The sequence below is a fragment of the Medicago sativa genome, chromosome 6 (genome assembly GCF_051527215.1).
Source record: "Medicago sativa cultivar Bolivia chromosome 6, Bolivia_mono, whole genome shotgun sequence".
Classification (NCBI taxonomy): Eukaryota; Viridiplantae; Streptophyta; class Magnoliopsida; order Fabales; family Fabaceae; genus Medicago; species Medicago sativa.
In genome coordinates this window covers 60,167,795-60,311,973 of record NC_140754.1, presented here as the reverse complement: position 1 = coordinate 60,311,973, position 144,179 = coordinate 60,167,795, and the positions used below count along the sequence as shown (strand labels likewise).

General features: G+C 36.1%; 1 protein-coding gene, 1 long non-coding RNA gene, 1 other non-coding gene and 3 pseudogenes across 4 annotated transcripts; 3 read left to right on the top strand and 3 right to left on the bottom strand.

Annotated features, from left to right (window-relative positions):
- Nucleotides 1-39,902: 39,902 nt before the first annotated feature.
- On the bottom strand, nt 39,903-44,264 carry LOC146916024 (uncharacterized; annotated as a pseudogene).
- LOC146916025 (small nucleolar RNA R71) lies at nt 40,927-41,033 on the top strand. The gene has a single exon (XR_015017051.1). It is a non-coding gene; the product is annotated as a small nucleolar RNA R71 (small nucleolar RNA).
- Nucleotides 44,265-50,754: 6,490 nt separating the features above from the next.
- LOC146916021 (uncharacterized) lies at nt 50,755-136,892 on the bottom strand (annotated as a pseudogene).
- LOC146916023 (heat stress transcription factor A-5 pseudogene) lies at nt 57,403-60,472 on the top strand (annotated as a pseudogene).
- LOC146916022 (uncharacterized) lies at nt 117,755-119,779 on the bottom strand. 2 transcript variants are annotated; one of them, XR_015013662.1, is made up of 5 exons: nt 119,674-119,779; nt 119,334-119,562; nt 118,729-118,768; nt 118,569-118,610; nt 117,755-118,113 (listed from the first exon to the last, which is right to left on the bottom strand). It is a non-coding gene; the product is annotated as an uncharacterized LOC146916022 (long non-coding RNA). The 2 variants fall into 2 exon arrangements; XR_015013661.1 differs by having other exon boundaries at nt 119,334-119,773.
- Nucleotides 136,893-143,261: 6,369 nt separating the features above from the next.
- LOC146916020 (uncharacterized) lies at nt 143,262-143,699 on the top strand. Its single transcript, XM_085721515.1, has one exon. The coding sequence runs from the start codon at nt 143,262-143,264 to the stop codon at nt 143,697-143,699; it is 438 nt and encodes a 145-aa protein (XP_085577641.1).
- Nucleotides 143,700-144,179: the final 480 nt, after the last annotated feature.

The window sequence follows — 144,179 nt, the reverse complement described above, 5'->3', positions numbered from 1 at the left end:
GTCGGAGAGGTTGCAACTTGGGAACCTTTTTAGAACCCGGTTACTATCTCCTAAAGCCCTAGATTCACCGGACACCGTGTCCACCCATGACTCCTCGACTTTGAACTCCAACCCACCATGTTTTCTCCGAACTTGAACATAATCATGCATACATGCATACATGCATAAACTTTTTTCCATGCATTTATCGAAGGGCTTAGACAAATTGAATTTGTACACATTGTAGGAATGGGGAAGACTAAGTCCTACAAGTTCAAGGAAGTGGATTTGGCTAGTTTGAGAGATTTGGCACTCAAGATCGAGGATCCGACTGGTTTCCGACATCGTTACGGGGCCTTACTTACTATTCTCCAGATTATTATGGATGAGAAGCTTGTGCACACTCTAGTGCAATTCTATGATCGGGACTATCGGTGCTTCACTTTTTCCGACTTTCAGCTGATGCCTACCCTAGAGGCTTATTCTTCCTTGACCGGCTTACCCATAGCCAAAGGGACACCTTTTGCGGGACTTGAGAATCCTCCTACTCCAATGGTTATTGCTAAGGATCTCTATCTCAAGACCACCGATGTCTCCAAGAATCTTGTCACTGAGGCTCACATCCGAGGGTTCACTTCGAAGTATCTACTTGAGAAAGCCAACCTCAAGACCACTTGTCAGGACACTCTTGAGGCTATTCTTACACTTCTCATCTATGGGCTTATTCTCTTTCCAAATCTTGACGACTTCGTGGATATGAATGCTATTATGATCTTCCACTCCAAGAATCCGGTTCCCACTTTGCTAGCTGACACATACCATGCTATTCACGATCGATCCGGCAAGGGTCGTGGGTACATTCTTTGTTGTGTGCCTCTCCTCTATAGGTGGTTTATTTCGCACCTTCCGAAGTCTTTCCATGATAATCCAGAGAATTGGTCTATTTCACAAAGGATCATGGCTCTCACTCCTAATGAAGTGGTTTGGCTCACTCCAGCTTCTAGAGTCAAGGAAATCATCTTTGGTGGTGGGAAGTTTCTTAATGTACCTCTTCTTGGTGCCCGGGGTGGAATCAACTATAACCCGGAGCTCGCTTTGCGACAATTTGGTTTCCCGATGAAAGAAAAGCCCATCAATCTTGCTACATCTCCTTACTTCTTCCACTACTCCAATGCACCCACAGGAATAAGAGAAGATTTCATAGAAGCTTGGTCTAAATTTCGGAAGAAAGAGGTGAAGCATATGGGTGTAAGGTCCGGTGTTGCTCACGAGGCCTATACACAGTGGGTGATAAATCGAGCGGAGGAGATTGGCATGCCTTACCCCTCCATGAGATATGTGTCTGCATCTATTCCTACCATGCCTTTGCCTCTATTAGCACCTACTCAGGAGAAGTATCAGGAGCATCTAGCTATGGAGAGCCGAGAGAAGCATCAGTGGAGGACTAGATACTATGAGGCTGAGAACTTGATTATGACTTTGGATGGAAAGGATGAGCAGAAGACTCATGAGGTCTTGACATTGAAGAAAGAGTTGGCTAAAGCTAGGAAAGAAATTGAAGAGAAAGATAGGATGCTTATGAGGGACTCCAAGAGGGCTAGGGGTACCCGTAACTTCTATGCCTGATACTGCAGCTATGAGTCTGAGTCTGAGTCTGAGGATGATGCTTCCACTTCCTATGCTTGAGGATTTCTGTTTCCTGTTGTTATTTTCAGTTGTTTATGTTGTTTTACATTCCAAAGTCTATCCCTTGGCTTAGTATTTCAAAGGGAATTATCTTGTAACACTCTATGATGGTTGATTGTTTTGTCTGGTTTGATGTTTCATTTGTTTAGTGATGTTTACAAATTTCTAATTTGTCTAAAAACCCTTCGATAACACAAAAAGAGTCTTTTTGCATATGCATTAACACATCTCATGGATCACATGCATTCATTGGTCACAAAAAGACTTCTCTCGTGCTCATTGCCTCCTGGTTCTTCTGCCGCAGTCTGAAAAGTGGCTCGTGCTCGCAAGGTCTACCAACCAGATAGAGTTCATCAAACAAGATTTTACAAGAGAAGAATCATGGCTAACTTTGAAGAAGAAAATGCTCAGCTCCGTGCCGAATTGGCTTCTATGAAAGAAGACTTGGCTAAGGCTCATGACGCTATGTCCACTATGATGGTTGCACAAGAACAACCAGCCACATCTGTTCCAGCTTCTACTGAAGTGATTCCATCTATCCCACTATCTACTGTGATGTCTGATGCTCGGTTTGTTATGCCCAATGGATGCCCTTACGGACTCTCAGCTTTCTATGCTCCTAATACTGCGGCTGGTATTTCTGGTATTGGCAATCAAGGACAGATTCCTGTGACAACTTTTACTCCTACATCTGCCTCTATGCCTCAAGTGACTACTGTTGTTACCGATCCTATTGTACACACTGTGCAACAGGTAATTGATGATGACACTCCGCGTGGACAAGACCCTATAATGGAGGCTATGAGAAAACAGTTAAGGGAGTTAGCTGGAGAACTCCGTGAGGTCAAAGCTAGCCGTGGGAACATTGCTTCTGCTAAGGCTCGTGATCAATGTCTGGTATCCTGATTTGAGGTTCCTAAGAAATTCAAAGTGCTAGATTTTGACAAATACAATGGAACTTCTTGTCCACATAGCCATGTCATTCGGTACGTCCGAAAGATGGCCAACTACGCAGATAATGATGCGCTGATGATCCACTGCTTCCAGGACAGCTTGATGGAAGATGCGGCAGACTGGTATACGGGTTTGAGCAAAGACAATATTCATACTTTTGAAGAACTTGCCTCTGCTTTTGAAAGTCATTATGAGTTCAATACCCGCTTGAAGCCAAATAGGGACTCTCTTAAGTCCTTGTCTCAAAAGTCAGATGAAACCTTCCGTGAATATGCTCAGAGGTGGAGAGGGGCAGCTGCCCGTGTGTCTCCGCGGCTTGATGAGGAAGAATTAACACAGACATTCTTGAAAACTCTGAAGAAGGAATATAAGGAAAGAATGATAATCTCTGCTCCAAACAATTTCTCCGATATGGTTACTATGGGAACTCGTCTAGAGGAGGCTGTTAGAGAGGGTATCATTGTTCTTGAAAAGGGTGAATCCTCAGCTAGCGCACCTAAGAAGTACGGTAATGGCCACCATAAAAGGAAGGAATCTGAAGTAGGGATGGTATCTGGTAATCAGTCTACACCTGCTAATGCTACTCACTTACCTTTGCCCTACCAATACATGCAGTACTCTCAACATCCTTTCTTCCCGCCATTCTATCAGCAATATCCTCTGCCACCGGGTCAACCACCAGTGCCCGTTAATGCCATTGCTCAACAAGTACAACAGCAGCCTCCTACTCAACAGCAGCAGCAGCAACAACAGGGTCCTCGGCCCAAGACTTATTTCCCACCAATACCAATGCGGTATGCTGATCTGCTCCCAACCCTACTTGCTAAAGGCCACTGTGTCACCAGACCAGGCAAGCCTCCGCCTACACCATTGCCTCCCAGGTTCCGATAGGATCTCACATGTGAATTCCATCAGGGCGCTCAAGGCCACGATGTTGAGGGTTGCTATGCTCTGAAGTATATTGTAAAAGACCTGATGGACAGAGGACGGTTGACTTTTGAAAATAGTGTTCCTCATGTTCTTGACAATCCACTTCCAAATCATGCTGCTGTTAACATCATCGAGGCTTTCGAAAGAGTTCCTGTTCCTAGAGAGGCTCCCGTTTTAGATGTCTGTAATGTTGCTTCCTTATTCAACCATAGTCATGTTGCTTGTTCAGAATGTCTTCAGAATTCTATGGGTTGTTTTGTGGTGCAAGATGATATACAACGCTTGATGGATACCAGGCACTTGATTGTCAGTGATGTTTGCGTGATTGTGCCGGTATTTCATGATTCTCCGGCTGAAAGTACATCTCAGACAAGGAATGTTGAATCTTTGGTGATCAGGTTACCTGGTCCGGTATCTTATGCCTCTTCAAAGGCAATCCCTTACAAGTATGATGCAACCATGATTGAGAATGGGGTGGAAGTGCCTCTGGTATCTCCAGCTACGGTTGATAATGTTGCGGGAGAAATTACAGCTCTGAGAAGCGGAAAGGTCCGTCCACCCTTGTTCCAGAAGAAGGTGGTCACACCTGTTGCTACAATAACTCCGCCAGTTGCTCCTCCTATTGACAAGAACGCCAGTCCATCAGGTCAATCTATTGAAGAGTCTAATCTGGACGAAATTCTAAGGCTTATTAAGAAGAGCGATTATAAGATTGTAGACCAACTGCTGCAAACTCCGTCAAAGATATCCATCTTGTCTCTGCTCTTGAGCTCAGAAGCCCACAAGAAAGTGTTAATGAAGGTACTTGAACAGGCCTATGTTGATCATGAAGTCTCTGTGGATCAGTTTGATGGAATAGTTGGTAACATTACTGCTTGCAATAACTTGGGGTTTGGTGACGATGAGCTCCCCGAAGCAGGGAAATACCACAACTTAGCTTTGCATATCTCAGTACACTGTAAGTCTGACATGATATCCAATGTGTTGGTGGACACTGGATCATCCTTAAACGTAATGCCCGAATCTACACTGAGACAGTTGAGTCACCATGGACTCTCTCTAAGGGGAAGTAGCTATTTGGTTAAGGCTTTCGACGGATCTCGCAAGGATGTTCTTGGGGAGGTAGATCTACCAATTACCATTGGTCCTGAGACATTCCAGATCACTTTCCAGGTCATGGACATCAATGCTTCTTACAGTTGTCTCCTCGGAAGACCATGGATTCACGATGCTGGGGCAGTAACCTCTACTCTGCACTAGAAGCTCAAGTTTATGAGGAATGGTAAGCTTGTCACTGTATATGGTGAAGAAGCATATCTGGTTAGCCAAGTGTCATCTTTCTCTTGTGTTGAAGCAGGGTCCGCTGAGGGGACGTCATTTCAAGGCTTGACTGTTGAAGGTGCAGAATCCCGGAGAGCTAGTACTAGCATGGCTTCATTGAAAGACGCCCAGAAAGCTGTTCAAGAAGGGCAAGCTGCCGGCTGGGGCAAAGTGATACAGATTTTGGAAAACAAGTGTAAAGAGGGCCTTGGGTTCTCCCCGACCTCAGGCGTTTCAACAGGAACTTTCTACAGTGCTGGGTTTATCAATGCTATTGCTGAAGATGCTGCTGAAAGTAGTTACGTGCCTACATTTGTTGTACCAGGAGGCACTGTGAGAAATTGGGAGGCCATTGATGTTCCTTTAGTCATGCATGCTTCCATGTAATGTGTCTTGTTGCTCATGTTTTTCTTTGTTTTCAAAATAACAATCCTTTCGCTCTGCCCAAGGCGAAAGTGATATCATTGTAAGGGCATGTTTGTTTCGGCATTGCCGTTATCAATAAAAGTTGTCGTCTTTTCCGCGACTCTTTGTTTTTTTTTACTTTTAGTGCTATTTTCTTGGAAATAATGGTAATGCCAGAAAAAACCAAAACATCTGTATTTTCTTATTAATTTCAAAAATCTGCATGAAAAACATTTTTCTGAAATCATCCCAATCATATTATGCAGATTGAACCATAATAAAACCGTTGAACACAGTGACCCTATGGTTCCTCCAAATTTTGAATTCCCTGTGTATGAAGCTGAAGATGAGGAAGATGATGAAGAGATACCGTATGAGATCACTTGACTGCTTGAGCAAGAAAGAAGAGCCATTCAGCCTCACCAGGAAGAGATTGAGCTTATCAACCTGGGTACTGAAGAGAACAAGCGAGAGATCAAGATTGGTGCTGCACTTGAGCCAAAAGTGAAAAAGAAGATTACTCAGCTTCTCCATGATTATCCAGATGTCTTTGCATGGTCTTATGAAGATATGCCAGGTCTAGACCCCAAGATTGTGGAACATCGGATACCGACAAGACCTGAATGCCCTCCTGTCAAACAGAAATTGAGAAGGTCTCGTCCAGACATGGCTCTTAAGATCAAGGCTGAGGTGCAGAAGCAAATTGATGCGGGTTTCCTCATGACAGCTGAATATCCTGAATGGATTGCCAACATTGTACCAGTACCGAAGAAAGATGGGAAAGTTCGAATGTGTGTTGATTACAGAGATCTGAACAAAGCCAGCCCAAAAGATAATTTCCCATTGCCTCATATTGATGTGCTTGTTGACAGTACTGCTCAGTCTAAAGTGTTCTCTTTTATGGATGGTTTCTCTGGCTATAACCAGATACGAATGTCTCCTGAAGATAGAGAAAAGACATCCTTCATTACTCCATGGGGAACATTCTGTTATAAAGTGATGCCGTTCGGTTTGATAAATGCTGGTGCAACCTATCAAAGAGGTATGACAACTCTGTTTCATGATATGATTCACAAAGAGATTGAAGTATATGTTGATGACATGATTGTGAAGTCAAGTGATGAAGAGCAGCATGTTGTGTATTTGAAAAAGATGTTTGAGAGATTAAGAAAGTACAAGCTGCGGTTGAATCCTAACAAGTGCACATTTGGTGTAAGATCTGGAAAATTTCTAGGCTTCATTGTCAGCCAAAGAGGCATTGAAGTTGATCCTGACAAAGTCCGAGCCATCAGAGAGATGGCGGTCCCTCAAACTGAAAAACAAGTCAGAGGTTTCCTCGGACGTCTGAATTACATTGCAAGGTTCATATCTCACATGACTACTACCTGTAGACCAATTTTCAAATTGCTCAGAAAGAATCAGCCTGTTGTATGGAATGATGAATGCCAAGAAGCTTTTGATAGCATTAAAGAATACTTGTTGGAACCACCTATCCTTGTCCCGCCAGTGGAAGGAAGGCCTTTGATTATGTATCTGTCAGTGTTAGATGATTCAGTGGGTTGTGTTCTCGGTCAGCAAGACGAGACTGGTAAGAAAGAACATGTTATCTACTATCTGAGCAAGAAATTCACCGACTGTGAGACTCGGTATACAATGCTTGAAAAGACTTGTTGTGCTTTAGCCTGGGCTGCCAAACGCCTGCGTCATTATATGGTGAATCATACAACTTGGTTGATATCCCGAATGGATCCAATCAAGTACATCTTTGAGAAGCCTGCTGTTACTGGAAGGATTGCGCGTTGGCAAATGTTGTTGTCTGAATATGATATCGTGTATAAAGCTCAGAAAGCAATCAAAAGAAGTATCCTCGCTGAGCATCTTGCTTGTCAACCTCTTGATGATTATCAACCGATTAAGTTTGATTTCCCTAATGAAGAGATTATGTATCTGAAAGCAAAAGACTGTGAAGAACCACTGATTAATGAAGGGCCGGATCCCAATAGCAAATGGGGATTAGTCTTTGATGGTGCTGTCAATGCTTACGGTAAAGGGATTGGGGCCATTATTGTAACTCCGCAGGGGCACCACATTCCTTTCACTGCTCGAATAACCTTTGAATGCACAAACAACATAGCTAAATATGAAGCATGCATCTTGGGCATAGAGGAAGCCATCGACCTGAGAATTAAGCACCTTGACATCTACGAAGATTCCGCACTTGTTATTAATCAGATAAAGGGTGAATGGGAGACTCATCATGAGAAGCTGATCCCTTACCGTGACTATGCCAGACGTCTATTGACGTACTTTACCAAGGTTGAGCTGCACCACATCCCTCGGGATGAAAACCAGATGGCTGACACTCTTGCTACTTTGTCTTCTATGTTTCGTGTCAATCACTGGAATGATGTGACCGTGATCAAAGTGCAGCGTCTTGATAGACCCGCTCATGTGTTTACTATTGAAAATATGCCAGATCAAGCTGATGAAGGTGTGAATGATAGAAAACCTTGGTATTATAATATCAAACAGTTCTTGCAGAATCATGAATATCCACCTGGTGCTTCCAACCGGGATAAAAAGACCTTGAAAAGATGGGCTAGCAGATTCCTTCTGGACGGAGAAATCCTATACAAGAGGAACTATGACATGGTCTTGTTGAGATGTGTTGATAAACAAGAAGCTGAGAAGTTGATGCATGACGTACATGACCGTACTTTTGGGACCCATGCTTCGGGTCACACCATGTCAAGAAAACTGTTAAGAGCCGGCTATTACTGGATAACTATGGAGCGCGACTGCCACAAACATGCTAAGAGGTGCCACAAATGTCAAATTTATGCTGACAAGATTCATGTGCCTCCACATGCCCTCAATGTTATCTCTTCCCCATGGCCTTTCTCTATGTGGGGCATTGACATGATCGGAAGAATTAAACCAAAAGCTTCCAATGGACATCGTTTCATTCTAGTGGCAATTGACTATTTCACCAAGTGGGTTGAAGCTGCTTCCTATGCAAATGTGACCAAGCAAGTGGTAGTAAAGTTTATCAAGAATAACATCATCTGCCGATACGGTGTCCCCAACAAGATCATCACTGACAATGGTTCCAATCTGAACAATAGCATGATGCAAGCTTTATGTGAAGAATTCAAAATTGAACATCACAACTCTTCTCCTTATAGACCTCAGATGAATGGTGCAGTTGAGGCCGCTAACAAAAACATCAAGAAGATTGTTCAGAAGATGGTCACTACTTACAAAGACTGGCATGAGATGCTACCGTTTGCCTTGCATGGTTACCGTACTACAGTGCGCAGTTCAACCAGGGAAACTCCTTTTTCTCTGGTATATGGTATGGAAGCAGTTCTCCCTCTGGAAGTGGAGATTCCGTCTATTCGAGTGATCATGGAAGCAAAAGTAACCGAGGCTGAATGGTGTCAAAGTCGGTATGATCAGTTGAATTTGATTGAAGAGAAACGCATGGATGCTATGGCTCACGGACAGTTGTATCAAGTGCGGATGAAGAATGCTTTTGACAAGAAAGTCCGACCTCGAGAATTCAAGGAAGGCAAACTTGTATTGAAAAAAAGAATAAGCCAGCAACCCGACCCAAGGGGCAAGTGGACACCTAACTATGAAGGTCCTTATGTTGTCAAGAAGGCTTTCTCTGGTGGTGCTTTGATTCTTACACACATGGATGGTGTTGAACTCCCAAATCCTGTTAATGCCGATATAGTCAAGAAATACTTTGTCTAAAAAGAAAAGAACAGCATGGTAGGTCGAAAACCCGAAAGGGCGGCCTAGGCAAAAATGCGCTTCCTGGTGGATCGAAAACCCGAAAGAGCGATCCAGGCAAAAATTAGGGACAAAAAAAAGAGAATATGAAAAAGCTCGCTGAGATTGTACGCAATTCAGGCAAGAATGAGCACCTCGATGAGCCGAAAACCCGAAAGGGCGGTTCATGCAAAAATGAGGTTGACAATAAAAGACAAGTAACTATATCTGGCAAACCACCATCACTCCTTGGGGCATCTGCAACGGTCAAAGATCGTCTTCATCAGAAGCTTCTGTACTTGTGAATTCAAAATTTCTATGAAATGTAGCGGTCATCGTGTTCAATATACCACCAACCAATAAAATTACCATTTTCCAAGCTTTGTAAATCCGTGGAGTCATGCCTTTGGCTGACTCTCACTCTTCTACATCAATTTGAGCCTGTGCTTTTGTTTGAAATTCTATTTCCTTTCTACTTTCAATGTTATATACAAAATATTTTCTTTCTATTTGATAATGTCAATGTCTGAAACAAATATCTTTTAAAATTGAAAAAAATCTTTTCCTGTCTATTTTGAAAGCAAACCTGCGCAATAAGGTACACTCCAGTGAAACATGCATGAATAAATGTATATCAATGTCCATATCAATACATGTTACGAGCAGGTTACTCCCCAGGATGATCTGTGGTCAATGGCAAGAATGAAAAAACAGAATGAAAAATTGAAAAAAAAATGCAAAATGAAAGGCTCGCTAAGTCGAAAACCCGAAAGGGCGACTTAGGCAAAAATGAGCACCCCGCTGATTGACAACTTATGAAGGCAATTCAGGCAAAAATGGGGCAATGAAGAGAACTTATTCCCGGTGAATCGAAAACCCGAAAGGGCGGTTCAGGCAAAAATGGGATTGAAAAATGAAAAAGAAACAATGGAAGATTGAAAAGCATTGACCACAGATGCGAACATCCAACATTTACCCAGCACTAACACGCCTAACAACGGCGACCTGTATCCAAGAATCTTCCAAGGGTCCCTCCTCTACAAGTTTTATTGCCCTCAGCCATGGTTTTGATACGTCTCACAACGACGGTCTCTCCAAAGAGGATTTCCATGTGAATATGTTGTAGCACGAGCCACTACGTGCCCAATCTTCCGATGTTTTGTCTATCTCTGTGAAACTTCTCTGTCAAACCATGAATCGATCATGCATTTCAAGCATTCATACATGCATAATCATGCATTTTATGTGCTCATACATTCAATAATCTTGTTATACCATACATACATGTTGCATTTCCAATCACAACTTTCAATCCAATCTCAATTTCAATTCAATTCAATTTCAACTGTCAAACTCAATCCAATCACAACTTTCAATCCAATCTCAATTTCAATTCAATTCAATTTCAACTGTCAAATTCAATTCAACCTCAACTTGCAATCCAATCTCAATGTCAATTTAACTCAATTCAATCTCAATCTCCAATTCAATTCCATTTCAGACTCTCAATTCAATGTCTATGTCTATGTCTCTGATTAATTTCAATTTTCAATCCCTCTTTCAATCTCAAACTTCCAATTCAATGTCTTTGTCAATGTTAATCCACTCTCAATTTCCTTTTGGGCCAACAAAAATGGTCATGTATATTCCCAAGTCAAGTCAATATCAACTTACTCTCAATTTGTATCTTTCCAAATCAAACTTCCAATTTGTATCTTGTTATCGGTCAAGTGGCTAGTTCGATCCAAAGAACAGCTTGTACCTTCTTATATGCCTATGTTTCCGGTCAAACGGCAAGTTCAATCCAAGGAACAGTTTGTACCTTGCTCATGTTTTGTTATCGGTCAAACGACAAGTTCGATCCAAAGAACAGTTTGCACCAACTTGCATGTTGTAATATTGATCAAGCTGCAAGTTCGATCCAAAGAACAGGCTGTATCATTCTTTTCATCTATACCTCCGGGTCAAATAGCAAGTTCGATCCAAAGAACAGTTTGTACCTGCCTATCTGTTTACATTCTCAATCAAGCGACCAGTTCGATCCAAAGAACAGCTTGCATCTTTCTATATGTCTATGTTTTCGGTCAAGTGACAAGTTCGATCCTAAGAACAGCTTGCACCTATATTGTGTTTCTATTCTCCAGTCAAGCAGCAAGTTCGAACCAAAGAACAGCTTGTACCTATCTCTTGTTTGTATTTCATGGTCAAGTGGCGAGTTCAATCCAAAGAGCAGCTTGTACCTATCTTTTGTCCCCTGGTTTGTCTACCCTGTCAATGTCTACCTAAGTCCCCAGTGATATGACATGCTCTGTAGACTCCAGTTTGTTTGTCTTGCATTCATAATCAAAATATTGCATGGCATTCATATTTTGAAAATATGAGAAGCGTATTTTTATGTCCAAAAACAGTGCAAATGTTAATATTTAAGTATCTTCGTCCCGTCAAATCCAAGACTTCGTCTTATGACTCTCCGGACAAAGAAACTTAAATAGGGGCAGCTATTATACCCTAATTTTGGACCTAAAAATACTTGTTCAAAATTTCCTTTCATCTTTGATATTTGGCTATTATTCTTGAATAATTGCCAATTTGCTATTGTTTACACTAACCTTTTACTCTGCTTTATCTCTCAACTTAGCTTTACAAGTCTTTTCAACTGTGTATTTGTCCATGTTCTCTTGCATTTCAAGTCATCCAAAAACATCTTTCTTGCATTTTAAGTCATTTGATATGTCTCTGATCAATTGTGTCATACCCCAAATTTTGACCAAATATCATGCATTCATACACCGACACGTGTCTTTTAACCCCGACCAGTCTCAGCCTTTTCAGCGAAAATTCGGCAGAGAGGCATAAGATGAAGTTAAGAATGGTCTACTAGAACATTCTCCAGAATGTTTTGGTCATACTACAATTGAAACAAAGTGACCTCATTATGTCCCATCAAGTATGCAACTAGATTACAGCTGCACAACACCACATTGTTTGCTTCAAAAGTGCATGGAACTAAAAGAATGTTCTTGAGAACGTTCTGGTGGAACTTCAAAAGGATAAGGATGACATCATCATGTTCCCTCATGTTGCCACAAGATCACAGCTGTTTTCATCACGTGTGTTTGTCTCAAAAAAGGGAAAGGAACAACAAGAACGTTCTTAAGAACATTCTTCATGTGGAAATTTTACAACTTGGACATTCTTGCTCTCCAAGCAACAAAGGACAGCACTTGTAGCTTTCAAAGAAGTGCCAAACAGCTGTAAACAAGTGGCCTCCAAACTTCTACAGCTTGCATTCACGTGTTAACCTTTTCTCTTTGCAAATTGGAAATTCCAGAACGTTCTGGAGAACGTTCTGCATGAACAAAAGCCACATCTTTCTCATTCTTGCACACCAAGTAACAAAAACATAAGCACATGGGCTGTTTTTTAGCAAGGACAACACAGCTGTTTTTGTCTGTGAAGCTTCAAGACATAAGGTTCTATAAATACAAGCACATAACAAGGCAAAAAAAGGAGTTTACACACAAGAATTTTATTCTTTCTCTCACGTGAATACTCAAAGAAATATTCGTCAAGCTCTTCAACAATCTCAACAAGCTTTTTTCTTTCTCATCACCATCAACAAACAAACAAAAATCAAACAAAAAAAACAACACACCATCATTACCAAAACAAACTAAAAAAATCAAATAAAACAACCTTTTTCTTTTTCCTTTTTTCCTTCCTTCTACTCTCCCCACAAAGGTATATCATCCTCCTTCTTCTTTTCCTTTTCTCTTCTTCCTCTCGTGCTTCTCTCTCTCTCTCTCACTCTCTCTCTCTCTCTCTCTCTCTCTCTCTCTCTCTCTCTCTCTCTCTCTCTCTATATATATATATATATATATATATATATATATATATATATATATATATCTTTTCATTTATTTTTACACTAAAATACACACCTCAATCCAGAGTGCTCTGGTCCTAATTAACTGTTAATATTATATTTTTATTTTATTTAATTATTCTCCAGAACAATCTGGTCCTTGTTAATTAAATTAATCCAGAGTGCTCTGGTCCTAATTAACTGTTAATATTATATTTTTTGTTCATATTATATTATTCTCCAGAACAATCTGGTCCTTGTTAATTAAATTAATCCAGAGTGCTCTGGTCCTAAATAAACTGTTAATATTATATTTCGGCTTATATAATCATTCTCCAGAGTATTCTGGTCCGTGTTAAAATAACCTTATATTTCAGCTTAACATTATTTTTCTCATTCTGCTTATATAATTTTCATATCGTTATTCAAAATAACAAAAACATGCAAACATACAAAAACCACAAAAAAATATTTTCATAGCAAACCTTGATTTTTCAATCAAGTGATCGTTCATTTTTATTTTCTTTCTTAATCAAATTTCAAATCAATTTTAATTATACTTTGAGTCATTTTTCTTTCAACATAAAAAATACAAATCAATTCTTATTTGCCACTTGGCTTTTATTTTAAAACCTTTTCAAAACTAATAAAAAATACAAAACCAATCAAACGTCAATTTCTACCCCGAACTACGAGGTTTTGATCCCTCACGGGTACGTAGGCAAAGGACATGTGTCCTTCCAAATCAATAAAAATGTAGATAAATTAGGTCTCTCTTTTCTTTCATCATTTCAAATTCCATTTTTTAAAGCAAGCAAGTTTATAGCACAAAAGTTAAATAAAATCAAGAGGTTCTCGTAGAGTACTACGAATATTTAGGGTGCTTAACACCTTCCCTAAATATAACCAACCCCCGAACCCTTAATCCCTAAAAAATGTGGTATTTGAACCTTTTTCCACTTTCTTTTGAAAAGAATTAAATGTTCAGTCGTGAAATCAAAAACGGGTCTTTGACCGTCCGAAAAACGGCGCGACAGAAATGGCGACTTCACTGGGGATGATTGTCTTAAGTGGGTTAAGCCTAACTTGGCTTTGTTTAAAATTTTGTGCTTTAAACTTGCTTAAAAAAAAAACAAAAAATAAAAGATGGAAATCCATGTATATTTGTTATTCTTTCTTCTTTTCTTCTTAATGTGAGTGGTGAGATAAGCTCTATACCCGAGCTTGAGGGAAAATTAAGATAGGACGGTGGTATAATCATAGTGCTTTGCCAAGAGTGAATTTTGGTTATAGCACATGTGATAACCCCACTCAACTCAGGTATCTTGGAAACATACTATGTTGGCATGAGTATTCGTGTTTGACATGTAATTTTCAAAGTGACCGCTAAAAGTTGAGAACCTTTAGTTACCTTTAACCCATCTTGGCTTTTTAGGGCGTAGTGCGGTGGCTAATCATGAGTCAATCTTGGTTTAGTCGATACGCGATACTACACTCGGACGAGACTTTCTTACGAACGTTGTTGGACCGGAAGTATTTCCGCAACCCGATGACATTCGGAAGTGGTTGATAACTCTGGGAACTTGGTAGAACCCGTGATACAGATACAATTGAAAACCGTAGTCCTTACAAATGGCGTTGTTACCCTTGACTCCATCATTATGGACTTAACCTCACCATATTTTCACCATTTTTGTTGCATAATCATGCATACATGCATACATTCATAAAAACTTTTCTCATCAAAACATCGAAGGATTTAGATAAGTTTTGTAAACATCAGAGATATTCCAACTTGTAAAGAGGAACACCAAGAAATGCAAACTAAAAAAAATCTTAACTAAGCTTTTGCTTTTGTTATGAACTTCTTCTTTGGTTTCGTTCTTACCTTTTGAAAATAGAACCGATTGCAATATCTTTACAAATTTTCAAATAAAATCATGTTCATCTGCGAGGTTTACAATTCATCTTGACAAATCCTTCGATGAAAAAAAAAAGAAAGGGTACATTTTTTTCATAAGCATTTCATACATCATGTGCATTCATAGTTTCTGGTATGTGTCTCACGTCTTGTCTCTGTCTACCAAAGGTCAATCCGTCAGTAAAGTGGTCTGATGTCTTCATCCAAGTTCGGCTCGCATATGCAAACACTCGTGCAAGCACATCAACTTGATCAGCTGAAGCAGGAAGTCCATGAACTTCGCGGAGAGGTAACAACACTTCGGGTTGAAATAGGGAAGTTAACTAGTCTAGTATCTTCATTGATGGCTACAATGGAACCACCGTTTGTCAAGCAAAGGCTTCAGCCACCATATCAACCAATGCGTATGCAACAGCCTCGACAACAGGCTCTGCATCAGCGCACTCCTCCGAGTCCGGCCCCTCAGTCGGTTACTTCTCAGAATCAGGCTCAGGGAGTATCGCAATTCAACCCAATTCCTATCAAGTATGCGACTTTGCTTCCTATCTTGCTTAAGAAGAGACTTGTTCAAACCAGGTTACCGCCTCGTGTGCCAAACCCCTTACCATCATGGTATCGCGTTGACCACACATGTATTTTCCATCAGGGGGCGCCGGGTCATGACACGGAACAGTGCTATGCTTTGAGGGATGAAGTGCAGAAGTTAATCAAAGATGAATCATGGTCCTTTGAGGACCCAGATATAAAAGTACTACTTCAACCACATCATCTGGCTCCTCACTCTATTGCCGCTGTTAGGCCCACCATGGATGCTGTTCAAAATCCGGGTCATCAGCCCCAGTTTCAACGACATCAACAACAGCCTCGGCAACAGGTTCAGAAAGCTCCGCAATATGACCCGATCCCTATGAAGTACGCCAAGTTGCTTCCGTATTTGCTTGAGAGGAACCTTGTTCGGACAAGGCCACTTCCTCTAAAACCAAAGAAATTGCCAGCTCGATGGAGACCTGACCTCTGTTGTGCCTTTCATCAAGGGGGACTAGGTCACGACACTGAGCAGTGATATCCTTTGAAGGAAGAAGTCCGAAAGTTGATTGAAGACGATCTCATACCTTTTGAAGAGTTTGAATTGGAATGTGCAAGTTAATCCGCTATCGGATCTTGGAACCTGATGTTGATGCATTAGCTGCAATTGGGTTTTTGATGTTTATTTCTACTACTCATTTGTTCAAATAATATGTTTGTTTGTTGCTTTATGTTTTTTCAAAACAAAAAAAAAATCCTCCCGTCCCACCCGAAACGGAAGTGAACTTGTTTAGGGCTTTCTGCTTTATGTATTTTCATCATTAATAAAAAGTCGCTTCGATCTCGACTTTGTTTTATTTTTGTGCTTTTCTGGAAAAAATGGTAATACAAAAAACCAAAAAATATTTTCCTTTAATCATCTCCACATATCTGCATAATCATAATGTTTATATCAATAATCAAATCATGCATTATTAAACCCGTTGAACACTTAAACCCTGTACTCTCTCTCGACTTTGAGTTCCTTATATCCAAGACTGAAGAGGAGGATGATGAAGAAATTTCCAATGAGATTTCTCGCATACTGGGGCATTTTGGTCGTCGAAACCGCAATTATCAAGAAAGATTTGTCTAGGAGAGGACATTCATGTACAAAGACTGACACAATTTGCCTCACATGGGTATTGTACTTCAGTACACACTTCAACAGGGGCAATCCCCCTCTATCCCTCAATATACAACGTAAAGGCAGTGCTTCTCGTGGAAGTCAAAGTCCCGTCAACAGAAGTTCCAGTGATATAAAAGTGTTGCCACTGTATGTCTTGGACAGTTATGTCAAAAGGATAAAGCAAGTATGCGACAAATAAAGTTCGTCCCCGCGAATGTCAAAAAGTGACTTTGTGCTCAAAAGTGTTTTACCCAATTCCGGGGGCAAATGGATGCCAAATTACAACCCATGGTAGCAAACTTGTATGTCCAGATGCAGTCAAGAAATACTTTGTCAAAAAATGAAAGCTCGATGAGTCACAAACATGATAAAGCGACTCAGGCAAAAATGAGCGTCTCGGTGGACTGAAAACCTGAAAGGGCGGTCCAGGCAAAAATTAGAGACATAAACAAAAATGATTATCCTGATAGATTGAAAACCCAAAAAGGCGATCTATGCAAAAATTAAGGATCAAATGACAAAGTAACTACATCTAATCAATAACAATCCGCTTGGGGAATGCCTGCTATCAAAAAACATCCAATTCGAAGCTTAGGGCATTTCAGTCGTAAAAAGTCCTCCAATTTATGGCAAGGTAACTGCATCAAATCAGACATGGCTCATCTGGGGCATTTTCAACTGTCAAAAGGATCTCCGCTATGAAGCATCTGCAAATCAATGACTCGGAACAGTGGAATTCAGTCGTCAGGGAGTATAACGGTTATTGTGTTCAACGTACCTTTCCCTTTATAATTACCATTTTCCAAATTTTTTTTTAAAATCTGTGGAGCCACGCCTTTGGCATGCTACCACTCCATTACATTAATTTGAGCCTATGCCTATTTATTTGAAATTCTCGTTTAGTTGGTGTGTGAAAGTTTTCTTCTATTTTTTGATATGAATACTTAAAGCAAAAAAATTTTAAACTTTTTCATGTCTTTTGGAATGCATAAGCAACTTGTACGGTTTCTTTATGAGTAGAGGAAACATACATCAAACATCCATCTCAAGGACATTTAAACTCTGCAAGTCTGACCAAATGTTGGATGATGCCTCTGTCAAAAAAAAAAAAGAAAAGAAAAAAAAGAAGAATCAAAAAAAAGAGAGAGCTCGCTGAGTCGAAAACCTGAAAAGGCGACTTAGGCAAAAATGAGCATCCCGGTGGATTGAAAACCTGAAAGGGCGATCCAGGCAAAAATTAGGGATTTTCAAAGCAAAAAGCATGACTGCTGAAGCATGCCAATGAAGGAACACTATGCGCTGGTCTACAAATGACAACTTCTTCCAGACTTCTCGTCAGCAATGGGCTTTATCCCCAAAAGGCATCAGTTGCTACTTTGTGCCAGATTTTACACCGTCAACGGCTCTATTTGCTCACAATAGTATCATCTTCAAGGAAGTTTGCCGAGTGTTTGTACTGCGTCGTCAGTCCACCTCCCATCTTACTTGTCTTGTCTCGTTTCACCGAGCCACCTGTCATATACAGTTCATACATGCATACATTCCTACATTCATAACAATCATATATTCATACATTAATATTTTCACATTTCATTTATTCATGCATACATAACACGTATACAACATCATTCATACATAACTACATCAGTCACCTAGAATCTCATTTCGGTCGTGTCTCCTCAGTCCGGTCTTTACTTATCATGTTGTCAAGCCGCAAGTTTCTATAAATGAACATCTTGCATTTACCTTCTTGTCATCAAAAGTGTCATCCCCAGTGTGTCTGGTCCAGAGATGTCACTCGTTATGAGCCCGTTGGATTCCGGCGAACTCTTACCAAGCCGGGTGGATTCTCGCAAATTCCAGCAGCCACACCAAAAAAAAAAAAAGAGAGAAAAAAAAAAGAAAAAATACATTTCATAGCAGAGATTATTATTCTAACCGCGATTTCTACGAGAACAAATCTCCATAGTCCAAGCCAGGATCAGTAACGGTAAGCCAAGCAATACCGCTATTGCGACTTCAATCTCTCTTAGAAACACCATTTCTTCATCTATTTCTTCATAATGGAAGATGTCGATGAGTAGAAGAACGAATGCAAGGAGAGTGATGACAATGAGAAGGAATATAGTCATTTTAAGAAAGAATGAGGATGGAGGTTGTGAAAAAATAAGAGATGAATGTGAAGTATTTATAGAAGGAGGGAGGAATGTAGCCGTTAGGGGGAAAGAAAAAGGGGTTACTTTTCACTATTCATGACCGTTAAAAGGGGGAATATAACCGTTTATTTAGACGCTGGAAGGCTCGAACGGTACACACAGATAAATCACCTCATGGTAATGAACAAAGATTAACACTTCACATATCAATCACGTCAAGCTGTCAGTTCACCAACGAACGCTTGGGTTTACCTTTTTATCTTGTTTCAAGTCACCAAGTCCACCAACGGACCGATCAGGTTTACTTTCATCATGTTTCAAACGGCCAGTTCCAACTAATGAACAGTTTGGAATCACAATTCAATTTCAATAGTGTCATCCCCAATAGGACTGATTCAAAGAGCATCACCAATCAAATTTGTTTCAAGTGGCAGGTCCCACCAAATATTCATCTTTACCAATGACTATCCAAATCTCCCCAGTAATTGTTCAAACCTTATCTCAAGTGTCTTTTGTTAAACACACACGTCTTTACTAATTCAAAAGTAATAGACGGTTTCATTTCTCATTATGTTCGTCTTTGCCATTTCAAAGGTAATAGACATGTCTTTACTAATTCAAAAGTAACAGACATTACTAATTCAAAAGTAATTGACAAATCTACTTCTTGCACGTCTTTACTAATTCAAAAGTAACAGACATTACTAATTCAAAAGTAATTGACAAATCTACTTCTTGCACGTCTTTACTAATTCAAAAGTAACAGACATTGTCCTTTACTAATTCAAAAGTAATTGACAAATCTACTTCTTGCACGTCTTTACTAATTCAAAAGTAACAGACATTGTCCTTTACTAATTCAAAAGTAATTGACAAATCTACTTCTTGCACGTCTTTACTAATTCAAAAGTAACAGACATTGTCCTTTACTAATTCAAAAGTAATTGACAAATCTACTTCTTGCACGTCTTTACTAATTCAAAAGTAACAGACATTGTCCTTTACTAATTCAAAAGTAATTGACAAATCTACTTCTTGCACGTCTTTACTAATTCAAAAGTAACAGACATTGTCCTTTACTAATTCAAAAGTAATTGACAAATCTACTTCTTGCACGTCTTTACTAATTCAAAAGTAACAGACATTGTTCTTTACTAATTCAAAAGTAATTGACAAATCTACTTCTTGCACGTCTTTACTAATTCAAAAGTAACAGACATTGTCCTTTACTAATTCAAAAGTAATTGACAAATCTACTTCTTGCACGTCTTTACTAATTCAAAAGTAACAGACATTGTCCTTTACTAATTCAAAAGTAATTGACAAATCTACTTCTTGCACGTCTTTACTAATTCAAAAGTAACAGACATTGTCCTTTACTAATTCAAAAGTAATTGACAAATCTACTTCTTGCACGTCTTTACTAATTCAAAAGTAACAGACATTGTCCTTTACTAATTCAAAAGTAATTGACAAATCTACTTCTTGCACGTCTTTACTAATTCAAAAGTAACAGACATTGTCCTTTACTAATTCAAAAGTAATTGACAAATCTACTTCTTGCACGTCTTTACTAATTCAAAAGTAACAGACATCGTCCTTTACTAATTCAAAAGTAATTGACAAGTTTACTTCTTGCACGTCTTTACTAATTCAAAAGTAATTGACAAATTCTACCATGTCCATTTTTACCAGTTCAAAGGTAACATACTTCGTCTTTACTACATCAAAAGTAATAGACGGTTTCTTTCCTCGTAATGTTCATTATTACCACTTCAAAGGTAATTGACATTCTCTCCTCCCCAACAATCATTATCCGTTTGTCCCTCAGTCGGCATATGTTCATCTTTGTTGCATTCATAATTGCATCGCATACATACATACCATGATATTCATAAGCATTGCATTCATAACATCTTAGGTCAAAATTGGTGCACTTTCGGTATTTAAGTCTCTTCGGCCCGTCAAATCAAATATTTCATCTTCAAATCGCCGGACGAAGAAAACTTAAATAGGGGCATCTGTCATACCTCAAATTTTGACCAAATATCATGCATTCATACACCGACACGTGTCTTTTAACCCCGACCAGTCTCAGCCTTTTCAGCGAAAATTCGGCAGAGAGGCATAAGATGAAGTTAAGAATGGTCTACTAGAACATTCTCCAGAATGTTGTGGTCATACTACAATTGAAACAAAGTGACCTCATTATGTCCCATCAAGTATGCAACTAGATTACAGCTGCACAACACCACATTGTTTGCTTCAAAAGTGCATGGAACTAAAAGAATGTTCTTGAGAACGTTCTGGTGGAACTTCAAAAGGATAAGGATGACATCATCATGTTCCCTCATGTTGCCACAAGATCACAGCTGTTTTCATCACGTGTGTTTGTCTCAAAAAAGGGAAAGGAACAACAAGAACGTTCTTAAGAACATTCTTCATGTGGAAATTTTACAACTTGGACATTCTTGCTCTCCAAGCAACAAAGGACAGCACTTGTAGCTTTCAAAGAAGTGCCAAACAGCTGTAAACAAGTGGCCTCCAAACTTCTACAGCTTGCATTCACGTGTTAACCTTTTCTCTTTGCAAATTGGAAATTCCAGAACGTTCTGGAGAACGTTCTGCATGAACAAAAGCCACATCTTTCTCATTCTTGCACACCAAGTAACAAAAACATAAGCACATGGGCTGTTTTTTAGCAAGGACAACACAGCTGTTTTTGTCTGTGAAGCTTCAAGACATAAGGTTCTATAAATACAAGCACATAACAAGGCAAAAAAAGGAGTTTACACACAAGAATTTTATTCTTTCTCTCACGTGAATACTCAAAGAAATATTCGTCAAGCTCTTCAACAATCTCAACAAGCTTTTTTCTTTCTCATCACCATCAACAAACAAACAAAAATCAAACAAAAAAAACAACACACCATCATTACCAAAACAAACTAAAAAAATCAAATAAAACAACCTTTTTCTTTTTCCTTTTTTCCTTCCTTCTACTCTCCCCACAAAGGTATATCATCCTCCTTCTTCTTTTCCTTTTCTCTTCTTCCTCTCGTGCTTCTCTCTCTCTCTCTCACTCTCTCTCTCTCTCTCTCTCTCTCTCTCTCTCTCTCTCTCTCTCTCTCTCTCTCTCTCTCTATATATATATATATATATATATATATATATATATATATATATATATATATATCTTTTCATTTATTTTTACACTAAAATACACACCTCAATCCAGAGTGCTCTGGTCCTAATTAACTGTTAATATTATATTTTTATTTTATTTAATTATTCTCCAGAACAATCTGGTCCTTGTTAATTAAATTAATCCAGAGTGCTCTGGTCCTAATTAACTGTTAATATTATATTTTTTGTTCATATTATATTATTCTCCAGAACAATCTGGTCCTTGTTAATTAAATTAATCCAGAGTGCTCTGGTCCTAAATAAACTGTTAATATTATATTTCGGCTTATATAATCATTCTCCAGAGTATTCTGGTCCGTGTTAAAATAACCTTATATTTCAGCTTAACATTATTTTTCTCATTCTGCTTATATAATTTTCATATCGTTATTCAAAATAACAAAAACATGCAAACATACAAAAACCACAAAAAAATATTTTCATAGCAAACCTTGATTTTTCAATCAAGTGATCGTTCATTTTTATTTTCTTTCTTAATCAAATTTCAAATCAATTTTAATTATACTTTGAGTCATTTTTCTTTCAACATAAAAAATACAAATCAATTCTTATTTGCCACTTGGCTTTTATTTTAAAACCTTTTCAAAACTAATAAAAAATACAAAACCAATCAAACGTCAATTTCTACCCCGAACTACGAGGTTTTGATCCCTCACGGGTACGTAGGCAAAGGACATGTGTCCTTCCAAATCAATAAAAATGTAGATAAATTAGGTCTCTCTTTTCTTTCATCATTTCAAATTCCATTTTTTAAAGCAAGCAAGTTTATAGCACAAAAGTTAAATAAAATCAAGAGGTTCTCGTAGAGTACTACGAATATTTAGGGTGCTTAACACCTTCCCTAAATATAACCAACCCCCGAACCCTTAATCCCTAAAAAATGTGGTATTTGAACCTTTTTCCACTTTCTTTTGAAAAGAATTAAATGTTCAGTCGTGAAATCAAAAACGGGTCTTTGACCGTCCGAAAAACGGCGCGACAAATTGCATCTTTCTCTGCATCTTATTTCAATATTATTTGCAAAATTCATGAAAAAGGGTATTTTAGTCATTTCCTGTATCCAAACTCATTTTAGTCCTTTAAAAATTGTTTGAGTCTTTTCAGTTGGTTTGAATAAGTCTTTATTTCAATTCCATGTCAAAATCCATTCCAAAAATTGTAGTTGAAGTCATTTTGAGTCAGTTTAGCCCCTAGGGGCATTTTAGTCTTTTCATATGTTAAAACCCTGTTTAATTTCTAAAATTTGTCTCTGAGTCTTTTAATTTGCTTGTATAAAGCTCTTGCTTCAATTCCCTGTTAAAAATCCATTTTAAAATTGCATCTGAGTCATTTTGAGTCGTTTTTGTCCCCAGGGGCATTTTGGTCATTTCACACGAAATTTTGGCAGTGAGAGGTTACTTTAAAGTACCTCATTTAGGTAATTGGTTCGTTTTAGTCCGTTTTGTTGTTTTTAATCGTTCCACTTTACGTTATTTTCCATTTATCAATTTTAATTCAATTTTATTTTTAAATTTTTATTTTAGTCCTAAAAACTTCTAAAAATTGCACTTTAGTCCTTCAATTTCTAACATTTGCATTTTAGTCCTTTTTGTTATTTTTCTTTTTAGTCTTTTAATTTTTAATAATTGCAGAATGGTCCCTATTTCGTACCAAGTTTGTTTTTGTCCTTTCTTATCAATTTTTGCAGGTCAGTCCCTTAATTTCCAGAAATTGCAAAGAGGCCCTTAAGTCCAAATTGGTCCAAGGTCGAATCAAAACAAGTCCAGGGACACATGTCAGCAAGCTATTGGCCAGAGTATAACACATGTCACCTATATAAAGGCCCAATCATCACAGTCCCAAACAGAATGCAACAACTCAGCAAAATTCAGTGACACATCACCACAAACAATTTCCACATTCTCTCTCTCCTCTAACAGAATCAAGAAACAAAATCCTTCAAGAACGAAGATGAATCTTCATCTTCTTCATTGAATCCTAATTTCCAGAATCAACAAATTCACGAACAATTGCAACAACATTCAACAAACTCAGTGAGTTCGAAGTGATTCTCAGAGATTTCTTGAGAAATCATCATCATCGAATCCAAATCTCTGCAATTCAAGCTTGAATTCATCACAAAGGTGACAAAATCAAACGATCACAGAGACGGAGAAGTGAGAAGAAGAGAGATCGAAGCAGAATCAGACCAGTGAAGAAGAAGAAAAGAAGAACTGATTTATTTTCAGTCCAAAACTTACCAGAAGCTTTGCAAGGATCTATTCGTTCGAATCTCCAATCAAATTCAGGTAAACACATAAAAAAACCTTCTCGTTTTCGCTTACAATCATCATCGAAGGTTTGAAATTGAAAATAAACGGCGAATCGAAGTGAAAACTTCGAAAAGTTTCGAAAAAGATTGAAAACCGAACCCTAAAATGTAAATTCTCCAAGATTCACCGTTTATTTCATGAATCCAAGTTTATAATCATCATCAGCGTAGAAAATAGGTCAGGTTAGGGTTTAGTTTCAGAGAGATTAGAAAAAGATTTGAAACCCTAGAACGTAAGATTCAAGTTCAGATCTGCTCTTATCAAAGCCTCGTTTCAAAAATTAGTCACAGAACCTTAAAGAGGAGGCAAAGACGAACGTAACGGTGTTAAAATTTTCAGAAAAAAGCTTCAGGTACGGCGGCGCCACCGGCGGGCCACCGTACCTGCACCGTTGTGCTCGTCGGAGAAGACGACGGAATCTTAGAGAGAAGTGAGAGCTTCTGTCACTAGGTTTGAGAGAAGAGAGAGAACGAGTGGTTTCTTTGTGTTTTTGCTATTTTTGTCACTGCTTCTTGCTATTTGCACACCTACATGCTCAAATACTTTGGTAAAAATTACTAAAAATTTCTATATGTTTTGTGATATTTTCCTTAACCTTTTTGTGATATTATTATGTGTTAAATCTTGATAAGAATATGTGTGGTATTATTTTTGTTAATTGTCTACTATTTTTGTTAAAATTTGTGAAGTGTTATGTGTTTTCATGCTTAAAAATCCCTTAAAAATTCTAAAAAATTCATACATGCTTCTTGTTATTTTTGTGATGTTTCTATGCTTTTTGTTTACTGAAAATCTTGTAAAAAAAATATTAACACATTTTCTTGCATTATTTCTTGATTTTATTAGAAAAAACCTCTAAAAATTTGCTCAATTCCATTCTATGTTCTTGTTGGCTATTTGATATACATGATATATGACTCTATGAATTTTTTAGCTACTGTTTGTACATAATTTTGATGCTTGTGTGTGAATCTTGATTAGTTGCTTGGTTTACAAGTTACATTTGTGAATAAATAATGCAAATATGCCAAAGTTTACTTCAAAAATGTCAAGTTCATCATATTGCCTTAATTCTCATTTTAAGACCTGATTCTAAGCCTTTGAAAAATGTGTTAGAATGTGAGAATTTTTAGCAATAGGATTCTTGCATTTTGTGAGTAAATGTTAGCCATATTTTTGCATTTTTTTGGCTTTATTTTGTGAAGTGTTCTATGCTTTTTTATCTTGATGTTTTACTTGCTTTATCTTCTTTGATATTACCCTATGCTACTAACATTTTCTTGTCCCATGTTTCATACATCATAAGCATATGCTCCATCACACTTTCTCATCCCATTTCTTTACATTTCTTTTACTTTTAATTCATTTGTGTGGGATTAAGTTCTCACAAGGAAGTAGTGTGTATGTAGGGAAATGATGTAATGTGGACTATGGACTCTAATGATGTACACCAACACAAGCACCGACACATGCACACACCTCACTTTAGATGTATGGCTAGGATATGCATGTTTAGATGTATGGTTAGGTAATTGCATGTTTAGATGTATGCTTAGGTTTTACACTTAGAGAAAATTCCAATTTTCCAAACAAAAAAACTTGAACCATCCCACTCAAATTTTTCTTTCAAATAAACTCTTGGAACACATTCCAAGTGAATTTTTCTCTTTATTTTTTTAATAAAAGCATCAATGAAACTAATTCCAACTTTGACTTGTTTTTGCAAATAACTAATTCCAACCTCACAATTTCACAATCTCATGCTCATGAAGCCTCTCAATCTCCATTCTACAAAATTCCAATTTTCAAACTTAAAATCAACCAACAAAAACAAAAACATTTTTGAAGAGAACTACGGTGGATTTGATCCCTTAAAAGGGTACGTAGGCAAGGAAACAATATTCCTTCATTTCAAATAAAATAAAAACTCAAACACTTTCTTCTCCCTCCAATTCTTCGCTTAGAAAACTCTTAGGTTTAAATATCATTTTTCCAAATAGCATTTAAATATAAAGCGCGCGCGTAGAAAGTAAAGACGGTTCCTATAGGATACTATAGTCGTTATGGGTGCCTAACACCTTCCCGTAGCGAAAACAACTCCCGGACCTCGATTCTCAAGGGTTTTGCTTATTTTTCCCTTCCCAAGAAAAAATGAGATATCAAAGGTTAAAAAGGTTCAAACGTAATCAATGTTTGACACCCGAAAACCAAGATAAAACACCGCCGGAGAGGGAAGTTGAGTTTGCAATTGATTTGGTACCGGGAACGAGTCCTATTTCGATTGCGCCGTATCGGATGTCCGCATCAGAGTTGGGTGAATTCAAGCAGCAGTTGGAAGAGTTGCTTGAGAAGCAGTTTATCAGGCCGAGTGTTTCTCCGTGGGGTACTCCAGTGTTGTTGGTTAAGAAGAAGGATGGAAGCATGAGGTTGTGTGTGGATTATCGGCAGTTGAACAAAGTGACAATCAAGAATCGGTATCCGCTTCCGAGGATTGATGATTTGATGGATCAGTTTGTTGGTGCAGAAGTGTTCAACAAGATTGATTTGAGGATTGTGTTGGGAGTCATGAAGGAGAAGAAGTTGTTTGCTAAGTTTTCGAAGTGTGAGCTTTGGTTGCCGTGGATCCATCGAAGGTTGATGCGGTGTTGCAGTGGGAATCACCTCAGTCTGTTTTTGAAGTTAGAAGCTTTCTTGGTTTAGCAGGTTACTATCGGAGGTTCATTTAGGGATTCTCTAAGTTGGCGTTGCCATTGACGCAGTTGACTCGAAAAGGACAAGCTTATGTTTAGGATGCTAAGTGTGAGAAGAGTTTCCAAGAGTTGAAGAAGAGGTTGACTTCAGCTCCAGTGTTGATTTTGCCGAATCCGAAGGAATCGTTTGTGAAGGTGAGAAAAACACAAGAAAAGGGGGTTGAATTGTGTTAGATGTTTCTTCGTTTTCCCTAAAACTTAGAGCACTTAATTTCAGAAGCCTGAAGAGCTGCTTCTGAAGGGACTGGTTAGGAGTGTATGCAGCGGGATAAAATAGAGAGAAAGGAAAGAAGAAAGACACAAAGAAATTATACTGGTTCCTTCCACAATCCGGAAGTAGTCCAGTCCCCCTTGCACTTCCAAGGAGATTTCACTAGAATATAATATCTGATTACAAATGCTCAAGCACACAGCAAGAGACTTCCTTTGCTCAAGCACACTTCGCAAGAGTCTTACTATGCTCAAGAACACAATCAAAAGACTTCTATGCTCAAGCACAACTGCAAGAGACTTCTAAACAAACAAGATTACAAAGAATAATGTTTGAGGATGAACACTTGATATACAATCAGATACAGTCTCTAAGACTTAAGAATTTCTAAGATAAGAAGTTGAAAACAGAAATTCTAAGTGACTTTGAAAGCAGAACAATTTCAGCAGAGTTTTGGCGCTTGTAAATTGTAGTAGAGTCGTATGCCAAACTCTAAGTCTTCACTCCTATATATAGAGGTGTGAAAGAGACGTTGTGAAATTGCCAGCACATCAAAAGAGTCGTTGTTGAAGCTTGATCTTTCACCAATGATATTTTGCCTGATTTGGTTGTTGTCCTATGAAGAACCAATTTGAAATCCATTCCCATTGTGAAGGAACATCTTTGCAGGCGTAGCCGTATTCTGGAGCTGTTTTCTTGTCTTGTAGCGTGGACAACTGCAGAGTAGTGGTGAAGGTGGTTGTACAGTTCGTACAAAGTACAATGTCAACGCTTTCGTTCATTTTGCAAGCAAATGCCTTCAAACACCTTTGAAATGACCGTTGCAAAGTTCCATAGTCTTCTGCTGTCGTTAGGTGAATTTCGATCCATGAAACAACTCTTGAATCCTTGAATTTTGCAAATCCAGTTGATCTTGAGCTTATGGTGAAAACAGCTTCTGATGAGGCAGCTTCTGATGATGTAGCTTCTGATGACGTGGCGCTTCAGGACCTCTAGTCTACAGGAGCACTAGTCTTCAGGAGCACTTTGACTTCAGGAGCGCTTTAGTCTTCAGGAGCACTTCTCCTTCAGGAGCGCTTTAGTCTTCAGGAGCACTTTGCCTTCAGGAGTATCTAAGCTTCAATTTCGTTGATTTCTTTTGCTCTTTATTTGCTCATTCAGAACCTTTGTATGATGTAAAACTTTAACTATGGTCCTGTACACTTGAACAAATATTAGCTAGTCCAATTTACAATTTTTAATACCTTGTTATCATCAAAACTCTTTAAGGTTCATTGTTAAACACATTTTGTTCCAACAATCTCCACCTTTTTGATGATGACAAACAATAATATTTAAAACTGATCTATTGTTGTTAATCTAATTAACAAGTTGACTTTGGGGTTCTGAGGTTTGTAAGCTCAGAGTCTGAGGTTTGTAAGCTCTAACTCCCCCTGAGTCTGATAGTCTTTAAGGTGAGGTTTATAAGCTCCCCCTAAGTTCTATCCAGGTTAATTAAATTCATTTTAGCGCACAATAAAATCAGAGCTTTTAAAAAAAATGGAAAGAAGTAGATTTTAGATAAGAAGAATGGTTCAATTAATTATTTGAAATTTGATACTCCTTCTTTCGTTCATAGCTTATACCTTTCAGGTAAAAATGATAGAAGTTTTTCAAATTATTCAAATAATATTAATGGGGCTCAGAGCCTTTAAATACTATCACATATACTTCCCCTTTTGTCATTAACAAAAAGAATTAAACAAAAAGAAGAGATGAGAAAAACATAAAATAAAGGTTCAGAGAAAAATATAAGCATATAAACCATTTTCTCAAGGTAAAAATAAATTAATCAGGGCATAAAAACCAAAATGATTATTAGAGCAGGAACTAAATAATATGAACAATATACACAGAGTACGGAAGCAAAAGGTAATCAGAAGAAAAAATTATAACAGAAGCAAAAACTGAGTCAGAAGCAAAAGATAACACAATGTATATCAGAAGCATAAAGCACAAAATCAAGCTATAGGTGTGCAACTAAGGGTTTGGCTTGTTTTGGTTCTCTAAGATCTTCTTCAGCATCTCTTGTGTTTCTGCAAGTTTCCGATCCCTCTCTGACTTGTACTTCTCTTCTCTGATTCTTGCTTTTTCCCTTTCAGCTTCAAACTTTATCAGCTTTAATTTCTGCTCTTGTAGCTCTCTTTCCAGTTCCTTGTTTCTTTCCTCTAACACCTTGTTCTTCTGAACTAGAGCCAGATCAGGTGCAGCATTGCTCAGGTTTACCTTGGAAAGGAATGTCAGATCTAGATCCTTGAGATGAATAAAGTTGGAAAGAAAATCTGTAGGATCTCTTCCTCTTATGCTCAAAGGATTCTTCACCCAGGTTCCAAGGACCTCTATGTCTTCCAGATTTTCCTCAATTCCATTCAGCCAGTTTTCCAGCTTCTGCTTTGCTTGCTCTTGAGCTTCAATGCAGGAATCATGCAGAGCTGAGATGACATTGATCACTCTTTCCTTCAGTCTCCTCCACTGCTTCTGATAACTTACTTTATGACCCAAGTCATTTCTTCCTTCTATCATCTTGATTAATTCAGAAGCAATGTCATCACACACATCTTGTAAAACATGAGGGTCAAGGAATATTGTGGGTTGTGAAGGTTGTCTAGAGGGTTTTGGTGAGGCTGTGGGGACAATGGCTAGGTTTGATGATGATTGGCCATTTGTAGGTAAGGGGTTGCTGGTTGATGGTTGGACAGAATCAGTGTCTATAACCATATCAGAGACATGATCATCTTGATCATCCTCAGAGTCTAAATCCATATCATTGGTTATAGAAACACCATCATAGCGGGTTAACTTGACAGTTTGAGCAGGTAAAGGAATGGTAGAAGATTTGGTTGGCTCAATAACAGGTTGTTCAAGAGCAACTGGTTCAGGTCCAGGTGTGATATGTTCAAGAACAGTAGGTTCAGAAACAGTTTGAAGGGTTTGAGTTGAGCTTGTTGAATGGGCCATTTGTGGTTCAATTGCTTTGTTGAGTGGTTGTTGTTGTGGTGAAGAGGTCTTTTGTGGTTCAGGTGCATGGTGTTGGGGGCTTTCTGAAACAACTTTTTCAGAAGCAACTGCTTCAGAAGCCATTTCAGAGGCTGTTTGTGATTCAGACTCCACCTTTTCAGGTACAATCATGTTGAGGGGTTTGATGTTAAGGGGTTGAAGAGGGTGATTGAGGAGAATTCTATCAATGTATTGGTTTCTTCTCTCAAGCATGTCATTTATCTTTTGATCAATCACATGACCAACAGGTTCATAGGAGCTTGTCTGAGAGGGCTTTTTGTAAGTTTTGGTTGATGTTGGATGGCTTTTTACTAGATTAGGGTAGCGATGACCTATGGGTTTTTCATCATCAGAATCAGATGATGATGATGATGATGATGTTGATAAAGAGGTTGAAGAAGAGTTGTTGGATATCTCATGTATTACAGGTTCTGTGTGAGAAGAGACATTACCTGTCGTAGATGCTTCTGAACAATCAACTGTTCTCTTCTGACCATCTTCAGTAGAACTAGGAGTCATCAGAAGTTGTGAAGCTTCTGACATAACAATCTCTTGTAGTTCAGTAGCGATCTCCAAAGCTTTTCCAGCTGCTTCAACAACTTCAGATGCAGCAGCAGCAGCTTCTACTTCCTTAAAAACATGAGGAGATACCTTGATCTTCCTTATTGCTGGCTTCCTCTTCTTCTTTGGTATTGCAGGTTGATCAAGAGCAATAGAAGAAGCAGCAACATGTTCACTTCTCGTTTTCCTGTTCAGATACAAATTTGCGTCCAGGTCCTCAACATCTTCTTCAATTGATGGCATTGCAGAACCACCAATCTTAAGCTTATCAGAAGCAGCTTTTGCCTTCTTTGCAGGTTTTTCAGCTTCCAAGTATTCTTCTGCAGTCAACTTCCTCTTAGATTTTCTGCCTCTAGCAAGTGGCAGAGCACCACCATACATTTCCTCAGGTACATCTTCGAACCTGATGACCTTATTAGTTGCTTCAAAATGATCCTTGATGAAATACATCTGCACATCAAGAGGATCCTTTTTGCAGATGGGTGGAAAATCCTTCATGAGATCAGACTTAGCTCTAGATTCACGCAAGTCAGTTTCAAGTTTGGTGACAGAGGTGATCAACTTCATATGCTTGAGTGTATGAGCATTAATGAACTTCCCAGTCTTAGTGTCAAGCATCTCATCTGTGTATGCTCCAACATTACTAAGTCGGTCCAAAATCCCTCCTTGATAGAAGATTTCTGATAAGAGCCTTCCATAAGGTACCTAGGGTCTCTTCTGCAACTGACTCTTTCTCAGATTATCAATCAAATACTTGAACATGTATTTGGGCACATTCACCTTTTCTTTCTTGATGAAATGCTGAAGAACTTTCTGTGCCAATGTAGGTTCATCACCTCCACCTTTTGGAAGAAGATTCTCATTCTGAATCTTCAGAAGCAGCTTCTTGTCAATGCTTAAGTCAGCATACTTTCCTGCCCGTGTGGAGTTGTACACAGCCAGGTTTACTTTTTCTTTCCAGAAGCCTTCTTCAGAACTTGAAATATCAATCCCTGAATATTTCCCAGAAGCTTCTACTCTGAGTACAGAAGCTATCTGCCATTCAGCAATAACTACTGGAATACCACAGATGCTTGACCTGATTTCTGTGCAAGTAAATGGTTCAAGTCCCATTTCTTTTCTAGTCTTCCCTTTCAGACTAGGGTAAAGTAACACCTTCTCCCTCTCTTCAGCTATTGATGCAGCTTTGTCATAAACCGATGCTCTCACCCAGAAGTGCCTAACCAAGGTTTCGTATGTTGGTCCATTCAACATACTGAAGTATGGCATAAGACCTTGTTCTTCATATTAACTTCTGATCCAACACTTATGGAAAGCTAGAGATGCAAAATCCACATGATTTTCTATTTAAACCATTAAATCCCATTCTTCTAGTTCCATGGTTATTCCATTGATATCATAGGCAGGGGCCTCTTGTGCAGTGGATTCTGGAATGTTCTGATGCTAGCTTGATGATGCCATTGATGATGATGAAGAAGATTTAGGGTTCTAGGTTTTTGAGAAATGCGCTTACTTCGCAAGAGGTTTGAAAGATGAAGTGTTTGTTGTGAAGTGAGTAGTGTGTGAATTGACAAAGTGTTAAAAGTAAAACGATTGCAATTCAAAAAGAGACAAACAAACATAACATTAATGACATTGGGGGCGCGTTAAAGTACTTTCAAAGCTATTAAATCATCATTGCCCTTTTAAGTTACACACCAATACATATAAGCCACGTCAGAAGTTCTCAGAGTAACTGCCAAGTTAGTGGGCCAGTGTTACTACAAAAAGTAACTTCCAGCGTTTCCACTAACTCAACTATTCAGGAGCATAAAATCCAGCTTCTGAACTTCAGATGCTGACGTCATCATCAGAAGCGTATTTTCCTCAGACTCTCAATAAAGAGCTTCTGATGAACCATAGCTTCTGAACTGACTTCAGAACCTAAAATCCTATTCAGGAGCAAGCAAGCTTTTAATCAGACACAAAGTGCATGTTCATATTTTTCTTTATAAAATCAAATCTTTCAACAGTTAAAGGCTTAATAAATATATCAGCTCATTGATTCTCAGTATCAATGAATTGAATATCTAAAATTCCTTTTTGAACATAGTCTCTGATAAAATGGTGTTTGATTTCAATATGCTTAGCTCTTGAATGCAAGATTGGATTTTTAGACAAACAAATAGCAGCAGTATTATCACAATAAATGGGAATACTGTTAGCAATTATCTGATAGTCTTCCAACTGATGTTTCATCCAAAGTAGTTGTGTACAACAACTTGCAGCTGAAATGTACTCTGCTTCTGCTGTAGATATAGCAATAGTTGTTTATCTTTTGCTAGCCCAGGATATAAGATTATCACCCAGAAATTGACAATTGCCACTGGTAGACTTTCTTTCAATCCTATCACCAGCATAATCAGCATCACAGAATCCAATTAGCTTATAATCTAAGGATTTCCTATAAAGGAGTCCAAGATTAGTTGTTCTTTTCAAATACCTGAAGATTCTCTTGATAGCAGTCATATGAGATTCTCTAGGATCTGATTCAAATCTTGCACACAAGCATACACTGAATAAAATATCTGGCCTAGATGCAGTGAGATATAACAAAGAACCAATCATACCTCTGTACAGCTTCTGATCTACTTTAGCTCCTTCATCTTATTTGCTTAAGGTGCGCGTAGGATGCATTGGAGTGTTCATCACTTTACAATCTTCAAGCTTTAACTTCTTCAAAAGCTCCTTTTTATACTTTGATTGATGAACATAAACTCCACCTTTGCATTGATTGATTTGAATGCCAAGGAAGAACTTCAGCTCTCCCATCATGCTTATTTCAAATTCATCCTGCATTAACTTAGAGAATTCCTTGCAAAGAGATGCATTAGTAGAACCAAATATTATATCATCAACATATATTTGCACAACAAGAATATCTTTCTCAAGAGTCCTTCTGAAGAGTGTTGTGTCAACCTGTCCTCTTTTAAAATCATTTTTGATTAAGAAATTACTTAGTCTATCATACCAAGCTCTGGGAGCTTGTTTCAAGCCATATAGTGATTTCTTCAGTTTAAAAACATGATCAGGATACTTAATATCCTCAAAACCAGGAGGTTGTTTGACATACAATTCTTCTTCTATGACACCATTAAGAAATGCACTCTTGACATCCATTTGATATAATATTATACCATGATTAACTGCATAGGAAAGAAGTAACCTGATTGCTTCCAATCTTGCAACTGGAGCAAATGTTTCAGTATATTCAATGCCTTTTTGTTGACTGTAACCTTGTGCAACAAGTCTTGCTTTGTTTCTTGTTACTTCTCCCTGCTCATTCAACTTGTTTCTGAATACCCATTTTGTTCCAATAATGTTCTTGTGCTGAGGTTTGGGTACCAGATCCCACACATCATTTCTTTGAAATTGATTCAACTCTTCTTGCATAGCTAAGATCCATCCATCATCTGAAAGTGCTTCATCAACTGTTGTAGGTTCAATCATTGATATCAGTCCAATCATAGACTCTCCTTGTCTGAAGTATGATCTTGTTCTTCTTGGACTTTCTTTGTTTCCAATGATTAACTCCTCTGGATGTGAAGACTTGTGCTTGAATGTGTTTCTGGGAGGATCTGCTTGATGTGAGCCATCTTGTGCTTCTGATGTGGGTTCAGCTTCTGGACTATCTTCAGATTCAGCTATCTGATCAAGTTCTGGAGTAACTTCAGGAACTGTATCTCTGCAAAACTTTCATCTTGCTTTGAAGTTTTATCTTCAAGCTCTTTGTCATCAAATTTAACGTGCATAGATTCTTCAACACAAAGTATTTCTGAATTATACACTCTGTATGCCTTTGACCTTTCAGAGTAACCTAAGAAGATTCCTCTTTGGGTCTTGGCATCAAATTTCTTTAGGTAGAGCTTGTTATTCATAATGTAACATGTACATCCAAATTGATGAAAGTAAGAGATATTGGGTTTTCTTCCTTTAAAGAGTTCATATGTTGTTTTCTCCAAGATAGGTCTGATATAGATCCTGTTTTGGACATAACATGTTGTATTCACAGCTTCTGCCCAAAAATGTTTTGCTAAATTGTTTTCATGGATCATGGTTCTGGCCATTTCTTGTAAAGTTCTATTCTTTCTTTCTACAACCCCATTTTGTTGTGGAGTTTGATAGGGCCAAACCGCAAGTGCATGACCTATCGAAGTAATAGTAGTAAGTAGAGTTATCGTTCCGCTAGGGAGTTGTTCAACTTAATTAACTTTTAGTGAATGATTAGAGGAGAGGAAGTTAATAAAAGAGAGTTTGATTGCTGAAGGTAAAAACAATAATAATAAAGGGCCTTAGGATCATTGGTTCATCATAATGACTAATCCTTCACTAGACAAAACCTAAACATCTAATTTCATGATTTACACACTAATTTCTAAAGACCGGTTTCCCTTAGCCCCTCACCTTTCCGATGAAAGTCCGGTGAGAGTTTACTTCTAGCAACCAAGCCTATTTCACTGACATGATTACTAGAAGATGCATAGAGGATTGAAACTACTCTTTGTCTCAATAATTGCAAAGACTATTTCACTGTTTTGCAATTATTGTCTAGATTCACTTGTTCCAACATCAAGACTCCGCTCTCGCTTTATGAATTGATGTTTGGGATGATGGATTAACGATTATCAAACCCTCCGCTTTCGCTTCCACAGTTTGATAATTGTTAATCCACGTTAAGACGGTGAATCTAGATTAGAAATTAGGGTTACATAGAAATTAGGGTTTAGACATGTTTTGTTTAGGATTGAGTCATTAGACTCCCCAATAATCCTAAGACTAAGAAGTCTACTCACTCATGTTCATCGTAGACATGGAGGAGGAAGAGAGAAATACGGTAAAATAAATTGCAAAGAAAGTAAAAGGGAAAATAAAGACTTTTATTAAAATAGCAATTGAAATAAACAAAGTAAAGCATGCTTGTTTATGGTGGAGAGCTACTCTATTTATAGCTTTACATTCGACTTAGAAACTAAGCAACTAAAAGGATAAAACGGTAAAGCTGCAACAGGGTAACTTGGGCTTGAAGAAAAGCAGCAAAACAGGTCCTGGGATCGCGCACGGCCGTGCCACATGTTGGCACGGGCCGTGCCAAGCTTCTGGTAGGGGGAATTGTATTTTTGCCCCGTATCTTCGTATTCTTGCGCTGTATTTTGCTCCAGTCCTCTTTCTTTTGCTCCAAGGCACCTTCCACCATATATTTATTCCTAAAATAAAATATAAGACAATTTGAAGTAAAATATTCTAAACTAAAATAAAATGCAATAAAATAAAATCAAATCTAAAATAAAACTAAACTAAATAAGGCAATAAATAAGACTATCTATGACTCATCAAACTCCCCCACACTTGAATCTTTGCTTGTCCTCAAGCAAAAGGCAGCAAACATAGCAGCAACAAAAGATTTGATTATGGCAATATTAAGAACAAATGTCTCAAAAGAAAGGCTTTGCTTCAAGTACACTAATTACAATTTCAAATACTTCTCATGAACCTATTCTACCCAACATCAAGTCTCAAGTGAGTGTGTGTGTGCAGTCCAACCCTTTTCTTGCTCCTGTATAAGACAGATATTATGAGGAATATGTTCTATCCTTAGTGCTAAAGTAACCGAGAAAAGTCCTTTCTTCATTTCATATAAGAGTGATGGGAATTTGAGTTAAAATTAGATTAGATTAACAATTAAGCACAAGGGGCTGCAGATGCTTAGGGGCTATCTATCCTCGTAGGAAGTCTTCTCGGATGTAATTGTCCTTTCCCCCTAGATTCAAAATCACCCTAAGCAGTGCTGTAAAAATTATTATTTGTTTCATCTCCGCGTAGGAAGTCTTTTTGGATGTAATTGTCCTTTCCCCCTAGCATTGATGAATTTGTTTCACTTTAGGTTCAAATTAGGGAGTCACCACCACAATTAGGAAGTTAGGGATTGTCCTTTCCCCCACATGTTGGTGCCATTCTCCCGCCCCATTTAACTTTAACAATTCAAGAATATAACAATTAAGAACATTGATTTCCCACACAAACTTATACTACTTTTACTCTTAAGACTTTAAAGGGACTAAGTTAACACTAAAGATAGAACGTGTTCCTTAAAATACCTATTCATACATTTGCTCAAGGATTGCAACCGAGTGCTTTTCTCATTGGAGAATTTCACAATAAAACATGATATGGGTATAGCAAGAACATAAGAAACACAAGAAACTACTTTTATGTACAAGAGGCAACCTTTTAGAAAGAGACAAAACAAAAATTTTCATGCCATTTTTTACATTAAAAACAAGCTACTAGTCATGCCTCTTGCTATAAAAACAAAACAAAAGAATAAAGTTCAAGGGAGTTTGGGAACACTACGACTCTAGACACTTTATTAGGCCCCCCCCACACTTAGGGGAAGCATTGTCCTCAATGATTCAAAGAAAAATAAATTAAAAGAGAAGAAGTAGAAGAAGAAGGAGAAGAAAGAAGGAGATGAAGAAGAGTAGTAGAGAGAGAGAAGGGAAAAGAGGAAGAAGAGAAGAGAGGAAGAGGAAAGCTCACATTTGTTTATTGAGGTCCGTAAGGAGGACCTTGAAGTTGGAGGTGTTGCATCATCCGATGGAGCATCTCATTATTTTCATTATTGACACGGTTGCCCTTTGAACTTCATTGCGAAGGCCGGATATCTCAACACCTTGCCTTTGTTGCTCGGTGCTCATCCTCTCGATCTCATTATGAATCCATGTCCATCTTTGATTTTCATTAAGCTCACCGGCTGCATGGCCATGGTGCACCTCTTGGTGCAAGTTAGCACCTTCTCCCTCTTCATCATCTTGCTCACCAAGAACCTGCACATCATTAACATACAACCAATTTTCTTCCACCTCGGTGGTAGTCCGAGATGGGTTAGGCAATAAAAACACGATTGGCACATTTAGCTTAAGTTGGTAATGGAGCGGTGGACGATGTTTGATGAAATTCATAGCAATAAGGGTTTCTATGTTAAGCCTATTATTTCCCTCAATTGGTTTGATCCCCTCATCTTCACCTACTCCAAAACACCTAGCTATATATGTAATGATGCCACCCACCACTATGTCTCCTCTACCGGCCGGTCTAGTACCGACAAAGTCTAGGTAATCAATCAAATAAAAACAAGTATTGACGGGGTGGTTGTGGAGCATTGCCCATAGCATGAACAATTCATCGGTTCTAGTGTTTCCTAGCTAGGTTCTACCCCAAATAGTGCAAGCCATTACCCTTTGGAGGTACCTAAGTACGGGGTTGTGGATGTTGCTAGCTTTGTTGGCTCTAGGAACATAGTTGGAAACGCCGGTGATACGTGTCCAAAAGGCAGCTGGGTCATAGTTATCCGGTTTTAGGCTAGGATCCCAATGATCATGAATATATCCTTCATTTGCAAAACCTAAGGCCTCACAAAAGTGCTGAAGTGACATGTCATAATCAATATTCATCAGCCGAAAAACAACTCTATGGTTAGGGTTATCAAAATTCAACTTATCTTTAGTGAAAACAATTGAGCTTAAAAATTCATAAGTGAAGTTTTCATAACCCCGCATAGGTTTCAGCAAATCAGTCCAACCTAACTTTCCTATCAACCTAGAAACATCATCAAACAGCTCTAGCACATCTAAAGTGTTGGGATCAGGATAACGAGAAGGATGCAAGTGTTTAGAGATTAGAATTTTATACCTGTCCCGTTGCTTGTTGTTCTTGAAGTTTATTCCATGATTCTTCACTTGTGCTTGCTTCTTTGGGGCAGGTCCTCCTTGAGAGCTTGCTGGTTCTTTACCACTTCTTCTTGAAGCCATTGACCCTTGTTGGAATTGGTTTTGAAGGTTTAGGGTGTGGGAGAATTTTTGGTGGAAAGGATTGGTTTAGGGTTGGGGTTGATGTTTAAGGAAGGTTTGTTGGTTTGGATGTGGAGATTGGTTAAGGTTTTGTGGTGTTTGGGTTAGGTTTTGAAAGATTAGGGTTTTGGTGAATTATGGTTTTGAATGGATGAAAGATGTTTTTGATTAGTGGTCTTTGTTGTGGATCAAGTTTGTTGTTGATTGGTGAAAGAATTGAGTGGTTTGGTGAAGAATTGAGGGATATATGAAGGTTTGAAGGTTTGAAGGTTATGGAGGTTTAGAGAGAAGTTTGAAAGATGAAAGAGGGTTGTTGTTTGTGAATGAGGAAGAAGAAAGAAAAAAATTATGTATATAGGCAACAAGAACACGGGCACGGCCGTGCCACCCATGGCACGGGCCATGCCATCTTTCTGACTTCAATCTTCAATTTTTCTTTTAAAAACTTGGCACGGCCGTGCCATACCTAGCACGGGCCGTGCCACCTTTCTGGTCCTGGGGCTTCAAAATTTTTCCATTTTTTTCGAATCAACTTGGACAATTACCTACAAAACATCTTAAAACAAAGAAAAACAAAACAAAAGCAGTAAAATGCGTGGGTTTCCTCCCACGAAGCGCTCTTTTAATGTCAATAGCTTGACGGTTAGAAAGAGTCCTTAGAATGGATCAAAGATATCATATTGTGTAGATGACGCTATAAAACGTTCTTTCACAACATGATCGTTAAGCATGCAACAAGAGTAAAGAGCGGGACCTTTCATAACGTTTTCCAACTCAAATCCTACCATCTTATCACTCACTTGAAAGACTATCCTACCAAGTTTAACATCAATGAGAGCTCCTGCAGTTGTGAGGAAAGGTCTACCTAGGATTATAGGGACGTCATCGTCCTCTTCAATGTCAACGACTACAAAATCAGTGGAGATGTATATCCCTTCTATCTTAACGGGTATGTCCTCGACAAATCCTACAAGTTTCATGGTAGAACGATCAGCAATTTTCAATTCCATCTCGGTAGGTTTCAATTCTCCTATCCCTATCCTTTTAAGAAGAGACAAAGGCAGCAAACTAACACTAGCTCCTAAGTCACATAAGGCTTTGTTTATGGTTTCATTCCCGATTTCACATGGTATGGCAAAGCTACCTGGATCTCTAAGCTTAGGGGGTGCTTCTTGGATGATTGCACTAGTTTCCTTAGCCAAGGCTATTGTCTCATTATGCTCTATAGCCCTTTTCTTTGAAAAAATTTCCTTTTAAAACTTGGCATATAGAGGCATCCTAGACAAAGCTTCAGCAAAGGGAAGTTTAATGCAAATCTTCCTAAGTATGTTAACAAATTTTTCAAACTTACCCTCTAGTTTAAGCTTATCAGGATTTAAGGGGGATGGAGTTTTGTTTTCTTCAAGTGGTTTTGCTTCTTCTATCACAACTTTATCACCTAAGGGCTTGACATTTTCTTTCCCAATGTTTTTAACCTTAGCAAAAGTTTCGCCTAACTTACTACCCCCAAAAGATATGACATTAACTTGGGCTTTGGGATTGGCTTCGGTTTGACCAGGAAAGACTCCCGGTGTTTGGGAAGAGGTAGCCACTTGTTGGGCTATTTGAGCGATTTGAGTTTCAAGCATTTTAGAGTGAGTAGCAACAGAATCAACCTTGGTATTGAGCTTGGAAAGAGAATCATTCAGAAATCCAGTTTGGTTTTTAAGTTCTTGAAGTTGTTTGTTTTGGTTGGCAATAGAATTTTCCAACAAAATTTCCAAATTGGATTTCTGAGTGAATCTTTGGTTGTTTGCATAACCGGGTGGTGCTACTTGTCCATAGGGATTTTGGTTTTTATAAAAATTTTGATTTTGTCTCATCCCTTGGTTGTATTGAGCATAATTCATTTGCTCAACACCGTTAATAGAACTACCTAGTTGGCAATCAACACCAGCATTACCAGTTATACCACATATTTCACAAGAAGGAGTAGAAGCAGAATTGATAGCACTAACATTGAGTTTTTCAAGTTTTTCAGTTAGTGTATCAATTTTAGAAGCAAGGTGGTCATAGTTAGAGACTTCGTGTATACCTGCCTCCTTTTTGGAGGATGAAGAACTAGTGATGGCTCTCTCGTCGGTCCATTTGTAATGATTTTGAGCCATGTCTTCAATCAAGGCATACGCCTCCGTGTAGTTCTTGTTCATAAGTGCTCCACCTGCAGCTGCATCAACAGACATCTTAGTGGTATAAGACAAGCCATTATAAAAAGTGTGGACTATAAGCCACTTCTCTAGGCCATGGTGGGGACAAAGTCTTAGCATTTCTTTGAAACGCTCCCACGCCTCATAGAGAGATTCCCCATCTTTTTGGTTGAACCGCGTGATTTGGTCTCTAAGTTTAGCGGTTTTAGATGGTGGAAAGAAACGGGCAAGGAATGCTTGCCTCATCTGATCCCATGAAGTAATGGAACCGACTTCGAGGGAATGGAACCAAGCGCTAGCTCTATCCCTTAAGGAAAAGGGAAAGAGATGAAGTCTTACGGCTTCTTGGTTCTCCTTCATGGTTCCACTAATTCGTAGGAAAACAGAGATGTGAAGATTGGGATCCTCAGTGGGGGATCCCGAAAATTGGTTTTGCTGCACCAAGTTAAGTAGGGCAGGCTTAATTTCAAAATTGTCATCCTCAACCGTTGGGTACACAATAACAGCTTGTGGCTCAGCCGTAGACGGCGTTGCATACTCTTTGAGAGTGCGATTGGCCATGGCGGTGTTATTTCGTGTGTCTCTCTTTCGTCTATGCAAATACCTTTCGATCTCGTTGATTATTACAACTCGATTTCTGGTTTTTCGCATAAAAAATTGAGAACCCAAGAAGTTAGTGATAACAGAAAAATAAAAATAAAAATAAAAACAGAAAAAGAAAGAGAAGAAGAGAGAATTCTAATCACTAAGAAAAAGCTAATTAAATTAGTTAACTCCCCGGCAACGGCGCCAAAAACTTGATAGGGCCAAACCGCAAGTGCACGGCCTATCGAAGTAATAGTAGTAAGTAGAGTTATCGTTCCGCTAGGGAGTTGTTCAACTTAATTAACTTTTAGTGAATGATTAGAGGAGAGGAAGTTAATAAAAGAGAGTTTGATTGCTGAAGGTAAAAACAATAATAATAAAGGGCCTTAGGATCATTGGTTCATCATAATGACTAATCCTTCACTAGACAAAACCTAAACATCTAATTTCATGATTTACACACTAATTTCTAAAGACCGGTTTCCCTTAGCCCCTCACCTTTCCGATGAAAGTCCGGTGAGAGTTTACTTCTAGCAACCAAGCCTATTTCACTGACATGATTACTAGAAGATGCATAGAGGATTGAAACTACTCTTTGTCTCAATAATTGCAAAGACTATTTCACTGTTTTGCAATTATTGTCTAGATTCACTTGTTCCAACATCAAGACTCCGCTCTCGCTTTATGAATTGATGTTTGGGATGATGGATTAACGATTATCAAACCCTCCGCTTTCGCTTCCACAGTTTGATAATTGTTAATCCACGTTAAGACGGTGAATCTAGGTTAGAAATTAGGGTTACATAGAAATTAGGGTTTAGACATGTTTTGTTTAGGATTGAGTCATTAGACTCCCCAATAATCCTAAGACTAAGAAGTCTACTCACTCATGTTCATCGTAGACTTGGAGGAAGAAGAGAGAAATACGGTAAAATAAATTGCAAAGAAAGTAAAAGGGAAAATAAAGACTTTTATTAAAATAGCAATTGAAATAAACAAAGTAAAGCATGATTGTTTATGGTGGAGAGCTACTCTATTTATAGCTTTACATTCGACTTAGAAACTAAGCAACTAAAAGGATAAAACGGTAAAGCTGCAACAGGGTAACTTGGGCTTGAAGAAAAGCAGCAAAACAGGTCCTGGGATCGCGCACGGCCGTGCCAAATGTTGGCACGGGCCGTGCCAAGCTTCTGGTAGGGGGAATTGTATTTTTGCCCCATATCTTCGTATTCTCGCGATGTATTTTGCTCCAGTCCTCTTTCTTTTGCTCCAAGGCACCTTCCACCATATATTTATTCCTAAAATAAAATAAAAGACAATTTGAAGTAAAATATTCTAAACTAAAATAAAATGCAATAAAATCAAATCAAATCTAAAATAAAACTAAACAAAATAAGGCAATAAATAAGACTATCTATGACTCATCAGAGTTCTAGGAGAAGAGAATTCATGGACAATTCCATGTTTTTCACAAAAAGCTTCAAATGGCTCATTTTCAAACTCTCCACCATGATCACTTCTGACTTTCAAAATCTTTGATTCTTTTTCAGATTGTATTTGAGTGCAGAAACTACTGAATACATAACAAGAAACATCTTTACTCTTTAGGAATTTTACCCAAGTCCATCTGCTATAATCATCAACAATGACTAATCCGTGTTTACTTCCATATAAGGATGCAGTACTGACTGGTCCAAATAGATCAATATGGAGTAGTTCTAAGGGTCTGGAGGTTGAAACAATGGCTTTTGTTTTAAAAGATGATTTCACAATTTTCCCTCTCTGACATGCACCACAGAGTGCATCTGAATGATTGTCAATGTCTGGTAGGCTTTTGACAAGTTGTAACTTACTAAGCTTAGAGATTAATCTCCAGTTAGCATGTCCCAACCTTTTGTGCCACATCCATTTCTTATCATTCACTGACAGAAGGCAAATTACCTTATGGTCAGCCAGTTCTGAAAAATTGATTTTGTAAACATTCTCTACCCTCTTTCCCTTGAACATAATGGATTTGTCTTCCTTGTTGATTACATTACAGTTGGCTTTCTCAAATAACACATCATAACCATTGTCACAAAATTGACTAATGCTCAAAAGGTTATGTTAAAGACCATCTACCAACCATACATTATTAATTGAGGTAGAGGAATTACCAATAGTTCCTGTACCTATGATCTTGCCATTCTGGTTGCCTCCAAATTTCACACTTCCTCCTTCTTTCATTGTTAGGTTGAGGAACATTGACTTATCTCCTATCATGTGTCTTGAGCAACCGCTGTCTAGGTACCATGATCTTTGTTTCTCCTTTGCTCTTAGACATACCTGCAGCATTGACATTTTCAGATTTAGGTACCCATTGTCTTATGGGTCCTCTCAGGTTAGTACTAGAAGTTTTACTCTTCACTTCTTGTACCTTGTGTTGTGTGTTGGGTTGCTTCTGATTAACCATCACCTTAGGTTTTACCACCTTTGGTTTTGGTACTTCAGGAGCAGTAACTGTTTTCTTCTGAGACTTAGACTTCAGAACCTCATATTTTGGTTTCACCAGACTCTGAGGAACAAGTTCTGATCTCTTCAGAATCTTGATCTTTGAAGTCTTGGAATCAGAGTTGATCATAGCCTTTGGCTTGGAGTTCTTTGGCTTTGAAGTAATCTTAGCCTTAGAGCTAGAAGCTTCAGGTTCTGATTGAACAACAGTTTCCAACTCAGCACCTTCAGGTACAAAGAAGGTTTTCAATCCTTCCTTGATGCATTCACAACATGCTTTGAGACTGATTTCATTAGGTTTCCCTCCTGAAAACCAATCCCTTTGTCATTGTTTCTGTAAATGCTATAAATCATTGAAGCAACTCTGCTTCTATCAATATCAGACATGATAAAATCTTCAAGAGCAATTTCATGGTTGCTTAAAGTTTTCTCATTAAACTTTTCTTGTAGCTTCTGACATAAGAACCTGAGCTTGTCTTCATAAGTTTTACAAATGAAGTCAAAGCCCCTAAGTCCTTCTTCAGAAGCTTTCAGATCCAATAGAGTTGATTTTTGTTGTTTCACTAAATTAACATATTTTTCTTTTAAATCCTTCAACTCTTTGGTTCTTACTTCAAAATGTGTAAGAAGTTCTTTAAGTGACTCAACAAGTTCATTTCTGGGAATTTTAGAATATACCTCGTTTTCATCTTCTGAGTCTGAATCTGATCCAGCTTCTGAAGTTGCTGTTGCTACCAACCCAACAACTATCTTTGCATCTTCATCAGCTTCCTCTTTATCAGATCCAGATTCATTTCCCAAATCATCCCAGGTTGCCATTAAACTCTGCTTAATCTGCTTCTTGAATTTGCTTGGTTTGAAAGATGACTTCTTTGACTTGTCCTTTGACCTTTCCTTCTGAAGATCAAGGCAATCAGCAATGAAATGTCCAGGCTTATTACAGTTGAAGCAACCCTTCTGATCTTCTCTCTTTGAGCTTCTGGAGTTACTCCTTCTGTTCAGAAACTTCTTATCCTTCTTGGCCAGATACTGAAGTCTGTTGGAGAGCATAGCCATTTCAGCAGCGTCCTCTTCAGAGTCTGAACCAGATGGTTCTTCTTCTTCAGATTCAACGACTTTGAGAGCTTTTGATGACTTGCCTTTGGATGGAAGAGCTATTGATTTACTCTTCTTAGTAGACTCATGTTCATTAAGACTTAACTTATGAACTTTGAGAGAACTAACAAGATCTTCAACACTTAAAGTGTTTAAATCTTTAGCTTCCTCAATGGCAGTCACCTTTGGTCTCCATCTAGCAGGCAGACTTCTGAGTATCTTGCTCACATGATCAGAAGCAACAAAACTCTTCTTCAGTATTTGAAGTCCAGAGACCAGAGTTTGAAACCTTGAGTGCATCTCCTCAATAGTTTCATCATCCTTCATCTTGAACAACTCATACTGATGTACAAGCATAAGAGCCTTTGCTTCTCTAACTTTCTTGCTGCCTTCATAGTTAGCACAAAGAGAAGCAAACGCAGTTGACTTGTCACTCATCTTCATGTACTCTGCTTTAGCAATAGCAGTGACAAGTTCTCCTCTGATGATATGATGCTTCTTGTAAATCTTCTTCTGAGCAGGAGTATGTTTCTTTCTATCAACAGCAGCTCCTTCTTCATCAAGAGCCAAGTCATCACCAACACCTTCTTCTAGTATGTCCCAAAGTTCTTCGTCTAAACTCATGACATAACTATAAAAGTTGGTTTTCCACCAAGAAAACTCTTCAGGGTCTCCATTGAATCTAGGAATCTTTCCTACGCTGGATTTCTTGTTGTCAATATTGTAATCATGAGCCACAGCAAAATGATCAGGTCCAGATCCAGAAGTAGAAGTACCACTAGACATGTTTTTCTCAGATCTTTGACTGTTACACTGTTAGGTGTTATCAACAGAACCAAGGCACTGATACCAATTGAAGGTGAGAAAAACACAAGAAGGGGGGGTTGAATTGTGTTAGACGTTTCTTCGTTTTCTATAAAACTCAGAGCACTTAATTTCAGAAGCTTGAAGAACTGCTTCTGAAGGGAGTGGTCAGTTGTGTATGCAGCGGGATAAAACAGAGAGAATGGAAAGAAGAAAGACACAAAGCAATTATACTGGTTCCTTCGGATAGGGCCAAACCGCAAGTGCACGGCCTATCGAAGTAATAGTAGTAAGAAAGAGTATCGTTCCGCTAGGGAGTTGTGAATTCAATCAACTTTTAGAGAATGATTAGAAGAGAAGGAAGCTTATAAAAAGGGGTTTAATTGCTGAAGGTAAATAACAATAATAATAAAAGAGCCTTGGGATTATTGGTTTGTCATAATAACAAATCTTTCACTAGACAAGACTTTAACTTCTAATTCCATGGTTTACACCGTAATTTCTTAAGACCGGTTTCCCTTTAGCCCCTCACCTTTCCGATGAAAGTCCGGTGAGAGTTTACTTCTAGTAACCAAGCCTATTTCGCTGACTTGATTACTAGAAGATGCTTATAAGGATTGAAACTACCTGTGTCTCAATAATTGCAAGGACTATTTCACTGTCTTGCAATTATTGTCTAGATTCACTTGTTCCAACATCAAAGCTCCGCTCTCGCTTTATGAATTGATGTTTGGGATAATGGATTAACAATTATCAAACCCTCCGCTTTCGCTTCCACAGTTTGATAATTGTTAATTCATGTTAAAACGGTGAATCTAAATTAGAAAGTACGGCTACATAGAATTAGGGTTAAAGCTTGGTTTGTTAGTATTATGACATGGGGGAAGAAGAGAGAAAACAGTAATATAAAAGAACAATAATATAAAAGTGAACTTTTATTCCAAGAACAAAAGATGAATGTTTATGATGGAGTGCTACTCTATTTATAGCTTTACAATTGACTTAGAAACTAAGCAACTAAAAGGGTAAAACAGTAAAGCTGCAACAGGGTAACTTGGGCCCGAAGAAAAAGCAGCAAAAGAGGGTTCTGGATCGAGCACGGCCGTGCCACATGTTGGCACGGGCCGTGCCAAGCTTCTGCCTTGGTGGGAATATATTTTTGTCTCGTATCTTCGTATTTTCGCACTGTATTTGCTCCAGTCCTCTTTCTTTTGCTCCAAGACACCTTCTACCATATATTTGTTCCTAAAATATAATAAAAAGCAATTTAAAGTAAAACATTCAAAAAGGAAATAAAATGCAATAAAATAAAATCAAATCTTTAATAAAACTAAACTAAATAATGCATTAAATTAGACTAATTATGGACTCATCAAACTCCCCCACACTTGAATCTTTGCTTGTCCTCAAGCAAAAGGCAATAGACATAGCAGCAACAAAAGATTAATCATGGCAATATTAAGAACACATGTCTCAAAAGAAAGGTTTTGCTTCAAGTACACTAATTACAATTTCAAACATTCCTCATGAACCTATTCTACCCAACATCAAGTCTCAAGTGAGTGTGTGTGTGCAGTCCAACCCTTTTCTTGCTCCTGTATAAGACAGATATTATGAGGAATAGGTTCTATCTTTAATGCTAAAGTAACCGAGAAAAGTCATTTCTTCATTTCATATAAGAGTGATGGGAATTTAAGTTAAAATTAGATTAGATTAACAATTAAGCACAAGGGGCTGCAAATGCTTAGGGGCTATCTATCCTCGTAGGAAGTCTTCTCGGATGTAATTGTCCTTTCCCCCTAGATTCAAAATCACCCTAAGCAGTGCTGCAAAATTTTCTTTTACTTCATCTCCGCGTAGGAAGTCTTTTTGGATGTAATTGTCCTTTCCCCCTAGCATTGATGAATTTGTTTCACTTTGAGTTCAAATTAGGGAGTCACCACCACAATTAGGAAGTTAGGGATTGTCCTTTCCCCCACATGTTGGTGCCATTCTCCCGCCCCATTATAACTTTAACAATTTAAGAATATAACAATTAAGAACATTGATTTTTCCCACACAAACTTATATTACTTTTACTCTAAAGACTTTAAAGGGTCTAAGTTAACACTAAAGATAGAACGTGCTCCTTAAAATACCTATTCTTACATTTGCTCAAAGATTGCAACTGGGTGCTTTTCTCATTGGAGATTTTTCACAATAAAACAAGATGTGGGTATAGCATGAACACAAGAAACACAAGAAACCACTTTCATGTACAAGAAACAACCTTTAAAGAAGAGACAAAACAAAAAAATTTATGCCATATTTTGCATTAAAAACAAGCTACTAATCATGCCTCTTGCTATAAAAACAAAACAAAAGAATAAAGTTTAAGGGAGTTTGGGAACACTACGACTCTAGACACTTTATTAGCCCCCCCCCCCCCCCCCCCCCACACACTTAGGGGAAGCATTGTCCTCAATGATTCAAAGAAAAAGAAATTAAAAAAGAAGAAGTAGAAGAATAGGAAAGAAGAAGGAGTAGAAGAGAGAGAGTAGTAGAAAGAGAGAAGAGATAAGGGAAGAGAGGAAGAGGAAAGCTCACATTTGTTCATTGAGGTCCATAAGGCGGACTTTGGAGGGTGAAGGTGTTGCGTCATGTTTCGGAGCATGTGATTATTTTCTTTATTTATTCAATTGCTCCTTTGGACATTGTTCCTTGCAACACCTTGTCCTTGTTTCTCGGTGCTTATTCTTTGAACTTTGGTTTGCATCTATGCCCGCCGTTCATCATTATAGCTTCCACCGGCTTCTTGTTTATGATGCAAGTTTGCACCTACCTCCTCTTCATTACCACCATCATCTCCATCATTATGTACATGTGGGTTAGTACCAACATAAAACAAATTTTCCACCACCTCCGGATTAGTTATTTCCGAATTAGATAGAATAGTCAAACAAATTCTCCATTCATATTGGTAATTGTGAGTAGGGCCATGGGTTCTAAGGAAGGACAAAATAGTATATAAGTCTAGATAATAGTTCCCCTCTATCCTCTTGATCCCTTGATTCACACTCACCCCAAACTTCCTAGCAAGAAAAGTGATGATTCCACCTACCATTATATCACCCTTATCATTCGGTTTCTTTTTAACAATTGAAACAAGATAATCAAGCAAATAATAGCAAATGTTAATATGATGGTTATAAAGCATAGTCCACAACATAAAAAACTCACTAATCCGCATCATTCCTACCTCTAGCCTACTCTATTATGCATCCATGCCCATCTTTGGTTTTCATTAAACTCACCGGCTTCATGGCCATGATATTCTTCCTCTTGGTGCAAATTAGCACCTTCTCCCACATCATAGTGCAAGTTAGCATCGTCTCCCTCATCATCATCTTGCTCACTAAGAACCTGCACATCATCAACATACAACAAATTTGCTTCCACCTCGGTGGTAGTCCGAGATGGGTTAGGAAGTAAAAGCATAATAGGCACATTAAGCTTTGAGTTGGTGATGGAGTGGTGGACGAGGTTTGATGAAATTTATAGCAATGAGGGTGTCCATGTTAAGTCTATTGTTTCCCCCAGTTTGTTTGATCCCCTCATCCTCACCAATTCCAAAATGCCTAGCTATGTATGTAATGATGCCACCCACTACTATATCTCCTTTACCGGCCGGTCTAGTACCGAGAAAGTCTAGGTAATCAATCAAATAAAAGCAAGTGTTGACTGGGTGGTTGTAGAGCATTGCCTATAACATGAACCACTAATCGGTTCTAGTGTTTCCAAGTTCGATTCTACCCCAAATAGTGCAAGCCATTACCCTTTGAAGGTACCTAAGTACGGGGTTGTGAATGTTGCTAGCTTTGTTGGCTCTAGAGACAAATTGGGTTAGACCGGTGATGCGTTCCCAAAAGGCAGCTGGTTGGTAGTTATCCGGTTTTAGGCTAGGGTCCCAAGAGTCATGAATATACCCCCTCATTTGCAAAACCTATGGTATCACAAAATTACATATCATAATTATCATTCATTAACCGGAAAGAAACTCTATGCTTAGGGTTATCAAAATCCAACTTATCTTTAGTAAAAAAAATAATTGAGCTTAAAAATTCATAAGTGAAATTTTCATAACCCGCATAGGTTTCAATAAATCAGTCCAACCTAGCCTTCCTATAAGCCTATAAACATCAGCACTAAGCTCTAGCATATTCAAAGTATGAGAATCAGGATATCGAGAAGGATGCAAGGAATTAGATATTAGAATTGTATACCTGTCCCGTTGCTTGTTGTCTCGGAATTGTATTCCATGATTCTTTGCTTGTGCTTGCTTCTTTGAGGGAGGACCTCCGAAAGAGCTTGTTGGTTCCTTACCACTTCTTCTTGAAGCCATATGACCTTGGGTGTGGATTGGTTTTGAAGGTTTAGGGTTTGGGAAGATATTTGGTGGAAAGGATTGGTTAAGGGTTGGGGTTAATGGAGTATGAATTTGGTGTTTGGTTGGATGAAGGTTGGTTTTGATTGGTGGTTAAGTTTGGAATGATGAATTGGGATAATTTGGTTAAGAATTTGTTGGCTTTGGTGGAGTTATGGAGGTTTGGAGGTTGGGGGTTAATGGAGTTTTTAGAGAGAAGTGAGTGAATGGGGAAGGAGAAGAAATTTTTTTGAAGGTATGTGGTGCAGAAGCTTGGCACGGGCAGTGCCAACATTGGCACGGGCAGTGCCAACATTCTGCCAGTTTTTTAGTTTTGGGTGGTTTTGGGTTGGCACGGCCATGCCAACATTCTGGTCACGGGGGCTTCAAAATTTTCAGTTTTTCTTGAATCATACTTGGACAATTACCTACAAAACAACTTAAAACAAAGAAAAACAAACAAAATGAAAGCAATTAAATGCGTGGGTTGCCTCCCACGAAGCGCTCGTTTAATGTCATTAGCTTGACGATCAAAAGGTTTCTCTATCCGATACCTAATTTCTCACTAAGGGACAATGGCATCAAACTAATATTCTCCCCCAAATCACATGTGGTTCTTTCTATAGTCTTGGATCTTATGACATATGGTATGGAAAAACTCTCTGGATCCTTAAGTTTAGATGACAATTTGCTTTGAATGATTGCAATGGATTTCCTAAACTGCTCATCTAACTTGGACTCATCAAACCCTTGTGGGAAATGAATTTTTGGATCATATGGTGGTGATATGTGAGGCTTTCCACTTTCTACTACAACTTTCTCACTTTGTGGCTTTTCACTCTCTACCTAAACCTCAATTTTCTTGGTTTCCACAACGGGGTCTTCTAATTGCTTACCATCCCTAGCATTTATTAGGCTTTTGGGGTTGGTTTCAGTTTGACTCGGGAAGACTCCGGAGGGTTGTGGGGAAGAGGTTACTTGTTGGGCTACTTGAGGGATTTGAGTCTCAAGCATTTTGTTGTGAGTAGAAAGAGAATCCACTTTTGCGGAAAGCCTATTGAGAGAGTCATTCAAAATTCCAGCTTTGACTTTAAACTCTTGGTTATGCCTAATGTTATCTAATTCAAAATTTTCTATCAAAAGTTCCAAGTCGGTTTTTTGAGAGACTCTTTGGTTGTTTGCAAAACCGGGTGGTGATGTTTGTTGTCAAAAAAGATTTTGAGGGGTTTGAAAAAAAATTTGACTATTCCTAAACCCATTGTTTACCTGCTCGGGACTTCTAACAACACTACCTAGTTGACATTCAACACCAGTGTGACCAAAAATTTCGTAAGCTTTACAAGGTGGTGAAAGGGGGGAAAAAGTCCATTGATAAAGGTTTTGAGCCATGCCTGAAATCAAAACAGTTAGAGATAGAATAGAGAAAGAGAGAGAGAGAGAGAGAGAGAGAAAGATATTTTTTTACTTTTTATAAATATATATATATATATATATATATATATATATATATATATATTTTGAAACAAATATAAAACGAAAATAAAAAAAAATAGAATAAAATAAAGATTTTTTTTTTTAGAAAGAAATATAAAAACAATAAACTAAAATAAAACAACGAAAAAGTTTTTTTTTTTTTTTAGTCTAATCACTATTAAAAAGTTAATCAAATTACAACAACTCCCCGGCAACGGCGCCAAAAACTTGATAGGGCCAAACCGCAAGTGCACGGCCTATCGAAGTAATAGTAGTAAGAAAGAGTATCGTTCCGCTAGGGAGTTGTGAATTCAATCAACTTTTAGAGAATGATTAGAAGAGAAGGAAGCTTATAAAAAGGGGTTTAATTGCTGAAGGTAAATAACAATGATAATAAAAGAGCCTTGGGATTATTGGTTTGTCATAATAACAAATCTTTCACTAGACAAGACTTTAACTTCTAATTCCATGGTTTACACCGTAATTTCTTAAGACCGGTTTCCCTTTAGCCCCTCACCTTTCCGATGAAAGTCCGGTGAGAGTTTACTTCTAGTAACCAAGCCTATTTCGTTGACTTGATTACTAGAAGATGCTTATAAGGATTGAAACTACCTGTGTCTCAATAATTGCAAGGACTATTTCACTGTCTTGCAATTATTGTCTAGATTCACTTGTTCCAACATCAAAGCTCCGCTCTCGCTTTATGAATTGATGTTTAGGATAATGGATTAACAATTATCAAACCCTCCGCTTTCGCTTCCACAGTTTGATAATTGTTAATTCATGTTAAAACGGTGAATCTAAATTAGAAAATACGGCTACATAGAATTAGGGTTAAAGCTTGGTTTGTTAGGATTATGTCGTTAGACTTTTCCAACAATCCCAAGACAAAGAAGTCTACTCACTAACGTTCATTGTAGACATGGGGGAAGAAGAGAGAAAACAGTAATATAAAAGAACAATAATATAAAAGTAAACTTTTATTCCAAGAACAAAAGATGAATGTTTATGATGGAGTGTTACTCTATTTATAGCTTTACAATTGACTTAGAAACTAAGCAACTAAAAGGGTAAAACCGTAAAACTGCAACAGGGTAACTTGGGCCCGAAGAAAAAGCAGCAAAAGAGGGTTCTGGATCGAGCACGGCCGTGCCACATGTTGGCACGGGCCGTGCCAAGCTTCTGCCTTGGTGGGAATATATTTTTGTCCCGTATCTTCGTATTTTCGCACTGTATTTGCTCCAGTCCTCTTTCTTTTGCTCCAAGGCACCTTCTACCATATATTTGTTCCTAAAATATAATAAAAAGCAATTTAAAGTAAAACATTCAAAAAGGAAATAAAATGCAATAAAATAAAATCAAATCTTTAATAAAACTAAACTAAATAATGCATTAAATTAGACTAATTATTGACTCATCACCTTCCACAATCCGGAAGTAGTCCAGTCCCCCTTGCACTTCCAAGGAGATTTCACTAGAATGTAATATCTGATTACAAATGCTTAAGCACACAGCAAGAGACTTCTTTTGCTCAAGCACACTTCGCAAGAGTCTTCCTATGCTCAAGAAAACAATCAAGAGACTTCTATGCTCACGCACAACTGCAAGAGACTTCTAAACAAACAAGATTACAAAGAATAATGTTTGAGGACGAACACTTGATATACAATCAGTGGTGCTCACAATATAATCAGATACAGACTCTAAGACTTAAGAATTTCTAAGATAAGAACTTGAAAACAGAAATTCTAAGTGACTTTGAAAGCAGAACAATTTCAGCAGAGTTTTGGCGCTTGTAAATTGTAGTAAAGTCGTATGCCAAACTCTAAGTCTTCACTCCTTTATATAGAGGTGTGAAAGAGACGTTGTGAAATTGCCAGCACATCAAAAGAGTCGTTGTTGAAGCTTGATCTTTCACCAATGATCTTTTGCCTAATTTGGTTGTTGTCCTATGAAAAACCAATTTGAAATCCATTCCTATTGTGAAGGAACATCTTTGCACGCGTAGCCGTATTCTGGAGCTGTTTTCTTGTCTTGTAGCGTGGACAACTGCAGAGTAGTGGAGAAGGTGGTTGTACAGTTTGTACAAAGTACAATGTCAACGCTTTCGTTCATTTTGCAAGCAAATGCCTTCAAACACCTTTGAAATGACCGTTGCAAAGTTCCACTAGTCTTCTGATGTCTTTAGGTGAATTTCGATCCATGAAACAACTCTTGAATCCTTGAATTTTGCAAATCCAGTTGATCTTCAGCTTCTGGTGAAAAACAGCTTCTGATGAGGCAGCTTCTGATGATGTAGCTTCTGATGACATGGCGCTTCAGGACCTCTAGTCTACAGGAGCACTAGTCTTCAGGAGCACTTTGACTTCAGGAGCGCTTTAGTCTTCAGGAGAACTTCTCCTTCAGGAGCGGTTTAGTCTTCAGGAGCACTTTGCCTTCAGGAGCATCTAAGCTTCAATTTCGTTGATTTCTTTTGCTCTTTATTAGCTCACTCAGGACCTTTGTATGATGTAAAACTTTAACTATGGTCCTGTACACTTGAACAAATATTAGCTAGTCCAATTTACAATTTTTAATACCTTGTTATCATCAAAACTCTTAAGGTTCATGTTTAAACACATTTTGTTCCAACAATTTGTTGTGTATTGTGATGCTTCTAAGATGGGTCTTGGTGGTGTGCTTATGCAGAATCGTCAGGTTGTGGCTTATGCTTCGAGGCAGTTGAAAGTGCATGAGAAGAACTATCCGACTCATGATTTGGAATTAGCGGCCGTTGTGTATGTGTTGAAGATTTAGAGGCATTATTTTTATGGTTCTAAGTAGTGTTCAGTGATCACAAGAGTTTGAAGTACTTGTTTGACCAGAAGGAGTTGAATATGAGGCAGAGAAGGTGGTTGGAGTATCTTAAGGATTTTGATTTTCAGTTGGGTTATCATCCCGGAAAGGCGAATGTTGTTGTTGATGCCTTAAGTAGGAAGTCATTGCATATGTCTGCTTTGATGGTTAAAGAGTTGGAGTTGATTGAGCAGTTTCAAGATTTGAGTTTGGTTAGTGAATTGACACCAGAGGGTGTGAGGTTGGGAATGTTGAAGCTGACGAGTAATATATTGGGAGAGATTAAGAATGGTCAGAAGGAAGATTTGGAACTTGTGGACCGTGTGGTGTTGGTTAATCAAGGTAAAGGTGGAGACTTCAAATTGGATGAGAACGGTGTTTTGATGTTTCGTGATCGTGTTTGTGTACCAGATGTTCTTGAGCTTAAGAGACGGATTTTGGAAGAAGGTCACAGAAGTAGTTTGAGTATTCATCCAGGAGCGACTACGATGTATCAAGATTTGAAGAGGTTGTTTTGGTGGCCTGGAATGAAGAAGGAGATCGCGGAATTTGTGTATGCTTGTTTGGTTTGTCAGAAGTCTAAGATTGAACATTAGAGGTCGTCAGGTTTGACGCAACCGTTGTTTGTGCCAGAGTGGAAGTGGGATAGTATCTCTATTTATTTTATTGGAGCTTTGCCGAAGACTGCGAAGGGTTTTGATTCGATTTGGGTGATTGTTGATCGGTTAACGAAGTCGGCACATTTTGTTCCTATCAAGACCGGTATGTCTGTGGCGAAGTTGGCTGAGATCTACATTGAGCAAATTGTTAGATTGCATGGTATTCCTTCTAGTATTGTGTTAGATCGGGATTCGTGGTTTACTTCTAAGTTTTCGGAGAGTTTCCTAGTTGCTTTGGGAACTAAGTTGAGGTTGAGTTCTGCTCGTCGTCCCCTGACTGATGGTCAGACGGAGAGGACTATTCAGAGTTTGGAAGATTTGTTGAGAGCTTGTGTGTTGGAGCAAGGTGTCAGTTGGGTTGAATGTTTACCGTTGATTGAGTTTACTTACAACAACAATTTTCATTCTAGTATCGGAATGGCACCGTTTGAGGCTTTGTATGGTCGGAGGTGTAGGACGCCGTTGTGTTGGTATGAGTCAGGTGAAAGTGCTTTGTTAGGACTGGAAGTTGTGCAAGAAACTACGGAAAAGGTTAGGATGATTCAAGAGAAGATGAGAGCGTCTCAGAGTAGGCAGAAGAGTTATCATGATTGGAGGAGGAAGGACATAGAGGTTCAGGTTGGTGATCATGTGTTATTGAGAGTGAATCCTGTAACCGGTGTTGGACGTGCTTTGAAGTGTCGGAAGTTGACTTCTCGTTTTGTTGGACCGTTTGAGATTGTTGACAAGGTTGGGGTTGTAGCGTATCGGATTGCGTTACCACCGTCTTTGTCGAATATTCATGATGTATTTCATGTGTCTCAGTTGAGGAAGTATGTGTATGATGCGTCTCATGTGATTCAAGTGGATGATTTGGAAGTAAGAGATAATTTGACCGTTGAGACTTGGCCAGTTAGGATTGAGGATCAGGAAGTGAAGCGTTTGCGTGGCAAGGAGATCGTCTTGGTTAAAGTGATTTGGGTTGGACCAACTGGTGAGAGTGCCACCTGGGAATCGGAGAGTAGGATGAGGGTTTTCGTATCCAGAGTTGTTTCCTTCAGGTAATTTTCGAGGGCGAAAATTCTTTTTAGTGGGGGAAAGTTGTAACAGCCCGATTTTCGCTAGATTTATTTTATTTAATTGTTTTTATGTGTGGTTGTATGTGCTCGTATGTGATTAATTGCCTCTGTGTGTATTTTTGGTTGGGAATTGTAGGATTCGGTGTTAGAAGGGTATTTTAGTCATTTTGGACTTAGGGGTATTTTGGTCATTTTAAGAGTAACGGTAATTTTGTAATTTTGTTGAGGATAATTTTTAGTGCTTAGTGAGAGTTGTTATTTTACTAAGTGCTAGGGAGTTGTATTAATTATTTTATTACCGGTAGTTGACCGTTGTTATTACCTTTTTACCGTTAAGTGAGTAGTAATGTTTTGGGTTAGAATAGAAATGGGTTAGGCCCATTAAGGCATTGTGAGTTGAGCCCAATTAGGTGGAACCAATATAAACTCTAGTTGGTAGAGAAAATAGGGTTTTACCAACATTTTCATTTTCATTAGAGAGAAGAGGTAGAGAGAGAAAGAACAAGAGAAGAAAAGGGTTTGAAGAAGGAAAGCTAGAGAGAGCTAGAGGGAGGTAGAGATTCAAGCTTTTGGGAGCTAAAGTGAAGCCTTAGTTGGTGGTTGTGAAGAATTAAGGTAAGGGGGTTAGACTTTAATCATAATCACTTATTTGTAGCTTCTACCTTCATTCTTTACTTAAGTGCTTATTTGCACAATTGATTATTGTGGAATTAATTGTGAAAATTCGTGCTTATGATGTGACGCAATGTTTGGGTATGTAAATTGAATGTCAACTGAGTTGTTGATGATGAAATTGCATGCTTAAATTATGTACATATGTATGCTTTGTGTTTTTGCCCAAAAATTGGTGATATGAGATGTTGTTGTTGATGAATTGTGATGAATTCATGATTGGTTGTTGTTGTTGATGTTGTGAGGTGTTGTTGTTGTTGATTGAAACCTTGGGTAATCATAATCTTTGACCTTGGTTGTTGTTGTTGATGTTGTGAGGTGTTGTTCTTGAAGTTTTCATGAAAATGGGTCAAATGATGATTTTAGTTGTAAGGATGTTTTGGTGCAAATTTTACATGATTTTGAGTGTCTTTTCATGTTTAGAAATGTTTAAACAAACTTTGGGATCAAATTTGAGCTTGGGGAAGTCAAAATTTGGGTTTTGGGGTGAAAAAATGGGTTTTTCCCATAACAGGACTGTCCAAATTCGCCACAGCGAGCTGGAGGTGAGTTGGAGGCGAGCAGGAGGTGCACAATGGCAGCATCCCCTGTTTCGCGTTCCTGCATCTTTTTCACACGTTTCTGTTTTGAATTGGCCTTCGGTGTAAACATGAAAGTTGTAGATAATTTTGTTAGCTTTCAAGTGGCTTTGGTTTGACTTGAAATTGATTTTTGGTTTTTTAGTTATGATGAAAATACTCCAAGGGGGTCTTAGGGAAATTTTACGAAAATTCCGCATAACTAATTCTAAGTCAACCCAAACCTTATGGATTGCTTCCAAGCTTCGAAACTTGGTTTCTATGAGTTCAATTAAGGTGTTTAATGGTATTTAAACTGTGATGTGATGGATCTAACTTGTTTTGAATTGAAAATGGGAATTTCTTGAATAATGATAAAGAGAGACGAACTTCATGATTTTCATGATTTCGTCGCATTTAGCCGGTGAAACGTAATTGTATGCTCTACTGCACTTATATGTGGCCTAGAGGTATACTTAGTTGAGGATTTGGATCTTGTTTACTTGGTTTTGGTTCAATAGCTCAATTATTTTGAAAATGGGATAACGATAGATGAACTTGGTTGAAAATGGTTCTTTTAAACCAATTACCTTATAAATCTTTCATGAATGGTTTTATATGATTAATTGAGGATATGTGAGTGATTGTTGATGGTTGAATATGATATATATCATGAAAGTGTCGTATTGTTCCATTTCACTTGATTTATAGAAGTTCATGGAATGTTAATATACTTATGTGAAGTTGATTGATGATGTATATATGTGACAACTATATGTTGATTGAATGGTGAATGTTGTTGATGATTGTATATATGTTAAGTGGTGGTGAATTGTTGTCGATTGCATATATACTAAATGTTGGTGATAATCATTTGATGAATGAATGGTGGTGAACATGTTTATGTTATGTTGTTTGTTGAACATGTTAAATGTTGGTTGTTGGTGGTGAATTCATACATGCTAATTTTGATGGTGATATTGTTGGTGAATGCATGTGTGCAAAATGATGGTGATGGTGTGGTGAATTGTTTGTGTGAACATATGCATTGTGTCGAGTCATATGTTCATGCATTCATGACTGATGGTGGCGGATTTTATAACCAATTGAGGTGAATTGTAAGAGGAGGTATACTCTTACATACGATGTTTTTGTTGCATCGAAGATGACGACCTTGAGGTGATCTGGTACCGCATGCATCTGGAAGAGTCTAAAACATTGCATGCATTTGATTTGTTGATGAGTTGTGTCATAATTGAATATGTGACTTGGTGAATTTTGCATTGGTGGAATTTGGTGAATGTGTGATTGTATGGATTGGTGTATATGTACATTGGTGGATTTTGTTGATGGTTGTAAATGAATGGACTATGCTCTAATTGCATGTCTTACTTGTTGTGCTTATACACTTGGTGAACCTATTTGATAATAATGATGAGATGAGAATTGTATATGTATATATATGTATATATGATGTGGTGATTCTTTGATAATGATGATTGCTTGCTTATAACTTTGAAATGATGAATTGTACTCGTTGAGTTAAGCATGCTAGATGAGTAATGAGGTGAGTAATAATTTCATTTGATGGATGTTGATACATGATGAACTCTCGTCGATGACTTGATTAAAGATTAAATATGTCTATTATGCTATGATAATAACGTGATAGCTTGAAGTGCAAGTGATGGGGGATAATCATGTGATGCTAGTATTCTAGGAGGGATGGTTATGTATATGTGATATGTATGAATCCTTGAATGCTACGTTTATTATTTGTTGATTATGATTAATGTAAAGCTTACCCCCAGTGGTTTTTGCCGCCTACCTGTCTGTAAGGATGGGTAGACGTTGTGCAGGAGTAGTTGCTTTGTGGTGAGTGCTTGATAGCGGGAGCTTTCTCCGTTATCGTCTGGAGTCGTAGTTTTAGGCTCTGATTAGGTCGTAGAGTCTTTTATGTCTAGTTGATTTCTGTTTTATCTTGTTGATGTTGTCCACTTGTCGGACTTGGAGGATTTTAGTTGAGGTTGTATTTGACCATGGCATATGTATTGATTTGGAGATGTATTGATTATATCTGATGTGACTCTTGAGATATTTTATATGCATGTATGAGATGTTTGGATTTTATGTGAGACGTAGCGTTTATTTCTTGAATATTCGTTATATTCGCGTGTTTTATCGCTTTAATAGAAATAGGGCGTTACATGTTGATTAAAGAAGTTTATTTATGTGTGCTTTTTATCAGGGATTTCGAAAAGCAGATCCTGAGCGTTGGGAGTTTGCCAATTAAGAATTTATAAAGGATCAGAAACATCTTCTGATGAATATACGCCGCAGGAAACCTATCCATAGTCATAGTCATCCTCCAGGTTCTGCTGTAGATCCAGAAAGGGCAGCATTGGAGCGAGAAATAGAGAAACTATCTCGCAAGAAAAATGCTCTTCAATCCAAACTCTTGAGCTACAATTATCTTGAGACAGAAAAGCTTCAGCTGGAAGATTTTCAGTTGCGATTGGATGGCATGGAGAAGAGGCAGACAAATTTGCAGAACTTCTTTGAGAAGGCTCTTCAGGATTCTTTTATTGTTGAACTTCTTTCCCGCAAAATCGAATCCATGGATTTGGAAGCTTATAATAAGAAAAGGCGATTGCCTCAGGTTGATCACGTGCAGCCTGTTGCCGAAGATAGCTTGGTTGACAATCCTAGCAATTTCAGACTGGAATTTGGGAATGTTTTCCCTCAAGATATGAACTTCATATCAGGTAGCACACAGGGTTCAAACGAAGATGTTGCTAATGAGGCTATCAATCTAGCTCCACCAAAGGAGCCTTCAGGTAACGTCCAAGTCAAAGCAGCTGCTCGACACGGAGTGAATGATGTGTTTTGGTAACTATTCCTTACGGAAAGACCATGCTGTTCAGACAATGAATAGGCAATATCAAACTATCAAGCATATCCATATAGTCAGCAAGAAGAAGGGCTGTCAGTTCATGGAATCTTCTAAATGATTAGGGACTCTTCTAAATGTAGAATGCTCATGATATCCTACCTTCAGTTGTCCTAAACAATCTATTTCAGGAAACCATTTCACATTGTTAATGTTGCATGGCTAAGAAGTTGGTATGGACAAATTAGTCATATCAAATAACTTTATAGGTTCATATCAAGATGAGAAATGTAACCGTGTTTATTTCCTTTCAAGCTCTAACTCTAGAAATTGTCTTGTTTTGTTTTGTTTTCCGATACCTTAATATGGAATATTAATGAGTTAAGTTCTATATATAACCATCGTCTTTATTTTAATTATTTTACTCGGTGATATTGATTATTTAAAAATGATCTAATGATATAATGACTTGCATTCAGCTATATTGTAGTTAAAGAATGATTTACTTAATAGTGAACTAAATGCTGTTTTCCAAAATGCTCAAAACATATTACAAAGTTTACTCATTGTCTTTCCTTCAAACACGTAAACTTTATTATTGTTTTCTATTATATTAGGAGACACACATCCAATAAAGGGAAGGCAATATATTCCACACCTGATAAGGGAAAGTGTGTGTATTCCATGTTCGTTTCTTGGAAGCTACGCTTTGTACTCTGACCTGAAGAAGCAATATATATTTTGCTGCAATGATGTGTGCAATCCTAAATCCTCTTAGAGATATTTCACAATTTTGGTACTTTATAAAATGCTGCATCACTCTTAACTAATCTGTAATGTATAACACCATTGCGAATTGTTATTATCATTGTTGGTTGGCTCTACTTCGATACAGTGCATATATGCTTATTAAATTTTGAGCCAATTAAATCTCTTTAATCCAAATCAAGAAGATCGTGTTGAAGGAAATCACAATATAAAAACTAGAGCTCTTTATGTTACTGTAATGTCTTTGGGTTCATATTATTCTTATGTTAGAAAGCATAAGGTTTCCTATTCTTATTTGGTGATAGTATGGTTAAATTTAAATATAAAATCATCTGACCCTCTGTTGATGTATTCTTTTTGTAGGCGCAGCAGCTTGCGAATCATTTGTCTTATAAACACGAGAATCATAAAAAAAAATGAGGTGAATGTTCAGCCAACAACATTCTGGGTATGCTTGGGTTGTTTTCCTCTAAACGCATCAAACAGCCAAAGCCATAAGAAGTAAGTCTTATCCCACTAAGTGAGGTCGGCTACATAAATCAAACGACACCGTAATGTTCTATTAAATACCATATTTTTATCAAACTCATTAATCTTTAGATTATAAATTTCTCTTATCAAACTTTACCAACACAAACCCATATCTCTCAAAACCATGAAGAGCAATTTCAAATACCCAGACCATCATCTTCACTGTTGAAAAAAAAAACATCATTCGAAGACACACAAGTTTCCAACCACAAATCCACTTTGAGGAATCAAACAACAATTCTCATAGTATTTGGAATAGGTGGTGCATCAACAAAATATTAAGAATGTGAGAAGTGATCATCAAACCTTAGGTGGAAATCAAATCATATGCGTGGCTTTGTTTGGTTAGAACAAAAAGTTAAAATTGATCCTAATGATGAGAATCTCTTACCCCTTATGAAGATCTCTGATGGCACGTCAAACTACAAGTACAAAAACTAAAAGGATCATAGATCAGCTATAAGGATTTCAAGCATAGTTTCAGAAACAGGGAAAATATACAGGAAACGAAATGGAAGTAACAATCAAGTGATTGTACATTTTTCTTACCTTTGGATATATATAAACGAATGAACCTCACAAATCAATTAATTGCACGTTGTACATTTCAAGTTTTTATAAAGAACACTAAAGTGACCAAACAGATCAAAATCATCAAATTTTTTTTTGAATCAGCAAATATATTAAGCAAGGCTAGCACAATGAGTACTTAACCCGCATAGGAGGAAAAAGAGTTACAAACGAGAGCCTTATAACAAACGGCAGCTCTCCACCGAACAACAACTCGATAAAAAACCCCCCTACAAACCTATTACAACAAGAAATAGGAACAAAAACAGCAACAACTAACTACATCAGCAGCACCATCCAAAACCCGCCACACAAACCTGCTGCAGCAGTAGCACACAGCACCTCTACCCAATCCACTAACAACATCAACACAGCGCCAGCAGAAGAACAAAAGATCTCAGACCAGCTGCACAACTGAACAACCGAGGGGAAAGAACAAAGGACCAGCACCACAAAACTGCACAACCGCTGTCCACGGAACACCAAAACTGCAGACACCGCGAAACAAAAAACCAAACCCAGGCGAAGCACACACCTGCTCAACCGCCAAGGCAATGACGAGGATTCCAACACCATTCATAAAATAAACATGTCGCAATTTTCAATCTCGACATACTCCATTGCCAAGACATCACTCTAACATGGTCCACCAAATCCTCTATTACATGATACTATCAATTTAGATAACTTGGGCTCCAAGTTATAGGCTTTAGCTTAGTTACATGTTCAATAAGTTACTGCAACTCCATAGTTTGTTATGGTGTTCATGCATTCAGCTATAAAAATAGCTTTGTACTCATTGATTAACCAAAAAAGGAAAATCATTTCATTTTTCAGTTTCATAATATGGTATCAGATTTTCCCTCAAGGGAAAGTCTGTTACGGTCCTTGTAACCGTTTTCCGTTGTGCCTTGTAGATGAAGTTTTGTTCAATCTTCATCTTCTTCCTTCGTTTTCCTCCATTTTCGTTGCTTCATTTGCAGAGATTCTTGTTGATTTTTGTTGATTTTGTGAAGAAGCTTCTTGTTCTTCTTCGTTATTGAGTTGATTTTACTCAATTCGGTTTCTCTGTTCTTGTTTCATTTTTCGCCATTGCAGCTTCTTCTTCATTCTTCAATTTCTTGTACTCTGTTACGCTATGGCTCGAAACAATAATCAGCAACAACAATCTGATTCTGAATCAGATTATTTTGTTCATCCAAGCGAAGGACCAAACTCTGTTGTAGTTTCACCAAAGGTCAATGGTTCTAACTATCTTTCATGGAGTCGCTCTATGCAACGTGCTTTAGGAGCTAAAAACAAGCTTCCTTTCATCAATGGAACCCTACCTGAGCCTGATCCTGACGATCTGAACCGTAATGCTTGGGAACGTTGCAATCATCTGGTTCATTACTGGCTTATTAACTCGGTTTCAGACTCAATTGCACAAACACTTGTCTTTCATGATAATGCTTTTGAGGTATGGGAAGATTTGAAAGAGCGTTTCTCCAAAGTTGTTAGAATTCGCATTGCTCAATTGAGATCTTCACTGCACACACTTAACGAGGGTAACAAATCTGTATTGGATTATTTCACAGAGATGAAGGCTTTGTGGGAAGAGTTGCATTCACACAGGCCTCTTCCTACTTGTCACTGTCCTTTCTCTTGCAAGTGTGATGCTGTGAGGTTACCAAAAACCTATAGGGTTGAAGACCAAATTATTCAGTTTCTTACTGGTCTCAATGAACAATTTCCAGTGGTTAAGACTCAAGTTCTCTTAATGGATCCTCTTCCTACACTGAACAAAATTCTTTCGTTGGTTATTCAAGAAGAGAGCAACAATGCTTCTGTTCCTGCTATGGCAACTCTTGAAGATAGCAGTGTTTCAATCAATGCTTATGATGCAAGCAAGTCTCAGGGGCGTGGTAAAGGTGGCTATAACAAGCCCACTAGACACTGTACTTTCTGCAACAAAACTAATCACACAGTTGATTATTGTTATCAAAAGCATGGATTTCCCAATGTGAATAAACCAAATTCACAGGCCAATGCTTCTTCTAGTGATGTATCTGAGGTCAATACTTCTCCTGGTGTATCTGGTTTGTCTCAAGACAAGATGGAACAACTTGTAGCTTTATTGCAGCAAGCAAATTTGATTCCCTCACCTTCCACTTCTCCTGGTTCAGTTTCCAATCATGTTGCTGCACCTCAAATTTCTTTCAGTTACACCACTCCTTCTTATTTGTCTCATACTTCTGCAGGTATAATCTATTCCACTACTTGTTCTTCTTTATTAAATTCATACTGGTTGGTGGATTCTGGTGCAAACAAACATATTTGCTATTATTTAAATTTGTTCTCTTCATATCATGCTATTTTACCTGCCAATGTCACTTTACCAAATGGTTCTGTTGTCACTGTCACACATATGCTGGTACTATCAATTACAGTCCTCAATTTTATCTTCATAATGTTTTATACTCCTCTTATTTCAAATTGAATCTTATGTCTGTTCACAAAGTTTGTGAGTCGTTATCTTGCACTTTTAAGTTATTGTCTAATCAATGCATCATACAGGACTCAACATCCCTGAAGATGATTGGTTTGGCTAACCAACAAGATGGGATGTACAAGTTTCATGCTTCTTCTATTTTCCCTAATAAAGAGTCCATTAGTTTAGTTTCCAATACTTGTAATACTTCTGCTTCTTGTAATTCCAGTATCATCCCTAATAAAGCCATTTGGAACTTTAGACTTTGTCGTCTCTCTTCTTAGAGAACGAATATGATGTCTTTATTGTACTCAAATATTGTTTCTGATAATAAAAATTCTGTTTGTGATATTTGTCACTTTGCCAAACAAAAGCATCTACCTTTCTCTCTTAGTACATCACATGCTACTTCTAATTTTGAGCTTTTGCATCTTGACATTTGGGGTCCTCTTTCTATACCTTCTATTCATGGCCACAAATATTTTCTTACAATTGTTGATGATCATAGTAGATTCTTATTGATTATTTTACTCAAAACTAAATCTGAGGCTTCCCATCATGTCAAATCCTTTATTAAAATGGTTCAAACTCAATTTCATGTCACCCCTAAATGCATCAGATCTGATAATGGTCCTGAATTCCTCATTCCATCCTTTTATGAATCTCTTGGCATTTTACGCCAAAAATCTTGTGTTGAAACCCCCCAGCAAAATGGTAGAGTTGAAAGAAAACATCAACATATCTTGAATTTTGGGAGGGCTCTTTTGTACCAATCTAAACTTCCTGAATCTTATTGGTCTTATGCCCTTTTGCATGCAGTTTTCCTCATCAATAGAATACCTATTGCTTTACTTCAGGGTCAGTCTCTATACTATGTTCTTTATCACAAACTTCCTGACATTGATACTTTCAAAGTGTTTGGTTTTCTCTGTCATGCCTCTTCACTTCAATCTCATAGAACCAAACTCCAACCTAGAGCCAGGAAAACTGTTTTCTTAGGATACAAGTCAGGATACAAAGGTTTCATTCTTCTTGATATTCATTCAAGAGAAATTTTTGTTTCTAGACAGTTATTTTTCATGAATTTTTCTTGCCCTATCCAAGCAATAGGGAGTCTATTACTTCTCAATGGGAGTATTTTTCACCAGTTCAACCTATTGCTTCTAAGTGTGTTGATACTCCCCCACCTGTACCTATCATTGATGATGAGGACTACTCTTCATCACCTTCACACATCCAAATACCTGCCATTAACAATTCACCACCTTCTTCACCTGATCATCATTCTCCAGCTGTTCCTTCTTCCCCAAGAAAATCCATTAGAAAATAAAATTGCACCATCTTATCTGCAAGATTATGTCCGTCACCATTCACACACTGTTTCTTATCCTATTTCCAATTATGTTTCTCATCAAAATTTGTCTAACACTCATTCTCATTTTTTTTATGTCTTTACACTCTCAAAATGAACCCAAAACTTATGATGAGGCAAGTAAATTTGACTGCTGGAATAACGCTATGCATGTTGAGTTATCAGCTCTTGAACAAACTGGTACCTGAAAGATTGTTGATTTACCAGATCACATCAAGCCTATAGGCTGCAGATGGATATATAAAGTTAAATACAATGCTGATGGTTCAGTGCAGAGATACAAAGCCAGATTGGTTGCTAAAGGTTACACTCAAATTGATGGCCTTGATTATTTTGACACATGCTCTCCTGTTGCTAAGATGACTACCATCAGACTTGTTATTGCTTTGGCATCTATACATAATTGGCATCTTCATCAACTGGATGTTAAAAATGCCTTCCTTCATAGTGAATTGCAAGAGGATGTTTATATGATGCTTCCTCTTGGTGTCACTTCCACAAAACCTAATCAAGTCTGCAAACTTCTTAAATCTTTGTATGGTTTAAAAAAAGCCAGTAGAAAATGGTATGAGAAGTTAACTTCCATACTCATTCAACAAAACTATGTTCAGGCTTCTGCAGATCACTCTTTGTTCACTAAGCATACTGATTCATCATTCACTATACTTCTGGTTTATGTGGACGACATCATATTGGCAGGCAATTCACTTTCTGAGTTTCAATACAACAAATCCATTCTGCGTTCATCATTCAAGATCAAAGATTTGGGACAATTGAAGTATTTTCTTGGTCTTGAAGTAGCACACTCTAAGCAAGGCATCTCTTTATGTCAAAGGAAATATTGCTTAGATTTACTATCTGATTCAGGTACTCTCAATTCTAAACCTGTTTCTACTCCCTCTGATGCCTCCCTCAAGCTGCATCATGATTCATCTCCACCATATGAAGATAATTCTTCCTATAAAAGATTGATTGGCAGGCTACTTTATCTCAACTCCACCAGACCAAATATCACTTTCATCACACAGCAATTTAGCCAATTTCTTTCTAGACCAACTTAAACACATCACAATGCTGCTCTGAGAGTACTCAAATATCTCAAAGGTTGCCCAGGCAAAGGCTTATTTTTCCCCATAAACTCCTCTCTCCATTTACAAGGATTTTCTGATGCAGATTGGGCTGGATGTGTTGATAGCAGGCGCTCAATTTCTGGTCAGTGCTTCTTCATAGGCAACTCTCTGATTTCCTGGAGAACAAAGAAGCATACCACTGTTTCCAGGTATTCCGCTGAAGCTGAATACAGAGTTTTAGCTTCAGCAACTTGTGAGTTGCAACGGATTCTTTACTTGCTCAAGGATCTCAACATTCAAAGCTCCAAGCTGCCTGTCTTGTTCTATGATAATCAGAGTGCCCTTCATATAGCTGCCAATCTAGTGTTTCATGAACGCACAAAATACTTGGAGATTGATTGTCATTTGGTTAGGGGGAAATTTCAAGCTGGCATCATGAAACTTTTACCAGTTTCTTCCCAAGATCAACTTGCTAATTTTTTCACCAAGTCATTGCTTCCTCAGCCATTTACTACTCTTCTATCTAAGTTAGGGTTGCTTGATTTGTACCAACCTCTAACTTGTGGGGGGCTATTACATGATACTATCAATTTAGATAACTTGGGCTCCAAGTTATAGGCTTTAGCTTAGTTACATGTTCAATAAGCTACTGCAACTCCATAGTTTGTTATGGTGTTCATGCATTCAGCTATAAATAGCTTTGTACTCATTGATTAACCAAAAAAGGAAAATCATTTCATTTTTCAGTTTCATAATATCCTCCACGTCAGACACAATATTATTAAAGATACGATTATTTCTAGCCTTCCACACCACCCAAACAACCGCATGCCAAATCAACCAAGCCCCTCTTCTAAGCTTCTTTGACCTCACCTCTCTAGACCAAGCCAAGGAGTGAATGAGAAGATTAGGAGGTGTAATTAAATAAAAGTTCAACCACCTCATCACTTCACTCCACACTTTAGAGATAAAATGACAATGTAGGAAAAGGTGCGTCGCCCATTCATCTTCAATATCACAAAAGACCTTTTCGACTCCTCAAACCCCAAAAACCTTCTCTTAGAAAGGTTTACCTTAGTCGGGATCCTATCAAGTAGCAAGGTCTAAGATAAAGCCAAAACCTTTGACGGCGCTTTACTTCTCCAAAGTTCACAAAAGATCAACTCCTCTTCCAAATTCAAAACTCCTTCAAAAGGACTTAAGTTTTGAATTAATGAATGTAACGCTGTTACAAAGTATCTAGAATTTTTACAGAGCGTCAAAATTTCGTACCGGATACATTAAATTACAATACAGAAATTATATCTAACAAACTGATAATATACATAGGTCTCAGGAATTCTTATCAAAATACATCTGAGTAGGTACAAAGTACAAACTATCTGGATAATACTAGTACTAACTGACGAGCACGTAATATTATACAGAACTGAAACATAAAGTCTGACGTAAAGTCAAGGCCTAAACCATACTAAAACATATCCAGAGACATACATACATATATATATATATACACACACACACACACACATCTACATATGAAACACCTTCTCAAAAGCTGGAATCACTCTGTGACCTTCTCTTTACCTTTCTTGCTAGATGTCTGCGCACCTGAAAAAAAATGGAATGGGATGAGACATAATGTCTCAGTGAGCTCCACCTATCCTAGGCTGCAGGCAATCCTTGGGGATACCTATGATTGCCCTCTGTCTAAATTCAATCTCTTTGAGGTTTATACATCTTTAACCTGTAATACTGTAATCATATCGTAACTGAATATTTAACACATTAGCTATCAATTGAGTTAGTAAAGTTAGCGTTGAACAATATAATTATCTGAATTGATTTTACGGAATAAAACTAGGTGGAGTAACCCCGGAACTTATTCAACTGCATACCGGTAATAATTCCAACTGGCGGGAACCCAACTGACGGGGATACCGGACTCCTCTTATTATTGTGGGGTCTGTAACGCCCTATCTCTATTAAAGCGATAAAACACGCGAATAAAGCATATATTCAAGAAATTGACACTACGTCTCAACAAAATCCAAACAACATGCATGTATAAAAATATATCATCAGTCGCAGCGGATACAAATCATACGTCTCCGAAATATACATGCCATGATCAGTACACATCATCATATAAATCCTCTAAATCCCGACAAGTGGGTAAATCTCCAAACAAAGTAAATCCAACAATAACATAACGACACCGACAACTTAATCAGAGCCTAAACCTACGACTCCAAAACGATAACGGAGATAGCTCCCGCTATCCAAGCACTCAACAAAAGCAAACTACCCTTGCACAGCGTCTACCCATCCATACAGACAGGTAGGCGGTCAAAACCACTGAGGGTAAGCTTTACATAAATCATAATCAACAAAAACAAACATAAGCATTCAAGGATTCATGCATATCACATATATACAACCATCCCTCCTAGAATACTAGCATCACATGATTATTATCCCCCATCCCATACATCTCAAGCTATCACGTTATTAACATAGCATAGCAAGCATATTCAATCTCTAAACAAGTCTTCTACATAAGCTCATCATTTATCAACAGCAATCAATGAAGAATTACTCACCTTATTCCTCATTTAGTATACTTAACTCAACAAGTACAATCCATCATTTCAAAGTTATAAGCAAGCAATTATCACATCAAATTAATTATCATCAAATAGGTTCACCAATTGTATAAGAACACACAAGTAAGACATGCAATTATAGCATATTTCAATTATTCACAACCATCAACAAAATCGACCAATCTACATATACACCAATCCACACAATCACAACATTCATCAAATTTCACCAATACACAAATTCATCAAGTCACATATTCAATTATGACACAGCTCATCAACCATTCAAATGCATGCAATGTTCTAGACTCTTCTAGATGCATGCGGTACCAAATCACCTCAAGGTCGTCACCCATGATGCAACAAAAACATCATAATCACCTCAATTGGATATAAAATCCGCCACCATCAGTCATGAATGCATGAACACATGACTCGACACAATGCATATGTTCACACAAACAATTCACCACATCATCACCATCATTTTGTACATGCATTCACCAACAATATCACATCATTTTGTCATATATACATCAATCAACATCAACTATATAATATAGTTTAACAACTTCACATAATTTCTCACAATTCAAGTAAAGGAGAAAATACAACACCTTATGGTAAACATCATATTCAACATCTAGCAACCATTCACATATCTTCATTTAATCATATAAAACTATCCATAAAAGATTTATAAGGAAATTGGCTTTTAAAACCATTTTCAACAAGGTTCGTCTCTCTTTATCATTTTTCCAAAAATTCCCATTTTCAATTCCAAACAAGTTAGATCCATCACATCATAGTATAAATATGATTAAACACCTTAATTGAACTCATAGAACATAAGTTAGAAATAGTTATGCGGATTTTTCGTAAAATTTCACTAAGACCTCTTAGGAGTATTTTCGTCATAACTCAAAACCCAAAAATCATTTTCATGTCAAACCAACGGCATTAGAAAGGTAACATTCTTACCTACAACTTTCGTGTTTACACCAAAGGCTAATTCTGCACCGATCAACACCATTTTTCATTTCAAATTCGGGGTTTATGCTGAATTTTAATAAAGTTTTACTAAGACCCACTTGGAGTATTTTCATCATAACTCAAAATCTAAAAATCATTTTCAACTCAAACCAAGACCATTAGAAAGATAACACAATTATCTACAACTTTTATGTTTACACCAAAAGTCAATTCAAAACAGAAACGAGGGAAAAAGACACATGAACGCGAAACAGAGAATGCTGTCACTGGGCAATTTCGCTGATAGCGAAATTTTTCACTATTAGCGAAAAAGTTCCAGACAATTTCGCTATTAGCGAATTTCTCCTGTAGTTACGGGTTTGACACCATTTTTCAACCAAAAATCCAAATTTTGATCCCCCAACATCCAGATTTGTTCCCAAAGGTTGTTTATAGGTATATGTACTCAAAAGGGCTTTCAAAAACACAACCAAACATGAAATCAAACACCATTCCAACACAATTTAGCAAATTAACCCATTTTTACAAAACCTTCAACAACCATTCAATTCTCATCATAATTCACCAATACATGATACCCAAAGAATCAATTCATCAACAACACATCTAACAACAACAACAACAACATCTAATCATGATTTCATCAACAATATAACAACCACAACTTCTTTCTTCATCATAATCATTAAAAAACATGGCATATACATATAAACCCATTTTGACATACAAATTCAACAACGACACACAATTATCATTCAATTCATGTACATAATCATGTCACCAAAATCAAGCACGAATTTCTACCACCAAATTCAAATTAACCACTTAACAAAGAATTAGGGAAGAACAACAATTATTAATTATGCTTGAATTCTAACCCCCTTACCTTAATTCTTCACAATCACCAACTAAGGCTTCACTTTAGCTCCCAAAGACTTGAATCTCTAGCTCCCTCTAGCTCTCTCTAGATCTTCCTCTTCAAACCCATATCTTCTCTTGCCCTTTCTCTCTCTACCTCTTCTCTTAAAATGAAAAATGATGGTGTAAAACCTATTTCTCTCTAACACTAGAGTTTATTTAGGCTCTACATAATTGGGCTCAACTCACAATGTCTTAATGAGCCTAACCCTTTACTAATCTAATTCAAAATGTTTCTACTCACTTAACGGTAAAATGTAATAATAACGGTCACCTACCGGTTATAAATAAATTACTACACTCTCTAGCAACTTAGTAAAATAATGACTCTCACTAAGCACTAAAAATAATCCTAAGTAAAATTACTAAATTACCCCTACCCACAAAATGACCAAAATGCCCTTAAGTCGAAAATGACTAAAATACCCTTCTCACACCTAATTCTACAAATCCCAACCATAATACACACAGAGGCAATAATCACATATGAGCACATACAAACACACATAAAAACAATTAAATTAAATCTAGCGAAAATCGGGCTGTTAGAAGGTCATCCCCACAGATAGTGCCCGTTCCAACTGGCGGGAACCTTTTGTATCCTAACTGGCGAGGATAGAAAAAGCCACAACTTATAAATCATTTAATGTCCTAACTGATAATGAGACTTAAATTCTCGTCTCTAACTTAAAAGTGTCAATAATAACTATATTTCTATAATGTTATCTTTCCGAGGTTAGTGACCTACCCATAACTGATATTCATGGCTAATCTACTCTAAAAAATTTCTTACACCAATATATATATATACATTATGGTAGAATTTGATTAGAGGATACCATAACACACTTCGGCTACATTTTCGATACAAAGATAGTCTAAATTCTTAGCCAAGTAAAACCACTTATTACCATAAAAGTTTCATTTACATTGTCTAAGAATTGAGTCAAAGTTATAAAAATCCAACAATTTCAATTTTGGAAATATTAGCCGAAATTGTGTATTTATTCAAACATACAATAAAACTTGTCAAATTATTTTTCCTCCAATTCCTACACTACCATAAGTATATTTATCAACATAAGAGCTATTTTAGAGTACACTAGCAGGGGTACTAACTTAAGTCACAATGTCACTAATTATGTCCTAATTTACCAAAGTCATAAAATTATCATTCTAATGGCATAATTAAACTACCCAAAGGGAGGGATTTACTAACTAAAGGAACTCACACTCTTGTGTTGGTTCCTTTGTTGAACTTTGTGGCAAAACCTCCAAATCCATGCCACTAGCTAAATTCCTTCTTCCTCCAATTGGTCCTACAACTATCAAACAAGTTAAAAATCACAACACCCACAACACATGAACACATACAAAAGCATAAGAATGGAGAATTTCCACAAAGATCCATTTTCCCCAAAATGAAGGGTGTGGGGCGGCCTCCTCTTGTGGAGTGAAGGGAATACATTTTGGTTGCTTATCAAGTGGTTAAAACATCATGGGTACCTCTAAAAGCTTGCTTATAAGTGATTTCCAATGGATTTAGAGTGAAAATTTGAAACTTGGGGAACTATAGGGAAAGGGGCGGTTGGCTTGAAGGGAGAAAATGAGTTTTGAAGTTTGATTCTTACTAATAACACCACAAGGAACCTATTCGTTGCTTAACTTTGATGATTTCATGAAGAAATGGAAATTTGTGATGGAGAGGGTTTGAAGATGATGATGGCCGATGGAGTTAGAGAGAGAAGGGGAGGAAATTATGAAAATGTTTTAGAGAGAGAAGTGAATGGAATTGTGTGGAAAATTTAGAATTTTCCTCTTAAACATTCTCTTGGTTGGCAAATACCCATTTTGCCCTTGCTTAAAAAAATGTCATAGATAATTTAGAAAATAATAACTGACATAGATAAATAACAGTGTTGTTAAGCGGGGTATTACATTCTTCCCCCTTGAGAAAATTTCGTCCTCGAAATTTAAAGTTTACCTGAAAATAGATGCGGATAATACTCTTGCATCTCAGATTCCAATTCCCATGTAGGTTCTCCATCAAGAGATCCCTTCCCTAGCACCTTAACAATGGGAATCTCTTTGTTCCTGAGAGTTTTGACATCACGATCGACAATTTGTTTTGGCTCTAGTTGAAATGTTAAATCAGACTTCAAGTCTATAGTTTCTAATTCCACTGGATGAAAAGGATCTGGAATGAATTTTCGTAATTGAGAGACATGGAATACATCATGTAGTCCTGACATAGATGGAGGTAAGGCTAACTGATATGTTGCTGGACCAATACGCCTAAGTATCTGAAATGGCCCAATGTACCTTGGACTAAGTTTCTTTGTCCTGAATACCCCTCGTAAACCCAACTTAGGTGTAACTTTCAAGAATACATGATCTCCCTCATTGAACTCTAATGGTCTTCGCCTTTTGTCTGCATAACTCTTCTGACGACTTTGTGCCGCTTTAATCTTTTCCAGGATAGACTTAACCTTTAAAGTTGTCTCTTGAATGATTTCTGGTCCCAAAATACCTTTATCTCCGACTTTTGCCCAACACAGTGGAGTCCTACACTTTCTGCCATATAATGCCTCATATGGTGTCATTCCTATGCTGGCGTGATAACTGTTGTTATATGAAAATTCAATCAATGGTAAATGATTATTCCAACTTCCTCCATCCTCTAAAATGCAAGCACGCAACATCCGTCTGAGGATGATAGGATGTGCTCAATTTCAGTCGAGTCCCCAAGGCTCTTTGAAAAGCTTTCCAAAAGTGTGAAGTGAAAATGGGATCTCTGTCTGATACGATACTAACTGGAACACCATGCAACTTAACAATTTCTTAAATAAAAAGCTCTACATACTGATATGTCTTATAAGTGGATCTAACCGGCAAGAAATGAGATGATTTGGCTAACCTGTCTACAATCACCCAAATTCAGTCATGTCCTCTCTGTGTCCGACGTAATCCACTTACAACGTCCATAGTTATATGCTCCCATTTCCACTATGAAATCTCTAAAGGGTTATGTAATCCTGCAGGTCTCTGATTTTCAATTTTAACCTGCTGACAGACAATACATCTTGCAACAAATTCTGCAACATCAGTCTTCATGTGAGGCCACCAATAGTTTTGCTTCAAATCATGGTACATCTTCGTAGCACTTGAATGTATTGAGAAATTGCTTTTATGAGCTTCTTGTAAAATTAACCTTTTCAATTCAGCATCATTTGGTACACAAATTCTGCCTTCAAGTAACATAACTCCATCTGATGCCATAGTAAATTCGGGATGTCCAATTCTTCTTTGAAGTTCTATATCTTCACATTGTGCTTGGGCAATTCGAGATCTTAAATCACAAGAAGTTTCCAATTTATGTAACCACATGCCTCCATCAACTTCTATGACTTCAAGGTTTAGATCTCTAAATTTCTCATACAATTTACATGTGTGCATCATCACATCCGCCTTAACTAAGGCTTTTCTACTCAATGCATCAGCTACTACATTAGCTTTTTCTGCATGATATTTCAAATCAAAGTCAAAATATTTCAAATATTCCATCCACCTTCTTTGTCTCATGTTTAATTCTCGCTGATCAAACAAGTATTTCAAGCTCTTATGGGCACTGAATAAATCAGATGGTGCGTCGTACAAGTGGTCCCTCCACACTTTCAAAGCGAAGACTATAGCTGCTAACTCCAGATCATGGGTGGGATAGTTCTCTTCATGGGGTTTAAGTTGTATGGAAGCATAAGTTATCACATTCTGATCTTGCATAAGTACACAACCAAGACCCTTGGAGGATGCTTCACAAAAAACAGTGTATCTCTTGTTAGGATCAGGGATAGCTAACATTGGTGCTCTGGTTATTTTTTCCTTCAAGGTTTTGAAACTCTTTTCACATTCTTCGTCCCAAATAAAAGGTACATCCTTTATGGTAAGACGTGTCAGAGGTAAAGTAATTTGAGAAAATTTCACAATAAACCTCCGACAATAACCTGCTAAACCCAGAGAGCTTCTAACTTCTGCAACATTCTTAGGCCTTGCCCAATTCTGAACAGCTTCTACCTTTGACTGATCCACTGATATTCCTCCATAAGAAATGACATGCACCAAAAATTTAACTTCAGTTAGCCAAAATTCAAACTTGCTGAATTTGGCATACTACTGCTTTTCTCGAAGAACATCTGAAACTATTCTCAAGTGATGAGCATGTTCTTGAGGATTCTTGGATTAAACCAGATTGTCATCGATGAAAACAACAACAAACTGATCCAAGTATGGTTGGAAAATTCTGTTCATATAATCCATAAACACCGCTGGGGCATTAGTCACACCAAAAGGCATGACCAAAAATTCATAATGTCCATATCGTGTTCTAAAGGCCGTCTTGGATACATCTAATGATTTGATACGGATTTGATGATAACCCAATCTGAGATCAATTTTAGAAAACAATGCTGCTCCTTTAAGTTGATCTAATAAGTCGTCAATTCTTGGAAGTGGATACTTGTTCTTGATTGTCACTTTATTCAACTGACGGTAGTCGATACATAACTTCATACTACCGTCCTTCTTCTTAACTAATAAGACTGGTGCACCCCAAGGGGACACATTGGGCCTGATAAAGTGTTTCTGAATGAGTTCTTCCAATTGAGACTTTAATTCTTTAAATTCTGAAGGAGACTTTTTATATGGTGCCACTGACATAGGCTCAGCTCCCGGAATGAGATCAATAGAAAATTCAACTTCTCTTTCAGGGGGTAAACTGGAGATATCAGGAGGAAAGACATCAAAATACTCATTAACAATTGGAATGTCATGGGGACTCAATTCTGGTTCTGATGTCATAGTGAGCATGATATAGAACTTCTTATCATTATCACAAATGAACTGGAGCATCTGATAAGTGTGATTAATTAATTCTGATAACGCTACTCCCTCGGCTGTGTCATTAGTAGGCATGTAAATACTTTTCTCCAAACATCCAATATACACATGATTTGCTGAAAGCCAATCCATGCCTAAAATCACATCAAGTTGTTTCATAGGAAGACACACTAAGTCTATATAGTACGTCTTATTTGACACGGTGATAGGACAATTCTGACAAACGTAGTTAGCCACAATTCCACCATCTGTAGCAATGGTCACGGTCATGGGAGGAATTAATGGTGACAAGGGTAATTACAGGGTCTCTATGCACTTAAAGGAAATAAAAGAACATGTTGCACCACAATAAAAAAGTACTCTAACTGGATTTTGACCAATATGACACACACCCGCAATCAAATCTGTGTTCGCCTGAGCTTTCCTACCGTCCAGCGAATACACTCGACCCCTGCTAGTAGTAGTACCTTCATTAGTACCTTTACTACGACTGTTCGGGCATTCATTGGCAAGGTGTCCTGGTTGCTTAAATGCATAGCAAATTCTGGATCCAAACATACATTCCCCTTTGTGAGCTCTTCCACAGTTTTTACAAATAGGATTTGTTCTGAGAAAATTGGGTTGTTTTCCCCTTTGTGGAGAACCTTTAGGCTTCAACTTGTCTCGATGCTTGTCTTGAAATATGTTTTCCTCTTCTCATAGGCCATTGCTCTCTCCCTAGCTATCTTTTCAATCCCCATTTCGGCAGTCAAGCTATCATGAACTAATTCAACAAAACTTGTGTTTTTCTGCAACCTCACAACCGTATCAATTTCACCTCTCAAGCCACGCCTGTACTGATTTATCTTCCAAGTATCTGTTTCTACACACTCGTTGTAACCAGAGTAGTAAGACAATTCTTCAAACTTCTTTGTAAATTCAGTGACTGACATGCTTCCCTGTTTGAGTTCCAAAAACTCTCTTTCCTTCTGAGCCCTGTAGGACGATGGAACATACTTTTCTAGCATTGCTTCCTTGAAAGTAGCCCATGTAATTTCTACACCATTTGTTTATTCGGCGCTGAGCAAATTCCCACCATTCTTCTACTGCGCCTCTGAATTGGTGAGTGGCATAGATTACTTTCTCAGCATCAGTACATTCCGCCATCCTGAAATTTTTTTCCATTTGTTTCAACCACCTTGAGGTTCACCGTATCCGTTAAATTCGGGAGGATGATGTCTGTTATACTCTCGAAAGACCGGATTGAAGTGGATAAAATAGTCACAAGGAAGGGGGGGTTTGAATTGTGACCCTTTAAAAATTAACCTGTGACTTAAAAAGTAATTCTCGAGCTGAAACTTGGAATGGTCAAGTTAATAACAGACTTCAGAACGTTCTGATGTCTGAGTGCAGAAACAGTTTAACAAGATAAATGTGTATGTGTGTGTTTGTGTTTGCAGTAAATAAAGAGCGTAGGGAAGAGAGAATAAACACAGAGATTTATAGTGGTTCCCCCAATGTGGGTTAGTCCACTCCTCACAGTCTTGTGAGAGTTTCCACTATGATGCTTGAGATAACCTCTCAAATCCTACACCTTACAATCTGTGCTCACCTGAACACTTACAACTCTGTATTCTCTAAGCCTCAGCAGGCTTGCACCTTGTTGCTAAGTTAACCACTTAGACTTTTACAACCTTTGCTCAAACTAACACTTTAGTACCCATAAAGCTAGATGAGACTTTCTTTTCTTCTTGCTAAGTTACCCAGTTAGACTTTTGCACCTTTTGCTCAAACTAACACTTTAGTACCCCTAAAGCTAGATGACACTTTACAAGATGTTTGAAGTTTGAATGTTTGAGAAACAAACAGAAGAGGAAGAAGAAGAAGAAGAAGAAGAAGAAGAAGAAGTTATCTTAGAGATAACAAAGAGTATTGATGTGCACTAAGTAAACGAAAGCCTTAGAGATTGATCAAATTCAATTGCAAGAGCTTCAAACAAAATCAAGTTGTTTTCTTGTATGCTTTGCAATGGTGTAAGTAATGCTGAGTCTTTGATCTCTATTTATAGAGTTTTTTGGCTCATATAGCCGTTTGTAGGGTGTCAAATGGTGTTATGACACGTATCATGGGCCCCACAAGCTTTTACTTGAAAATCTAGGTGAACATTCTGACCATCAGAATGTTGTTGTGTTCCTAGGATGAACATCAGAATGTTGCTGTGTTCTTCATCAGAATGTTGATATTCATGATGTTCTTCATCTGGGTTCATCATTGATGAATGTTTGATGAGTTTCTGGGTTTGTTCAAGGCGTGACATGAGATTTGTTGGGTTTTATCCACCAAAAAGTAACTTCTCCATATGCATCAAAAGTTGCTGGATAAAGTAGGATAAAGATGAACCAAATCTGCTTTGGTCATGGTGCAGGAGAGAGAGGATAGTGGGTCTGCAGCTTCAGGCCCATGCTTCTAGGAGATTTGCTTGATTTTGTTCAGAGTACAAGTTATCTCTGATGCAAGATCTCCTTTTGCTACCTTTTTCATCTTTCCACCAACTACACTGTTCATAACTGGAAGTATGTGCAGGAGTGAACATTCTGACCATCAGAATGTTTCATTTGCTCTTACTTTAGGATGATTTGTAAGACTACTTTTGATGTAATCAATCCTAATAGTAGAGACATAACTGAAGTGCAGTAAATGCAACATCTAGGATAATATTCTCATTGGAATAATCCTAGTACTTTAATGTTCATAGTCTTAGATGAACATTAAAGATCTTTTTGACATAGTTCCTTGTCCATGCCTTTATTGTTGAAAGATCCATGCATATGTACTTTTCTGGACCTTTTATTCATGTCAAGTGTACTTGCATGTTCTTCACGTTCTTGATGAATCTGGGATTCCTTATGAACACCCTTCTGAACTTCCATCAGAACGTTCTGATCAACTCACTGATCAACATTCTGAACTAACTTTCTGAACTTCAGAGTTATTTAATGAATTCAAATGTACTTTGATTTCTTGTATCTTGGTATGATTTAAACTTTGTTTGTGTCTTGGTTAATCACTTAAGAACGCACAAATACCAAGAACTATCAAAGTCCATTAATCCTTTAATCACCATAGATGCCTTTAATGATTTCTTGATCCAAAGTCAAAATCATTGTCTGCATAAGATATGTTCATGTCACATCTGTTCTTGCATGTTCTTGGTGTGGACATTGATTTATGGGTTTGCTCTAATGAACCTTCTGAGCAACCTTCTGAACAACATTCTGAACTCCTTCTGGGTTCATATATATGAACTTCAGAATGTTTCTTCTGGGCTCCTTCCTTTTTGACAGTTGTACTTTGTGCTGAACATTCTGATGCTCTTAAACACTTTGAACCTTATGAAGGTTGTTTATTTATTTCCTTCAAGAACTACTTGAAGCATATAAATGAGAGATCATTTGTTCTGACAAACAAGATGATTCTTTCTTTGAAGTCCAAAAGAATATATCTTTGCATCTAGTTCATCACTGCATGCACCTGATGACTTTAAATATTCTTTGTTTATGGCCATGAAGTAATCCTTTATTATTTCTGGATATATTCAGGGTTAATGTTCATGATTATTATTAACTCCATTCACATGAACATTCTGATCTCTGTTCATATGAACATTCTGAACTCTGAACTTCTTATCTTCAGAAGCTTTGGAAGTGTGAAACTTTGAGAAGGTTCTGAGAATCATCATAACTTGTATGCATAGTTCCTTTTATCTTCTTTACCCATGGTGGATCTTCAAATTATATAACATAAAACTCAATGTGAGTTTTGTCACATAACTTCAAGCACATCTTTGTGCAGGTTGTGATGTAAGGTCTTCCATCATGATTCAAGTTCTTCTATAACACCCTACTTCTAATAAGCGGTAAAACGCGCGAATATATAAACATATTCTAGAAATAGATGCTACGTCTTCATTCAACCACAAAACATGCATGTATAAATTGTCAAATCTCATAAACATAGCAGCGGAATATATAGACGTAAACCATATGAATAACATCTCCAAATCTCATGATAATAAATACATCTCATAATCTCAGATACAATCAATATCTCAACTCCAAAACTACATAATCAAAACAGAATTCAACATGCAAGTACTACCCTAGATTAGAGCCCTAATCTAGACACTTGCACCTAAAAAGAGGAACTTCACTCCTCGGCAACGTCAAGCATAGAGTCTAAGCATCCTGCACTCCATTTACCTGTCCATACAGAAAGGTAGGTGGTAAACCACTGAGGGTTAGTATTACATCATCATAATCCATATAAGATTTAATCAAGAACATTGGAAATGAAAGATATATCCAAGAACAATTCATACATATATTCACAAGTATTAACGACACTCATATCATTCAATATCATCATTCCAAGTTCGTACCAACAAGTGTTTCATACACGTATCACATATACACAATCATCCCTCCTAGAACACTAGCATCACATGATTATTATTCCCCATCACTTACATTTCAAGCTATCACATTATTAACATGGCATAGCAAGTATATCCAATCTCTGAACAAATTATAAGTTCATCAATTATCAATCAATGAAGGATTACTCACCTTATTCTTCACTTAGCATACTTAACTCAACAAGTACAATTCATCATTTCAAAGTTATAAGCAAGCAATCATCATTATCAAAGAAATCACCACATCTCATGTATATACATATACAATTCTCACCTCATCATTATTATTAATTAATTATCATCAAATAGGTTCACCAAGTGTATAAGCACAAACAAGTAAGACATGCAATTAGAGTATGATTCATTTACTCACAATCAACAATAAAATCCACCAATGTACATATACACCAATCCACATAATCACAACATTCACCAAATTTCACCATTACACAAATTCACCAAGTCACATATTCAATTATGACACGACTCATCAATTAATCAAATGCATGCAATGTTCTAGACTCTTCTAGATGCATGCGGTACCATATCACCTCAAGGTCGTCACCTTCGATGCAACAAAAACATCGTAATCACCTCAATTGGATATAAAATCCACCACCATCAGTCATGAATGCATGAACATATGACTCGACTCAATGCATATGTTCACACAAACAATAATCACCTCACCATCACCATCATTTTGCATACATGCATTCACCAACAAGGTCACCATCAATATTAGCAAGTATGAATTCACCACCAACAATCAACATTTAACATGTTCAACAAACAACATAACATAAACATGTTCATCACCATTCAATTAGTATATATGCATCGACAACAATTCACCACCACTTGACATATATATAATAACCAACAACATCCACAATTCAATCAACATATAGTTATCACATATATACATCATCAATCATCTCCACATAAATCAACATATAGTTGCCACATTTCCACATAATTCCTTACAATCCAAATAAAGGAACAAATACAACATATGATCACAAACATCATATTAATCACTCAACAACCATTCATACATCATCTCGTCATCATATTAATCTATTCATAAAGGATTCATAAGCAATTGGTTCTCAAAAATCATCTTCAATCAAGTTCGTCTCCAAAAATCACAACATTGAAAATAATTGAGTCATCTAACCAAAACCAAGTAAACAAGTTCCAACGCCTCAACTAAGCACACCTCTAGGCCACATATGGGTGCAATAGAGGATACCTTGGCGTTTCACCGGCCAAATACGACGAATTCATAAAAATCAGAAAGTTCATCTCACCGAAACACTTTTCAAGAAATTTCCATTTTCTAAGCAAAATAAGTTAGACCCAACACATCATAGTTTGAAAACCATAATTGAACTTATAGAACCCAAGTTGAAAGTAGGAAGCAATCCATAAGGTTTGGGTCGACTTAAAAGTAGTTATGTGGAGTTTTCGTAAAATTTCTCTAAGACATCCTTAGAGTGTTTTCCTCATAACATAAAATCCAAGAATCAAAGCAGAAATGAGTGAAAAAGTACAAAAAACGCAGAAACCGAAGTTCTGTCAGCACGCACGGCCCGTGCCATGCACGGCACGGCCGTGCCAAGGAAACAGAAAGTTAGCACGGCCCGTGCCATGCACGGCACGGCTGTGCTCGATTGACAGCACAGCTTTTTCTGCGTTTTTCCGTTTTCACCATTTCGCGCATAAAATTCAAACCGTTAATCGGATTTCGATGCCGGTTTTGCCTACACGCTCCTGACACTTAGCTCTATCATAATCTACAGAAAAATTCAAGTTTCAACCATCCCAAAATCATTTCTCCCAAACCTCACATAATCACTTATTTGCAAAAACGCTTAAACACCGACATTTCGCACGAAAAACCCGTTTTCTCCCAAACGACTCGACTAACACAACCACAAAATGAAAACAGAAATTATACCAAGTCCAATTCATCCAACAACATCAAAAACTCAGTCAACAACTTCATATTTCAAAAGTTCATTTTGGTCCTTCACATGAACATCTTAGCACAACTTCACAAATTCAAACAACAACTTCACAAAATGGAATACTCATGGTATAAATCAAAAACAACAACATATCTAATTCATCAACAACCTCATTCAAACATGAATCCATCACAAATCAACCACAACAAAACTAATTTATACCATTTTGAGCAAAATCAACAAAGTATACATATAAACATATATTGAGCATGTAATTTCATCAACAACGACTTGATTATCAACAAATCATGTTCTCAAACATAACAATAACAATCATGCACGAATTTACACCAATTAAAATCAATTCATCAATTTCACAAAATGGGTAGAAATGAAAAGTTAGGGATTATGGTTGAAATCTAACCCTCTTACCTCTAGCACCAAGATTCTCTAACTCAAGCTTCAATTTAGCTCCTAGATGATGAATCCCTCTTCTAGCTCTAACCCTTGTTCTTGTTCTTCTCTCTAGCCTCTATCTCTACTCTTCTCAAATGAACAAATGTGGTAAAACCCTATTTCTCTACTAACATTAGTTTATATAGGCTCCCTTAATTGGGCTTAATTCACAATCTTAATGGGCCTAACCCATTCCTATTCTAACCCCAAAATTGTTATTACTCACTTAACGGTAAAATATATCATTAACGGTCACTTACCGGTAAATAAATAATTACTACACTCTCTCTAGTAACTTGGTGAAATATTAACTCTCACTAAGCACTAAAAATAATCTTCAACTAAATTACAAAATTGCCCTTACTCTCAAAATGACCAAAATACCCCTAAGTCCAAGATGAGTAAAATACCCTTCTAACACAAAATTCTACAAATCCCAACCAATAATCCACACAGAGGCAAATAATCACATAAGAGCACATATAACACACATAAATAAATAATAAAATAAATCTAGTCAAAAATCGGGCTGTTACATCTTCCATCATGATTCTTGAGCTATGAATCTTCATGGAGATATGATCTTGTTGTTTCAATTGATGATATACTCATTCTTTCATTGTTGAGTAGATATGATGCACTTATCAATGTGGGTGGCTTCTAGCTTATCCACTTATCTGATTCCTGTTCTTTTAACAAAAACTCAAGTGCAACCATCAGTAGATCACCATTCATAAAACTTATTATTTATTCCACGAGGTTTGTTATCATTAAAACATTTATCAAAAAGATTTTTGCTTCAACAATCTTCCCCTTTTTGATGATGGCAAACCTTTTGAATAAATATTAAGTTTTATGATGGATATAATAATAAATGTAAGAATGTTCATGGATATGCAATTAAACTCCCCCTAAACACATGCAAGAGTTTAATTCTTATCAAACTAATTAAACTCCCCCTCAACATATGGAAAAGGTTAATTCATAACATTCTTCGTTAGTTAAATCCATTTTAGATTTTTTCTCTCCCATAATACATATGTCTCCCCATCCTAGGTTTTTCTCCCATCATATATATCTCTCCCCCTTTTGTCATCTATCAAGAAGTAGTAGGGGTTATATGAAGGACAAGTGACATAATTTTGGAAGGTAAGAATCACAAGACATTGCATGTAAGTGCATTCATATATTAAACTCATGGTTTAATTAAAACACATTGCAGGAATCATGATCAATCATTATTTCAATCAGTTGTATAAACAAGACATGAAAAATGAGAACATATGCAACCATTTCAACATATTCCAAATATGAGATATTTTTCTCAAAATTGAGAAAATGTTTTTGTCCTTGATTACAATGTTTATGAAAAGATTGATATTTTCAAGTATAGAAAACTCCCCCTAAGTTTTAGAGATGAATATCCTATTACATTTCAAATCTTTTGATTTTCTAAGAAAATAATTATTTTCTTTTACTCATTGTCATAGCAGATAAGTTTTTCATCTTGACAAAGTCATGCTCATAATTTAGAAAATGATTAACTAATCTAAATTAAGTCTTTAACAGAGAAAAGATCAATTGATCTTATTCAGCAATTTCTAAAATTGAGAGAAAATGTAGTCTTTGTGGAAGCGGTGAAATCAAAGTTTAGAAAAGATCTTTCTCTCTCTACAGTATTCTCACGTTGGAAAATATTGCTGAATTTTTTCAAAAGATGAAATGCTTCAGAGTATCATTTGATGCAAGATAGTTTCTTTAAAAGAAATCAATTACAAGCAACAATTTTTAACATAATTTGTGGAAATCACACATGCTTACAGTCAAGTATATGCAGCAAATTTATGCACAAACACATATTGATATGTCATTGATGATTACAATTCTATCTTTGTCTTCAATTTTTGCAATTAAAGTAAGATAATCATTCAACAATGCTTAAAACAAACTTTCATGCTCAAAGCAAGGCCAATATAAGTTTAAGAATAAAATATGCGGACCTTAGAATTTTATTTTTTTTTAAGATTATAACAAGATCACACATACAACATCACAATGAAGATTAAGTGTATAAAAAATATCTTCTAATGATAGATTCAAACATAAGATTCATTTGAATTCATGTTTGAAGAATGGTATTTTCATAAACCATATCAAAATCAAGTGAATATCTTCACGTTTCAGATTATTCTGAAGTTTGACAAATTAAGACATTTTTTATGTTTCAAATCAATGAACAATCATGATTCAACATTTACGATCAAACATAAATCTTCCTATCAATTATTTAACAACAATGATGATTTAGTTTGCAACTCATGTCAATAACTCAGATATAAATGCATCAGAATCATTTATTTCAAATGTGAAAAGATAAGTATTCACAAAATGATGTAACACATTTAACATTTAACATGATAATTAAGAAGGAATTTGGGGCAAACTATGAGAGAATATTATGCATGAATTTATACATAACAGAAGCAACCCCTTGTTCAATTATAAGCACACTAATTCATTTTAAATGCACCCTTAATATATCTTGTTAAAGCATAAGACATCATGCAATGATTTTAATCATCAATTATGACTTGTGCAATTGCAAATGAGTATGATACCATCATGAAAGGAGTGTGAACAAAGTGTGAAACAATTATTGCATTTAAGTTTAAACATTTGATATATGCACATATTAGACATGACAGAATTTGATGCATTCAATCATCATATTTATTAGTGCAAATAAATGTGTACCTTATGCGATGATATCCCTCACTTTGAGATTCAATGAAGAGAGCATGTTTCTCTTTCTTTGAAATACTTTCTCATCTGAATGGAGAAGTCTAAGCAACAATAAGCATAACATTTTGAAGCAGCTTAATCATCAGTAGCTTTCTCTTCTTCTTAGTCTTTCCAGATTTCTGATATGAGTGTCTTTTAACATATCCAGATGTTTCAGGATCTGCAGACATATGATCAACAGATGGAATGCTTTGTTCATGAAGAATGTTCCTTTGAACATTCTGAACTTGAGTTGAAGGAATTGTTCCATCATTTTCTGTCTGAGAATCCTCAAAGACACTTGAATTGAAGTCTGAGCTGAATTCCTCCACATTCAGATCAAAACCAGCTTGCTTTCCAGCTAGCTCATCCTTATCAGATTCCTTTGTGGTAGTTTTTCACTAAGCATGTTTGTGGCTAGAGCTTTAGCAACATCATGCATATCTTGATATTTTAATGAGACAAGATCATTTCCCATATCAGATTCTAGAACAATTTCTTGTTCATCAAACTGGAGTTCACTCATGATGTTTGTAACATCACTTCAGATTTTGAAATTGTTTCAGCAGAAGAATATTTAAAGGATCCTTGTCCAATAAAAGCTTCCAGATTTGTTAGCTTTCTGAGGTATTTTTCAGAAGCTTCTTCAATTTCATTAATCTTCTGAAGTTGTTAAGCAGGAACTTCTTCATCTTTCTGAGTCCATTTTTTAGTAACTGCATGAACTTTTCTGAATTCATGTTTCAGTAGTTGCATCAGCTTCCTAAACCTTATTTGCTGCAATCTCAATATTTGAGGTATTGCTTCAACTTGCTGACTTTCATTCTCAGCAACATCAACTTCCTTTTGAAGTTTTTCAACATTCTGAACTTCATCAACTTTCTGAACAGCTTCCTTAGCAATGTCTGCAACTTCTTGGAAGGTTTCTTCAGGGATGTCTTGATCCATTGTTGGAGGATCCTCATTGTTGTCAAATTCTTTATGTCAAATATTTGGCAATCCTTCTCATACACTTCACTTTTTCAGGGGCATCTTAAAATGCATGAATATGAGTGTGAAAGCTAATTCATATAGAGTATGAGAAGTCTTCTTGTTCTTCAATCATATGTTGCCAAAATATGTAGTTGAGATCTAAAGACAATATGTTGAGAAAATGGTATATGATCAACATTAATGACATACTCAAACACTTTCACTTATTGTAGCAAGTGAATGCAGAGATTGTTTAGACAAGTCTTTTGATTAGATCATCTTCTTCAATCTTGAGCTTGCAAAAATAATTCTCTTATTTGCATTATATGAGTGCAGTTCTTATGACCAGTAAGGTCCTTGATGTTTGATCCAACATTCTCTAACCTTCCAAAGATATTGAATGTTCTTTGAGTAATAGCTCTTGCTAACCAAATTTCTCAAAGTATAAGATTTTTACCTTGCTTGAAAACAGAGAGATGAAATTTGAAGCTTTAAATTTTTTGAATTGAGTAGCTTCAGCATCAGGAGCATTTTCCTGAACATTCTGATCTGCAGATTCACGAGCATTCTGATCTTCAATTTCAGATGTTTCTTGAACATTATGAATTGCAGCCACTTTGAACATTCTGATCTTTAGTTGCAGATGTTTCTTGAACAATCTGAACTGTTTCCTGAGCATCTTGAAATACATCAGTGTTGAAGCCTGAGTTTAGATCATTTATGTTGAGATCAAAACCAGTTGAAAATTCTATTTGCTCATCTTCTTGTGATTGAGTAATTTCTCCACTCATCATCTTAGAAGCCAAGATTTTTGCAACTTCCTGAGTATCTTCATCAACTTCTTGAGCAACTTGGTCAGTATTTTCTTCAACTCTCTGATCTTGGTCAGAAGGGTTTTCTTCAACATTCTGAGGTGTGTCAACCTTCTGATGTTCTTCTTCAGCAGCATTCACTGGAGTTGCTACAACAATCTCATCTTTCTTCTGAAGAGATACATCATCAACCTTTTGAGTATCATCGTCTGTGATTGAAGTAGCCATATGAGCTTCTTGAGGTACCGCATCATCATCTATTCGAGATACAACCTCATCTTGCATATTTTCTTCTTTAACAACTTCATCTTCTTTCTGAAGATGTTCTTCATTCTCACCAGCAGCAATCTGAACTGCTTTTTGTAACACCCTACTTCTAATAAGCGGTAAAACGCGCGAATATATAAATATATTCTATAAATAGATGCTACGTCACCAATCAAAACAAAACATACATGTATAAATTGTCAAGTTTCATAAACATAGCAGCGGAACATATATAATCCATATGAGTAACATGTCCAGATCTCATGACAATAAATACATCTCTCAGATACAAACAATGTCTCAACTCCAACTACATAATCAAATAAGATCCAACATGCAAGTACTACCCTAGATCAGAGCCTTAATTTAGACACTTGCATATAAAAAGGAGGAACTCCGCTCCTCGGCAACATCAAGCACACAAACTAAGCACCCTGCACTCCATCTACCCCGTCCATACGGAAAGGCAGGTGGTAAACTACTGAGGGTTAGCATTACATCATCATAATCCATATGAAAACACAGCATTCAAGGAATCATACATATCACATATACAAACCATCCCTCCTAGAATACTAGCATCACATGAATATTATCCCTCATCACTTACATTTTGAGCTATCACATTATTAACATGGCATAACAAGTATATCCAATCTCTAAACAAATCATCGACATAAGTTCGTCAATTATCAATCATTGAAGAATTACTCACCTTGTTCTTCACTTAGCATACTTAACTCAACAAGTACAATTCATCATTTCAAAGTTATAAGCAAGCAATCATCATTATCAAAGAAATCACCACATCTCATGTATATACATATACAATTCTCACCTCATCATTATTATCAAATTAATTATCATCAAATAGGTTCACCAAGTGTATAAGCACAAACAAGTAAGACATGCAATTAGAGTATGATTCAATTACTCATAACCATCAATAAAATCCACCAATGTACATATACACCAATCCACATAATCACAACATTCACCAATTTCACCATTACACAAATTCACCAAGTCACATATTCAATTATGACACGACTCATGATTAATCAAATGCATGCAATGTTCTAGACTCTTCTAGATGCATGCGGCACCATATCACCTCAAGGTCGTCACCTTCGATGCAACAAAAACATCGTAATCACCTCAATTGGATATAAAATCCGCCACCATCAGTCATGAATGCAGGAACATCTGATTCGACTCAATGCATATGTTCACACAAACAATAATCACCTCACCATCACCATCATTTTGCATACATGCATTCACCAACAAGATCACCATCAATATTAGCATGTATAAATTCACCACCAACAATCAACATTTAACATGTTCAACAAGCAACATGACATAAACATGTTCATCACCATTCAATTAGTTTATATGCATTGACAACGATTCACCACCACTTGACATATATACAATCACCAACAACATCCACAATTCAATCAATATATAGTTGTCACATATATACATCATCAATCATCTCCACATAAATCAACATATAGTAGCCACAATTCCACATAATTCCTTACAATCCAAATAAAGGAACAAATACAACATATGATCACAAACATCATATTCATCACTCAACAATCATTCATACATCATTTCATAATCATATTAATCTATTCATAAAGGGTTCATAAGCAATTGGCTCTCAAAAATCATTTTCTACCAAGTTCGTCTCCAAAAATCACAACATTGAAATTAATTGAGTCATTTAACCAAAACCAAGTAAACAAGCTCAATTGCCTATGCCATGTATCCTCACAAGTCACATATACGTGCAGTAGAGGTTACATAAGCATTTCATCGGCCAAATACGATGAATTCATAAAAATCACAAAGTTCGTCTAACCGAAACACTTTTCAAGAAATTTTCCATTTTCTAAGCAAAACAAGTTAAATCTCTCACATCATAGTTAAAATACTACTAAACACCTTAATTTAACTCATAAAACATAAGTTTGAGGTTTGGAACCAATCCATAAGGTTTGGGTCGACTTAAGAGTAGTTATGCAGAATTTTGTAAAATTTCACCAAGACCACCTTGGAGTATTTTCATCATAACTCAAAAACCAAAAATCATTTTCAAGTCAAACCAAAGCCTCTGGAAAGCTAACAAAATTATCTACAACTTTCATGTTTATACCAAAAACCAAATCAAAACAGAAACAGGAGAAAAAGACGCATGAATGTGAAACAAGGGGTTCTGTCCTGTGCAACTCGCAATTGCGAGTAACTTTACACGCCATTGCGAGTAAGCTTCCAGGAAGCCCTGCTGCTCGCATCCAACTCGCCATTGTGAGTGCGGTGGCGAGTTGTGACAGTAGTTTCGGGAAAAAGAGCCATTTTTACCCCAAAACCCCAATTTTGACTTCCCAAAGCTCAAATTTGATCCCAAAGTTTGTTTAAACATTTCCAAACATGAAAAGACACTCAAAATCATGTAAAACTTGCACCAAAACATCCTTACAACAAAAATCATCATTTGACCCATTTTTATGAAAACTTCAAGAACAACACAAATTCATAACAACATTAAAGATTATGATTACCCAAGGTTTTAATTATCAACAACAACATCTATTAACAGCAACAGCAACTAACCATCATGAATTCATCAATGATTCATCAACAACAACACCTCATATCATCATTTTTGGACAAAAATGCAAAGCACACATATATCCACAACTTAAGCATGTAATTTCATCATTAACAACTCAATTAACATTCAATTTGCATACCCAAACATTGCATCAAAACATTAGCACGAATTTACAATTAATTAGGTTCAATTCATCAATTTCACAAAATGGGTAGAAAAAGAAAAGTTATGAATTATGGTTGAATTCTAACCCTCTTACCTCTAGCACCAAGAATCTCTAACCCAAGCTTCAATTTAGCTCCTAGATGATGAATTCCCTCTTCTAGCTCTAGCCTCCAACCCCTTTCTTTTGTTCTTCCTCTTAAAACCCTTATCTTCTCTCCAGCTCTATCTCTTCTCAAATGAAAATGTTGGTAAAACCTATTTTCTCTACTAACAAGAGTTTATATAGGTCCTATTTAATTGGGCTCAACTCACAATATCTTAATGGGCCTAACCCATTTCTATTCTAACCTCAAAAATGTTACTACTCACTTAACGGTAAAATATAACACTAACGGTCACTTAACGGTAAACTAAATAATTACCTCACTCTCCAACACTTAGTAAAATAAGAACTCTCACTAAGCACTAAAAATAACCTCCAGCAAAAATTACAAAATTACCCCTACTCTCAAAATGACCAAAATGCCCCTAAGTCCAAAATGACTAAAATACCCTTCTAATACCGAATTCTACAATTTCCAACCAAAAAAAATACACACAGGGGCAAATAATCACGCAAGAGCACATATAACACAATTAAGAATAATAAAAATAAATCTAATCGAAAAATCTGGCTGTTACAACTCTCCCCCACTAAAAGAATTTTCGCCCTCGAAAATTACCTGAAGGAAACAACTCTGGATACGCAACCCTCATCCTACTCTCCGATTCCCAAGTGGCACTCTCACCAGTTGGTCCAACCCATATCACTTTGACCGAAACGATCTCCTTGCCACGCAAACGCTTCACCTCCCGATCCTCAATCCTCACTGGCCAAGTCTCAACGGTCAAATTATCCCTTACTTCCAAATCATCCACTTGAATCACATGAGACACATCATACACATACTTCCGCAACTAAAACACATGAAACACATCATGAAGATTCGACAAAGATGGTGGTAACGCAATCTGAAACGCTACAACCCCAACCTTCTCAATAATCTCAAACGGTCCAACAAAACGAGGAATCAACTTTCGACACTTCAAAGCACGACCAACACCGGTTACAGGATTCACTCTCAAAACTACATGATCACCAACCTGAAACTCAATGTCCTTCCTCCTCTTATCATGATAACTCTTCTGCCTACTGAGACGCTCTCATCTTCTCTTGGATCATCTTAACCTTTTCCGTAGTCTCTTGCACAACCTCCGGTCCAAACAAAGCATTTCACCTGACTCATACCAACACAACGGTGTCCTACACCTCCGACCATACAAAGCTTCAAACGGCGCCATCCCGATACTAGAATGAAAACTGTTGTTGTAACTAAACTCAATCAACAGTAAACATTCGACCCAACTGACACCTTGCTCCAACACACAAGCTCTCAACAAATCTTCCAAACTCTGAATAGTCCTCTCTGTCTGACCATCAGTCTGGGGATGATAAGCAGAACTCAACCTCAACTTAGTCCCCGAAGAAACTTGCAAACTCTCCCAAAACTTAGAAGTAAACCTCGGATCTCGATCCGACACAATACTAGAATGAATACCATGCAATCTAACAATCTGGTCAATGTAGATCTCAGCCAACTTCGCCACATACATACCGGTCTTGATAGGAACAAAATGTGCCGACTTCGTCAACCGATCAACAATCACCCAAATCGAATCAAAACCTTTCGCGGTCTTCGGCAAAGCTCCAACAAAGTCCATAGAAATATTGTCCCACTTCCAATCTGGCACAAACAACGGTTGCATCAAACCTGACGGTCTCTGATGTTCAATCTTAGACTTCTGACAAACCAAACAAGCGTACACAAAATCCGCGATCTCTTTCTTCATTCCAGGCCACCAAAACAACCCCTTCAAATCTTGATACATCTTAGTCGCTCTTGTATGCATAGTTCCTTTTATCTTCTTTACCCATTGTGGATCTTCAAATTATATAACATAAAACTCAATGTGAGTTTTGTTACATAACTTCAAGCACATCTTTGTGCAGGTTGTGATGTAAGTTCTTCCATCATGATTCAAGTTCTTCCATCATGATTCTTGAGCTATGAATCTTCATGGAGATATGATCTTGTTGTTTCAACTAATGATATACTCATTCTTTCATTGTTGAGTAGATATGATGCGCTTATCAATGTGGGTGGCTTCTAGCTTATCCACTTATGTGATTCCTGTTCTTTTAACAAAAACTCAAGTGCAGCCATCAGTAGATCACCATTCATAAAACTTATTATTTATTCCACGAGATTTGTTATCATAAAACATTTATCAAAAAGATTTTTGCTTCAACACGGATTACCCATAGTTGGTGGCGGAGGATGGGGTTGCTGAAAGACCAGACCATGATGCATCATTTCAGCCCACTGTTGCTGAGCTTGGGCCTGCTGCTAAATCTGTTGTTGCATTAGCTGCATCATTTGTTGATGTTGTTGGGCATTCTGAGCTTATTGATCCTGATAATGTTGTTGCATCATCTGAGCCCACATGTAAGCCGCAGGATCCGCACCTTCATCAGTAGTTTGATTAGAACCGAACCTTGCTGAACCTCTTCGTCTTCCGGACATTTTGCCCTAACTGTCACATACAAGTCAAGTTGATTAGGCTCAACCAGATATAACAATTAGAATAAATATCCTGGATACAAATGGTCCATATACTTGGATTGTATTTTAATGACCCAAGGCACGGTCTGAATCGACCGGCTCTGATACCAAATTGTAACGCCCTTATAAAGTATCTAGAATTTTTACAGAGTGTCAAAATTTCGTACCGGTTACATTAAATTACAATACAGAAATTATATCTAACAAACTGATAATATACATACGTCTCAGGAATTCTTATCAAAATACATCTGAGTAGGTATAGAGTACAAACTATTAGGATAATACTAGTACTAACTGACGAGCACGTAATATTATACATAACTGAAACATCAAGTCTGATGTAAAGTCAAGGCCTAAAACATATCCAGAGACACACATATATATATATATATATATATATATATATATATATATATATATTTATATACACACACACACATATGAAACATCTTCTCAAAAGCTGGAATCACTCTGTGACCTTCTCTTTACCTTTCTTGCTAGATGTCTGCACACCTGAAGAAAAAAAAAATATGGAATGGGATGAGATATAATGTCTCAGTGAGCACCACATATCCTAGGCTGCAGGCAATCCTTGGGGATACCTATGATTGCCCTCTGTCTAAAGTCAATCTCTTTGAGGTTTATACATCTTTAACCTGTAATTCTGTAATCATATCATAACTGGATAATTAACACATTAGCTATCAATTGAGTTAGTAAAGTTAGCGTTGAACAATATAATTATCTGAATTGATTTTATGGAATAAAACCAGGTGGAGTAACCCCGGAATTTATTCCACTGCTAACCGGTAATAATTCCAACTGGCGAGAACCCACCTGACGGGGATACCAGACTCCACTTATTATTGTGGGGTCATCCTCACGGATAGTGCCCGTTCCAACTGGCGGGAACCTTTTGTATCCTAACTGGGGAGGATAGCAATAGCCACAGCTTATAAATCATTTAATATCATAAATGATAATGAGACTTAAATTCTCGTCTCTAACTGAAAAGTGTCAATAATAACTATATTTCTATAATGTTATCTTTCACGGGTTAGTGACCTACCCATAACTGATATTCATGGCTAATCTACTGTAAACATTTTCTTACACCAATATATACACACACACACACATTATGGTAGAATTTGATTAGAGGATACCATAACACATTTCGGCTACATTTTTGATACAAAGATAGTTTAAATTCTTAGCCAAGTAAAACCACTTATTACCATAAAAGTTTCATTTACATTGTCTAAGAATTGAGTCAAAGTTATAAAAATCCAACAATTTCACTTTTGGAAATATTAGCTGAAATTGTGTATTTATTCAAACATACAATAAAACTTGTCAAATTATTTTTCCTCCAATTCCTACACTACCATAAGTATATTTATCAACATAAGAGCTATTTTAGAGTACACTAGCAGGGGTACTAACTTAAGTCACAATGTCACTAATTATGTCCTAATTTACCAAAGTCATAAAATTATCATTCTAATGGCATAATTAAACTACCCAAAGGGAGGGATTTACTAACTAAAGGAACTCACACTCTTGTGTTGGTTCCTTTGTTGAACTTTGTGGCAAAACCTCCAAATCCAAGCCACTAGCTAAATTCCTTCTTCCTCCAATTGGTCCTACAATTATCAAACAAGTTAAAAATCACAACACCCATAACACATGAACACATACAAAAGCATAAGAATGGAGAATTTCCACAAAGAGCCATTTTCCCCAAAATGAAGGGTGTGGGGCGGCCTCCTCTTGTGGAGTGAAGTGAATACATTTTGGTTGCTTACCAAGTGGTTAAAACATCATGGGTACCTCTAAAAGCTTGCTTACAAGTGATTTCCAATGGATTTTGAGTGAAAATTTGAAACTTGGGGAATTATAGGGAAAGGGGCGGTTGGCTTGAAGAGAGGGAGAAGATGAGTTTTGAAGTTTGATTCTTACTAATAACACCAGAAGGAACCTATTTGTTGCTTAACTTTGATGATTTCATGAATGTCGCGTCATTTTTCGGAGATCAAGGCTATTTAATTAGCATAGACTCACTTTTTATTTCACGACTTTGAAAAAAATTTATTTAAATTGGGGGGGGGGGGGGGGGGGGGGGTCCGGGGGTTGGTTATATTTATGGAAGGTATTAGCACCCTAAATATTCGTAGTACTCTACGAGAACCTTTTGGTTTTATTTAACATTTTGTGCTATAAACTTGCTTGCATTTTTTTTTTTAAAAAAAAAAATGAAACTTTGAAATGATTAAAAAAAGGAAGACCTAATTAACTACATTTTATTGATTTGGAAGGACGAGTGTCCTCTGCCTACGTACCCGTGAGGGATCAAAACCTCGTAGTTCGGGGTTAAGAAAATGACGTTTGATTTGTTTTGGTGTTTTTTATTAATTTTGAAAAAAGGTTTTAAAATAAAAGCCAAGTGGCAGATGAGTATTTGTTTGTATTTTTTATATTGAAAGAAAGATGACTCAAAGTATGATTAAAATTGATTTGATATTTGATTAAGAAAGAAAGTAAAAAAACGATCACTTGATTGAAAATCAAGGTTTATTATGAAAATATTTTTGTGATTTTTGGATTATATGAATGTTTTTGTTGTTTTTGAATATTGAATGGACATAAAATAAACTAACGTAGCAATAAAAATAAAAGCGTGAGAATTTTTGTAGTGACATTGGATCACCACAAAATCTCCTAACCTATTCTAATTTTTTTTGTATTTTTTGATATATAAAGCGGTAAAAGAAATAAAAAGACACACACACACACACACTTTTTCTCATTTATATTTGTACAATTGACCTAATTACATTCTAAATCCATGCAATAAAATGAATTACGAAAAATAAATATGCATATATAAATAATAAAAATGCAGAAAATAAATCTAAACTAATAAAAATGCATGAGAGAATAAATAAAATGCTAAAGAAAATAAAATGCATGAAGGAACTAAAAAAATAAAATGCAGGGGGGTTCAATCATCAAGGTGGGAGGCGCAGAAAGTGGTAAAAAGGGTGATCGGGCTCAATGAGAGGCCCAAGGGCGCATCAGGCCACAAGAATTAATATGGGCCGTTTGATTGATCAGATGGCCCTGATTAAATTCAGAGAGGTTAAACACAGACCACTGGATTGGATCGAAGGGGGCTAGGATGTGAGGGTGCATGGTAAGACATGCACCCGTGCACACTAGATTAATAGGTTATATACATAACCTCACCGTACCCCACTTCCTTCATTTTCTTTCTTTTCTTTCTTCCTTCTCGTCTCTTCTTCTTTCTTTTTTCTTTTTCTTAAACAAAAAAATTACTATTCCCCTTCTTCTTTCTCCCTCACGTTAATTCTTCTTCTTCTCCCTTTCTTCATTTTTTTTATTTTTGCTATACAAAGAAACAAAAAAAAGCTACATATACAAAAAAGAAAATAAAAAAACGAGAAGGGGTATACCCTTTCCTTCTTGATCCGAATCTGTTTCGGATTTGTGTTCTTGTGGGGTTTTGGATCGATCGGTTTGCGACGGTTTGAATGTAGGGCTGGATTGGTTTATGGTTGTCGATTGTGTTGGTTCGGATTGGGCTGTGATTGTGTGGTATGGCTGGTTTCTGGATGTGTGCTAGTGTGAATTACGGCTATGTTTGGTTGTAATGGTACGGATCGACGGTGGCTGGGAATGGGTTATGAGAATGGGTTTTGATACCGATGCTACGGTGGCTGGGTTCTTGTTGAATTTTTGTGTAGGTTGTTGATGTTTTTGTGAGATCTGATGTATTGCAGGTTGTGAAAAAATTGGTGTAGGTTCTGTTGAAAATTGCAGGCTATTTGGGTGTAAATTTTTTTTGTCTTTGTTGATTTCCTCTATTCTCTTTTAAAGCCAAATTGCATTTTAAAAATGGAAATTAGTTTTAATGAAAATTGAAGAGGATTGAATGGTAATGAAAAGCTTGGACGCGTTTGTGATGAATTTGGAAAGAAAGATTGGACCCTTTGCTGTGATTGTGGCGCAGCTTGGAGGAAAAGAAATGGAATGGACCTTGGACAAAATTTTGGACTTACTGAAAAAAGAAAATAAAATAACAAAATAAAAATTAAGATAAGTAAAAGATGGGAATCAAATAAGCTAAAAAAACTATAAAATGAAAGAAATACATAAAAACTAAAAGATGGAAATTAATAAAAACTAAAGATAAAAATAAAAACTAATAATAAAAATAAAAGTGAGAAGAGGGCCCGAATTGGAACAAAAAAATGAGGTATTTTAAAATACCTCTCTGTCGAATTTTTCCTTAAAAAGTCAAAGACTATCCAGGGTCAAACGGCGTATGAATGTGGGACCTTAGGTCAAAAATTGGGGTATGACAATGAAGAAATGGAAATTTGTGATGGAGAGGGTTTGAAGATGATGATGGCCGATGGAGTTAGAGAGAGAAGGGGAGGAAATTATGAAAATGTTTTAGAGAGAGAAGTGAATGGAATTGTGTGGAAAATTTTAGAATTTTCCTCTTAAACATTCTCTTGGTTGGCAAATACCCATTTTGCCCTTGCTTAAAAAAACGTCATAGATAATTTAGAAAATAATAACTGACATAGATAAATGACAGTGTTGTTAAGCGGGATATTACAATGAATAACAAGACTTAACAGAAAACACCCCTTCCTTATCCGCACCCCTTCAATATCATCAAATTATGGTGCTTGATCGGAAGCAGTAAACTAATCACAAGTAAATTTATAAACAAAAACACCAAGTTAGCATCTTTTATTTTCCTGATTTTCCATTTGAAGTTATTATTCATACTTACAAATCTCTTTACCATTCCATCCTTTCCATTTCCACTTAAAATTAGCATCATATTATATATAATAAAAAAACTGAACACATATGCCCTTTTACACATGGAGGAAAAGGGATCACATAGCTTTTCCATTCCATCCCTTTATTTTTATTGTTCATTTTTCTTTAGTATTGTAGTTCCTAAACCCAGGACCGACTCAAAGTATTTTCAAGCCTAAGCCGACTATATATGGCGAACCAAGTCACGAAAAGTAAGCCCAAAGCTCTATGTAAAGGCACCGAACCAAGTCACGAATAGTGATGTTAGCCAAAAGACATCCTCACTGAGTTATTCAAGGTGTTGTCTCAGGTACTTGGAGGCGGCATAACTGAAAGAAAAAAGAACACAGTTAAGTGTCCTTTAAAAACATCAATTACATCTTTCCCTCCTTTGATAGAAGAGAAAAATGCAATTGATGTATTAAAAGGACTGTTAACTGTGTTCTTCTTCTTCAGCTATGTTGCCTTCAAGTACCTAGGAGAACAACCTCGAATCACCCAATGATGATGTCTTTTGGCCAATATTACTTTTCGTGACATAGTTCGTCACCTTCGCATACAACCTGGGATGAAAAAATGTGTTGGAAACAATGTGCCAGGTGTTCGATAATAAAAAGTGGCTTTTGTTATAATGGGAGCAATTTTATCCTCACAATAATACGCACAACAAAAAAAAAATTAAAAAAAATGCTCATGCAAAAATTATTAGCCTATTTTCTACATTTTCATGTGCCTCATAAAGTAATCAAAGTCACAACCGCATAGAACTAATAACCACATATATAAAACAACCTTGTACTAAGATAGTCATGTCTTTCAGCTGTTGTCAAAAATCATATGGAAAAATAACAAGAAATCATTAATTCAAAAAGTTAATTAAACAAAAACCAGAATTTATAACCAAAATTCATATAAAACCAGTAAATTCTTCGTTACAAAAGATAATAAAGAAGCAGAAAACACTACTCTTTGAGGAAGAAAAGAGAAAAGCTAATCCTAACAGGCTAGTGCGCAGACTGAAATCGATAAAAAAAAAGAAGTCAAAGTAGCTAAATGTTCAGAACAAGCATTAATAAAATTCCTAGAAATGATAACAAAAAACAACATATCAGGTTGCTTCTAAATGTAGGAAAAAGCAGAAAATATTACTGTTTAACAAATGTATGGACTTTTGCTGCTTCTAAATTGGTACTAGCAACTCTGTCATAGCTGTATTTAAAGTGAGAATACATGGTTGCCACGATAAAATGCACAATCGATGATAAATTATAAAAAAAAAAAACTAAGAACAATATAACTTTTCAATCTAGAAATAGAACCTGGTAGCGATTCCGGCATGATCCAGCCCTGGCACCCAAAAATTATTGTATCCTGACATTCTTCGCCAATGAATCATTGTATCCTGCAAACAATGTATCACATCGGTGATTACTGTATTGAACAGCAATACTGAACTGTGAAAATGCAGAATATAAGATACCTTGATTGCAGCGATTAGATCATTTCGTATATGAAGAGCACTAGTCTTGTTTGCTGGAGGCAAAACCCAAACTTACATCGCAGTCAGATTCTAAATACAACAAAAAGAAACCGTAACAATCCATATCAGTATAGTTTCTACAACCATTTTATATATCCTTAAGAAGCAGGGAAAAATAAATACGGCTAAAAACTTTTTAAGCAGTGGCGGAGCCATGTTATGACTACGATGTTAACCTATACACGCTTTACCCTAGTGATTAATGTCAATTTTAAACTTGTATGCTGAAGTTATATGTTGGAACATGCTTACTACTAGAGTGAAAAGGAATCCCAACCACTATGCCAACATGAATTTATAGTATATTGGCTATAATATTCTTATTATGAGTGTATAAAAGAAAAATGTTTGAACGCGCACACACAAATAAAAAAATTAAAACGGAAAATTTTAATCACTTCATTTGTCTTAAAATACTTTGATGGTCACAATCATTTGGACACACAATTTGAACACAATTGTATAAAATAGATATAATTTATTCATATTAGCAAAACACATTTTTAATTCTATTCTCTTTATACTTGTGCATTTGTGCGGGTGTACGTGCCTCAATATTGTGCTCATATACGTGTGACCATCTAAAATTTCATCTCAATTAATATCATTTAATCTTTTTTCCTTTTGGGTTTCTTTCTTTTTTGTGTCTCCCAACATTATTTATTTAGAGTTGAATACAAATAAGTAATTCTCATATTTTGGCACCCTCATAAATTTTGGGCTAGCTCCGCCATTGTTTTAAAGATTACATCAAACGCAAGGCCCTATACTATACTCCGCCATTATTTATTTATATTTGGGATGCGTACAGACCCCAACCAAAACCAACACCCTTACTGAGGTAAAAATACACAGCCTGAAACAACCGACTGAAACCCCCCACCACTGCCAAAAACAGACCCTGCATCGCACAAACAAACATTCCCCGCTACCTCGCAATACACTCTCTCGGGTTCCAACACCACTCGTAAAACAAAGCGGCCAACCCTGCCAACCGGCACTAACTCCATTCCACAATAATACTTAAACATTATCAAACAATTCATCCACCTCCTTAGTTCGATTATTAAAAATCCTATCATTCCGCTCTTTCCAAATCACCCAAATTATAAAAAAATGAACAAAATCCTTTAAAATCTTGCAATTTTGAACGGATTTCACGATTTTGTGCAATTTTGATAGGATTTTTCTTGTGATGAAGAAGAAGAAGAAGAAGAAGAAGAGTATGTTGTAAATAGATAAGACTGACTAGAGATGATAGATGATTTGTTTAAAAAAAAAATTATTTGGGGAATCTAGATTTTGAAATTTTTAGAACGAAAATATGAGAGAAAGAAAGGGACATATGCATAGTATCAAAAAGAGATAAGCTGATAAGGAGAGGGAGTAATGTTTTTTCTCTTTAATTTTATGGGTCCCCTTTGACATGTAGAATTGATTGCTATTTTAGTAAGGTGTGTGGTTGTGTAGTATTATGATTATTATGATATGATATGGTCATGATTCTGATTTGGTAGAATCCTTTGATCTTTAATTTTTGTTAATAAATGAAATTGCATGGTCAACATGAAGCATCTTATAAAGAAGTTTAAGTGATCACAACAGTGGGATGGCCTCTATCATGCATCTCAAATATAAGATCCCGAATATCTTAAATGGGAGCTTCTATGAAGAAGTCGGGCAATTGACTTCTTCGGTGCAGTCGTTTAATTCAGCCAATCAGATTTTAACCCTAGACACGTCAGAAAACTGCATCATGTTACAGTGTAGGTGGTCTACAGTATCATAAGTAGAAGTAGATGATCTTAACGGTTATATTTACTTGGTCTCTATATTACTGTGGTATACCATCTACACATGATTTTTCTTCTAGTACCAATTCTCTCTCCTCTTTATTTCCCTTTATTTATTTATTTATTTATTCATATTCTCTCTCTTTCATATTTTTATTAAGTTAACATCTTCATCTTTCTTTCATCACATTCATCATATATTCATCTTTCCTTCATCATCTTCATCAACTTATTCATCATCTTCATAGGAGGAAAAAAAAACCCAGAAAAAAATGAAATTACATAATTTTAAAAAATAAAAAACATTACAATTAATTACATTTTCATAAAAACACTACCAATTTCAACTTCTCATTATTTACATCACAAATCATCATATAAGATTCAATTTCTCAAACCTTAAAAAAAACTAGATGAAATAAATCTAAACCGTCTACATGAAATTAATTAGGTAAGATTAATCTAAATCTGTTTTCTTCTATCACAGATCTTGTACTACCCAATAAAAGAATGAGAAAAGAAAACAGATTATAAACAGTCTATTATGTAAGATTCACATGGCTTCAATTCTTATCATGTGGTTGTCAAAATCTGAAGCAACTTCGGTTTAAGTAAGATTTCTCTTGTGTTTATACGTTGAATTTGAGCCTGGAAGAAGTCGTCATTTCTGTCGCGTCATTTTTCGGAGATCAAGGCTATTTGATTAGCGTTTGACTCACTCTTTATTTTCACGACTGAACATTTAATTTTTATTTAAGAAAAGGGGAAAAAAGTTCAAACACCCCATTTTGAAAAGATTTTAGGTTCGGGGGTTAGTTACATAAAGGGAAGGTGTTAGCACCCTTTATGTCCGTAGTACTCTACGGGAACCTCTTGGTTTCATTTAATTAATGTGCTATAACTTGCTCGTTTTTGAAAAAGAGTAGAATTTGAAATGATAAAAGAAAGGAGACCTAGTTTATCTACATTTAATTGATTTGGAAGGACAAGTCCTTTGCCTACGTACCCGTGAGGGATCAAAATCACGTAGTTTGTGGTAAAAATTGACGTTTGATTGGTTTTTGTATTTTTTATTAGTTTTGAAAAAAAGGTTTTAAAGTCAAAAGCCAAGTGGCAAAATGGAATTGATTTGTATTTTTTAATATTGAAAAGAAAAGACTTGAAGTAAGATTAAATTGATTGAAATTTGATTAAGAAAAGAAAATAAAAAAGACGTCACTTGATTTAGGATCAAGGTTTATTTAAGAAAATATTTTTGTGTGATTTTTGAATATTTGCATGTTTTTGTTGTTTTTGAATAGTAAGATAAAAATTAAACTAACGGAGCAGAAAAGTAAAGCGTAGGTACCTTATGGTGGCGTTGGACCACCACGAGGACCTTTTACCTAATCTAGCAACATAAAGAAAGGCATACACGCACGCACACACACATGCACCTAAGCTATTACAAAAAAACCTATTAATACATTCTAAGGTCTGCGGAGAAATAAATATGCATGATAAATAAATTTACATTAAGCCTAAATGTACATTCTAAAGTGCTATAAAGTAAATGACAAAAAATAACCTAAGAAAATAACCTAAAGTGCATAATGATGAAATGCATGAATGAATTACATTAAAGCCTAATTATACATTCTAAAACTTTGCTATAAAGTAAAAGACATAAGATACTAAAGAACAATGCAAAATAACATAAGAAACCTAGCTAAAATAAAATGTGAAAGAAATAATAAAAATGCGAGATAGACCTAAATATGCATGTAAACATAAATAAAAATGCAGGGAATGGAGGTGCAGTGATTAAAACAGAGGGGTGTAGTAATTAAAAAAATAAAAATGGGCTTAAACAGCAGTTGGGGCACTGGGCTTACGATGTATTGGCTCTAGGCCGTCTGATTGATCTGACGGCCTAAGATCGATCAAAGGTTGAAGTAACAGGGGGCCTTAGATCATAAATCAAAGACTGAGGATTCGAGGGTGCATGGTAACGTGTGGGCGGGAGCACATAGGATCAGAGGCCATATATATAAGTGTGCAGTTCACGTTTTTCATTCATTTTTCAACAGAATTCTTTCTTACTTCTCTCTCTCACGATTCACTTCTCTTCTCTCACTTAATTCTTCTTCGACGGACCCTTTTTCTTGTTTTTTCATTCAATCCCTCCTTCTCTATTCCTATACTCTAAAATTCCAACAAAAAACCTATATCGATCTAGTCCTAAGACACAAAATGAAATAAAAAGAAAACCTACCTTTTCCTCTAATTCTTTTCCTCACTCAAATCCAGCAAAAAATCACGTTATACAGCTTAGATTTAAAAACAAAATTTAAAAGGGAAAAAAGTACTACCTTCCTGTTCTGTTTCCTGGACCGTTTTCGAGTCAATTGGTGTTGAAGCCGGTCCGGTTTTAAGTCGGTTTTGTTGTAGGTTAATGGTGCTGTTCGATGCTTGTTGGTTCTGTGCCTGGAGGTGTTCGCGATTCGAAAGCGGCTTCCTTCTTCGGTTCGGTGTTCGACGGCGACGGCTGTGTGGTTGGCGGTTGTTGGTGTAAATTGGTACTGGTGTTTGAAAATGCTCCTTTTCTTTGCGGTTTGCGTCGATTGGGAGGATTGATAGCCGTTTTGGGTTTTTATGGGTTGGAAAGTGTTGTGTTGGATTGCTGCTAGCTGAGATTCGGTTCTTGACAGTATGATATGTTTTGGTTGTATTTTGATGGAACGGCCGATTGCAATGAAGCTCAGTTTGTGTTATGGTGTGATAATGGGTTTATGTTGCGACATTGTTGGTTTGAGTTTGAGACTCTGTTACTGTGCTACGATTTTTGCAGATTGCTTTGGTGTTGAAAATCGGCCCCCCTGCAGATGAATTGTTCGTTCCTTTTTATAGCCTCAGTGTTGGGACTTTAGGGTCTGTTAAAAAAAGTAGAAAAACCTGTAGCTTGGGGAGGAGAAAAAGCAATGTTGTTGCCGGATTGGGATGAGGAAGCAAAACGTGAATGAACTTGGACAGTTTACATTTTTTGGATTTTTATCAAATAACAAAAATAATAATAAAAATGATATATACATAAATAAAAATGAAATAGATAACTATGCCGACCCTTATCTTAAAAGGTAATTAATAATAAATAAAATAAAAAATGAATAATGACTAACCTAAAAAAAATAAAGTTAACATTTTTATTAATTAAACAAAAATAAAAAAATAAAAGATGGAAATAAAAATAAAAATAGAGAGAATAGGGTCCGACTCGGAATCGAACATGAGGTATTTTAAAATACCTCTCTGCCGAATTTTTTACTGAAAATCGGAGACTTATCAGGGTCAGGTGACACGTGTCGGTGTATGAATGCAGGATCTTTAGGTCAAAAATTGGGGTATGACAGATGCCCCTATTTAAGTTTCTTCGTCCGGAGATTTGAAGATGGAATCTTTGATTCGATCGGAACGAAGAGACTTAAATACATAGTACACCAATTTTGGACCTAAGATGCTACGAATGCTCATGAAATGCTTGTATGAATGCAGGACGACAAAGTTGACTTGATTAAGACGAGAAACAACGACGGGATACCCAAATTCGTTGAAGAATGGGATCCGACTCCGCTAGGGAGAATGTAGTTTCACTGGGGAAAATGATTGTCTACTACCGTATTGACAGTTGTGTGAAAACAAAAACTTTGGGGCGACATCTCTTGAACGATAAAATGGGGACGACACATTTGAAATTGAAATTGATTAATGACATCACTGGAACAGTTAACGCTGGGGATGACACTTTTCGAAATTGAAATTGAAATTGAAATTGATTAGTGACATCACTGGAACAGCCACGCTAGGGATGACACTTTTGAAATTGAAATTGATTAATGACATCACTGGAACAGCCACGCTGGGGATGACACTTTTGAAATTGAAATTGATTAATGACATCACTGGAACAGCTAATGCTGGGGATGACACTTTTGGCATTCCGTCGTCCGACAAAACGGGGAACGACACTTTGAGAAAACAAAAATTGAGTGGCGTCTCATCATCCGACATACCGGGAGATGACACTGTTGACATTCTGTCATCCGATAAAACGGGGAATGACACTCTTGACATTCCGTCATCTGATAAAACGGGGAATGACACTCTTGATATTCCGTAATCCGACAAAACGGGGAATGAAATTCTGATATTCCGTAATCCGATAAAGCGGGGAATGATAACTTTGATATTTCCGTAATCCGACAAAACGGGGAATGATGATTTGATATTTCCGTAATCCGTTAAACCGGGGAATGATTTTGATCTTCCGTAATCCGACAAACCGGGGAATGAAACCCTTGATATTCCGTAATCCGACAAAACGGGGAATGATGATTTGATATTCTTGATATTCCGTATTCCGACAAAACGGGGAATGATGATTTGATATTCCGTAATCCGTTAAACCGGGGAATGAAGCACTTGATATTCCGTATTCCGACAAAATGGGGAATGATGATTTGATATTCCGTAATCCGTTTAAGCCGGGGAATGATTTTGATCTTCCGTAATCCGACAAACCGGGGAAAGACACATTTGACTTTCCGTAATCCGACTTAATGGGGAAAGACGCTTGAGAGAATAGAATTGAGTGACGTCTCGTTATCCGATGTACCGGGAGATGACACATTTAACATTCTGTGATCCGACCAGGCGGGGAATGAAATACTTGAGCAGATAAAGATTGAGCGACATCTCGTTTTCTGACAAAGCAGGGGATGACACTTTTGTGAAAATAAAATGTGACCTCAAACTGTTCATTGGTTGGAACTGATCGTTTGAAACATGGTGAAAGGTAAACTCAAGCGGTCTGTTGTTTAGGACTAGCAGCTTAAAAAAGGTAAACTCAAGCGGTCCGTTGTTTAGGACTGGCAGCTTGAAACCAAGCGAAAAGGTAAACTCAAGCGGTCCGTTGTTTAGGACTGGCAGCTTGAAACAATTGAAGACTGAAACGAAAAGATACGACCAAACACTGGGTGACTGATGCAACCATGTATGAATTGATATTGCATATATGTTGTGTATGAATATGTGAAAGTATTAATGTATGTATGTATGAATGCATGAATGTAAGTCGTATGACTGTATGAACCGTATATGACAGATAACTCGATGAAACGAGACAAGACAGGTAAGATGGAAGGTGGGCTGACATCGCAGTACAAACACTCGACAAACTTCCTTGAAGATGATATTGTCGTGAACAAATCGAGACGTTGACGGTGTAAAACCCGGCACAACGTACCAGCTGATGCTCCTGGGGATAAAGCCCATTGTTGACCCAAAGTCTGGAAGAAGTCGCCATTTGTAAACCGGCGCAGAGTGTACTTCCATCCGCATGCTTCAACAGTCATTTTTTGCATTATTTTTGTTTTCTTTTTCTTCTTTTGAAAATCCCTAACTTTTGCCTGGACCACCCTTTCGGGTTTTCAGTCCACCGAGAGTATATTCCTTTTTTATGCCCCTAAATTTTGCCTGGACAGCCCTTTCGGGTTTTCAGTCCACCGGGACGCTCTCTATTTCCTAAGCCGCCCTTTCGGGTTTTCAACTTAGCGAGCTTTTATTTTTGTATTTCCTTTTTGTTCTTTTTTTTTTTACTGTGAAAGCATCTTGCTCGAAGCAGAGGTCCTCTTCATTGTGCTTAGCCATGTTTCTCTTTCGGAATGTAACCGTTCTCGAGGCGGATGTTGATGTACACTTCAACTACTCACGAGTTCAAAGAGAGTGTGTTTGTTGTTCATACTTTTCAAAAGATGTAAAAAAAAAGTTTTGTATTTTGAAAATTTTTGCTTCAAGTATTGCCATCAAAAATAGAAGAAATTTTGCAAACAGAATAAATGAGAGTTCCAAATAAATAGGCACAGGCTCAAATTTGATGAATTGAGTCCGAGAAGGAGTCTGAGAAGGACGATTAGTTATGGAAAGTGTACCTGCCAGCAGTTCTAATAAATTTGGGAACAATTTTCCGAGAAAGGACGAACAAGAAGTGAGCATGCTGGCCCAAGGGAGACCTCAGCAAAAACATCCGGCTTATCAACACGTGGCTGCTATTACACCCGCTACCAATGCCATTCAACAACCGCTTTATCAGCCTTAACAACCGTATCAGCAGCAACAGCCTCGACAACAGGCTCCAAGGACACGGTTTGATCTGATTCCCATGAAGTATGCTGAGTTGCTCCCATATTTGCTCAAAGGGAATTATGTCCAAACCAGGCCGCCTCCTCCGATGCCTAGAAAATTGCCAGCAGGTTTTAGAGCCGACCTCTCATGTGTCTTCCATCAAGGGGCGCCAGGTCATGATGTTGAGCGCTGTTATGCTTTGAGGAATGCAGTTCAAGATTTAGTCGAAGCCAAAGTCCTGTCCTTCACAGACTTGAATCAAGATGTGCAAAGATAATATGATATCGAACCACGGGACCTCATCCTGAAGAGGTGGTGCGTAATTTTTGTGAAACATGGAGTGGTTTGCCGCATTTAGGGTCGTTGTTTTTTGTCCCTTCAACTATTTCTTTTGTTCAATAACGTGTTGCTTGTTGATTTTCATTTTTCAAAAAGAATCCTTTCTTTCTGCCCAAGACGAAAGTGAACTTGTGTAGGGCTTTTTGCTTTAAGTATTGTTGTCATTAATAAAAAGGTCGTTTTGATCCCCGACTTTGTTTTATTTTGTGCTTTTTCTGGAAAAATGGTAATACAAAAAACCAAAAAAATAAAATAAATTTCATTCTCAAAAGATCTGCATAATCATAACTTTTATTTACTTTTATTTTGAATCGAAACCCAAAATTACTCTGAAACTTGTAAATTCCGTGAGAAAAAAAGTTTGATAGTTTTTTTTTTGTTGCAAGAACCTTTAAAAAAATCATCGTCAATTGGCTTATGGATTAGCAAAAGAAGTGTGTGCTTTCTTCTTGACGTTCAATTCCGATCAGAACAACATAAAAATCGTTGAATTTCATTGTGTATACGGGCGAAGAAGATGAGTATTAAGAAAAAAAAACAAGACAGCATCACATAAAATCGTTGAATTTCATTGTGTATACGGGCGAAGAAGATGAGTATTAAGAAAAAAAAACAAGACAGCATCACATAACACAACTCGAACCTGCGACCACCATCCGACAACAAAGTGAAAACATTACCAACTACACCAGAGATACAATTGTTTATTAGTATGATTTTTATTTTATTTAATATCTATCACTAGTATAACCAAATAATTTTTTTTATATTTATTCTCATAATTACTATTAAAAAATCTCCATTTATATACTAATTAATACCGATTAATGCTTCAACAACCTGGAATTTTGTCGAAAAATCCAAAATATGAAAAAGCTGGGGCAATAAGAATTGAACCGTGGACATTAAAATGTATAGTTGGAAACTTAACCACTGCAACAACTTCTAATCTTCGTTATTTATCGAAATATATTACATTTTAATTTTATAAGAGGATAGAACATATAATTTTTTTTTGTCAAAAAAAAAGAACATATAATTTTTTTAGAAACGCATAATTTTTTTTCCTTTTAAAAAGAGCACATTATTGTTAAATACAATATTTACACAATAATAATAATATACCCATCATATTTTTTTAGAAAATCTACATATTATATTAATATTATTTCACTCAATTTCACTTTCCTTTTGCAAAAATAAGATTACGTGCATATAAGCATATAAAGTCTACAACGGGTGCAGTGGAAATATTTAACGGTGTTTTGCATATAAATTAAAAATATATATAATTTAAAAAAATATATATATAATCAGGCTTAACCAACGCAACATCAAATACATTCACGAAATATTAGCATTATAATTCTACTTAACATTGCTTGAAATCGCAAAAAAAAAAAAAAGTTATTTTTGTCAAAAAAATATTAATGTATTTTTTTTAGGGAAAAAAATATTAATGTGTTGTTTCTATTAAATTTTTATTTTGTTTTTTATGAAAAATACCATTAAATATTTGCACCGCATTCATTATAGATTTTGTATGTTTATATTTGCATAAACAAATTCTTCTCTACTGATATGATAAAATTTCAAAATATCAACATTAATCTATTATTTTTAGATGTAAACAAATTATTTTTTTATTTTAGATGTAAATTAGTGAGACTAAGAGATTTACCAATGACATATTAGAGAAAATGATGAGATTAAGTCAAAATTCCTCTACCGTTAATTACATATTTTTTAATATATATACATATACTTGCAAAAAAAAAAAATAGTGTCTTAGCATAAGGGCAATCTTACTTAATGAGATTAATTTACTTGCTAAGACTCTATTTACTTAATGAAACATCCGTGTGTGTGTGTGTGTATATATATATATATATATATATATATATACTTGCAAAATTAATTTGGAGAGTATGAGATTGACATTTTTTAGGCATTAATGATGATTGACTAAGACTTTGATGATATTTTATTTCATAAAGATTGATTTCAAATTTTGGTTAAGAAAAAACAACCGTAATTTGAAATCAATCTTTATGAAATAAAATATCATCAAAGTCTTAGTCAATCATCATTAATGCCTAAAAAATGTCAATCTCATACTCTCCAAATTAACTTGTCATTATTTAATATAAAACTTTTTGTTTCAAGAAAAAGACTTCCTTTTAAAAATTTAGATGTGTATAAAATATAATTTTTTTATATCACTATAAAAACATTATTTTTTCATATTGAAGTAAAATGTAAAAAACTTATGCATTAAAGTAGTAAATTTCTGTGTGATGTTTTTGATATTTTTTTTCCTTTTCTTAAACGTAAGATGTTTTTGATATCGTTATTAACGCAAATTTCCGTAAGCTAATTAGCCATTTCGATATTGTTTTTAAAGAAAATTTTCGATACCCGTATTTACATCCCAAAAAATAGTTTCTATGTTTAGTTTTTAAACTTGTGCTCCAAGGGCACAAGTTAACATTTTCCTAAAAAAAATACTTATGCAGTTAGCTCAATCCTTTCCAGTTTCCATATTCCGTTCTTGGTAAAGCAAAGTCTTATGTTTCATCTAGTCAGCAGTGCTTTTTCTTATCAATTCAATTCAGTCATAAGTGCTCTTTAATAAGAACATGCATGCATGCTTAGAAGATGACAAATAAAATATATTTAATAAGAACACTTATTAATGTTGATATTTTGTTGCATCGACTTTCTAATATCAATACATAAAAATTTTCTTCTTTAAAAAAATAAATAAATTTCTTCTGCAGATATTTTTCAGTCATGCGGTTCTACCTATGACTTAGTGACTCAGTACCCTTACCAACTATCCCTTCAGAAACCTAGTCAACTGAAAAACTATCATCTACCGTTAAATATTTTTTATTTGATAAATTACTAAATTTTAAATAAAAATTTGTGGAACATATCGTTATTTTTCTACTCATTTTTTAAAAGAATTGTTTAGATCTCTACTTTTTTTTTGACAAACTTTAATCTCTTTACTTTAAACTATTGCAAATAATTGACTCATACAAATCCATATTGAATTGCCCCTTCATTTCTGATGGTAATCTTATACGTAACCACGAGTTTATAAAATTTTACAATAATCATGAGTTTATAAAATTTTACAATATCGACTTTAAAACTTATTGGAATAAGAACGAGTTTATAAAACTAATTTGAATATGAAATATCAATAGAAACACTGCATTAATGTTGATATTTTTAAAATAGTCATTAGTTTCCAACATTTGATATCAACTTTCTCATAGCGGTATATATAAAAATTTACTTTTGAGATTAAGAACATAAAATCTTCAAGGATTGTAGTGCAAACACTTAACAATATTTTATATATAAAATATAAATATCTAATAGAAACATTAAATTAATTTTAATATTTTGGTAATAGTCATGCGTTTTCCAAATTTTACAAGAGTCTTTGGAATTTCTCCCAAATTAAAAAAAAAAAGTCTTTGAAATATCCCTAAAAAAATGTCTTTGGAAATGTAAAACTCTAAATCAGTAGATATTAGTTTTATTAATATTAGCTATTTTAATTTTATTTTTAATAATTGTTTCTTGAAAGAAATTTTAATAAAATTATAATTAGGTATCTACTACAATTTTAATAAGATAAATGTCAACATAATATAATCAATCTGATCGTTGAATATGACCTTATTCGAATAAGAACGAAGCATAAACTGGAATTTTGGAAATCAGAATATTCAATGTAAGTCGATCCGACGAACCATCCCATTACAAACATAGTCAACATGGAAGGACATTGCTCCGACGATCAAAACGGACCCAACCGACTAACGCTATCAGATATAATCAATCAGACCGTTGAATATGACCTTATTTGAATAAGAACGAAGCAAGAACTAGAATTTTGGAAATCGGAATCTTCAATGTAAGTCGATCTGACGAACTATCACATTAGAAACCTAGTCAACACGAAAGGACATTATTGCGATGATCAAATCGAACCCAGTCGACCAACGGAATCAAATTTAATCAATCGGACCGTTGAATATGACCTTATTGGAATAAGAACGAAGCAGGAATTGGAATTTCGGAAATCAGAATCTTCGGTGTAAGTCGATCTGACAAACTATCACATTTCAAACCTAGTCAACATGGAAGAACATTGCTCCAACGATCAAAACGGACCAAACCGACCTAACGATATCAAATATAATCAATCAGACCGTTGAATAGGACCTTATTAGAATAAGAACGAAGTAGAAACTAGAATTTATCAGATCAAAATTTGATTGGTAAGTCGATCTGACAAATTATCCCTTCAGAAACCTAGTCAACTGGGAAGTACGCTTGTCCGACGACTGAAAAGAGTCTAGGTGACAAACGAAAACAAATATAGACAATCAGACCGTTGAGTATGACCTTAATAGAGTAAGAAAGAAGTAGGAACTGGAATTTTTCAAATCGGAATCTGATTGGTAAGTCGATCTGACAAACTATCCCTTCAGAAACCTAGTCATCTTGGAAGTACGCTTGTCCGACGACTGAAAAGAGTATAGGTCACAAACGAAAACAAATATAATCAATCAGACCGTTGAATATGGCCTTAATAGAGTAAGAAGGAAGTAGGATATGGAATTTTTCAAATTGGAATCTGATTGGTAAGTCGATCTGACAAACTATCCTTTCAGAAACCTAGTCAACTGAGAAGTACGCTTGTCCGACGACTGAAAAGAGTCTAGGTCACAAACGGAAACAAATATAATCAATCAGACCGTTGAATATGGCCTTAATAGAGTAAGAAGGAAGTAGGAACTGGAATTTTTGAGATCGGAATCTGATTGGTAAGTCGATCTGACAAACTATCCCTTCAGAAACCTATTCAACTTGGAAGTACGCTTGTCCGACGTCTGAAAAGAGTCTAGGTCACAAACGAAAACAAATATAATCAATCAGACCATTGAATATGACCTTAATAAATTAAGAAAGAAATAGGAACTGGAATTTTTTAGATCGGAATCTGATTGGTAATTCAATCTGACAAACTATCCCTTCAGAAACCTAGTAAACTGGGAAGTACGCTTGTCCGACGACTGAAAAGAGTCTAGGTCACCAACGGAAACAAATATAATCAATCAGACCGTTGAATATGACCTTAAGAGTCTATTGTATCTAACGGTGCATCACCAACATCCATTTTTTTTTTACCATTTATTCATCTTCTTTCGTCCTCATCTTCATCATTTTCTTCAAAATTTCATCAAACACACCAGAAAATAAAAAACAAAAAACCCATAAAAACATTTTTTTTTCCTTTATTAGTTTCTATATTTTCTAAAAAAAATGATACATTATTTGTTTTAGGGGGGAAGGTGATATGTGTATTATTATTATTATTATCATTGTGTAAAATATTACATTTAAAAATAATGTGCTCTTTTTGAAGGAAAAAAATGATGTGTACTATGCCATTAATAAATGAATATGTAATATACTTATTTATATATTTCACTTCATTAGACAAACAAGTACTTGGTGTGTTGGTTATTTTTCTAGTTATTTGTTTTTATGTACATGTAAACGGTTCGAAACCTTGATCTTTCAATTTTTTCAAATTATGTTTTTTTTCCACTCCAAGGGAATTGCGCTTTTATTGCAGAATTAACTAGTATTAATGGGCGCATTTATTAGCATTTTTTCTTAAAGTTAAACAAAAATAAAAACATCAGGAAACAACATTTTTTCATAAAGTTAAACAAAAATAAAAACATCAGACTCGCGACCTAAAACCATTTCATAATTCACTAAACCAATGCGACGCGACAATCAGTTATTAATTTTTCCGCTCTTTCCCATTTATTATAAAAGAATAGTAACATATTTTTTTTTTTTAAGGAAAAAAATAATAACGTTGGGTGTTTCATAAAAATAGTGTTAAATGTAAGATATTTTATATTCATTTAAAAATGTTGGGTGTTTCTTATTTATCTACCATTTTTTTAGTTCAATAATCTGTGACATTTTATAAGTGTAATTTTCTTTAAAAAATGTCGAGTCACCCGATTTAGTCCAATTTAACACAAATATTTTTTTTTATAGAGACCGAGTTATATAACCGAGTCATCCGATTTAATAAGAAAACATTTAATAAGAACACTTATTAATGTCAATATTTTGAAAAAGTCATAAGTTTTCAAAATTAGAAACCTAATCAACACGGAAGGACATTGCTCCGACGATCAAAACGGACCCAACCTACTGACGCTATCATATATAATCAATCAGACCATTGAATATGACCTTAATAGAGTAAGAAGGAAGTAGGAACTGGAATTTTTCAGATTGGAATCTGACTGGTAAGTCGATCTGACAATCTATCTCTTCAGAAACTTAGTCAATTGAGAAGTACGCTAGTCCGACGACATAAAAGGGTCTAGGTCACAAACGGAAACAAATATAATTAACCTGACCGTTTAATTAGATTAACTTTTTTCTATAAAGATATAGGAGTACAAAATTTACTTGTTAATATTTTTATTATTTTTATTTTTTAAAATCAATATTTTATTTCAAATAAATATTTCAACAAACTATTGATCTTGTAAACAAAATATTTTATTTAATCTTTTTATTGAATTCCTAATATTTTATGTAGAGTAAATATCTCAACAAACTATATATAATACTTTCAATCCTATCTATTAAATATTTCACTCCATTTGTTAAATAATTTTTGGTTTAATGAAGTAACGGCTACTTCAATTTTAGCATTATTTGTTTCAATAAATTTAGTTTTATATTTGTTTTCGAATTTACAAATTTTCAATAAGTAGTAGTATAAATACAATATATTTCACTTGATTACTAAAATAAGTAATTGATATGGTGGTTAGTTTTTCAAGGATTTGCTTTTATGTACACAGTTCGATATCTATCTTGATCCTTCAATTTTTTAAATTCTGATTTTTTTTCTTCTATAAAAATCAAAAGTCAAAGCTGTTCCAAAGTAATTGCGCATTTATTTCGGTATTTACTATTATTAATAGGCGCATAACAAATCTAATAAATGCATAATTATGTCCATAATGAAAGAATCCCACACGTTAACTTTTTTATCATGATTTTTTCTTAGCTTTCTTTCAAAAATTTCAAAAAAAAATTGCTACCGTATTAATTGGAAAGGAATTGGAAAACATGGCAATTGCAAAACAAAAATATAGAGAGCAGGGATCGAACTCACGACGACAAACCTTTTTAAAATTCGCTAAACTACTGCAACGCATACAATTAATTCGAACTATTTTTTCGCTCTTTTCTATTTGTAATAAAAAGTCCGATTAAAAAAAAGAAGAAGTCGTCTTCAACCTCCAACCGGGTCGTTTAAACCCGAATCAGACCATTGGCACCCGAAATTGAACCCGATGATTTATACTTATTTTGAACGTCGAAAATGATGATTATAATTCATTTTCAATATTCTTCTAATTCTCCTCTTCCTTCCTATCTATTTAAATCACAAAATCAGGTGTTTGAAAAAAATGTTGTGTGTTGTTCAAACAACCCTTAAACCATCGCCGGATTACTGCTGCCATCGTCGCGTTCATCCTATCTTTGTGCCTATGTTGTTGAATTTTACGACATAGATTTGGAAACTTTTTTTTTTTGAGCAAAGATCTGGAAACTTTAATAACACAAATTAGGACATTTTAATTTTTGAAGGTGTATTTGAGTAGCTATTTTGTTTTTTGTTCAATAAAGAAGATGATGAAGGTATGTAGATGGAGATGATGTTCATAATCTTCCTGGGTTTTTTTATTTTTAATAATGAAATATTTTTTATAAAAAGGATTATTATAAAAAGGTTTATTTAAATAATTTTTGAAATAGAAGGAAGAAAAATTCAAAAAGGAGAAAGGAAATAATATAGTGTGAAAGACACACAATAACACCAGTGAGGTGATTAATCTGATGGTTCAAAAAACCTAGTCTACAATGGAACATATTGAGCAGGTACACACTATATTCCAAGCAACAATCAACACGTATGACATGTGGCACATTATTATTGGATGTAGGGTAACTTCACCGAAGAAGTCGTTTGCCCGACTTCTTCATAGAATTTTCCATCTTAAATTCACCCCAGTTTGGAAAGTCCATCAATAAGTGAATTGTATGTTGTAGTGTCTGGATTCATACATTATGAATGCATTTCTTGAAAGAGAATCACAACTTCATCCACCTATTAATTCTTACATAATCCGCTAATTATCATGACACTGTAGCTATGAACAATAGGAGTCACTCTCATTTGAGCCATATTTTTGCATACAAATGTGGCCTTATTCACTTCTTTGACCTAACAACTACTAACTATTTTTAACTAATTTATGTTTACAACTAACTTGAATTAAAATACAACACTAACACTCACATTTGAACCAAGGGCAGACAACAAGAACAATGGCGAGAGTCATGCTAACCATGACACCAATAACAACTAGCTTTATCTTCATACTTTCAAACAACATCTAGAATCAAGGGATCCCTATGTTGTCTACAAATACGCTCAAATGTCTCCGCTCCTTTCAGAACCCTCTCATTATTTACCTCGACAACGTCTCTTACTTGTGAAGCCTCTTGAGCACACAATTAAACGACCAATCATATTTTGTTCACCAGTTATGCAAACACAAAGCCATCAAACTATCTACTTATTATAAAAACATATATGTATCAAATGTCTCAAAATAAAATATTTGAAGATAAATACCAAATCATAAAGATTATTACAGAAGATTTTTGTAATAATCTTTATTCTTTGCAATTTATCTTCAAACATTTTATTTTGAGAAATTTGATACATATATGATTTTATAATCAGTTCATGGTTGAATGATTTTATGTTCACATAATTAGTATGCAAAAGCAGAATGGTCGGTGAATTAAGGAGACTTCACGAGTAATAGAGGTTATCGAAGGAAATAGTGAAAAGGTTATGAAAATAGTGGATACATTTGAGAGTAGACAACAAAGAGATCCCTCGCTTACATATGTTATTTGACAGTAAGAATATAAAGTTAGTCATTACTGGTGCCAAGGTTAACATAGCATGACTATTCCTATACTTCTTGCAATCTTCCCTTAGTTTAAACGTGGGTGTTAGCGTTGTTTTTAACTCAAGTTTGTTGTAAAAATAAATTAGCTAAAAAAAATTAGTAGTTTGTTAGCTGTTTTGGTGGAATTAGTTGTATTGAATAATAACTTGCAATCAAATAGGGTATTGTACATTACACGATTTGGTTTCACCTATGAAGCGTGAACAAAGACACGGGCATCAGACACGACATGAACAACGATACATCGACACTAATAAAAATATGAGAAAATGACATAATTTCGTGCAACCACATGTGTCGTTTCGGTGTTGGAATCCGACACTAGGACATACCTATTCTAAGCGGTTTTCATGCTTCATGTGGTGTCACCAATAAACCTAATATCTTTCTAAGCAATAGAAAGACAATTTCCGTTTCTTCCTTTTTACATAATCCCTAAATAAAGGTCCAATAACAAACCTGATAAAGATGAAACTCCTTTGCTATAATGTGATCATGAAAGGAAATAACACCATTAACATTGTCACTGTGACATAGAACATTGATATTTGTAGTCAAGTTTCGATATCATGGTGAAAACCTAGATTTGGAATCATAGTTAGTATAGAAAAAGAAAAATTAAGGTAACCAGGATGGCTAAAACAATTAATCAACATGCTTAAAGTAAAAATATCAGGTCCAATTCCTCTAAGCTCCAATAGTGGATAAAAGGAAATGGCAGTAGGGTAATGTTTGATCATAACAAGGGAAGCTGTGAAATTATAAAATTCAAAGATGGTGGGATACGATTAAATGAGGAAATGACATGGTGAAGACTAGGAAGGAATGAATGCAAAGGTTGATAGTAGTATAATCGACGAGTTGGGAAAAATAAAATGGGAGTACCCGGGAGGGAGGGCGAGAGAGAGAGAGAGAGAAAGAGAGAGAGAGAGAGAGAGAGAGAGAGAGAGAGAGAGAGAGAGAGAGAGAGAGAGAGAGAGAGAGAGAGAGAGAGAGAGAGAGAGAGAGAGAGAGAGAGAGAGGGAGGGAGGGTACCTTGTTGGTCTAAATATAGAATAAGACATTGTTGTGTGTTGGCTTGAAAATTGCAACAAAATGAACCAGAGTATTCAGTGAATATGGAAGAAACAAAAGTTATTCACGAATGTATGTAAAGCAGCAAGCAACAATTCTATCAATGTTATGAAAACCGGACCTGATGGTTCAACTGGTTCGATCCGGAACATGACTAAGCACTGAAAAATGAGGTGTGAATTAGTGAAAACTAGAAAAACCGGTGATATAAATTATTATTATGATTTAGCATTTTCTTTTTATATAATGTTTTAGCTTGTTTGTCCTCAACTTAGTCTAATCTATCTTCCCATTAATTTATTGAGGAATGTTATTTAAACAACCTGTTGTTGAGACAACTTCTTGAACAACCAACATATACAAAGAAATTTAGGTAGTGTCACAAAAACCAAGGCAATAGAAAAAGAAAGTAAAAATATAATTTGATTATGAGAGAGAAAGTTGTCACCAAATTGTGAAAAAATGGTTGTTCAAATATCATTTCTCTAATTTATTTATGTTTGACTCAACTTTTTTGAACCTAAGTGGGACTTAAATATTTACATATTATATAAACATATGTGTGTATTACTCTTTTTGGACCAAATATATTATTTAATTTATATGATTTTTAAGAGGACTATATTTTTTCTTTCAAAAAAAAAAAAAAAAGAGGGCTATATTTTTAAGAAGTTGTTAGGGTTTTCCCATCACCGTCGAATAACTATCTGTCAATTTTGATCAAACCTTTTATTCCCATGATTAATCAACTGTTCACAGCACCATTTGATTGTTCCAATTTGTTTCGTCAACTGACTGCTGTCATGCACGTGGATATATCCCTCGCTGTAGCATATTGATTGCTATCATGCTCTCTCTTCTCTTCTCCTAAGAGGATTATTCACTACTTGTGGATGATTTGATTTTCCTTTATTTGGGACTGATATGCATGTTATGGTAATTACCTTCGAAGAAACTGCATAAAAGCCTAAATAAGTTGAAGCTGCATAAAAGCCTAAATTTTCAGCATGTGTTGAAGCTATTCCGAAGTGGAGAAGAAAAAAAGTGTAACATTTAATCCTCTAACCTTGGACGATGTGATTTCATCTCTTAACCACGTCGAAGAAATAAAAGGGAATGTTATGAAATTAACATAGGAATCCCGAATCATCTAAAAGAATAAACAATTAATTTTTTTTTGAACAAGCAGAATAAACAATTAATTACAGCAACATCACTAAAAAAAATTAATTACAGCATAAAGTAAATATTATTTTAGAATAAAATGAATTAGAGAACTAGTGAAACTTATCGAAGTTAGCTTCCAACAAAATTCTATCATCATCTCCGCACAATGTAGATTGAAGTTGTTGATACTTCCACCATAAATTTTAATCAATTAAGAAGAGCTGCAAAAAGAAACAATGAAATAGTTAAGAACACGTGGTACTTGGAGGATAGAGGAATAAATATTTCATCGTTGCAGGAAGATGATACCCGGAGAGTTGTTTCCTGATATCGATATTGATATTTACAAGTGAAGCTAAAATCTGGTTAAATTCAAAGATGGTCCGACATTAGGAATGAAGGAAGGCAAGACTCGGTGTAAAATTGACAAAGAAACAGCCTGGGGTACTGGGAAGACAGAACGTATCGAAATATAAAAGATTTGTTGTGTAAGGAAGTAACAAGTTGGGGATAGGTAAAGCAAAGGAACAATTCATATATATAATTGGTCTTCCTTCAACCTAACTTCTAAAATAATGGAGGAGATTACGGTGGACTCAGTTTAGGAATAGTAAAGAGTTGATTAATTCTTTCCATGGATGCTAAAATAATGGCTTTTATTATTATTTTTTCTTTTACAGAAAATGAATTAATAATGAGATTTTTTTTGTACTTTTTAGTCTTAATTTTGGTAGAGCATCAAAGAATTCCACATAACTAGACCATCGACACGGGTCATATCAACTATAATATATAAGAATATAGTATATCACATTATAGATTTGACCCGTAAACACGAAATAATTTAAGGGAGATAAAAAATATTAGAGATTATTGAAATTAAAATATCTATTGTTTTAAGAGAGAGAGAGAGAGAGAGAGAGAGAGATTTAAAGACTCGATTAAAAATCTGATTTTTAGATTTTAACCATTAACATTAGTAAAATTGGTTGTTTACAAAAATGATAATTTAAGATTTAGACCTATAAGGTATGTATTTAGGAAGAAATAAATGCAACTCACATAAAGACTTATATGTAAGAATACATTTTTTTAAAAGGGAACTTTTTTTTAGGGATTCAAAGGGAACTTATAATTACAAAATGTGGAGTATATTACAGCTATTTAACATATAAATAATTAAATTACAACTCACATTTATCTATCCCTTGAAAACAAATACAAAAAAAATTCCCATAGGAACTTATATATAGGAACACAATTTTTTTCTCAAAGGAAACTTATAATTACTAAGTGTGATCAATATAGGAAGAAATGAACTAAAAATTACTCCATAACTTACTTCATACTAAATTCATGATTGCTGCGAAATTTTTGCTCCTGCTTGCCATTCCACTACAAGAAAATCAACGATTTGCTACCGTAACCGTGCTACGAAATGCAATGGTAGTAAATATCAACAAAATTAGCCACCGTTTCATTCAATTTGGTTTTATTTTTATATTTTTTTATATTTAAATTTATTTCATTCAATTTGGTTTTATTTTTATATTTTTTTATATTTAAATTTATTCCTGTCAAAGATCCCCTTTAGTTAAAAAAAGTTAAATAAAATAATACAAAAATAATACATTCTCTCTCTCCAAAAACACATAACACCACTCTCTTCCTCTCTCATTATCGCGAATCATCATCTTCTCCGATGATTGCTCCGATAACCACCGTCTCTCCGATCTTCACCGCGCTTGCACCGATCTCCACCGCCTTCGTCGATCTACACCGCCATGGCCAGAACCTCAAAGTTCATGTTGATGCTCGATTCGACGAATTTATCATTTGTTCTCCATTGACGGAACCTTGAATTTGCGATCTCGGTTTGAATAGTGGATTCACGTGATTTCTTCTCTCTCCAATACAATCGATTTTCCATCATTTGTTTTTGGTCAGAACCCTAATATTTGTACTTTCACTCACTATTACTTCAATTTGATCTTCTATGTGCTTGTAGTCAAAATGATTTGAATTAGAATCAATTTATTTAATTATCAGTTTCGCTTCCAGTTCAATTCATTCCTTTGAAACCTAGAAATTGGTCTTGTGTTATTCAATGTTGAAATTCCTTTTGGAGCATGTGTGAGTTGTTGTTATGTTGCATCAAACTTTAGAGAACTATTAAGTTAGGGTCTGTTTATAGCACAAACACTTCTCATGATAAGGACTTAGGTATAAGGTTACATAAGTAGTTTAAGTTAAATTACTTTTTGCATAAGCTATAAGTGATTTTCAGAAGTTATCTTAGAGAACTTATGAAAATAAGCTGAAAAAAGCTTTATGAGAGCTGTCATAAACTGTTTACTAAATTTCTCTCCCAAACAGTCTCATAAAGGTTATGCTAGTAGATAAGCTAGAACACTTTTGTGTAGTGAAATTTGCACAAACCGCTAATTTTTACGATCTGTGATGACAACACTGATACAAAATATATAATGCTAACTAATATCCAGATTTATCCTTTGTTGATAAATTCAACTAAATTTAGCGAGTGTTCTTTCATTTTCACTGTCAAAATTTATGTGTATTGTTTGAGCTTACTTTGCATGCATTATTTTTATGCCAAAACCTAACTTCAACTTTGTCAAGCAGGTAAACTGGAGTATGATAATCAAATGCTTATTTTACTGGGATCTCTTCTTTGGAGTACATTTTACAAGCACTAAAGCCATGGTAATCAAATGCTTATTTGACTGGGATCTCTTCTTTTGAGCATAGTCATGCAGAGGAACATTGTAGAGGAGATGAGATTCCGCACAATACATTTGTTGGAATCATAGAGGAGTTGGTAAGCTTTGTCTCTCTGTCTCATGTAGAATCTGTTGTCAATGTTAGCAAAAAGAGGAAAATGTTCATTGGTATGATTGGTTATGATTGGTTGATAGTGTAAACAAATTACATAGAACAAATTTTGTAAACTTATTGCAATGTGATACGAGAATCTATCTTATTGTCACTGTGATAATAGTGCGAATTTTGCTCAAATACTCATGTTGACGGTCTTTGTGGTTATTGCAGACAGCGTTCAATTTTAAAATTTCGTTGTCATCTTTTATCTTAACATTTTAAAAATTTTAAAGATAACAGCAACCAAAACATTTATGTTGTAAGAATGATAAGAGCACAACAGAAGTCAACAACCATCTAAGTCGGTGGTACTTAGCCGCTATTGTTGGAACAATAGTTAAACTAGACTCTGACCCGTGTGATGCACGGGTTTTTTGTTAATTCATATGCATTTGAAATTCAGTAACATATTTAACTATGATCACTATTATTGTGAACAATTTTACATGCATAGAAAGAAACAGTAAAAGAAAAAGAGAAAGAAAAAAAAAAGATCAATTCACAGAATTTAGAGAGTAGGAAAAGAATTTAAAAATCATGACGAATCTACAGATCACTTCAAATTCTATAGTTCAATATAAGTCATTCAACCTGTGCAATCAAAGTTCTAACAACAATTTTGAACAAATATTTAAGAACAAAAAATGATACGCGTAACTGAAGGGAAAGAAAATGATAGTTTATGAGAAGTGGAAAAGGTGGAATAAGAAGCGGTTAAGTGGAAAAGGTGGGATAAGAAAATGGGGGGTGTAACCAGAGTTCTAACAACAATTAAAACACCAAAATAACTATTTGAGAACAAAAAATGATGCGCGTGATAGAAGGGAGAGAAAATAACAGTTAACGGGAAATGGAAAAAGTGGGATAAGAAGTGGGAGGGGGATTTAGAATTTGAAAGTGAAATTAATTTAACAAAAACATGTGTGGTGTAACGGCAAAAACTATCAAGAATGACCATCTGTAACTTGGTTCAACTCCCACCAAAGAATTTTTTTCATAATGCTTTTTTAAGGTAATCAAATAGGGCGGGATTAGGGTTGCTTGCAACACTGTTTAACATTTAGATATATAAAGATAAAGATATCGTTGGGTACAAAATAAAAGCTAGTTGTCGTTTGGGATATTTTTGTCTTTTAGGGGTTGCTGGGAGAAAAAAGGAAGCCTGAAGAGCAATTTTCGCATGTGTCTACCTATGGCATGAAACTTACCTAGGCCCAAGCCCATGTTTTAACCCTAAATCCGTATCTCGTCTTCCGTTACTTGTTTTGTATAAAGGACGCCGTCGCCTCTTCATTCCATCTTATACTTCTCCATTGTGTTTCGTCTTTGTTTCTCATCGAGTTATCTGTTTATTTATTTTTTATATCTTCATAATATATATTTTTTCCTGTCTATGGTCCTGTGTATCTTTGTTTACAAAGAATATTTGTAAAATTTCACTTCCTCTTTGAATACATTGATGATCTCTTATGTGATTCATCTGAATTCAATTTGATCAAGTTAACCCTTGTTTAATGGAATTTCAGATCTAATAGGTTGATCAACTTAAATAGCTTGAATATGTTCTCAATGTATGATCCAATTGGTCTAACCAAAGGATCCAATCTAGGTTTGATAACATCAGGTGAATCGGAAGATGGCGATGACGATGCTCTTATGAAAACAATCATAACTCTTAAAAATCAAATCGACGAAGTACCAAAGGTACATCATCAATACCAAATCCTCAAGTTGATTTACGTTCATTTTTTGTCAAATATTCAATACGCATATCTTAATTTTTCCTTATTATGGATCATTTATGTTAGAACAATAAATTCTACTCTTATTGATATATGAATATGTATTTCTCATATCTTTACTATTATTTTATTTATTTTGATAAATTCAATTTTTTCGTCTCTAAACACATATCTTCATTTTATATGGTTCTAATCAGCTAGTGATCATCTTCTCTACTTAATCACCCTTCTCCATCATCTCTCTCTCATTAGTATTGATCTGAACTCATCTTTCTTTTGTCTTTTCACTAAGGAGCCTTTAGGTAACGTCCAAGTCAAAGCAGCTGCTCGACACGGAGTGAATGATGTGTTTTGGGAACAATTCCTTACTGAAAGACCATGCTGTTCAGACAATGAATAGGCAAATATCCAATTATCGAGCATATCCATATAGTCAGCAAGAAGAAGGGCTGTCAGTTCATGGAATCTTCTAAATGATTAGGGACTCTTCTAAATGTACAATGCTCATGATATCCTACGTTCAGTTGTCCTAAACAATTTATTTCAGGAAACCAATTCACATTTCTAATGTTGCATGGCTAAGAAGTTGGTATGGACAAATTAGTCATATTAAATAACTTTATAGGTGCATATAAAGATAAGAAATGTAACCGTGTTTAATTATTTCCTTTCAAACTCTAAGTCTAGAAATTGTCTTGTTTTGTATTGTTTTCCGATACCTTAATATGGAATATTAATATGAGTTAAGTTCTATATATTACCATCGTCTTTATTTTAATTATTTTACTCAGTGATATTGATTATTTAAAAATGATCTAATGATATAATGACTTGCATGCAGCTATATTGTAGTTAAAGAATAATTTAGGCCAAATACCTCCCCAGATCCTTTAAGTTTCATGTTTGTTTCAGATAGATCCTTTAAGTTTCAAGGGTTTCAGATAGGTCCTTTAAGTTTCGAGTTTGTTTCGGATATGTCCTTTAAGTTTTTAAGGTTTCAGATAGGTTCTTTAAGTTTCGAGTTTGTTTCGGATATGTCCTTTAAGTTTTTAAGGTTTTAGATAGGTCCTTTAAGTTTCGAGTTTGTTTCAGATAGGTCCTTTCTATCAACCTCCGTTAAGCCAAAGTTGATCTGTCCGTAAAGCCAAACTCGAAAATTAAAGGACTTATCGGAAACCTTAGAAACTTAATGGACCTATCCGAAACAAACTCGAAACTTAAAGGACCTATCTGAAACCTTAGAAACTTAAATGACCTATCTGAAACAAACGTGAAACTTAAAGAACTCAGGGAGTTATCTGGACAATAATTTATACTTAATAGTGAACTAAATGCAATTTTCCAAAATGCTCAAAACATATTACAAAGTTTACTCATTGTCTTTCCTTCAAACTCGTAAACTTTATTATTGTTTTCTATTATATTAGGAGACGATTTGTTCAAAGAAGACGATTTGTAACTCTGTGTGAGGAAAAATCAATTGGTCTTATTAGTTGGCTTTAGACTTTGTCGTCGTTTGAACTCTAACATTACCTATGTTAAGATCCAGATTTACTATGTTAATCGAAGCTACACTTTGTACTCTTACCTGAAGAAGCAATATATATTTTGCTGCAAGGATGTGTACAATCATCCTTAGAGATATTTTACAATCTGTAATGTATAACACCATTCCGAGTTGTTAATAGAATAAGTTCAATATCATTTCTAATGCATAACACCATTCCGAAGTGTTATCATAATTGTTGGTTGGTTCTACTTCGGTACGGTGCATACAATGTATAACACCGTCTTAAGGCCTCTTGATTCATTGACTTAACAAAATTATATGCTGATTAAATTTTGAGCCAATTAAATCTCTTTAATCCAAATCAAGAAGATCGTGTTAAGGGAAATCACAATATAAAAACTAGAGCTCTTTATGTTACTTAAATGTCTTTAGGTTCATATTATTCTTATGTCAGAAATCATAAAGTTTCTTATTCTTATTTTGTGATAATATGGTTAAATTTAAATATAAAATCTTCTGTCGATGTATTCTTTTTGTAGGCCCAGCAGCTTGTGAATCATTCGTCTAATAAACACGAGAATCATAAAAAAAATGAGGTGAAATGTTCAGCCAACAACATTCTGGGTATGCTTGGGTTGTTTTCCTCTAAACTCATCAAACAGCCAAGCCATAAGAAGTAAGTCTTATCCCATTAAATGAGGTCGGCTACAAAAATCAAACGACAGCGTAATGTTTTATTAAATACCATATTTCTATCAAACTCATTAATCTTTAGATTATAACTTTATCTTATCAAACTTTACCAAATCTCACACAAACCCATATCTCTCTAAACCATAAAGTGTAGATCATCATCTACACTCTGGGAAAAAAAAAAAAAAAACATCATTCGAAGGCACACAAGTTTCCAACCACAAATCCCCTTTGAAGAATCAAACAACAATTCTCATAGTATTTGAAATAGGTGGTGCATCAACAAAACTATTAAAAATTTGAAAACTGTTCATCAAACATTGGTGGAAATCAAATCATATGTGTGCCTTTGGTTGGTTAGAACAAAAAGTTAAAATTGATCTTAATGATGAGAATCTATTACCCCATATGAAGATCTCCGAAGGCACGTCAAACTACAAGTACAAAAACTAAAAGGATCATTGATCAGCTATAAGGATTTCAAGAATAGTTTCGGAGACGGGGAAAATATGCAGTCAAACGAAATGGAAGTAACAATCAAGTGATTGTACATTTTTCTCAACTTTGGATATATATAAACGAATGAACCTCACAAATCAATTGATTGCACGTTTAAACATTTCAAGTTTTTAGAAAGAACACTAAAGTTTCATGACCTGACAGATCAAAATCATCAAATTATGGTGCTTGATCGGAAGCAGTAAACTAATCAAAAGTAAATTTATAAACAAAAACATGAAGTTAGCATCTTTTATTTTTTTGATTTTCCATTTAAAGTTATTATTAATACGTACAAAAACATGAACCTTACAAATCTCTTTACCATTCCATCCATTCCATTTCCACTTAAAAATAGCATCATATTATATATAATAAAAAAAAATTCGGAACACATGTACCCTTTTACACATGGAGGAAAAGGGATCACATAGCTTTTCCATTCCATCTCTTTATTTTTATTTTTCATTTTTCTTTAGTATTGTAGTTCCTAAACCCACGACCAACTCAAAGTGTTTTCAAGCCTAAACCGACTACAGCTTATCAAGTCACGAAAAGTAAGCCCAAGCTCTATTTGAAGACGACAAACTAAGTCACGAAAAGTGTTGTTGGCCAAAAGACATCCTCGCTTAGTGATTCAAGGTGTTGTCTTAGGCACTTGGAGGCAGCATAATATGAAGGTGAGAAAAAACACAAGAAGGGGGGTTGAATTGTGTTTTTGGAAAATTCTTCGTTTCTCCTAAAAACTGAACACACTGATCAGAAGCTAAGTGAGACAGCTTCTGAAGTGATAATCAGAATCTAAATGCAGCGGAATAAATCAGAGAGAGAGAAGAAGAACGACACAAAGCAATTATACTGGTTCCTTCCACAATCCGGAAGTAGTCCAGTCCCCCTTGCACTTCCAAGGAGATTTCACTATGAGTAATATCTGATTACAAATGCTCAAGCACACAAGCAAGAGACTTCCAATGCTCAAGCACACAAGCAAGAGACTTCCTTTGCTCAAGAACACAATCAAGAGACTTCCTGCTCAAGCACAACTGCAAGAGACTTCCTAACTAAACAAAATTACACAGAAAATTGTTTAAGGTTGAACACTTGATATACAATCAGAGGTGCTCACAATACAAATCAGATACAGACTCAATGGACTTAAGAATTTCTAAGATATGACTTTGAGACACAGAAATTCTAAGTGAATGCAGAACAATTTCAGCAGAGGTTTGGTACTTGTGAAAATCTTTGTGAGTCTTTCGTTCAGCGTTCTTGCATTACCAATTCTCTAGGTCTTCACTCCTTTATATAGAGGTGTGAAAGAGACGTTGTGAAATTGCCAGCACACCAAAGAGTCGTTGTTGAAGCTTGATCTTTCACCAATGATCTTTTGCCTGATTTGGTTGTTGTCCTATGAAGAACCAATTTGAAATCCATTCCTTATCCAAAGGAACATCTATGCAGGCGAGACCGTATTCTGGAGCTGTTTTCTTGTCTTGAAGTGCAGACACAAAACAGAGTAGTGGAGAACGTGGTTGTACAATTCGTACAAAGTACAATGTCAACGCTTTCGTCCAAATTGCAAACACATGCCTTCAAACACCTTTGAAATGACCGTTGCAAACTCCACTAATCCTTTGTTTGTGTTTTCGAATCCAATAGACAGCTTTTGCATTGATGATTCTTCAATTCTTGATTCTTTGCAAATCCAGTTGATATTCAGCTTCTGGTGAAATGGCTTCTGATGAGGCAGCTTCTGATGATGCAGCTTCTGATGAGATGACTTCTGCAGCTTCTGATGATGCAGCTTCTGATGATGTGACTTCTGGACCTCTTGTCTTCAGGAGCACTATTCTTCAGGAGCAGCTTACTTCAGGAGCGCTATTTCTTCAGGAGCAGCTTGACTTCAGGAGCGCTTTTTCTTTAGGAGCAAGTTGCCTTCAGGAGCGTCCAAGCTTCAAATTTTTGTTGTTTCCATAGCTCTTTATTTGCTCATTCAGAACCAATGATGATGTAACTTTATAATTATGGTCCTGTACACTTGAACAAATATTAGCTAATCCAATTTACAATTTTTAATACCTTGTTATCATCAAAACTCTTTAAGGTTTATTGTTAAACACATTTTGTTCCAACAATCTCCCCCTTTTTGATGATGACAAACAAAAGTATTTAAAATTGATCAATTGTTGTTAATCTAATTAACAAGTTGACTTTGGGGTTCTGAGGTTTGTAAGCTCAGAATCTGAGGTTTGTAAGCTCAAACTCCCCCTGAGTCTGATAGTCTTTAAGGTGAGGTTTGTAAGCTCCCCCTAAGTTCTATCCAGGTTAATTAAATTCATTTTGCGCGCAATAATTATTATCAGAGCTTAAAAGCAAAACTGAATCAATGAAAGAATTTACTTATAGATAAGAAGAATGGTTCAATTAACTTTACTTGAATTTTGATACTCCTTCGTTCATTCATAGCTTATACCAATAAGGTAAAAAGATAGAAGTTTTTCAAAAATTTCAAATGCCATTAATGGGGCTCAGAGCCTTTAAATACTTGTCAGAATATACTCCCCCTTTTGTCATTATCAAAAAAAATTAAAAAAAAATCTAAGCACAAAATACAAAAAGATATGAGAAAAACTCAACCGTGAGAGAGTATACTAAGCAATGAACTAAATAAATCAGAGCAAAAATCATGTATATTCAATTGTCAGAAGCAGCTAAACAGTCAGAATCAGTAAGCATTCAGAAGCAAAGAGAATTAAAACAGAATGGTTTCAGAAGCAAGGACTAGGAATTCAAAACAAACAACAAACAAAAAGAAAAACACAAGGGTGTGCAACTAAGTGTTGGTTTGATGTTGTTTCTTCATCTCCTCCATTTCTTCAATCTTCTTCTGCAACAGTTCTTCAAGCTGTTGTTGCCTCTGGAGAAGAGCCTGTTCCCTTTCCTTAGCTTCTTGCTGCTGCTGTGCCATCTGTTTCTTCAGAAGCTTACACAACCTTGCTTCTCTGGTCAAGTAATCCGTTTCTAAAAAGAAAGGCTGGTTTGCCAGGAGCAGTGTAGAACTTCTTATTCTGAGACTCTGATTCAGATGCTCCATTAACTTCCTGACAGAAGCTTCCTTGCTTCTGATGCACTTAGCCCTTAAGCTTTCAATTAGCTCAGTTGCCCGGTTCTGAAGTGATGCCCAGGAGTCTTCATATGCACTTGTGAGATCAATTGTCCTTCGTTGATCCACAAGATTAAGCAATTGACTAAGGATTGTCTGAAGCTCAGAATTGATATATCCAGATTCCAGGATGTTTGTGGGTGGATGTTCAAGGATTTCAAGATCAGAATTACTGATTTCTAAGTCTTGAATAGGGTTAGGAACTGGAATGGTAAGGTGTGTTTGTGTGTTAGAAGATGAGGGCTGGTCAGAATCAATGTGTGTGGTGGAGGTTGAGGCTTGAACATTGACTAGAGAGATGTCAACATCCATGGGAGTTGGTTCAGGAGAGTGTTCAGGTAAAGGTTGAAATTCAGTTTCAGATGGTGGTTGTTGTGGTGAAGTTGATGTTTGAGTGTTGAGTTGGGGGTCAATGGTAGCTGTTGGTGATTGTGGGGGTGTTGTGGGTTTATGTGGTTCAGGTGTTTGTTGATGAGGGTTTTCTGAAACAACATTTTCAGAAGCAGCTGCTTCTGGAGTTGTTTCAGAGGCTTTTTCTGAGGTGGATTTGTCTATGGGTAACTCACCTGAGTAATGGAGAGCAAGATTGTCTAAGACAGAAGTGTCTTCTATTGGTTCAGGTACAGATGTTGAAGAAGGTGAAATGGGGATAGAGGTGACTGGAATCTGAATTACCTGATCTGCAGGGCCAGCTTCAGAAGTGATCTCTTGTGGATCAGCAGCTTGAGGAACTACTTCTGAAGTTCCCTCTTCTGGAGCATTTTCAAACATGAGCATCATATCGTCTTCCTCATTGTCTTCAGTGGGCTTACCAGCAATGGCTCTTACTTCAGCCAATTTATCTTTGTAGAACCTATCACAATCTTCCAATCCCAAGGCCTTGAGCTTTTCATCTCTTTGATGAGTGTATTGTGCTTTTAGATCCTTTTTGTCTGCAATAAGTTCAGAAGCACGTTCATCTGCCATCCTTTTCCTTATTGGAGTCATCTCAACCATAGGACTCACAAGTTGAAGGGGAGCCTTCTTCTTCTTCAGCTTGGGATCAGCCTCTTCTTTTTCCATTTCTTCAAGAGCTTCCTCCAGCTGCTCTTGAGTGATTACCAAGTCTGCCTTACCTTTTCTTCTCTTCTGAGGAATAGAAGCAGCACCAATCTTCTGCATCTTTCCTTTATCCTTGATAGAAACAGGTTTAGCTTCAGACTTAGCAGCTTTAGCAATAGCAGCTTCTGACTCAGTACTGGTTCTGGCCTTCTTTCCTTTAGTAGGAGCAGCATCAGATTCAGAACTAGTTCTGGCCCTTTTTCCTTTAGGTGCATCAGAACCAGCAGCTTCTGACACAGCAACTGCTTTGGCCTTCTTGCCTTTTCCTTTAGCAAGAGCAGCTTCCTCCTGAGACCTCGCATCTTCCTCCAAGACGTACTCAGCTACTAATCTAGCTAAATGTTCAGGATTACTTTCCTTAACTATGGAAGGAAAGTCTCTGATAATCTCAGATTCTTCTGTGGTCAACTCCAACCATTTCTCATCTTTAGGAGCTTCTTTGAAGAACTTCATAGAGTGTAAGCTCCTGCTACTGATAGTCCTTTCAGCAGTAGAGACTTTGAAACATTTATCAGAAGCACTCCTTGTCCTTTTTAAGAACTCCAGCACCCTTCCTTGATGAAAGATTTCAGACAGCAATCTTCCATAGGGTACTTGTTTTCTTCCTCTGATAGTGCTTTCATTTATGGCCCAGCAGAGATGATCCATTACATATCTTGGGAAGTTTATCTTTTCCAAAATAGCCATGAAGTAAATTGCTAGCTTCTGTTGATTGTTGGGTTGGTCAGATCCTCCTGCTCTTTGAAAGAAGCAATCATTACTGAATTTCACCAACATCCTGTTGTGAATCTCCATTTCAGAAGGCTTTGCATCCTTCTTCCCACCCAAAAGAGTGTTGTAGTAACCTTGTAGCAGGACATCTTCCTTCCTGACTATTTCTTGGAATCTTCCCTCTGCATGCCTTCTACAAGCTTTAGCTATAACTTCCTCAGTGATGGTTATAGGAATGCCCATCACTTCAGACCTTATTTCTAAGCTGTCAAATGATGTAGGATTCATATCCATGACCATTTTCCCTTTCTTTGACCCAGCTTGTTTGCTTACAACTTTTGCAGGCTTTTCATTGTACACTTCAGCTTTTAACCAAAAGTCCTTGACCAAATTCACATATGTTGGCCCATTTAGCATTCTGAAATACTCAGACAGCTCCTGTGTTTCTATTAAGCCTTCCATGTTTACTTCGTACTTCTTGAGTGAAGTAAAATCCACTGGTGACTCTATTTGGACTATCAAGGATTCCCATGGAATATCCATAGTCTTTTCTTTGTAGATGGACCCAGATTCTGATACGCTTTGCTTGTTTGAAGTAGATTCTGAAACTTTTGAGCTTGATGATGCCATTTGATGATTGACGAAGATTTGAAGAAGATGAAGATTTTTAGGGTTCCAAGGTTGAGAGAATGCGCTTACTTCGCAAACGGTTTGAGAGCAAATATGTTTGTTGTGAGTGAGTAGTGTGTGAATTGACAAAGTGTTAAAAGTAAAACGATTGCAATTCAAAAGAGACAAACAAACATAACATTAATGACAAAATTGGGGGCGCGTGAAAAGTACTTTCAAAGCTTTTAAATCATCATTGCCCTTTTAGTTATACACCAACACATACAGGCCACGTAAGAAGTTCACAGAGTAACTACCAAGTTAGTGGGCCAGAAGTTACTTTAAAAAGTAACTCCTAACGTTTCCACTAATCCAACTATTCAGAAGCAACAAATCCAGCTTCTGGACTTCAGATGCTGATGTCATCATCAGAAGCGAGTTTTCCTCAGAACCTCAATAAAGAGCTTCTGATGGACTACTGCTTCTGAACTAACTTCAGAACCTAAAATCCTATTCAGGAGCAAGCAAACATTTAATCAGACACGAAGTGCATGTTCAAATTTTTCTTAATAAAATCAAATCTTTCAACAGTTAAAGGCTTAGTAAATATATCAGCCCATTGATTTTCAGTATCAATGAATTGTATATCTAAAATTCCTTTTTGAACATAATCTCTGATAAAATGGTGTTTGATTTCAATGTGCTTAGCTCTTGAATGCAAAATTGGATTTTTAGACAAACAAATAGCAGCAGTATTATCACAATAAATGGGAATACTGTTAGCAGTTATCTGATAATCTTCCAACTGATGTTTCATCCAAAGTAGTTGTGTACAACAACTTGCAGCTGAAATGTATTCTGCTTCTGCTGTAGACATAGCAATAGTTGTTTGTCTTTTGCTAGCCCAGGATATAAGATTATCACCCAGAAATTGACAATTGCCACTGGTTGATTTTCTTTCAATCCTATCACCAGCATAATCAGCATCACAGAATCCAATTAGCTTATAATCTAAGGATTTCCTATAAAGGAGTCCAAGATTAGTTGTTCCCTTCAAATACCTGAAGATTCTCTTGACAGCAGTCATATGAGATTCTCTAGGATCTGATTGGAATCTTGCACACAAGCATACACTGAATAAAATATCTGGCCTAGATGCAGTGAGGTATAACAAAGAACCAATCATACCTCTATACAGCTTCTGATCTACTTTAGCTCCTTCATCTTCTTTGCTCAGGTTGCACGTAGGATGCATTGGAGTGTTCATCACTTTACAATCTTCAAGTTTGAACTTCTTCAGAAGCTCCTTTGTGTACTTTGATTGATGAACATAGACTCCATCTTTGCATTGATTGATTTGAATGCCAAGGAAGAACTTCAGCTCTCCCATCATGCTCATTTCAAATTCATCCTGCATTAACTCAGAAAATTCCTTGCAAAGAGATGCATTAGTAGAACCAAATATTATATCATCAACATATATTTGCACAACAAGAATATCTTTCCCAAGGGTCCTTCTGAAGAGTGTAGTGTCAACCTGTCCTCTCTTAAAATCATTTTTGATTAAGAAATTACTTAGTCTATCATACCAAGCTCTGGGAGCTTGTTTCAAGCCATATAGTGATTTCTTCAATTTAAAAACATGGTCAGGATATTTAATATCCTCAAATCCAGGAGGTTGCTTAACATACACTTCTTCTTCTATGACACCATTGAGAAATGCACTCTTGACATCCATCTGATATAATATTATGCCATGATTAACTGCATAGGAAAGAAGTAACCTGATTGCTTCCAATCTTGCAACTGGAGCAAACGTTTCAGTGTAATCAATGCCTTCTTGTTGACTATACCCTTGTGCAACAAGTCTGGCTTTGTTTCTTGTTACTTCACCTTGCTCATTCAGCTTGTTTCTGAATACCCATTTTGTTCAAATAATGTTCTTGTGCTGAGGTTTGGGTACCAGATCCCACACATCATTTCTTTGAAATTGATTCAACTCTTCTTGCATAGCTAGGATCCATCCATCATCTGAGAGTGCTTCATCAACTGTTGTAGGTTCAATCATTGAGATTAGTCCAATCATTGACTCTTCTTGTCTGAAATGTGATCTTGTTCTTCTTGGACTATCTTTGTTTCCAATGATTAGCTCCTCAGGATGTGAAGACTTGTGTTTGAATGTGTTTCTGGGAGGATCTTCTTGATGTGAGCCATCTTGTGCTTTATCAGAAGCAGTTTCATCTTGCGCTTCTGATGTGGGTTCAGCTTCTGGACTATCTTCAGACTCAGCTATCTGATCAGGTTCTGGAGTAGCTTCAGGAACCTGTATCTCTGCAAAACTTTCACCCTGCTTTGAAGTTTTATCTTCAAGCTCCTTGTCATCAAATTTAACGTGCATAGATTCTTCAACACAGAGTGTTTCTGAATTATACACTCTGTATGCCTTTGACCTTTCAGAGTAACCTAAAAAGATTCCTCTTTGGGCCTTGGCATCAAATTTCTTTAGGTAGAGCTTGTTGTTCAGAATGTAACAAGTACATCCAAATTGATGAAAGTAAGAGATATTGGGTTTTCTTCCTTTAAAGAGTTCATATGCTGTTTTCTCCAAAATAGGTCTAATATAGATCCTGTTTTGAACATAGCATGCTGTATTCACTGCTTCTGCCCAAAAATGTTTTGGTAAATGGTTTTCATGAATCATGGTTCTGGCCATTTCTTGTAAAGTTCTATTCTTTCTCTCTACAACTCCATTTTGTTGTGGTGTTCTAGGAGAAGAGAATTCATGGAAAATTCCATGTTTTTCACAAAAAGCTTCAAATGGCTCATTTTCAAATTCTCCACCATGATCACTTCTGACTTTCAAAATTTTTGATTCTTTTTCAGATTGAATTTGAGTGCAGAAGCTACTGAATACATCACACGCAACATCTTTACTCTTTATGAATTTCACCCAAGTCCATCTGCTGTAATCATCAACAATGACTAATCCATATCTACTTCCATATAAGGATGCAGTACTTACTGGTCCAAATAAATCAATATGGAGTAATTCTAAAGGTCTTGAGGTTGAGACAATGTCTTTGGTTTTAAAAGATGATTTCACAATTTTCCCTCTCTGACATGCACCACAAAGTGCATCTGAATGATAGTCAATGTCTGGTAGCCCTTTCACAAGTTGTAACTTACTAAGCTTAGAGATTAACCTCCAGTTAGCATGTCCCAACCTTCTGTGCCACATCCATTTCTTATCATTCACTGATAGTAGGCAGATCACCTTCTGATCAGCCAGTTCAGAAAGATTGATTTTATAGACATTGTCAACTCTCTTTCCCTTGAACACAATGGATTTGTCTTTCTTGTTGATTACTGTACAGTTGGGTTTTTCAAAAAGCACATCATAACCATTATCACAAAATTGACTTATGCTCAAAAGGTTATGTTCAAGACCATCTACCAACCATACATTATTAATTGAGGTAGAGGAATTACCAATAGTTCCTGTACCTATGATCCTGCCTGACTGGTTGCCTCCAAATTTCACATTTCCTCCCTCTTTCATTGTTAGGCTGAGGAACATGGACTTGTCTCCTGTCATGTGTCTTGAGCAACCGCTGTCTAGGTACCATGATCTTTGCTTTGGCACTGCTCTTAGACATACCTGCATCATTGACATTTTTAGATTTAGGTACCCATTGTTCTATGGGTCCTGGAAGGTTAGTACTTAAGGCTTTACTCTTCACTTCTTGTACCTTGTGCTGTGAGTTGGGTTGCTTCTGATTAACCATCACCTTAGGTTTTGGTACTTCAGAAGCAGCAACTGTCTTCTTCTGAAACTTAGACTTCAGAACCCCAGATTTTGGTTTCACCAGACTCTGAGGAATAGGTTCTGATCTTTTCAGGATCCTAACCTTTGAAGTTTTGGAATCAGATTTGATCATAGCCTTTGACTTAGAGTTCTTTGGCTTTGAAGTAATCTTAGCCTTAAAACTGGAAGCTTCAGGTTCTGATTGAACAACAGTTTCCAACTCAGCCCCTTCTGGTACAAAGAATGTTTTCAGACCTTCCTTGATACATTCACAACAAGACTTTAGATTGGTTTTCTCCAGTTTCACTTCTGGAAAACCAATTCCTCTGCCATTGTTCTTGTAAATGCTATAAATCATAGAAGCCACTCTGCTTCTGTCAATGCCAGATATAATGAAGTCTTCAAGAGCAATTTCATGATTACTTAAAGGTTTTTCATTACACTTTTCTTGTAGCTTCTGACATAAGAACCTGAGCTGGTCTTCATATGTTTTACACATGAAGTCAAAGCCCCTAAGTCCCTGTTCAGAAGCTTTCAGATCCAATAGAGTTGATTTTTGCTGTTGTACCAAATCAGCATATTTTTCTTTTAAATCCTTCAACTCATTGGTTCTTACTTCAAAATGTGTAAGAAGTTCTTTAAGTGACTCAACAAGTTCATCTCTGGGAATTTTGGAATATACCTCATTTTCATCTTCTGAGTCTGAATCTGATCCAGCTTCTGAAGTTGCTGTTGCTACCAACCCAACAGCTACCTTTGCATCTTCATCAGCTTCCTCTTTATCAGATCCAGATTCACTACCCAAATCATCCCAGGTTGCCATTAAACTCTGCTTAATCTGCTTCTTGAGTTTGCTTGGTTTGAAGGTAGACCTCTTTGACTTGTCCTTTGACTTTTCTCTTTGAAGATCAGGGCATTCAGCAATGAAGTGACCTGGCTTCTTACAGTTGAAGCATCCCTTCTGATCTTCTTTCCTTGAGCTTCTGGAGTTACCCCTTCTGGAGAGAAACTTTCTGTTCTTCTTGGCCAGATATTGAAGTCTGTTTGAGAGCATGGCCATTTCTGCAGCATCTGGTTCAGAATCTGAACTTGACTGTTCTTCCTCTTCAGATTCAACCACTTTGAGAGCTTTTGATGACTTGCCTTTGGATGGAAGAGCTATTGATTTACTCTTCTTAGTAGACTCATGTTCATTAAGACTTAACTCATGAACTTTGAGAGAACTAACAAGATCTTCGACACTTAAAGTGTTTAAATCTTTAGCTTCCTCAATGGCAGTCACTTTTGGTCTCCATCTGGCAGGTAAGCTTCTGAGTATCTTGCTTACATGATCAGAAGCAACATAGCTCTTCTTTAGAATCTGTAGACCAGAAACTAAGGTTTGAAACCTTGAGTACATCTCCTCAATAGTTTCATCATCCTTCATTTTGAATAACTCATACTGATGTACAAGCAGGAGAGCCTTTGCTTCTTTGACCTTCTTGCTCCCTTCATAATTTGAACAGAGAGAAGCAAACATAGCTTTAGCAGTGGATTTGTCACTCATCTTCATGTATTCTGCTTTGGGTATGGCAGTGACAAGAGCTCCTCTGATAATATGATGCTTCTTGTAAAGTTTCCTCAGTTCTGGAGTATGTTTCTTTCTATCCACAGCAGCTCCTTCTTCATCAAGGACTAAACTACCAACGCCGTCTTCCAGAATATCCCACAATTCTTCATCTAGGCTCATGATGTAACTGTAAAAATTGGTCTTCCACCAAGAGAACTCTTCAGCGTCTCCATTGAACTTTGGAATTTTTCCAACACTGGTTTTCTTACTATCACTATAATCATGTGAGACATTTTTATAGCTAGTATCACCATCAGGAGGAGGAGTAGTCATGTTTTTCTCAGATCTTTGACTGTTGCACGGTTAAGTGATACACAACAGACCAAGGCTCTAGATACCAATTGAAGGTGAGAAAAAACACAAGAAGGGGGGTTGAATTGTGTTTTTGGAAAATTCTTCGTTTCTCCTAAAAACTGAACACACTGATCAGAAGCTAAGTGAGACAGCTTCTGAAGTGATAATCAGAATCTAAATGCAGCGGAATAAATCAGAGAGAGAGAAGAAGAACGACACAAAGCAATTATACTGGTTCCTTCCACAATCCGGAAGTAGTCCAGTCCCCCTTGCACTTCCAAGGAGATTTCACTATGAGTAATATCTGATTACAAATGCTCAAGCACACAAGCAAGAGACTTCCAATGCTCAAGCACACAAGCAAGAGACTTCCTTTGCTCAAGAACACAATCAAGAGACTTCCTGCTCAAGCACAACTGCAAGAGACTTCCTAACTAAACAAAATTACACAGAAAATTGTTTAAGGTTGAACACTTGATATACAATCAGAGGTGCTCACAATACAAATCAGATACAGACTCAATGGACTTAAGAATTTCTAAGATATGACTTTGAGACACAGAAATTCTAAGTGAATGCAGAACAATTTCAGCAGAGGTTTGGTACTTGTGAAAATCTTTGTGAGTCTTTCGTTCAGCGTTCTTGCATTACCAATTCTCTAGGTCTTCACTCCTTTATATAGAGGTGTGAAAGAGACGTTGTGAAATTGCCAGCACACCAAAGAGTCGTTGTTGAAGCTTGATCTTTCACCAATGATCTTTTGCCTGATTTGGTTGTTGTCCTATGAAGAACCAATTTGAAATCCATTCCTTATCCAAAGGAACATCTATGCAGGCGAGACCGTATTCTGGAGCTGTTTTCTTGTCTTGAAGTGCAGACACAAAACAGAGTAGTGGAGAACGTGGTTGTACAATTCGTACAAAGTACAATGTCAACGCTTTCGTCCAAATTGCAAACACATGCCTTCAAACACCTTTGAAATGACCGTTGCAAACTCCACTAATCCTTTGTTTGTGTTTTCGAATCCAATAGACAGCTTTTGCATTGATGATTCTTCAATTCTTGATTCTTTGCAAATCCAGTTGATATTCAGCTTCTGGTGAAATGGCTTCTGATGAGGCAGCTTCTGATGATGCAGCTTCTGATGAGATGACTTCTGCAGCTTCTGATGATGCAGCTTCTGATGATGTGACTTCTGGACCTCTTGTCTTCAGGAGCACTATTCTTCAGGAGCAGCTTACTTCAGGAGCGCTATTTCTTCAGGAGCAGCTTGACTTCAGGAGCGCTTTTTCTTTAGGAGCAAGTTGCCTTCAGGAGCGTCCAAGCTTCAAATTTTTGTTGTTTCCATAGCTCTTTATTTGCTCATTCAGAACCAATGATGATGTAACTTTATAATTATGGTCCTGTACACTTGAACAAATATTAGCTAATCCAATTTACAATTTTTAATACCTTGTTATCATCAAAACTCTTTAAGGTTTATTGTTAAACACATTTTGTTCCAACATAATAAAGTTAAGTGTCCTTTAAAAAAATCAATTGCATCTTTCCCTCCTTCGATAGAAGAGAAAAATGCAATAGATGTATTTAAAGGACTCTTAACTGTGTTCTTTTTTTCCAATTATGCTACCTCCAAATACCCGAGAGAACACCTTGAATCACTCAGCGAAGATGTTTTTTTGGCCAATATTACTTTTCGTGACATAATTCGTCACCTTCGCATACAACCTTGTTATTTTTCCATATGATTTTTACCATATGTTCGATTATAAAATGCAGCATTTGTTATAACGGGAGCAATTTTATCCTCACAATAATACACACAACAAAAAGAGGGAATATTCAATATCATAAACCACATAGAACTAATAACCACATATATAAAACAACCTTGTACTAAGATAGTCATGTCTTTCAGCTGTTGTCAAAAATCATATGGAAAAATAACAAGAAATCATTAATTCATAAAGTTAATTAAACAAAAACCAGTAAAGAAGCAGAAAACACTATTCTTTGAGGAAGAAAAGAGAAAGGCCAATGCTAAATGGCCTAGAATCTTAGCTAAAAGAGTCAAAGTAGCAATACAATTCAAAGAAATGATAAAAAAAAAGTCAAAGTAGCTAAATGTTCAGAACAAGCATTAATAAAATTCCTAGAAATGATAACAAAAAACAACATATCAGGTTGCTTCTAAAGGTAGGAAAAAGCAGAAATATTACTGTTTAACAAATGTATGAACTTTTGCTGCTTCTAAATTGGTACTAGCAACTCTGTTATAGTTGTATTTAAAGTGACAATACATGGTTGCCACAATAAAATGCACAATCGATGATAAATTATAAAAAAAAAAAAAAATAAGAACAATATAACTTCTCAATCTAGAAATAGAACCTGTGTATCGATTCCTGCATGATCCAGCCCTGGCACCCAAAAATTATTGTATCCTGACATTCTTCGCCAATGAATCATCGTATCCTGCAAACAATGTATCACATCGGTAATTACTGTATTGAACAGCAATACTGAACTGTGAAAATGCAGAATATAAGATACCTTGATTGCAGCGATTAGATCATTTCGTATATGAAGAGCACTAGTTGTTGGGGATGCCCAAGATCCAATCAATTATGTAACCAATTTTAGACTTAATAAATATTCATTATATTGTTTACTGTTTAGTGAAATAGTTAATTTGATAACGTCCTTGATTAAAACTATAGACTTGTTATCATGATAGAGATTATGATAATGAGAAACAAGTCTTTTATTATTTTTAATCTATATTGTTCTTGATCGTATGATTATTGTGAGTAGGGCATCAATAATTCGGATAGATCAATATATATGTGATAGTCTTTATTGGATAAAGATTAATAAGTCTCATTTATTAAATTACATATATAGATAAAACATATAGTGATGTGATCATTGAACTGACTCGACTGAGAATTTCTAATGGTCGATATTACCTTAAAATGTCAATAGAAAAATTCTCAAGAAAGAATATAATGATTTTCTTTGACCTGAGATTGTCATGGTAATTAACATGTTATTTATTGTATTTTGATTCTGAACACCTAATACCTTAGGGTGCTAGTTGAAAGGATATTGGATACGATTAAATACTTGTATAATTAATGACTAATCAAGATGAGATCTGTCAACTCTTGGTAATGAGTTTGAACTCTATGATAAAAATTAAAACCCTGGCCAGGGAAATTGAATGAAAGAAGAAATGAGTTTCTTAAGTCATGTATGTTAACTTATTAGAGTTTGACAATTGTACCATGCTCTAGAGTTAACAAGAGTTGTAACGACGGAAGAAAAATATTATATTATTCTAACTGGTTCTTGAAAGTAAAGTAATACATCATACTACCTGGATGTTAAGGAGTGTTACTAGACGCCTACCTTGATTAATATATTAATTTGATTAATCTATTACCAGTTTAGTATTGAACCTACAGGGTCACACACAAACGAGTGTTCTAGTTCTTGCTAAAGAATTATTTTATTATTTGATGATTAAATGGAAAAATTTAATTAATCAAAAATATAAATTTTCTAAGTGGAATATTATTGTATTTTTTGCTAGTACAAAGAATACAAATAATATATATATAAATAATGTGAGCATATTATAATTATTTATTTTTGAAATAAATAAAAATTAAATTAAATGTTAGTGTACGTCATATATTATCAAATGATTATGTATATTTATATATAGAAATTGATAAGAGTCAATGGTTGATCATATATGTATATATATGGAATCAACTGTACGACTTTATATATATATATATATATATATATATATATATATATATATATATATATATATATATATATATATATATATATATATATACAGAGGACATATCAAGTGAGAGGAGTTTTATTGTGAGAGATGAGAGGGTTAAACCATAACCCTTAGATCAATCTTAACGGTTCAAATTTTTATGTGGTCTCTCCTTTCTCTGTACGTGGGATTATTCTTTCTCCTCCTTCTCCCCATTATAGTTCTGACTTTTCCCTTACCTCACACCTCACAACAATTTGATTCCTGGCAAAACGTTTAGTTCGAGATTCAACATCATATAAAAAAATTACTGAATTTTATTTGAGATTTAAAACGATTATTCCTCTTTCCATTCTCATATTCCAGATCTCCATTTCCCCAATTGTCTCCTTCCTCAGCGATTCACAACAACTACAACCCTTCTTGTTTCAATCTTCTCATTTTGTACCTTCTACCATGGAGGTCTTACAAAGTTCAATTTTTATGTTTTTGGGTTCATGAGGATCTACCCTTTTGGTTTCAATTTTATGATTAATGCTTAATGAATTTAATTAAAAGATGACCAGTACGAGGAAAAAAAATATATTATCCCAATTTCTTTTCCGTGTGATTCTAAAGTTGTGAATATATTTATTTATTTTTATTAAAATCTGGACTTGATATATTGAATTTGCCCAATTTCTGGAGAAAACTCGCATATGAAAAGAGAAGAAGAAATTGCAATAGCATCAGGGGAGAAAGACAGCGAGAGAAACGAGGAGGTGAATTGATTATACGATGCAGTTTTAAAAACTAAACAACACCATAAAGATTGATTCAATGGTTGTGATTTAACCCTCTCATCTCTCACAATAAAAACCACTCTCACTTGATATGCCCTATATATATATATATATATATATATATATATATATATATATATATATATATAATTACATATAATTATATGATTATGTGATATCATATTGGTCAACCATCATCATGAGAAGAAACGGTTTTTCAAGTAAATTTATATTCTTAATGTGGATGGTTGTGCTCAAACCAACCCGGGGATGGCAGGATTCAGTGGCTTAATTAGTGACTTCGTTGGACAATTTATGTGTGGCTTTCATGGAAATATTGGCTACTCAAATATTCTTCATGCTGAAATCTTGGCATTAATGAATGGGATTCAAATTTGTTGCGATGAAGGCCTGAGAGACATTATTTGCTACACTGATTCCATGCATACTATTCACCTAGTGTGGTATGCTGATGTTTCCACTCACCATTATGGAAATGAGATAGCTATTATTAGAAAGTACATGGCTAAAGATTGGACTTTTCATTTATGTCACACTCTCAGAGAGGGTAATATGTGTGCTGACTTCTTAGCCAAGCTTGGAACAAGGTCTACGAGTGATCTATTGATCGTGCTTAATCCTCCAGCTGAGCTTCGTTTATTGCTTACGGCAGATCGTATGGGTGTTGCTTATCCTCGTGGCCATTAGTCTCTTTTATTTTATTTTTTTTGCTTTGCTTTGACTTTTTCTCATGTAACCAAAAAAAAAAAGTAAAATAACATTAAGATATGTTAATTGCCTTTTATCATCATTGACCATATGAAATTAAAAGGTTATTAAGTTTAGTCAATACTGTTTTATCTTGGTTTTTCGGGTGTCAAACATTGATTAAGTTTGAACCTTTTTAACCGTTGATATCTCATTTTTTCTTGGGAAGGGAAAAATAAGAAAAACCCTTGAGAATCGAGGTCCGGGAGTTGTTTTCATTACGGGAAGGTGTTAGGCACCCATAACGACTATAGTATCCTATAGGAACCGTCTTTATTTTCAACGAGCGCGCTTTATTTTTAAATGCTATTTGAAGGTACTATTTACACCTAAGGGTTTACTAAGTTAAGAATTGGAGGGAGAAGAATGTGTTTGAATTTTTGTTTTATTGGACTTGGAGAAGTTTTGACTTCTTGCCTA

Coding starts and splice junctions, on each gene's coding strand:
- LOC146916020 (XM_085721515.1), top strand. CDS start 143,262: ATGGCAGGATTCAGTGGCTTAATTAGTGACTTCGTTGGACAATTTATG.